At 37.4% G+C, this 144,179-nt stretch overlaps 6 protein-coding genes, 1 long non-coding RNA gene and 1 pseudogene across 12 annotated transcripts; 3 read left to right on the top strand and 5 right to left on the bottom strand.

Moving 5' to 3' along the window:
• Positions 1 to 58,209: 58,209 nt before the first annotated feature.
• LOC131438113 (putative aminopeptidase W07G4.4) lies at positions 58,210 to 82,319 on the bottom strand. 2 transcript variants are annotated; one of them, XM_058607928.1, is made up of 4 exons: positions 82,108 to 82,319; positions 80,712 to 80,803; positions 58,611 to 59,979; positions 58,210 to 58,550 (listed from the first exon to the last, which is right to left on the bottom strand). In XM_058607928.1, exons 2-4 carry the CDS (start codon positions 80,720 to 80,722, stop codon positions 58,380 to 58,382), a joined length of 1,551 nt encoding a protein of 516 aa, XP_058463911.1. In that variant the 5' UTR covers positions 80,723 to 80,803; positions 82,108 to 82,319; the 3' UTR covers positions 58,210 to 58,379. The 2 variants fall into 2 exon arrangements, with proteins under 2 accessions (XP_058463911.1, XP_058463921.1); XM_058607938.1 differs by lacking the exon at positions 82,108 to 82,319 and adding an exon at positions 80,861 to 80,990.
• A 4,071-nt stretch (positions 82,320 to 86,390) lies between these two features.
• On the bottom strand, positions 86,391 to 87,685 carry LOC131438127 (protein BCCIP homolog). The gene is made up of 3 exons (XM_058607949.1): positions 87,449 to 87,685; positions 87,267 to 87,393; positions 86,391 to 87,071 (listed from the first exon to the last, which is right to left on the bottom strand). Exons 1-3 carry the CDS (start codon positions 87,572 to 87,574, stop codon positions 86,419 to 86,421), a joined length of 906 nt encoding a protein of 301 aa, XP_058463932.1. The 5' UTR covers positions 87,575 to 87,685; the 3' UTR covers positions 86,391 to 86,418.
• A 2,298-nt stretch (positions 87,686 to 89,983) lies between these two features.
• On the bottom strand, positions 89,984 to 94,404 carry LOC131425749 (uncharacterized; annotated as a pseudogene).
• A 1,223-nt stretch (positions 94,405 to 95,627) lies between these two features.
• Positions 95,628 to 96,064, top strand: LOC131438105 (COX assembly mitochondrial protein 2 homolog). The gene is made up of 2 exons (XM_058607916.1): positions 95,628 to 95,835; positions 95,888 to 96,064. The coding sequence occupies exons 1-2, from the start codon at positions 95,755 to 95,757 to the stop codon at positions 96,062 to 96,064; spliced, it is 258 nt and encodes an 85-aa protein (XP_058463899.1). The 5' UTR covers positions 95,628 to 95,754.
• Positions 96,065 to 96,079: 15 nt separating this feature from the next.
• On the top strand, positions 96,080 to 96,671 carry LOC131438097 (protein Abitram). Its single transcript, XM_058607904.1, has one exon. It carries the CDS (start codon positions 96,080 to 96,082, stop codon positions 96,656 to 96,658), a length of 579 nt encoding a protein of 192 aa, XP_058463887.1. The 3' UTR covers positions 96,659 to 96,671.
• Positions 96,672 to 99,693: 3,022 nt separating this feature from the next.
• On the bottom strand, positions 99,694 to 117,906 carry LOC131438061 (sarcalumenin). Of its 5 annotated transcripts, none has more exons than XM_058607862.1 (11): positions 117,772 to 117,906; positions 116,728 to 116,812; positions 107,824 to 107,910; positions 107,288 to 107,769; positions 106,431 to 106,838; positions 103,321 to 103,782; positions 102,885 to 103,206; positions 102,645 to 102,817; positions 101,215 to 101,406; positions 100,892 to 101,155; positions 99,694 to 100,832 (listed from the first exon to the last, which is right to left on the bottom strand). In XM_058607862.1, exons 2-11 carry the CDS (start codon positions 116,786 to 116,788, stop codon positions 100,422 to 100,424), a joined length of 2,862 nt encoding a protein of 953 aa, XP_058463845.1. In that variant the 5' UTR covers positions 116,789 to 116,812; positions 117,772 to 117,906; the 3' UTR covers positions 99,694 to 100,421. The 5 variants fall into 5 exon arrangements, with proteins under 5 accessions (XP_058463845.1, XP_058463852.1, XP_058463837.1 ...); XM_058607869.1 differs by lacking the exon at positions 117,772 to 117,906 and adding an exon at positions 116,906 to 117,199; XM_058607854.1 differs by lacking the exon at positions 117,772 to 117,906 and having other exon boundaries at positions 116,728 to 117,199.
• Positions 117,223 to 118,766, top strand: LOC131438093 (uncharacterized). The gene is made up of 3 exons (XR_009230885.1): positions 117,223 to 117,326; positions 118,312 to 118,580; positions 118,635 to 118,766. It is a non-coding gene; the product is annotated as an uncharacterized LOC131438093 (long non-coding RNA).
• Positions 118,767 to 129,640: 10,874 nt separating this feature from the next.
• Positions 129,641 to 137,558, bottom strand: LOC131425745 (probable chitinase 10). The gene is made up of 7 exons (XM_058587861.1): positions 137,463 to 137,558; positions 136,940 to 137,005; positions 136,329 to 136,884; positions 135,650 to 136,271; positions 131,233 to 131,350; positions 130,499 to 131,120; positions 129,641 to 130,356 (listed from the first exon to the last, which is right to left on the bottom strand). The coding sequence occupies exons 1-7, from the start codon at positions 137,473 to 137,475 to the stop codon at positions 129,771 to 129,773; spliced, it is 2,583 nt and encodes an 860-aa protein (XP_058443844.1). The 5' UTR covers positions 137,476 to 137,558; the 3' UTR covers positions 129,641 to 129,770.
• Positions 137,559 to 144,179: the final 6,621 nt, after the last annotated feature.

The raw sequence follows: 144,179 nt of genomic DNA, 5'->3' as shown, positions 1-144,179 counted from the left end.
GCTACAAACGAAATCACATAAAAGGAAATCTTTTAACAAAAATTCAATCAGTTTGGATTCTATCGCCACTGCGAGCAGATGTGTTTTGTGTCGTCTGCATAGCTAGTTTCGCTTTCGACAAGAGCGATTACGTCACAGCTGCCAGTCATTAGCATTGGGAAAAAAACAACGGTGGAGAGCATTGCACAAAATCAGCCGTTCTAATGGCTCTAAAAGTTTTCTAAAGAACTATTAGGAATTGTTGTTCGCAAATCGAAAGGAAATATCCTCAGTTTAGTGCAAATCTAGAACAGTAAGATTTGTGCACTTTTCGCTGTGTGAAATTCACAGTAATCGAGATCAAGTGAAGCCTTTTTTCGCGAAAAATGTTCCAGAGTTTAATGTCGTAGAGAATTACGCAATTTGACTCTTCTGAATGCTGGAAACGAATCCCTACAGCATATTGATAGTTTCTTTCAATAAATTATGCAAATCCGAAATGATATAATCGACATTAAAATTCTGTATGCGGCTATTTTTATAGCCGTTAGGACCGCCCATTAGTGAAAAAGCTACAAACGAAATCAGGTAGAAACAAGCCTCTCAACAAAAAGTGAAGCCTTCTTTGTTTTTGCGAAAAATGTGCAAAGGGGAATGCTTGCATAATTCATACAATTGATCAACTAATTGATATTCAGAAGTGTTAAGGAACATGTCAGTTGTTTTCGTATTCACGACATCCAGTTATGTCTCTGACATTACCCACCCGCCTTTTTTTTCTCGCCGCGATTTTGGGGACTTCTGAACCTTAGACGTACGTAGTCCAGCTCTAATTGTGTACTGAGGCATTCGATTTCCGTTTAAAAGTCTCAATCACGCGATAGAGATTGTTAACGTTGATCTGACGGTTTTTTTTTCAGATCTTCGCTTACAATGATCAGTTACGCGATTTTCGAACGCAAATTTGAGATACCGAGTTTTTTTGCCGATGGCGCGGTGCGACAGATCATTATTCTCAAAGTACTTGGGTAAAGCTCAACTCACAGGGTTTAAGTAATACACGCTAAACTACTTCTAAGAAAAATTTTCATTAATGTTACCCAACGGATCAAAAGTTAGATTATTCAGAGTGTGCGTGGGTTTTAAACGGAAGGGGAGACCGGCGCTATGCCGGAGAGGTTTTGTAAATTGAAAACAACAACCATTACAACTAGGTTTTTACCCAAGTTTTTTATACCGTTGTAATGCTTCTAACATATCTTCAGCTGCAATATCCAATTTGTTATTTGGAAAAAATTTCATTATCAAGCCGCAAAGAAGTGATCAACCCGAAATCCGAAATCCAAAATATCCTATGAAGTTAAAAATTTGTACACATAAATGAATGAATACAGTAGTGCCCAATCTCAAGATACTTTCATAAGCGGGAAGAGAATGAAAAAAAAATATTTAAAAGCACTAATCATACTTCCATTACGATGCCCATAAATCAAATATACCCAAAACACAGACTAACAGACAGGACACTCAAATTACATTCTTCAATCATTTTAACGGTCATTTCGAATATTTCTTTATTTGGGACAGTACTCACATATGTCATGATGGCGCCACGTTACCCTATCAAAAACATCCTGTCTGTCATCTAGAATGTGTTTATTTTTTTCATTTACCAACAGAGTTGCCATTCATACAGAATTATCTGTAATGTATTGATTTGTATACTTCCATGCGAAATTCATGCAGGATGCAGATTTAATACATATTGCCAAAACTATATACATAATTTTGCCTACTTCTCATCCTCCAACGCAATACAAAATCGAACTTGTTTAGTTACAATATTTACTTGCTTCTGGTCTGCCGCCACTTAAATTCGGGTGAAAATTAACAACACAATAAAAAATAGTCTTGATGAACAACGTTGAGTCAAATAAATGGTTACCTTCCAACATCGCGAAAAAGTTAAATATATTATCAACGTAATCCAATAATTTATTGTGACGATTTATTTTCAAATATTTTGATGAAATCAGGCATCACTGCAAGCAGCTGATCGGTGTTGACAAACGAGGGGAAACCAACTAGTAAAAAAACTTTTACATAACACAAGGGGTGTACAAATAGTAAATAGTTCGCGCAGTACAATATAGGTGGAACTAGTGCATCACGAAAAATTATTTTTATAAGAATTTACTCATACTGTCATGTCTGTTAGTCTGTGCCCAAAACATCAGAAAATTTCAAAAAATTAAATTACAATAAAGACGTGTACGGTTTGACATGAACACGATTGAATCCAATCTGAATTGACTCAGCGTCTAACTAGACGACTGCCTGTCACATGGAAGTGCGTTCACAAAATTCATCCATCGAAATAGTTGTTGGTTTATAAGATATAAGCTTCAAGCCCCGGGCTCTCCTACACCCGTTATCTTATATCTTCTAGTCCCGAAAATACAGGGTGATTAAAGTTAAAAATGTCTAGCCGTCATTAACGACACAGACAGGCCCGTATACAGTGGGGTTTAGGGATTCAACCTCCCCCTTGAATCTCAAAAAAATAATTAGGGGAAACAGGGGCTAGACCGGACAGCTTAAATGTCTTATCAACTTGCTATTATATCGATTCATGGATTGACTTGTAAACGCGCTTAGAGATGACGCGATAGATATGACTTTGGTAAAAAGATAGTTTTATTAGATTTTTTTTCAATTTCTAAAAAGTGTCGGATTTATCCCCGATCTGCCTTATATTATGAAAAAAAACCTCCCTCCCTTTTTCTCTGGATCAGAGAAAATTCACAGATTTTTCTGTAAAACCACAGATTTTTTGTCTATTTTGCCATACACACATAACACAGATTTTATCAAAATTCACAGATTTCTACAGATTTTCATGAATATTTCTTAAAAATGGCAGATTTTCAAAATGTTTTTCACAGATTTTCACAGATTATGATCGAAAATATGCAACACAGATGCAGTGCTGTAAAACTTCATTCAATTCAATTGAAACTGAATGTGGAACACATTGACGATCTCTCTAATGCAGTAAACTTCACTCTCTGACACACACAATGTTTGCTGACGGCCCGAACGGGCAGCATTCAGTCATCACTCGTTTCTCTTCAATCGAGGCTTAGTTTAACCACCGTCAGTTGATCTCTTGAAGTAACAAAATATCTCTTTCAATAGTGTGAGAGCGGCCTTCAAATGAGGTTCATGTAAACATTCGAATTGGTTCAAGATAATAGATGAAAGACTAATCAGATAGCTGAAATATCAATCACAGAATACACATAACTTAATTGTTTCCTCCTTAAGTTTTCATTTTTAACACTTTACTCCATTTATAATTCTATTCGATCGAAATTGCTTACTACCAAGAGCGAAGACTATGAAGCAGCTAGACTACTTGGCACTTGAAAATGAGCAAGCAAAACTTCGAATGACTAGGTACGATTATTCAACTGACGATGAATGCTGGGAGCTTCACTTGGAATTGGCAGCATAAGTCAAATGAATTAGAAGGGATATGCTGACGGTCAGTGGCCATAAATTTCATTTTCATCTAATATTATTCGATCGAAAATGAAATTTTACCGCACTGCACAGATGGTACACAAATTTTTCAAGTTGAAACACAGATTGGTAACTCTGCTCTGGATAGGCACCTGGACACAGATAAATACGATGTTTTCAAAAAAGATTTGAAAACTATTCGAATTTGCAGGTCTTGCTAAATGATAACCGTAACAACATACTACAACTACAGCGGCCTCGTCTGTCCACCATCTTCATTGGAACTAACAAGATCTTTCTGCTGTCACTAAATTTTCTGCTTCCCCCTCCCACGTTTTTTCACCATCTCGATGTCAACTAATTAGATCTTTGTCGTTTTAAGTCATTTTGTTCCCATATCCCCTTTTTACTCTGTTCTCCGTAATATTTACTTCTCTGTATATTTTTTTTTCATTTTCCTCCGTAACATCATCATCATTGCCCACGGACGGCCGCTGTAGTCTATGAGATGAATATGGGCCACCCGCCTGGTATTCGTAGCCTGGGGGTGTTCCCCGCGAACCCACACGGACAGAAAAAAGCGGCTAATACCAAGATACTTACCAACGTGTTACATTCAGTACGCCGGCCGGTGCCGATTGCCAGCTGAAGGCGGGATCTGCCAAAGTCATTACATTATCTTAATATACTATCCTAGTTTTAAGTTATTTGTTAATTAAAATTAGAAAAAGCCCTTGGCATCTTAGAGCTTAAGCAGTGTGTCTTAATAAATTATATAATTGAAAAAAAAACTACAGCGGCTTAAGTGACAGTGTCAGAAACTCCAATATGAAACTTACAAGTTAATGAGAAAAGTACCATCACACCACTAGGTAGATTAAGAAGAAGTTTTTCCTTTCTCTATGAAAAAGTAATAGAATTTCTGGGAAAACCGGCTTCTGATCATTATATGAGCCTGCCTAGGCTAGCTTTTCCGTTCTAAATTTATAACAGATTCAATCCAGAATGCCTATCCGTCTTTTTCATTTCCTATCTTTCGTCTCTCTCAGGTAATGCTTGCCGAAATGAACCAATCAAAATCGATATAGTAGACATTATGCGGCAATTCAAACCAAATAACATAGAAATCGGAGAATGTCTGTGTGTATGTGACTTATCAAAGATTTTTTATCGCCCAATTTTGTCGGAGATGGTTGAGCCTATTTCAACAAGCTTTGGCACATTTGAAAGATACTATTAGACCATTGATCAAATTGACGAATACTTGCGGATGTCATCGCGATCGACACTATTTTGGGTGCAGCATTCACATCATGACACTTTTTTTGTGCTATATTCACTTCACTAGTTAATTTTTGTTTCATAACGATTGAATTCAAGTGTGTTTTAAATGACATGAAAATAAAGTAGCTTTCTATACTATGGGAAATCGTGTGAGAAGGGTTCAAATTGTTGAAATTGGAATATTTCAATAACAGGCACAAGAAATTTGTTATCATTCCGGAACGTAGTTTGAAAGCTCACGGCGAACAGTCAAGTAGGTGGCAGTAGTGTTTCCAACGTACAGCAGTTTAACCCTGTATATCTGTTATCTGTGCTACTATTAAATTGCGGATTCTTTGCTTCTGGTTCTGGTGATATAATGGTGTAAGTGACGTAACCGCCGAACGCGTTGTTTTTTCACCGCTCAATTTTCTCGGAGACGGCTTAGCCGATTTCAACTAGTCTAGACTCGTTTGAAAGCTACTACTAAATTGCGGATCTATTACGAAGATCACCTCCGGTTATATTTTCGTAGCAATTGCTGATAAAAGTTTGATTTCGTTAATAGTTAAAATACCGTTAGTCGTTAAAATATAAAATTGAAAAATCTTTTGCAAACTTTAATAAATTTTTCTTTTTATATTTTGTTATAAACTAAAGATGAGCTTAATTTAAAATCAGTCAAATCAGCGTTAATCAAATGCGCGTGAAGGACACATTTGACATACCCCACCAAAAATTATAAACCTTTATTTTAAACTCTGCGCAAAAACGGCCAGTATAATGCAATTACCATCATAACCATCAATATCCGGCACCACCTTTCTCACCAATGTCAACATCGTCGGCATTGTCACTGTTGGTAAGTATAGTGTAGGTAGTGTATAGTTGTAACTAATCAAAACTCCGATAGTGCCGCACATGCACTGCACACCCCATGCCGGCAAATTCTGCACATTTCATTAATATCATTTTATTTACGGCCTCCTTTGGCCCCGGGTGCATTTACTTTCCGCACTGGGAATAACAGCGTAAAGTGGCATATTAATAAAAAGTTCACGAACACGCACTTTATCTTATTTTTATTACGACCACGACCGCGAATCATTTCTTTCGCTGCCACCAAGGTGCACTTTCTCGTAACGTTGTATGCATGTGAGTTGAAAGCAAGAAAGGTGCCCGTCGAACCTTTCGCTGCACACCGACATGCAAGGAACCTCCCGGTACCGGGGTACCAGGGGGCCTAATCGGGCAAATGACTGTGGACTGCGGAAGTGGTCCAGTGAGAAAACAAAGCTGCAGGGTCCCGGGATGAGTGTTGGGTTGACAAGATCATCGGCACTAGGCCCTAGTCATGACCTCCGCCGTGCAGCGGACCAGGAACTGGACTGGTTGGTTGTTAAGGTTATCACCCGGCGCAGTTTATTTTCAGACATACGAACTTTTGATTGGCCAATTTTGTCTCTGCGTCGTTCCGCAGCTCCTCTCAGCGAGAAAGTAAGAAAGGAAAACAGAAAAAGAAAGATATGCCCCCCGGACAATTTTCGGAGATTGACAACGACGAGAGAATTGGAAAGATTCAACCGTGTGATTTGGGCCGCAATAAAAATGACATTGTTGTTGGTTTCAGCGACCACACGGCTACGTAAACAACTGGTCGGAAAGGCCGGAGAGGGTTATTGTAAAATTAAGCAGTTGATTTATAACGACCGTGTCCCCGAAAATGAGAGTCAAGTTGAATCGTTTCCCACAATTATGAAAATTACTGTGTTGAACTTCGTCCTTTTGGTGCGGTTTTCGGGGTTTATCATGTTTTAAAGTATTGGTACAAGCGAATTTTCGCAAAAGGTCAGCAAAAGCGGAGTTCACTAGAGTACATGTTTTCTTACAGTGCTGTCGGTTATCGAAAAGTGATTCGTTCTGATAACGCTGAGAATACGCTCATTTCGTGTCAATACTCTTACACAACTCTTACCAGCCAATCGAATCGATGGAATTGATATTATTAACCATCCTAAAGTCCTTATTGTGCTTACTCAATGCAATGGAACTCTCCATTATTTCCATTTTGGGAAACCGTCTGTCACACGGTAGGATTAATCATCCTGTACCCCGTAATCAAACTTCCGCGATCGCAATTTAGCCGACTTGTTTTGCTTACTGTCACGATGTGGACATTTTGACAGTTCGGCTAGTTATTTAGCTCAATGCTCGGCTATCAGCTTGCTTGTGACATCTAGAATGGAGAGCGTGGCCACTATCATTAACGTGTTTGGTGGCGTCCGACTTTCCAATTTTTCCCCGATTCAGTTTTCCTGTCTGTCGACATTTGCATAAAATGTTTCTGCATCCAATAAAGCTACCGCTTGTTTGGCAGCCTTGCTGAGCCGATATTATTTTTCTCTCATGTTTCGTAACGTTACCAGGAAACTGGAGCAGAAACAATGGCGCGTGCTTAGAAATCAACTTACCTTCACAAAAATAACATTCATTTCATCTTTATCGCGACAACATATATGTTTTTAAGCACTAATCGCATCTAAATTTAATTATCTAGACATCTATGCTTTTGAAGGCGAGATTTTCAATGAACAAGTTGAAAGACGGCGTTTTCAACTATGCCATTCTTCCTTCCCAAACAAGACTTTCCCGACCGCTAAAGTCAATGAATCGTTCTGAAATTTTCACACAATAATCTAAACTAATTTTCTAAGAGATTGTCAGTAGAGTCTTTCTATATTCGTCACCGTTTCTGAGAGAATCAGATTTGAAGCGTGAAAATAGGCCTCTAAAACACCCGAAAACACATTCGCCTCAGCCCTTAAGGTGAAATGTAGCGGAATGCGAAAATCGCGTTTTTGATCAATTATTCAAAAATTAGACCGATTTTCGAAAAACCAAAAACACTTAAGTTTTCGAAATCAAATTTATCATAACTAAGTATTCTTAGAATTTTGAAATTTTGCTTTGGCGAGCCGTAATTGGTTTTTGAAATGTATAAACGGTTACTGTTCCGTTCCACGGGGATGATTTTAGAACTGAAAAGTAGTGTTTGTAGCAGAATTTCACAAAGAATCTGAAAATGCAACTCAAAATTATAAAATATTTGCTAAAACAACCGAAATTTGAAAAAGTTTAGATAAACTTTTCCGCATTTTTTTTATTGCTTGCGCGCTGCTGTTTCGTATTGAGGTGGTGTGAGAAATGCACGGTGGGCACGGTGGCATTATATCGTGAGCAAAAATTACATATAAAATAATGACGCGAATTTATGCACCATTGGGATTTGTGTTGAAATAAAAACTAGTTGATTACAATAAAATGGGTATTGTAAGAAATCGTTTATTTTCTAAGTAACTGTCATTTATAATGCTAATAATGTCCAATTCTGTTGAGTTCAATGCATTGCAAGGTCTTGGTATTACATTTATTGTTGACTATGACCATTTGTTTCAACAAACTTCGCAGACAAGGAGTGGCGGTACCGTATTGGGAGAATACTGAATCCACACCAGGAAAATGTCTGGGTGTGGAAGTCTTGGAATTACATTCCTTTTGAGAAATTTGGCCTTTCTGTTTTAACAGACTTCGCAGCCGACTCATAGCATAGTTTCGATTACATGGCTAGTGCTACGATCCTATTGACACAACAGAAATAATACTTTCAAGATGATGATGAAAGTCAATTAGAATGGAATATATTGGCTTTGAATGTATTCGATAAGTAAATTCGACCGCGCTCTATCATGCGAGTTAAGTAAATACTTTTACGTAAATTCTATCTCATCGGCGGGAAGGGCCTGGTGAACGACTGGCAAAGATATCGAAAATACTTGAATGTTATCTCGTCTTCAATCGTTCTTTTGAAGGAGAATCCATGCTTGCTACTAAACTCAGACATATACATGGTTATCAAGTTGGTCAATACATATACATATAGCCTCATGTTAGTCATTCATAATTACTCATGATTTATAGCTCTAGTGTAAGAGTAATCACTAACAATAACGATTGAATTAGCATATATTTAAAGTGTGAAGGATTCAAAAATCCATTACGTCCAGTCTTTTTTACAAGCCAATATAACGAGAGGTAAGCCCACTGCGCTCAATCATTTGAAAAAAGTTCTTGTTTCTATGTGTCCGTTTTTCTTGGTATGCTTTGTGCGACGGTTCGTTCAACTGAAGCGGATAAAATTTTGCGCGAATTTTATGACGCTACATTTATCCGCTTCAATTAAACGAACCGTCGCACAAAGCATACCAAGAAAAACGGACACATAGAAACAAGAACTTTTTTCAAATGATTGAGCGCAGTGGGCTTACCTCTCGTTATATTGGCTTGTAAAAAAGACTGGACGTAATGAATAATAAGAAGCCAGTTGTCAGGTCTTGTCTTAGGTTTCTGCTACTACGAGTTTGTGCAACCGGTATAATGAAATATTCACATACACAGCCGAAGAAATTTCAAACCAAGCCAAAGAGGTCGACTCATGTGTGTGCAATAATAAGTTCACTACGCTTTCTCGAAGATCACTAGCTAGGGTTTTGAAAACTTAGATTGAAATGAACAAACTTCATAGTACCATAAACTACCACAAACTTTTTTTCGAAAGCGACTTTCGGAATTATAGCATGATGAGTCTAGAAATGTCTATTTCAACGATAACAAACCGAAGATCAATTGTCCTCTGGCCTCCGGTGCCAGAAATCATCAATAGTTTAATAATTTGTTAGATTACCTTATTGGAATACATAATAATTATAATTTTGAGTTGCATTTTCAGATTCTTTGTGAAATTCTGCTACAAACACTACTTTTCAGTTCTAAAATCATCCCCGTGGAACGGAACAGTAACCGTTTATACATTTCAAAAACCAATTACGGCTCGGCAAAGCAAAATTTCAAAATTCTTAAAATACTTAGTTATGATAAATTTGATTTCGAAAACCTAAATGTTTTTGGTTTTTCGAAAATCGGTCCAGTTTTGGAATAATTGATCAAAAACGATTTCCGCTACATTTCACCGCTACATTTCACCTTAAGATCACGAAAAGTGAATTGAGATTAATGAAATGAGAAAGTCGAAAAACAACAGAAAAAGATTATAAGACGGGTTTTCTTCAAACGGAAAGCTTTTTCGAAGAAGTGTTGCTAGATCACATAACCAATAAGCTGAAATATATAAACAACTAGAAAAGCTAGAAATGCATGGAAAAAAGCAAGATTGTGAATGAAATTTAAGTAGGATTTAGCCTATGGCCAACAAAATACAGTAAGGGGCGAAAAAGAAAACCTTATCTTCTGATTAAACTAGAAGATGCGAAACTGATTTCATTTCATTTTTTGTAATCAAAAAACATCGAATAGTTTTTTCATCGTAATAAATATCTCTAAAAGCAATGAATTGAATTAATCGGATTTTTACACGAACAAACAACTGGAGGCCAAATCGACGCAAGGCTAAATTTTAAAAAGTTCGAAGGTATTATACGTATGTACTTTTTGGCGTGTATATGTCATACTTCACTATAGAGCACCTTTTCAAATTTTCCCTTTTGGGAGAGTGATAAAATTTTGATCGTGAATATCTCTTGTTGTATCTTCTACTCTTTCATATGTATGTTCTATCAAAATAATTTTTGCTACCTGCCATCTAAAATATAATTTTATGAAAAAAATTAAATTTTTATATCAACATTCAGCTGTTGGTCATATGCATTGGAACAATATACACCGAAAAGTGAGCAACGACGGAGGAAACTCTACAAATCCGCTCTCCTAAGGACTGTAAATCTTTACAAAAGTACTATAAGAATTATTCAACTCGCATATCGGAAGTGATAATAATCAGTGCCGTTTGCAGTGCAAACTTACTACCAAATGAGTGCAAATAAATTAAAAATTCTGCTGCATTGCGATAGAGGAAAATTCATTTTATGTATTGGTTTGAATGCGCTTTGTTGACTTCACAAAAAGGCAAGTGGTGTTTGACACTTTATCGTTCATTACATTGCATTGAATTAGAGAAAATTATTCGTTTTCACGTCAATTCGGTTATGTCTCTGATATTGGACACCCGCCTTTTTCAAATCGTTGTTACTCGGATGATTGCACAAAATTAGTGTTCAAAAAGTTGCGGAGAATCAAATAACCAATTTTAAAAAAAAGTTTAATGCTTTTCTTATAAATGAAAAGTTCTCCAAAAAAAATTAAATTTCAAACAAGCATTTCTTTTCAACCAAAACCAACTTCAAAAACAAGAATTTGACGCTAATTTGGTTGAGGTCTGTAGAAACAAAATGCTTACTACTGAAACAAACTAACAGGTATTTGCAAAATATCAAATCAAGTTTTGATAAAAAAAAATCTATATGATTGACAGGATACGATTTTTTAGATAGAGAGCAAAAACATTTACTTTTAGTGACGATTAACGTAAACGCTACTGAGAGGCAATTTATTGATCGTTCTACTACACACTTCGAAAAAATCCTGTGATTTTACATCTTATTAGATGCATATAAATGGAGCGTCGCAGTTCACGCAAATTTACGTGGAAGAACATTTAATATTGTGTCTAAAATTCCATGACATGAAATTCATTGAAATAAAGAAATGAATACTGATAGCACCGCGACTTGAACCGAGAATCTTTAGATCGCCAAGTACGTCTATTAATCGACTGAGCCACAAAAGCACTCATTTGCTTGATTGGTAAACGGTGCATTTAAATTCATACAGTCGCACCTGCTAGCAGAATGCAATTTACAGTCGAAATCAGTATAATTCAAGAAAATCTAACATTAAGTCATTAAAAATTAAGTTTTCGGATATTTGACAAATTAGGTCTTTATGATTTACATCATATGAAGGATCAAGTCATCTGAAAAATTCATTTTTTTTTTGTGTACACGCTTTGAAAAAACGTGTAAATTTAGGTCTTTATAGGTGCACATAAAAGAAGCGTCCTATTTAAATTAAATTTACAATTCAAACCATGTAAAGATAAATCATATCATTAACTTCACAGTTAATTTAGCTGAAGTTTACATCGATACAGACACAAATTTTTTTTTACATGTTGATACATGTAATATCGCGTGACGTAATGTCACCGAAGACATTACGTCACGCGTAAATTAATTTTTTTTCATACATTTCAGATGACTAAGTAAATACAAAAATAATACGTCCGCTTTTTTTTAAATCAATTTTGAATCGAATTGGCAAAAAAATCTATCAGAGCAAAACAAGAGTTTTGCTATACTGAAGATGCAGGCAAGGTTGCATTCAAATAGGAGTATAGGAAGTCAGATGTTTTGTTTCCCATTTCAGCAATATCTCAATAATGTGACAATAAAATATATTGTTGTTTTTCGCAATTTCGCCATAATACGCCGTCTACTATATTATTTACTATTTCTGTTATTTCTCTACTAGCACTTTTTTACTATTAATGATATGTTTTCAATTTTTGCTATTGTTACTATTCTTGATATTGTTGCTATTGTTGCTATTGTTGCTATTGTTGCTATTGTTGCTATTGTTGCTATTGTTATTATTGTTGCTATTGTTGCTATTGTTGCTATTGTTGCTATTGTTGCTATTGTTGCTATTGTTGCTATTGTTGCTATTGTTGCTATTGTTGCTATTGTTGCTATTGTTGCTATTGTTGCTATTGTTGCTATTGTTGCTATTGTTGCTATTGTTGCTATTGTTGCTATTGTTGCTATTGTTGCTATTGTTGCTATTGTTGCTATTGTTGCTATTGTTGCTATTGTTGCTATTGTTGCTATTGTTGCTATTGTTGTTATTTTTGCTATGTTTCTCATTGTTGCTGTTATTGCGATTGTTGAACTATTTTCTATTGTTACTATATATTCTATTAATTTAATTGTTGTTGTATTTCCTATTGTTTCGTTAGTGGCCACTATTGCTCTATTTTTAATGTTAGTAGTAGAAGAGTGTAAGAAATTTCAAACCATGACAATGATCTATAGAAAACTTCTGTCATCGTGTTATTTCGTCCTGTTTAGCCTTCTAGCCGATCAGAGATATTTTGTGCTCACGGTTATGTCTAAGTGATTTTTAGGTTCCAAAAGTGTGTGTTTGATGTGTGAATACTATGCTGAAAAAAACTTTCTATTAAATTCGATTCTCCAACTCATGGGTATCGACAAAAAAGACGGGTATAGCGTGATGGGTTAGTCGATGCCGTTCACTCAGCCCATCTGGGTTCGATCTTCAATCCCACACATAGGGTCAGAAAGCTTTTCTGGCTCAAAGAGGCGGCCATTACGGTTAAAACCTTTATAATTGAAACAAAAAAGTGTTTGATTTGTAAGTCATCGATAATATACTATGATTAATCGGAAACTGAAGAACTCGAAAAATCGACTTCAATTTTTTATCCATATGTTTCATTAGAATCTTTTTTTCATTACGAGTTCATGAATGAACATTTATTTGAATATTTTTCCGAATTGTGCAATTAGCAAAGTTGTTCGAAATTCCTTACGATTTTGTAGACTAACAATATATTTCTATAATCTGTATACTGCCGTTTTACGCATAATTGTTACATGTTCTGTGAGATTCCCTATACATATGGGACAATTATGCGTAGAACGATAGTTTACCTTTGCAATAAATTAGAATCTTCATGTTCCTCAAATTCTAAAATGTGACATTTTGCATTCTAGTTTGACCTTTATCTCTTCCAGCTCGGATTTCCCCACTTTTCTCAGCAGTATCTGAAAAATTTCAGCATACTATTGCAGTGGGTGATCAAACCACATCTGTTAGACTGTTGTAATTTTTAAAAATTGTTGGTTTCATGCGCGATGGTACTTAATCTATCTTCACATTATCGGGAAATTTGAAGGCTGTACAAAATTTCGTAGTCTCTCAAGGTATTCGCAGAATTTCTTCGTCATCACGTCCGAAGTTTATTATTGCTAATCTTGGCAGCGGCGGGAAAAAAATCGCGATGTTCCAAGTAGTCAACAGCTTCTATTTACCCATCACAAAGATAATAATAAGTAGAATCCGATGACTTCGCAATATAATTCCAAACCAATCGTCCCATCTACAAGATGATTGCCCGGGGCAATAAATAGAGGCTAGAACTGAAGAGGGCAGCAATAGAACATAATAAACATGGCGCAAAAAGATGGTTCGGAGAGGAGGATCCCGAATGGTTATTAGTTTGGCTGGGATAGCAATTTCAGCGCAAGAACGCGATTGCAACACTTTTCTTTCTTCCTTCCTCCGAAGATGTTTCAACCCGCAACACTCTATCCCCAATGCTCCCCTTTCGTTCCACACCAAGAACTGGCTGAAGTGTTGTCGATCAGCCAACCAACCAAGCCGACAACATTCTATTATAGGTATTATATGCTCGCTGGTGCCATAACATATGTGTCCCATGCGGTTGCGATCGGCCCCGGCCTCGGCCTCGGCCTCGGCCCGGCACAGATGGAGCCCCCAGGAGGTGGGGCAAACGGAATTACATACACAAGCTCACAAATCATCTGCTTCTGCTGTTGGGATCGCACTATTTGTGTTGTTACTTTGCTGAGGTTGAATTCTAGTCTGGGTTCTATGGACAGAACGAACGAAAGAAAAAAAAACTTCGAAGTGGATCTTGAGAATAGAACCCGACTGTCGATCGCAGGCTAGGCTTGGTTCTCGGTGTCTGCCTGTGCCTTTTCATGCGACGAAAGCGCGAGGAACAAGAGAATTCCCGAGAGGATGAGCGAAAACGCGGGGCGTTGCGGTTAGGCTAGCGTGCGGAGCGGGAACAGCAAGGCCCGACTGGGAGCGATATTCCAGGCCGTAATGTGGGTCAGATTTTGCCATTGAACTGGTGACGTCATAGTGCAATGACCGCCAGCGCGCACCGCGCACACGGTTTTCTAGACTTGGGTGTGGTGGGTATGTTTGTTGTATGTATCAACTTTATAATTCTGATTTTTTGTTTTTTTTTTTGCTCTTCGTTTTCTTTTGCAGCGCCCCCAGCACGTATTGTGTATTAAATGAGGAGAAAGAGGAAAGCATATAAATAAAGATACTTTTCATTCCGTGAGGTTCTTTACGAGGTTCTTGGACGTTTTGCTAAAAATGAGAGCACCAAAACTTATTTTTCGTTGGCCGATCGGCTCAGTTTCTTTTCGGAGAGTTGTGTTTCTGGAGAAGGATTGTTATTTTTAGCCCTAAATGGAACTTCGGTGGGACTATTTCTCGCTTCGCACAAACGCTTCGGTTCAAACTCCGACGGTTGACTATATAGCGTGCCGGGTACATTTTTTTTTTGCATGTATTTTTTTTTATCATCAGCTGCCACCAACTGAACCGGCCGGAACCTTCGGCGCTGGAGAAAGCAGGTAAACAGAACCAAAGGGTCAGAAAGTTTTTTTTTAAATGCTTATTACTCGTATATGTTTGTATTAAACTTTAACATAATTACACTTCGAGACTGGTAATTATAAACTGTTCCCGTGCGGTTTTTCGTGCGTTTTGGCCGCACTCACATGTGCGGCTGTAAGAGCGGAGAAGAACCAAACTCGAACGATTCCCGGCTGACCGGCATGTAGAGGGGCCAACCAGTTTCCATTTACGAGTACCTGGGAGTTGGAGCTAAGCTCGGACTTGGAGCCGGAGTAGCAACAGAAACTCACACAGAGACACCGGACGGCCGGAGAGTGCGATCATTTCGAAGCTCGGCCGGTCATTTACCTCTGGAGAGTGGACCTGCAACCGCCGTACTCAAACACTTGGATATCTAGCTCATTTGGCCAAGCCCCCTTCCTCCCATAGGCACTTGCATTCGATCCCCGCCATAGGGATGCGCGAGATTGTCGGAAGGGAGGCGGGAGAGAATGATTTGATAAAAAGGAAACAAATTTTCTTTCATAATTCTTTCATTTTCGGGTAGTTTTTCTTGTTGCATATATAGGAAGTAATATACATATGATTTCAACAGTGGACTGAACGGATAACTGGTTTGACTACATGGTGAATGTAACGCGGAACTGGATTCCGCCCAACGATCGAGCAATCGGTCTGCATCGGCGCAGGGAGGCACCTTGATTGATTCGGAGACCAGAACTTGGGTTAATTGGCACTACGCAAACGATGTATATTTCGAGGGGATTTCGGTTCAGTGCCTGTGGCGAAATAAATGAACTGCTGAACGTAGATTGACCCGATCGGATCGGTTGAATCATTTTCGGGGCTCCAAGATTGAAGGCTTGCTGAACTTTTTTTCATTAAAAACAAGAATTGATTTTTTGATTCGGATTATATATATAAGTTTAAGAAATTTGTCATTAATTTAACTATCAATTTATTATGCTTGAATTAGGTATGCTATAGTCTAACCATGCTGACGTGAATATGAATAGAACTAATATACAATATTTTTCTACCAACACATATGATTCGATGTTTTAAAGTTTATATTAATGAAGTAGTGATTTGGTAAATCGTGAAGAATTAAATATTATCTATAACTACTGAAGCACTTATTCAAGAGTTCGACTGATTGTAGAATCTAATGTTTATCATGAAACACAATCCCGATTGTAGAATAGTGTTTTTTCGATACTAAATGCATTCAATTTAAGAAAAATTCCTTGCCATAAGCACAATCTTGCGATTCATTGAATGTTACAGTTCCAGGGTTTGTCGATATCTCTACACGATTGAGACGGATGCACACTAGTGGTAATATAGGTAATGCCCAATAAAAAAAGATAAAAAATACACTGAAAGATCTGATAATCAAATCTGATCTTTTTTTGCAGTATAGGTCATATAATGACGGACTGTTTTAAAATCCTAAGCTGCTGAACAAGTCTTTCTTATTATGTTATCGTTAAGAACTGCAAACCACGGAGATCACTTTGTTAAAAAAAATTGCACACCTAGTAGTTTATCTTCACGATAGCCCTGAATCGGTAAATTGCATGGTAGAATAATTGGCTTACTTTTCCATATTCCTATAGCTCACAATCATTTTATACTCTCTCACTATATTCTTATTTAGCACTCCACTGGTTTTTCCCTTTTCAAGGTAGTCGATGAAAATTATACCATGCGAATCCCAAAATACAGACGCCATAACCTTACCGGCCGATTGTTGAGTCTTTCCACGCTTTGGGTTCGGTTCATCGCGTGCAGTCCACTCAGCTGACTGTCGATTGGACTCCGGAGTGAAGTGATGGAGCCATGTTTCGTCCATTGTTATATATCAACGAAAAAATCGGTTTTATTTCGATATAACAGCTCCAAACACTGCTCAGAAACATCAATTCGATGTTGTTTTTGATCGATTGTGAGCTCACGCGGCACCCATTTTGCACAAAGCTTTCTCATATCCAAATATTCGTGAATAATATGTCCAACACGTTCCTTTGATATCTTTAGGGTGTCAGCTATCTCGATCAACTTCACTTTACGGTCATTGAAAATCATTTTGTGGATTTTTTTCACGTTTTCATCGGTAACAGCCTCTTTTGGGCGTCCACTGCGTTCATCGTCTTCGGTGCTCATATGACCAGTACGAAATTTTGCAAACCACTTACGAATTGTTGCTTCGCCCGGTGCAGAGTCTGGATAACACTCATCAAGCCATTTTTTGGTATCGGCGGCACTTTTTTTCATCAAAAAGTAGTGTTTCATCAACACACGAAATTCCTTTTTTTCCATTTTTTTCACAATAACAAAAGTAGCTTCACTCAAAATGCAATATCTCACAAACTAATAATCAGACAGCTGTCAAATTTATACACGTATCTTTTGCAGGTTGGTACTAACTGAAAATGGTATGGATTTAATTCTAGTGGCGCCCTCTCATAGAAACGATACGAACTTTTCATCTGTTACGATCTGTTAATACCAAGGCTTTGCTTTTGTGCCTAGCCTACTTAATTCTAATGTCGTTTTCGTTTGATGCCAAACCTAACCCAGTATCAACCCCAACTGCTGTCAAACCGTTTTTTTGAAGCCAGTTTCGAACCTAGTTATTAAACTAATACCATTTCCGTTTATTGATCAGAGCAGCCCGAAAGCTGACCCAGAGTCGCCCAAACAACGTTTGATATGTCTAGTTTCGTAGTTTCGCTCTGAAAATTTTCTCGGGTCGCATCACGGATCCAGACGAGGTTGTTTATTTTTTCTATTTTTCATGAGTTGTTGTTTAGGGCGCGTACCACGTGTTCGTTTTACTCGTAGTCAGAATCGCCCGCGTCTAGGTTCAAAAACGAAAACGGTATAAAATTCGAGTCAGTTTCAAACCTGATTTTTATATTTATATCGGGCTCGCTCACACCCCCGTTGCTAAGCGTGAACCCAACACAGTATTGTAAAAAGTGTTTGTTTGAGGAAGCTACCCTGGGACAGTTTCAGTTTTTTTTTTCAAACGGAAACGACGTAACTATTGAACCTTCGGTTTATTTTTAAAAATGTGCTTCAAATTTTTTTTGTATCCCTAGCACACTCATATTCCCTAGTCATCTACAAGAATGTAACAAGTAGACATTCATGATTTGTGTGTTTCTTGAGCTTCGAATGATGGGTCTAGAAAAACCAGATGATAAAGTTGGAGCCAGTTGCGTACAACACTATAAAGCTCAACCCATACGTAGAACGTTTTTCGTATTTTGTGATTGAATTTCGTATTATGAAATCTGCTAAAACTCGAGTGTTAGCTAGACAGTTGAACTTCAAATACTCTCTAAGAAACAGTTATTTGAAGTTACTTGCGCTCTTTGGAGTGCGTTTTTTTCGATTTGAGAATCCGTTTCACACGATAAAAATCTATTGATTCAATTGACACCATTTTATTCTAATAGAAATAACTCAGAAATGTAATTGCTGGACATTAAAACAATTTTGAGGCAGAGTGAATGATGCCGTCGCGGTCCTAGGGCTTGTCTGTATCCATACTCAATGGAGTACGATGAACGCCAATGATGCCATGGGTGATGTCTGAACAAGCAACAATACACGAAAGGGGAACAATCTATTGATCAAATGTTATATCTTTTGCAGCAATATGTCATATTCTCTTTGCTACCTTTGGGAGCCGCAAATGGCGTTGAAAATATCGTCCACGAGCTGCACACCTAGTAGTTTGGTTGCATGTTGAATGTAGCTCTCTCTCATAAATTGCGTTGTAGAATGCTTGGTACTATCTGAGACATTCGTAACTTTAACTCAGTTTCATACTAATGCTCCACTTACTCATCAATCTTCAGTCTACTATGTGGATGCAAAAAAAAACAAATAAATACACTTATTTTCACTTTCAAAAGTAGTATGAGCAGTGGCGTACCCTGGCGAGGGGGACGAAAGGGGCATTCGCCCCGGGCGCAACATTTGAAGGGGGCGGCAAAGTCATCTTTGGGACCTTTTTTTGCTCGTCGAAGATCTTTGCGGATTTCCGGATTTTGGTTCACCTTTTTTTTTGCTCGTCGAAGATCTTTGCGGATTTCCGGATTTCTGTTTTTTACTCTCACTAATCCAACGATGAGGGCGGCAAAACTCTTTTTTTGCGTTTGATGAGTAGATGGAGTGGATGTCGGAAAACGTTGTTTGAGATGGTTCTGAATTCCAAGATGGCGACTTTCGGTTAATTGATATTCCTTAAAAACCCTTACAATATGAATATTTCCGGAATAGATTTGATGGGTGTATGTCGGAAAACGATGTTTCAGATCGTTCTGAAATCCAAAATGGCGGCTTCCGGTTAATTGCTATGCCTTGGAAACCCTTACAATATGCATATTTTCGAAGCGGTTTTCATGAGTAGGCTTACATTTTTAAAACAGTAGTGACAGATCTAAATTATAGACGGATTTGGTAAACAAATACTAAAATACTAATCGAATCAGTATTAAATTATCAAGACATTTTAAGTTAGACAAAGGGTGCAAAAAAAATTGTTAAAACTCGCAATATTTTCCAGATTTAAAACATTTAACAGTGCCCCGAAATGAAGCGAAATTCCGGATATAACGAACTGGAGGAGATGGTTATGTCATCTTGGGATTCAGAACCACCCCAAACAACGTTCTCCTACATCTACTTGTCTAATCCGATCAGAAAATCTTCATATTGTAAAGGTTTTTAAGGAATAACAATAAATCGGAGGTCGCCGTTTCAAATTTCCAAAAATCCTCAAACATCATTTCTCGCAATCGACTCTTTAGATTCGTAAAAAATGTTATTTGAGTTTTGGTTCGTGAAAAAAATTACGTTATTTGGGACTTGGTTCGGGAAACGAGTTACGTAAAAAGAGATAACGTAGAAAAAGTATTCGTAATCAGAAGTTTGAATGTATTGCCATTTTTTTTTTATTTAGGAGAGACCGGGGCTAGTCCGGACACGGGGTTAAACCGAATCTTTTAAACCAGCATTTATTTCGATCCATGGATTTACTTTCTAAACGTTCTTTTATGTGCCAGACAGTTGTCAGTTAGCTGGATGACGCTGACAAAATTCAGTTTGGCGTCAATCGAGTTCGCGACGAAAGGTGCTCGATTTTTATTGAATTATTTTTTATATTTGCTAATTTTTTGAGTATATTTGATTTCTGTGCATTGTAATGACGAGTGCTTTCAAATACTTATTTCGCGCTAAATCCAGTGATTATTGAGTGATTTCGATTACGTGGAAAATAATATTTTTATTGCATCTCGAAAATGAATGCTAAACCGGACAAAAAAAACTGGAGCTCAACCGGACACATAATTTTCTACTTCAAAATTTTAAAGGATTCTCGAAACATACCTAAATATTGATATCTATATTTCAATTCTACTTCTTATCACTTATAAAAACTAGATTTACTAGTTAGCGAAACAATCAAATAGTATTCATTTAAAACTCTAAAGTCAGTTTCAACATTAGTTTATTGGTACTGCAAGGCGTAAAGTTTCGAGAAAGTATCTGTATACCCAACGAGTGGGATTATGTCTCACGCAAGGTTGAAATCGACAGACAATCCCTTCGAACACGATATCATTTCTTTTGGGCTTATTAAGTTATCTTAAGATTTGGCGCCCTACTGTATTCGTTCTTCATTTTTGTGTGAGACTTTATAGTCCTGTTTAGCCCCATAAAGAATCCGGTTTAGTCCCACGGTTCCTAAATATTGGATTTTGGGTTGGTCACTTCATAGTGACTTGGTACAAAAACTAACGCATGATTTTCCATGCCACAAATTGGGAATTGTAGTTGAACGATGGGGTACGTTTGAATAGTTCTTGCAGAGTTCTGTCATTCACTTTTAACACTCCTCCGTAATAAGTTTCAAAAAATTTTACTGTGTACAGTGCACTGATAGTATTCCAAGACAAACCATAAAAAAAGGTTATGCAATAATTTTTCGTAGGGTAGAACGTTACCTTAAAACCCTGATTTAGCTACTAAAATCACTACGATTTTTTCATATTTCTGCTTAATTCACCTTGCTCTACATTGGGAATTGATTAACATTCCTTGGAAATTAAAATAATATTTCAAAAATCAGTTAAAAACACTTCTGATATGTTCACTACTGTGCTCCTAATTTCATTCGAAGGTTTTATATTCATCCTATAGTTAGTCCTTTATTCATCCCATAAATTAGCAATGGCGACAGCAATCAAAACCAAAATTTTGCACTATTACACTTTCATGTTAAAAATGTCAGAATTTGCCTTAAAAAGGGCCTAATGCCAACTATGATACAACACACGATATTTTTAGAAACAGTTTGGAATCATTTCGACGTTTAAAATTTTTTGGATAGTTTTCGTTACCTTTCGTTATAAATTCAAAATTTTACTGTGCAGTTATTTTGGAGAACTTAAAAAAACAAAAAAAATAGAATTGTTACTGTTTAGGTATTAGCCCTTCTGAAAACAAAACGCAGAACCAGAGATGCGATTTATACAGATTTACCTGTATTGTATAGATTTTTGCGTTCGCATACTGATTTAAATCAGATTACAGATTTTATACAGATTTGTACACGTTCATAAAAAGTGAGAAGTAAAAAGTTAGACTTTTTTCTCTGAGTATATGTTAGTATTTGATTGCAGTACTTCTTTAAAAGTTTAATAATCAACGGACAAATCACATGTTAAAATGGAAATCTTTTGTGCAAATATTTGATGATGAACACTGATAAACATTTATATTAAAATTTTAAACCAATTTTAATTGATTCATTTTATTAGTGAAAACAGATAGAGCAGATACATATTTTCTATGAAAATATCTGGCATCTCTGTTCACAGCCGATGAAACACACACAATTAACAGTGTTATGGTGACGTATAGCGGTAAAAAACCAGTGCTACAAGATTTGCCCCAATGGTTATTTCGTTAGAATTTAACACGCTCATTTTGGTAATATTCGAAGCCGAAACAGTTTCATTGAAATATAAATATCAGCAATATAATTAAACTAATGTTACGGATATCAAAAAAATCTTGTTGATGATAATTTCAAGAAGGAAAACAGTTTTTTTGTAACATTCTTAGAAAACTTGGCAACTTTGGGAAACCAAATGAGATGAAAACAAAGCGTAATCAAGTGAACTAAGTGAAAAACTTTCATCTCATATTCTTGAAGACGTCTATTGCTTGTCGGGTAATTTTTGAGGATTTTAATCGTTAATTAAACAGGTGGCAAATGAACATTAGTAGTTATGAAGTCTTCCAGCATTCAATAGTAGTACTGTAATTGTGCGAAATAGTGATCATGTTTTGAGACGAATGGATTTGTAAACATTCAAAAACATGACGAATTGTAAATCCTGAGACGAATATGTGTGAAAAGTGAGTTTGTTTTAAAAGAAAAAACGATCACCGAAGAATTTAAAAGCATTACTTCCAATGAGAAAGCTTGACAATAGCTTGAATAATCATTCTAAAACATTCTACAGTTTGGTTCAGGTACGTTGTAAGATATTATTCATGTTCAAAGTAATGATGCGTAGGGATAGGATGGAAATAGGAGCTCAGATGAAATAGGACCCTTTATCTTGGGAATTTTTCTGTTATTAAAATTATACTCAGAAGAAAAAATCATCATCTTTTAGTATAAATACGAATATTATCCACACAATTATTCTCATCCTCCATCCAAGAGCGTTATTTCTAATGAATCCTAAAATTGATACGAACCGTACACAGTAAAAATAAAAGTTCGCTGAACGAGAAAAATGGTTCATGTTACGCATTTCCAACGCGTTCCGCCCACATATTCTGGATCTGCATTTTTTCAATCAACTGCAAAACCCGGCAGCATCGTGTGGGATCCCTTCGAGCTTAGAAGGCACGTTTCAGACGGGCTGTACGACACAGACAGTTGACTCACTTTTCTACAGACATTGCTGGTGTTAGTCCGACTTGGGCTCCGAAGAAAGATACACTCAGAAACAAAAGAATAGATTTCTGTCAAAGTTCTCCCCTCATCGGAGCGATTCGCCTACACGGGCTGGACACTGGTGAGGAACCGAGTGACAGAAAAGTGGTAATAGAATCTTGATACCACCGATAGCAACGGTCGCAGCGATGCAGTGCCGTGAGGCTTGTTGTTCGGCGTTGCCGATGGGATGGAACTTTACTTGGAGCTCCTCCTGTACGGGCTGTGTGTCGACTTCAAATAGCCTGCGATGTTGCGTGCAAAGAAGCATAGTTTTAGAATGTACCGACGAAGACACAATAAGCCCGATGGTACTGGGGAGCCGCCATCAAGGGGACTCCTTTTTGCCTGCTCCGAGTAAATGAACAGGCATAGCGACTTTTATCATTAATTAATAGATCTTGATTAGAGGTCAATAACATTCCGCGGGTGCAGTAAGCTGGGAAAGGTGCAGCAGAGAGCAGATCGCATGAGTATTCATGGAAGAAGCTATGGGAGAAATGTGATGCGTTTGTAACTGGATTTGCACTCGTCATTTGAGAGTGCACGGTTATCGGTCTCAAAATGGATAAGTTATTATTTAAAATATGACACTATATTAACTTACATTTGATCCTGGGTATATTTCCATTAAAAATTGATTTCACAACTACGCACAAAATTTAAAACATTTTAAAATTCCTTCGCCACCAGCGCATGTCCTTCTTTCCACAGCGGTTTGTTTACACTGTATACGTGCTTCCTATACGACACTGATGAATGATGGGAAATTAGTTCTGGCAATTTGAGAATTTCTCATGAGAACACCAGCACCGTCAATCAGCACCTCGTAAATTAGCTTCGGCTCCTACGAGGATCGCCCCTTTTTCCAACATTTTGCGCACATATAAACCTAACAACGTTAAGCGAACTTCATAAGCACTTGAGCCGAGTAGTCGTTAATGGTGTGATGAAGTGGGGAAAATGACTCGTAAAAAGGGCCGCTAGTCCGAAGCCAATCGGCTTACGTATGTTTATTTGACCAATTAATTAGAGCAATTTTCTGCTGCTTTCTTCTTTTTTATTGTAAATTTCAAATTGGATTAATTACAACTCAGATGTAAATTGTAAGGTAGTGCACGATGCGTAGCATATTTCAATTTTCGTAACAAAAATCGCACATTATAATTACTTATATATAACTGAGATTGATCACAAAATAGTGGAAAATGTTTTTCTCTCTTAGACTTCACAAAAACAATGTGCCAAACATTTTTGCTGATTTCGGAACATAGGAATAAGATAATTTGTCAGTTCCAATGATTTTCGACTTGAGCAGGTTTTTGTTTTTCTACAATTCTATCTATTCTCACTTGATTTCTAAAGACTAACTATAAAATGTTTTTAATACAGCTTATTGAATTTTTCAAACGCACAAATTATCATTATTCCAAGGAGACGCTTGGAACATATGTCTCACTGTTTTACACAACAGCAGACGTACTTCAGGTATTACTTTTAAATATTATGAAACCCGGTTTTTGAAAAAAAAATCCCTGCAAATATCTGATAACAATTTAAAGTATGAAACATTCAAAAAGCTGTAGTTCATTTCATAATGCTTGGTGAGATTCCACGTTTAGACACATGCGATTTTTAGGTATGCACGCTCTTAAACCAGAACCCGGCGCGAACCCGACTAAAAATAAAAAATCTTTTTCCGTACTCGATCCGAATCCGACAAAATTTTGTTTTTCGACATACCCGATTCGAACCCGACAAAATTTTTTTTTCTAAACCCATTTCGGACTCAAGGTCCCAGGTTCCGACAGTACCGGAAATAGTGTACAAAAAACGAACTCGTGTCATTTTCTTAGAAATGACTCAACCGATTTTCGCAAACGTAGGCTCAAATTATAGGTTTTTGATTTTCTGATTTTGATTTTGATGCCAACGCATGGAATTTTGTTTCGTTCCGACTTCCGGTTCCGGAAGTACAGGGAGAAGAGTTTTCAAACCGCCATTCAGAACAACGATACAAAAAAACCTATTTAATCCACCTAGTGTCACGATTCCTTTCTCATATAATTCATGTTTTCATAAATATGACTATAGGATTCTTCAAAAAACTTCTCTTTGAATATTGAATGAGAACCAAAAAAATTGTTTTGTCATATACTAGCATATAGGATTTGATTTTCGAAATAAACACAAAAAATTTGAGAGAACTGATAAATCTTTATTAGAATCGATAGAACGATCAATATAATTTAATGTTTCAAGATGATTTCATGCAAATGTTGCCCCATTCGCAAGGTCCAATTTTGTCACACTGTCTCCAACATATCGGACGGTATTTCATGAATAATGTCACCGGCCCATAATCCACACCAAACAGTGACTTTTTTGGGATGCATTGATAGCTCTTGCAATGCTTCTGACTGGAATGCGGTAATTTTACTTGTTGACGTATCCATTCAATCAGAAATGGCTTGTTCGCTGAATACAATTTTTCGATAAAAAGTGGATCTTCCTCCAATTTTGCAGCGCCCATTCATGGTTAAGTTGTAGACCAAACGACGATTCATGATTAAATTATAGACCAAACTAAACAAGTTTGACAATGACACACGACACGATTTATGCGTGATCTGTCAAAAACAGTGTTGCCAAAAAATACCAGCAAAATAATCACCCTTTACCTAGTACTTCGTTTGCTGTAAATGACGGTTTAACATTTTAAACACATCTCACTCTGTTTCTGCGGAACCGGGAGTCAGATGTGAACAAAAGTCAAAAGCAGTCTACTTTTATGGACGTATAACCATTTAAATGAATTTGAGTTTTTTGTAAATCGACTTAGCTGCCTTTGAGAAAATCTGGAACCACACAGTTCGAAAAAATCTTGTGATTTTACATCGTATAAGATGCACATAAATGGAGCGTTGTAATTCATACAAATTTATATTCAAGAACATGTAAAATTGTGTGATTTAAAAATTACATGTCTTGAATTCGAATGAAATAAAAAATTAAAAATCGATAGCAGCAGAACCGAGAAACATTAGATCACAAGCACATCGATTACTCGACTGAACCGCCGAGCTCATATCTGTTCATTGAATAACTGATAAATATAAATCCATACAGCGGCACTTGGTAGCCGAGTGCAAATTACACTCGGAGCAAGTGAAATTCTTTGCTAGTGGAATATTGCGTCATTTGAAAAATTAAGTAGTTGTGAATTGTATCATTTGTAGAATTCCGTCACCTGCAAAAATCATAATTTTTCCAGTATGATCCAGTATACCCAAAATCCCCGTAAAGCTTGCTTCAGATAGAATTGGAACAAAGGCAATTGCCTCTATTTCAGTTATTGATTATTGAATTCAAGATTTTTTTATATACAAATGTAGCGTTTTCTTCATACTTTTAAGAAAAAATACGGATAGAATTATTCGTCACGGCTTCGAAGGAATTCTCGAATTTTTCCTGTAACACGGCTCATTAGGCGGTGCACACCTTCTTCGTCCATCGTTTTAGCTATCTTATTCCACCAGGTCGTCATCTGATTGATGTCTTTGACAACCTTTTACTTTGCCTTGAGTCTCCTCTTCATAATTGGCAGTATTTCTCAATAGGGCGAAACTGGGGGCAGTTGGGTGGGTTAGGTTTTACGGAACAAACTGGACCCTTTTCTCTGCATACCATTCTTGAACGGCTTTGCTGTAATGACAGCTTGCCAAATCTAGCCAAAACATTACGGGATGGTCGTGGGATCGAATGAACGGCAAAATTCGTTTTTGGAGACACTCTTTTTGGTATAGTTCCGATGTCATTGTCTTATTTGTAACGAAAACTTTCGTTTTTTTTTGCCACAGCTGCAAATGCCCTGCCAAATCATAAATTTCTTGCAAATTTGTCGGCAAAACAAATTTAAATTTGTCTGGAACATCCCCCCGAGCCTTTGCCAAGTAAAATTTTTGACCTGGGATCTTCCCGAAGTCAGTCTTGACATAGGTTTCATCGTCCATCAGAAGACACCCGTCGAACTTGGTCAGCACCTGGTCATACAGCACCGAATTTTCTGGCCAAATCACGGTCCGACAGATTAGGATTCCTCTTAATCGTCTTCAAAATCTTACCACGCAGTTTCCGGTCGACAGTTTCACTCCGACGATTGGCTTGAGGCGTCCGAATCGTCGTCAATGTTTCCTTATACCGTTTGATAACGCGCCATACGGTATTTCTGGGCAATTTGAGTTGTTTAGCTAGCTTAGATGCAGAACACAATGGATTTTCCAAATAACTGTGAACAATTTTTTCCCTTCTTTAGGCTTCCATGTTGATTGTTTACAAAGTGCAGTCGATTTGCGGAACGTCAAAAATCATACGTGAAGCTGACAAAATTCCCGACACTTCCAAATTCGTCCATCAAGAGCGCCACACTATGAGCAAATGTTTGTTACAATTCTAAATGAAGCAAGCTTTATTTGATCATAAGCTAGCCGTACCTGCCAATTTGAAGAATTATACGGCTATTTGATTGTATTTGGTTCTAAATTTTCGTGTCATGCATAATAACATGTCTTAAAAATGAAATTTTTATACTTATCAGCCTGTAATTCCGAAACCAGAAGTCCTATCTGAATGAAATTCGGTAGGGTTATATGGGATTGTAAGACCTTTCATTTGAACATAAGCTTGTCAATATTAGATGAGAGGTCCCTGAGAAAATCGACATGTACTTTTTCAGTTAATTTTGCACCTCATAACTCCGGAACCGGTAGTCAGAGGACAATGAAGCGGGCCAGACTCCAGGTCTTCAAGGTAAAGGACTATAAACAGAATACGGTGGTCGAATTCGGAGTCAAGAAGCTGTACCGAGAGTAAAAAGAAATAAAGTTGGTGCACCCGGAATGCATCGTGATAAACGACGTGGCGTCCATTACCAAGGTCACTAAGCGTATTCCTGCCTTAGAGTTTTTCGTTAGCAAGCTCCGCCTGGATGCTCCAAAGAAGCTCCGGAAGAATAAGATCAACCATTTTGACACGACGTACTTGATGTGCAAGTGATCAGTTGGTGCAGCATACTCAGCAAGCCGAATATAACGACCGTATCCCGATCTGGCACGCTAAATCGATGATGGAGTAGTATAGATATAGAATCATTTTAGGAAAATATGAAAGGCAAACTCCGGAAAACAGATAAGGTCTTCATAATCGAACAGGATTTAACGCAAGTGAGTAGGAAATATGGCGCAAATGCGTTACACAGGATTTGATGGGTAGAATTAAGTCCAAGGCACGGACACTTAACATAGGAGAATAATAAATAAACTTTGCAAAAACATAACTAACAAAAGATTATTTATTTCCTGAAAGTTTCAAAATCAAAATCCGACTTAAAATTAATGTTTGTTGATCATTTCTATTTGGTACATTTTGTTTGTGAAATCTTTACTCTCGTCAAAATATATTATAAGATATCACCCTAAGAATCTGAGTCGTAAGACAGTTGAAAAGCATGCTTATGATACGAAAGATAGTGGTTACAAAAATTTCACAAATTTCTCCTCCCATTCATCCAAGGCTATATTTTCAAGTAACGTCCATGTTTTAGGTCTACATCATCAAACGATCAACAACCATCGATCTCTTGGGTTAGCTGCTCTCTGTTATCTATGGCTGTGGCACGCGGTGACCATATTTGCATAATATGTTAGCTATGGGACTGATCGACTGGTAAAATGAGAGCGATTTTATGAACGCTTTTCTCTTCCTGCCTGCCTGATATGGACCGTATCGGGCAGCTAAAGTCGGTCTTTCTGTGGCACCGTCGCAGCCGCAGTTTCCACCGCAGTATCTCCCACACCCACCACCACAAAAAGATCGTTCACATGCTCCTGCAGCATTCCCGGTAGCAGAAATCGAATCGATGGTAGTGATGGTGGTCAATGGCCTTCGGTTGATTATCTAATCTGCCGGCGGCTGAACGATCTAGGAAATCTTGCTTTGTAACTGCAGAACGACTCGATCAGCTGCACGGACGGAGCTGAGGTGCGTAATCGACGTGGTCTTATGCAAGAGATGCATTCCGAGCAAAGCGTTATACCAATTGAATGTTTATCGGCGTACTGAAATGGCTAGCATATCTTGACGCCTAGATTGGGGAGGCATTATGATTAGGGCAAACACTAAACTAAACAAATTCTTCGAATTCAGTTGCAAATTAGTGCAGCCAAGGCATATCCCAAACATAAATGAACAACCATTTTCATTCGGTAGAACGTCAGCCGCTAGTAACATCGAAGTGACAAACCCCAAATAAGGTGGCTCATTTGGCATCGAGTATGCACTACACTCGAAATAAGCCTTCAAAAATGCGGGCGGACTTCACACGCCCGGTCACACCAACCTCATTTCCATTCCAACTCAATCAACAATGTAGAAACAAAAACAAACCCAAAAAGTCGGAGTAAACTGCGGGAATAAAACCTTCATTCCGATGCGTGAGGTCATTGACCGGTGCGATGCGCTGTTGGAAGGAGTTGCGACTGGTAGCTGGTGTGTGGAAGAGTGAGGCGCGTGTCAGTTTTCGATGTGCCGAAATTTGGTTTTGGGCCTCCCCGAACTTATCATCGGACCCTCAACGGGCCCCACACTGTCGCAACGTGAGCCCCGAACTACCGATGATGATGATGATGATGATGGGAAACAGTGGCCACAACACCGAAGTAAGGAGCAAAAACCTGCTCGGGCTTGGGTATGCGTGAGCCTCGAACACGTACATGCGTAGTGGTCATCGTCGCCGCCACAACGCAGGCCAATGCGTGATGAGAGGAAACAGCACCATACAAATACGTGCCACCACCCCGGGCGGAGTACTGAATGGACAGTGATTTTCCTCCGCTTATTGGTGGGTTTGTTTGGTCAATTTCATCGGTCCGACCGATGTGGGCCCAACTCACTTACTTCGCTTGGTTGCAACTTCATACACACGTTGACAATCTCCCGGGCAATGTAAGCGAACCAAGGAAGAGAGAAAGATCTTTCACCTTTAGGTAAAGGTGATAAAACGCATAAAATTTCGGACGATGGAAGAAAATTTCACTAATTATGGCCAGTGTCGACATTTCCGGTTTTGTTTGCTGATTTCACAGCACAAAAGCTCAATTCCTATGCTAATTGGAATTTTATTGAGACGTGAAAAATCATCTGGATGTTTTGATTAATGTATGGAGATGTTTGACTTATTTTTTCCACCGATTTTCTTTTATACGCTTATTCAATTTTAGGAGCATGTTTTGCTAAATAACACTAGAAAATAGAGCGATTTCCTTGGAACCAGCCAGTAAATTCATCTAGGTTGCCGAACTTACTAGTTGATGGCTAACCAAAATCATTTCGCCTTTACTGGTCCCCGGAGATTCATTTCAAATGAAGGATCTATACTTTCGTTTCAAACCGTCCCATAATAGGTTATATTTTTATGATTTCGTTTCAATGAATTATTATTCCGAATAGAACATGTTTGTTATCTTATGTTTGTAACAATCTTTTTATCTTCTCCAGTGGGGCCGAAAATTCGAAGATTTGAAGTTGTTGTTTATTCTTCATAATAACAAAATTATAAAAATTAACACATGGCATTTGAATTATTTTGTAATTTAATGTATTTAAAAATCATTTCACTGAATGATATTCCCATGCCCGAGTTTTATTTCAACGGCCCAGACAATGTGAACTCAATTTGAAGTTTTTGATCACAATTTTTGGTATTTCCGGAACCGGAGCCCGGGCCCAGCATCTCTTCTATTTCCGGTGATATAATGGTATAAGTGACGTAAACGACAATACTCATTATCGCCCAATTTGCTTGGATATGGATGAACCGATTTCAATAATTTTAGGCACATTCGAGACTTCAAGCATCGGAGATGTAATCGTATAAGTGACGTAACCGACCAAATATTTTTTCCATCCGCACAAATATTTCAGAAAGTTCAAACGTATTATTACTGATACGTTTGGTTTGAGGAATATTGTCGAATATATGACGTGAGTAAGCTTACTTTTGTGAGCTACCCGAATCAATCTATATGAATTTGTATAAAAAATTATCCTAAATCGTGTCAGAAATTATCGCAATAGAAAAGGTAAAATATGTTTCAATAAGACTTTGTCAATGACAAAAGAGATGCATTATCCCACCACTAGGTGGATTAAGGAGTTTTTTTCTATTTAATGAAGCTTTTTGCAGGTGCATTTTGCCCCATTGCTGTCGTTCGTTTAGTAACTTCGACCTGTAGTTGAAGATCATCCTTCCTCTATGTTCTTCGTGTACTTCGCGTAATTTAAAATGGTTATTTTTCATATTTTGTTTGCGATCGAGCACTGTGCCCGCATCTATTTCAGTGCAAAAAGTTTAAGGGTTGAGTTTAAGGATTGAGATATTTTATGTATTGTTCAATATAGCATATAGTTTAACATAACATTTACCAAAGTATATATTGAGCTATTGCGTACGAAACCGAAGGTCGATTTTTTCTTGTATTTTTTTATTTGGCTCAAATTTTGCATATATATACTTTGTGATCAAAAGAGTAATCATAAGTTTGCCATTTCTACTGGGAGCGGGTCTTTCGCCGAAAGCCATTTCGCCGAATAAGTTATTTCGCCGAATAAGTTATTTCGCCGAAAGTCGTTACACCGAAAGGGTCTTTTCGCCGAATGGGTCATTTCGCCGAAAGAGTCATTTCGCCGAAAGGGTCATGTATCCTGTATAACTGATGTGGCGCAGTCACATAACCGAAGCCAAGATGGCTCGACGGCACAAAGCCGCCGAGACGACGCCAGATGAGTCGGGCGCCGACCCGCCGTCGGAAGCGGCGGCCTCTTGCATACAATCCTGTAACCGCCTCGTTTGCTCGGTCTACTCAAAGCTAGGTTGCTTTGCTTTAGTTAGGTCCGAACGAGCGGTAGCGAGGCCGGACAACACATGAACCAAAACGATGTGGCGTAGCCGCATTAGATATTTTATCATTTTTCACTTAATAAACAGAAAATACCACATTGCCATTGCCATTGCCTGGTAGATACACCTATGCAATTGCTTTGATGTTTCGTAGCCAATAGTCAACAAGTTTTCTTGGGAACTCCGTTCTGAGGTTCATGAATCAATCTTTATTCAAGAAGTACAATTGTAGGTCAACAAAACGGGCGCTAACGCTATCATCTTTCATTTGTCTTTATTTTAAATCAATTCCAATTACGATTTTAGGACGATTTCAGGATTCGACGAAATGACTGATTCGACGAAACGGCTTCCGGCGAAATGACTTTCAGCGAAAAGACTTTCGGCGAAATGACCCTGATCCATTTTTACTCTAGTCTTAATTTTGAGAAGGGACTAAGCAAGAATCTCATGAAAATGTTCACTAATATATGTTTAAGAAACGGTGGGACCGATCGATTTGGTGTTTTCTGCAATGTTTTAGGACTATGTAAATAATAATAATAATAATAATAATAATAATAGTAATAATAATAATAATAATAATAATAATAATAATATGAAAATAGTACTAATAAAAATCGACGAATTTTAATGAAACAATAAAAACAATCATTCGAAATATCAATTATTCAGAGCGGACTTAAGCTACTCAATAAGAGAAAGATTATTGGACCATATTAAGAACTTTAAATCCGCTATCCGTAATATTATCACTAGCACTTCATAATTAGTATTGAAAAATCTGACACGAATTCAAAATATAGAAAAACCAACATTTTCTAAAGATTGTTATTATTACAGGGTCCGGCACTCGAAGTGTAACCAATTAAACAGGCCATAAATTCAGTTTGGAAAATTACTTTTACTTAATTCAAAGTACAAAATGTATAAAAATAATACAAAATTCAGAATCAATTCACTTTTGCTCGATATAACCACCTTTTGCCTTGACTATGGCCTTGAGACGGTCAAAAAACGAATCGCGAGCTGCCCGAATGTGACTTGCAGGTGTATTTTGGCCCACTCGCGGACAATAACAATAATAAGATTAATCCATTGGATTCGCATCTGGTGAATTCGAGAGCCATTGTGTGGACGTGATGAAGTTCGGAACGTTGTTTTTCAGCCATTCTCGGTTCACTCCAGCTTTATGAGACGGTGCCGAGTCCTGCTGAAACGTCCATGGTCTGCCACCGAAATGTTTGTCTGCCCACGGCTTCAAAGCAACCTCCAGAATACTTTCCCGATAATATGTCGCATTTACCTTGACGCCAGGCTCGAAGGTCTGAAGTTGGTTACACTTCGAGTGCCGGACCCTGTATTATTTCATTGTTATTACGACTTTATTGAAACACAAAAAAAAACAGAAGTATGTCCAAGATAAGTAAACAAACCGATATAACCAATAACTATATTTAAAAAATATGCCAGGCATGATAGAAAAATTTAGCATAAACATACCATGTCGACTTTTAATCAAAACCGGATTTTGAATCCCGCTCACTCCTAACACTTTTTAAACAAATGTGGATTTTTAGCGGTGTTAAGAAATTCTTGATTTCGCAACTTTTAAATCTGTATTTTTCAGGGAAAATGAAATACAGATTAATCTGTATATGTGACAACCCTGTTTTGCACGGCATATTTCGAAATGACACCAATACTAGTGTAAAATTGTATTCTACATCAATACTTTCATTTTCGCATTGCGAAAGAGCCTTGTCGTCGTAATTGAATATGTTAGTGACGGCGCAATTTTTTTCATTTTCTATTTTGATAAATCTGATGCTTTTGGTAGGAAACGGAAAAAAATCAATTAATTCTCAATGATGATCTGTGGAACTGAAAAGTGCTTGAATTGTCACGACCAAACTCGTCCGAAATTATACGCGGAATTTATTGTGATTTTCAATTGGATTTCAAAGAAGATGAAACAATTCATTTCGGGCGGAATCAGTAGGTGTATTTGGAACTTACAATTAATTCTGACTCGGTGCTTCCATGACGACTGGCGACATCCACTGGCAGGCTTTTGGTGGGTATCCGGCAGTGACTGCGACTTCTTCGGCACAGTTCTGCTGTTAGGTGCTCGCTTCATTCCAAAAACGTAAGGTGTTCGGTGTTGCTCTCCCCCGTATATCCCGCTTCAACAAGTGTTGCTCAGGAAATCATACAAAAAGGTGAAATATTCGACTTTTATATCGATGCAGCTGAATTGTAGCGGATATTTTGTTTTCGTACTCTCGCGTTCTGATTGGCTGGTTATAACATGGGTCATATCAGGTTTTTCAAAAGTGTACAATTGAAATACTTCAATTACGAATCTATTGGTATCTTTTGGATTACATAAATTCTCCTACAGGTCACTGAGCTATAAGCTTTCAAAATACGAGAAAGGCAAACATGCGTCATGAGTTTTCCTCTTTGATACTCATAAAATTATGATCATATTTCCGATGGCATGTAACAAAAATTATATTGATACGTTAGATACAACAAGAGATATTCACGATCAGTAACTTATCATTCTCTTGAAGGGTAATTTTTGAAAAGGCACCCCACAGGAAAGTAAGTCTTATTCACGACAGTAAAATGCTAGAGAATATCAAGGACGATACTGACTACAAATGGCTCCATCTGCAAATGACAGTTGTTCTATGTTTACTTCTTCTTGCAGCTATTATATAGCGTCATTTTTGCATTCTCGCATCTACTAAGATGGAAAGATTATGACCTTGATTAAAATGTAAGGTAGTGAAAATGAAAGATTGCCAATAACAGTATAATGAACAAAAATAAACTATCATTTTCAAATTGGATTTCTAATGTTTGACATCATCATTTCGAGACGCTCATACCCAAAAATCTCACCTAAAAGTATTTCCAATTGCAAAATTATAAGTTCTCCAGAAAAATTCATGGCCGCAAAGAGTGGATAACATCTAAAACACTCGGGAAAACTAAATGTTGTAACAGAAAAATAGGTTTAGGAAAAGACCATAAATCTAACATTTTCAAAGACAAAAAATATATACTTTTACTGGTCTGCACACCAATTATGAGGGCATGGTCACACATGAACATTACATTGAGTGTCCCTCGTAGAATTCAAATCCAGAAGTGCTGATCATCGGAAACCGCACATAATCAAAAACACCCACCGAATGGTAACAGTACTCAGTTGTTCCACTCTAAGTGGATCGACAGCCGTCGGTGGCGCCGGCAGCGGTCATAACGGCGCACCGCTGTGTTGGCAACTTTTTGTCTAGCAATACCAGGAAGCCGGAGCGATAACTACGGTACCTACCGGCGTCATACCAAGCGTAGCCGCTGTGTTTGCAGTTAATGTATCGGTTTCCGCGCGAATGCAATTGTTCCAGCCGGCAGCTGACAGAGGAGAAAACCAAACCGCGAGACACTACGCGAAGAGTGCTTAGTGCACTGTCAGCAGTACAGGGAAAAAATAAATAAACGGCCCCTCTTTGAGCTCTATTGGATTCTCAAGCACTGCAAAAGCGGAAGAAATGTGTATGAGTTGTAAAACAAAAATTATTAGCTGTGGTGCAGTCCACACAAAACAAAAAAAAATGTTTCTATATATCAACGGTACAATTGTTTAATAAACATTAAGTCAGATATAAAAACTGTGTACAATAATTGAAGGGATACAAATATCATACAGAAAAGCGATGTTTTTTTATAGAATACAAGCATCAAAACCGTAGAAATGTTCGCGGAAAACAAATACGAAATTGAATTGATCATTCATAAAAGTACTTCAACTATTTCTATTGTATCCTTCAATACAATGAACACAATGCAAGAATAAACGATAATTTTCAGATGAGTTCTTAATTATAATCAAAAAAATTTTTCTCAAGAAATATATTGAAAAACAAGAAAATGTTGCTGCTGTTCCAAGCTCAGTCATTTTGTTAGCCATTTCTATATCCATAAATAAATTGGAAACACTTGGAGGCATACAGACAGCATTATCATTTTATTATCATTCATTTATACCCGGCTTTAACCTTTTCGGTCGTTCACCGGGTTCACAGTTGAAGGTATTTAAAAGTAATGGCTTTGTTGAAATTGGTTTGCTCGTCGTTATTGTTTTTCGTCAATCGTTAGTTTTAGCTCATAGTCCATTTATCAGACACCATTTCTCGATAAAAAAAAATCGAATTTGAACAATTATGTTTGCCAAAGTTTGAACAATTATGTTTCCAAAAAGGAACATGGAGGAATCAAGCCAAAATACTATGCTGAAAAGTACTGTACTCAATCGTTCGATCAATTTTTTTTTTTATTCAATATTATAGTATAATTTTAAGGCACACTGCTTAAGCTCTAAGATGCCAAGGGTATTTACTAATCTTAATTACGACTAACTTAAAACTAGAAAAGTATCATTATGTAATGTAGCGGTAGCGGATTCTCGAGAAGCTATCGGTAGTGGCCGGTGAATTGAATATCGCATGAGGGTCTTCCATATGCCGTTGGCGAAGATCCATGTTGGCCGCATCCTTCGGTCCGCGTGGGTCCGCGGGAAACACCCCCAGGCTACGAAGGCCCGGCGGGTGGCCCGCATGCTGGTTTTCGACTGGGGCGGCCTTCCGTGGACGATGATGGTGATGTTACGGAAGAGAATGAAAAAAAAAGTAAATATTGTGGAAACGGGGTAAAAAGGGGATGTGGGAACAAAATGTTTGAAAACGATAAAGATCTAATTAGTTGCCATCGAGATGGTGAAGAGATAGGGAAGGGGTAACGAAAAAGTTAGTGACAAAAAAAGATCTTGTTAGTTCCAATGAAGATGGTGGACAGGGACGGGGATCGAGAGAATCGGGCGGATGTTAGTGTCGAACCTGTAGGTGGAGTTTATACTTTCTGAGCGAGGGATAACACATTACACTTGTATATCAATGTGTTTAAGGTACTGGTATATGAGAAGCATATATAAACTATCCCGACTCGCCAACACATCCCGAACCGGAACCTCAGGCGGTCTACCTCGGGCCCTAAGGGATTCCAGTAGCTTCGACCTGGCGTCACGATACTCTACGCACGACCACACGACATGCTCGATGTCCTGATAACCGTCGCCACAGGTGCAGAGACCGCTCTCCGCAAGCCCAACACGCCGGAGATGTGCGTTGAAGGTGTAGTGATTTGACATGAGCCGCGACATAACACGAATGAAATCGCGACTCACGTTCATCCCCCTGAACCAAGGTTTCGTCGATACCCTAGGGATAATGGAATGTAGCCATCGTCCCAGTTCGCCATTGCTCCATGAAGTTTGCCAACTTTCGAGAGTTTTCTGACGAGAGATACTGAAAAATTCATTGAAGCAGATTGGTCTTTCATAAATATCACCTTCTAATGCGCCCACCTTAGCCAATGAGTCTGCCTTTTCATTGCCTGGAATGGAACAATGCGAAGGGACCCAGACTAACGATATTAAATAAGACCGTTCAGATAAAGTTCGCAAGTGTTCCCGTATTTTCCCCAGGAAATATGGGGGATACATTCCTGGCTTCATTGCCCGGAGAGCTTCTATTGAGCTTAGACTGTCCGTCACAATGAAGTAATGGTCTTTGGGCAAGGTTTCAATGATCTCAAGGGTGTACTGAATAGCAGCTAATTCTGCGACGTAAACTGAAGCCGGATCATTGAGTTTGTGAGAAGCGGTGATGTTTTGATTGAAGATGCCGAAGCCTGTGGACCTGTTGATGTTTGAACCGTCAGTGTAAAACACCTTTTCAAAGTTGACTGTTCTAAATTTATTATAAAAAATATTTGGGGCCACTTGAGGGCGCACATGATCCGGGATTCCACGAATTTCTTCTCTCATGGATGTGTCGAAAAACACAGTAGAATCAGAAGTATCCAAGAAATGAGCACGATTGGAAACAAACGAAGAAGGATTAATATTCTGAGCCATGTAATCAAAATACAAGGACATAAAACGGGTTTGAGAATTGAGCTCGACAAGCCTTTCGAAATTTTCAATCACCATCGGATTCAGGATGTCGCATCGGATTAGCAATCGATATGAGAGATCCCAGAATCGATTTTTCAACGGTAAGACGCCCGCCAGTACTTCAAGACTCATCGTATGAGTCGACTGCATGCAACCTAAGGCAATACGCAAACAACGATACTGAATTCTTTCCAGCTTGATGAAATGAGTGTTCGCCGCGGATCGGAAGCAAAAGCATCCGTATTCCATCACGGACAATATCGTTGTTTGGTATAACCTGATCAGGTCTCCTGGGTGGGCACCCCACCATGATCCGGTTATTGTACGAAGAAAATTGATTCTCTGTTGGCATTTTTGTTTCAGATACCTAATGTGACATCCCCAGGTGCCTTTGGAGTCGAACCAGACCCCGAGATATTTAAATGTGAAGACCTGAGCTATGGTTTCACCCCCTAGTTGAAGCTGTAATTGTGCTGGTTCTCGCTTCCTTGAAAATACAACCAGCTCAGTTTTCTCCGTAGAGAACTCGATACCCATTTGAAGAGCCCATGTCGACAAGTTGTCGAGGGTACCGTTCGATCAATGATTGTATTGAAAATGGTGTCTAATTTTGATTCCAAATGTCATTTCATCGTACTTCCCAACTATTGGGATATGGCGAAAAAATCGATTTCTCCGTGGATAGTTAACGGTTTCTCACAATCTACGACTAATTTGAATGGTATTACGATAAGGTATATAAATTTGGAACAATTTTTACTTTCCAAGGTCAGTTGTGACAGATATTGTCAAAAAACTGTAAATTTTGAAATAAAAGTTTGTACAACTCGGAAAATAATCATCAGATCCAAAAGAAAAACAATAGCGTATATACTTCCTGGAAAACCTTTCATTTATAACTAATTTGGTAAAAATCGGTCCAGCCTTCTCTGAGATTTACGCTTCTTTATTTTGCATACACATACGCACACAGACATTTGCTAAGTTCGTTTTCCAAAAATTGAGCGAACTCTAAACCTATGTTTTTTATATTTACACAGTTCAAAAAAAACCTTGCGAATTTACATATGCACATAAATGGAGCGTCGTGTTTCACACAAATTCATATTCAAGAACATGTAAACTTGCATGATTTGAAAATAACATGGCTTGACATCGAATGGAATAACAAAAGATCGATAGCAACAGCGCGACTTCAACCGAGAAATATTAATTCATAAAACTTGCCATTAATTCGACTGAGCCACAGAAGCACATAATTGGGAAGTGAATAATTGATACATATAAATCCATAAAGCGGCACTTGATAGTCACTTGTAAAATTCATATTTTTTCTGAGTATCCGATTTACAATATCTCGACATCAATCCATTTTAAAAAGTTCATGTGTTCGCCATATTTTCTTGTAATAATCCGAAGAAATGAATTCTCTATCACGCAATATAGTCAATTATTCCATAACTAGACCGATTTTCGAAAAATTAAAAAAAAAACACTGAAGTTTTTGCAATTAAATTCATCACAACTAAGTACTCTTAGAATTTTGAAATTTTGCTTTGCCGAGCCGTAATTCGTTTTTGAAATGTATAAACGGGTACTGTTCCGTTCCACGGGGATGGTTTTAGAACTGAGAAGTAGTGTTTGTAGCAGAATTTCACAAAGAATCTGAAAATGCAACTCAAAATTATAAAACTTTACCCAAAACAACCGAAATTTGAAAAAGTTTACATAAACTTTTCCGCATTTTTCATTCCATTGAATACACGGATGGCACGGTGGCATTATATCGTGAGCAAAAATTACATATAAAATAATTACACCAATTTATGGGCTTTGTGTTGAAATAAAAACGAGTTGAATACAATAAAATGGGTATTGCGAGAAATCGTTTATTTTCAAAGAAAGAAAATTAATAATATAACCACTTTCTACTAATTCGAAGATGACAATGAAAGTCAATTAGAATAGAATATATTGGCAGTAATTTCAGTCCAGTAATTTAGTTTAACAAGGTTTTAATCAGTTCCGTTTTACATCTCATCCAAGTCAGTCGATAAAACAAAACCGCTTACGTTCGGGACAGAAGAAACCCAGTACAGTATTGTGTAGTGAACAATAGAACGACCTCATAATGAGTGAACCAAACGAACAAAAGCTACCGCCGACACGAAAAAATACAATTGTTGTTGACTTTAGGCAGTGCAAAATTCGACCTTCGATACGAGAACTTGAAGGTTTGCTTAAGGAGCAAATGCATCTTGACATTAAACGTGTGCATTTACTTCAATGCAATAAGACGAATTATGTTGTTTACATCCAGTTTTATAAAGAGTTAGATGCAATTCAATTCGCAGAAGACAATAACAATGTGCACTATGTGGAGCACGAGAACATTAGGTACAACATTCCTGTATATATGGAAGATAGTGCTATAGAAGTGCGTGTGCATGATCTTCACTCAAGCGTCACCGATTCTTATATTCGCAAAACTATGTCCCAATACGGAGAGATACTCTCTAACGAAAAAGAAAAGTGGAAGAATTTTTTCCCCGGTATTCAAAATGGCGTACGTTTATTACGCATACACTTGAAGAGGCCTATACCTTCATATGTTATGTGATTTTCGGTCAAGATACAAGAATTCCGTGCAAATCACTTGTTACCTATGACAATCAGATGGCCACATGTCAATATTGCCAAAAAGCTGTTCACTACGGTAAGCCATGTGATAAACTGGACAAGGAGACAACTACACCAAAGGACAAAGGTGCATCCTTCACACCAACCCCAAGCAACTCCAGTACACCTGAGACAGTCACCAACAACAGTGAAGCATCCCCTTCAACGAAACCATCAGTATCCTCTATAGAATAAAGTACACCAGTTGCAGTTAACAACTTACCCTCCAACCAACCAGCAATCCATCGATGCGGCAATGGATGACGAGACGAACCACGAAGTGCCCCTCAATCCTCGCATGAGGGAAATGGAAGCTCCTCTCCCCCTAGAAAAAGGGTGACAACGAGATCCAACTCAAAAAAAAATTATTTAAAAAATCGGCTCAATCGGCCACGAAAAGCTTATACGCTAATAGGCCTGAATAAAAAATATCTTTTAAATAAATAAAAAAGGTTTTATTCGATAAGGAAATTTGTGCGTGTCAAGTGAATACTTTTACATAAATGTCATCTCATTGACGTGAAGGATCTGGTGAACTACTGTCAAAGATACATAAAATACTTGAATGTTTTCTTGTCTTGAATCGTTCTTTTGTTTTCATTTGAAGTATCTATACATATAAGCTCATGTTAGTCAATCATAATTACTCCTAATTCATAGTTCTAGTGTAATAGTAATTACTAACAATAACGATTGAATTGGGATATATTAAAAGTGTGAAGGATTCAAAAATCCAATACGAATCAATTAGTCTTTTTAACAAGCCAACAAAAAGAGTGGTAAGCCCACTGCGCTCAATTACTGAAAAAAGTTCCGGTTTCTATGTGTCAACCTTTAACCTCACTTCTAGGTATCCACCTACTGACAATTTTATTTATACCAAGAGAACGAAACAATTCCAATCAAATATTCTTCTGAAGGCATTTAGTCTCCAAAATCAAGTGCAAACAAAAAACGCGTTTGGGTGAAATTGGGACCACTGTGCACTTGGAATAGGGGAAAAAATCGCTTACCCTAAAATATCGATATCTCCATTAAAAATGAACGGGTTTTAACAATCTATGGCTTGTTGGATAGCTATTATCGTGTAGAATTTCAATTTCGAAACATAAAAACAAAACCGGTAGCGAAAACACTTCCATTTGCAACTAGTATGATCGAAATCGGTCCAGCCATCTCAGAGAAACACACCTCTTAATTTTCCACACACAGACATTTGCTCAGTTCATCGAGCTGAATCGATTGGTATACGACACTAGGGCCTCGGAATTTTTTTTCAAAGTTTGAGCGAAAACTATGCCTATTTTATATATTAAGAAAAAAAAGGTAAACAGATTGATATTCTGTTGCCTTTCTCATAAAATCATATACCAGTCGACTCATTTCGCCCAGATTGCAAGAGATATATGTGACAAATAATGACACTAAATTTTATTTAAACTGCATTAGGAGCATGGATTTTCAGTAGAACGCAATCAAACAACAACAATGATTTCATGATTTTTGTAATCGGAATTGAGAAAAGGTTATCCAATTGTGGCCATTCAGATAGCGTATCCTATGGGACTTCGTGTCATGATAAAGTGTACTAAAATTTACATGCAGTTAAAATCAAGAACTTAAGTATTACATATCTTTTGTGGAACTTGACCTTCTGTTTCAACAGACTTCGCAGCCGATTCAGAGTGTACAGAACCATTGCATGGCTGGTGCTATGATTCTACTGACACTACGATTCCTTCCAGGTCGGGGCTCGAACATACAACTGGTTTGTAAGACCAGTGCCCTATGCATTGAATCGCCAATCCGGGTCAAAACCAACTGCTAATAAGAACACTAGACTAAGCTTCGATCAAACAGACATACCTATTTTTTTGGCTATCGGTGACTGAATACATAATTATACTTTTTATCACCACCAAATAGTTCTCCAACGTTGTTTAGTGAGAATAAAAACTCTACAAAAGCCTACGAAGGATGATGGAAGAGTAAAAGTAGAAAATTTTAGACTACCTAATTAATGAGCGCTCCCTTACTAAATAAAGTTTTTTGAAGATGACAAGAAAAATATACTACGGTTAACAAGTTAATTAATAAAATTCACGACAAATAACTGAAAATACATGTTTTGCCATTTCATTTTTAGGTGCAACGAACGATTTTAGATGATTAATTGCAGAAAAATTACATCTTTTAACACACAGCCAATTTCGTGTTCCTAGAATTACTAAATCAAAATTATTACGTACAGCTTTATGCTCGTTATGTTCTTTTAAATTTTGATTTTAATCATATTTTCACCGCCTTCATTGGAGAAATAACTGCGCTATAAGGTTGTTTATGCAAAAGCAAGAAGTGATGAATAGAAAATAATATTTCTGGAAGATGTTAAGAAATGTAACACAAATAGGATCTGAACCCTACATCCTTTATCTCATAAGGAATTCCGCCTTACATCTCTGCTGTACCTCCGATTGCACTTTCCTTCTCTGACATGCATTTTTTTTTAATTTTTATTGTTATATAATCTACTCATGCCGTACGGTATAGCGCATCCATGATTTGAAGCACTCCGGTTAGCGGAAAGCCGAAGCCAAACAAAAGCACACATTATTCGATCGAGTGCTTCGATCGAATCGGTTGATCTATCGGTTGCGGGGGGCTCGGGGGTGGTGGGAGCGTATTGACGGTAATGGTTGATGTGCGGCGACCAAGAAGGAGGCAACGAACGAAAGCAACGTCGGACAACATTTGCGCGAAGAAAATACGAAAACAGATTCGAAGAGGAGAGGACTAGGCAAACGAGCGCGGCTTCGGCCGCGAACCGTGTGATCGTGTGACGTAACGCGCCACAACCACCAGCGGGACGGCACGAGAGAACGAAAGAACTCGGCGGAGAGCATGGCTGAAAGAGAACAGGAGAGGTTAATGCACTGAGCTCATGTTAGTAGGTCACTTCTGGTACCGGTCATCCACCTTTTGGCCTCCACATTCGCGAGTATTTTATCTGCTTTCTGCTTTCCCCGCGTGTTCTTTGTTGTGCTCGAGTTCTTGGGCAGTGCGAGCTCGTAAACTAGAAACCGGCAGATTTCTGTCGAAAAGAAAAGGTTCTTCCGGCTGTAGTAGAAATCTGATAACTAGTAGTCGAGAAAAAAATGTTTTTTTTTTGCATCCATGAGTTACTTTTCTATCGTAACCAAAATTAAAAGAACCTAACCCAAAGATTATCATTTCTTCGGTTACGACCCCATCAGTTCTTTTTTCCTGGAAGCTGGAATAATCTTCGGTGCATTCTACCAGCAAATGCCAGTCCCCAAGAAATGCGAAAACATGATTCACGCTGCATCCGCATTAGAGACAAACCCAGATACTGCAAAGATCAAGGAACTCTGCCTGCATAAACAAAGAACCTGAATCCCAGTTCCAGTCTCACGTGTGCAACATCAGTGGCAGCAGCCGCACCACTAGTTTACCTTATTGGGAAGGCATCACCATTAGAATTATGTAATAGCATGGTACACACAAAGAAGAGGCAAATCAACTCTCCACAAATGGTCGCATGTCGATTCCCGGGATCTAACGGATAGTCGGGTCGATCGGTGGGCACCCCGTGTCGTGATCCATGGTGGCAACATTCTACCTTTTTTTCTCTCGATTCTCCTTCCGCCATACCCGCCGCTCGAATATGTGTAATTTTAATTAGAAAATATTCCTAACATACTAGTGAGCGTGAATCGCTTATATGAGCAAGAAGAAGTAAGAAAGATAAAATATTGTATGCGGAAGCTAATGGTCGCTTTTCTTGGGACAAACCGGGCATCGTTTTCTTCGACTTCTGTGGACTGGATCCGAACGAGCGAAGCGGGGAGATAACCATCGACGTCCACAGGTCCACGAAGGGCAAACCTGCTGGTCCATGTATCTCCAACGCTGCTGGTTAATATCAATAAATTTATGGCGAAACGAGAGATGATTATAGACATTGTTGCTGAGAGTCCGTGCTCCAACAAATCGTCGATCGTGTGCCCGTCTGTCCCGAGGCACATTCCGATAGACTATCAGCTTGAATTGTGGTGCTGCTTTTAGTGGTTAGATGACTTTTGGCAGTTGAGTTAGATTTATTCAAAAGAATTAGGAATAAAATGCAATTACCGGATGTGGGCAGAGCAACGTTTCATTTAAACCTATTGAAAATTTTTCTAAAATCGGTATCACTTTTTTTATAATCAAATTGTGATCTCGGCTTTCAAATTTACTCCATAGCCTTTCTTGTGGTTTTACATCTTAGATGGACGCAAATAATATGGCTTGCAATTCATTAAAAGCAAAAAAAATCTATAGCGACTGTGACTTGAAAGGAGAATCTTCATATTACAAAGTACGTCCGTTAATCGACTGAGCCACATAAACATCTACGTTGTAGGGTTTTCAAAACGATAGTCATCTGATTAGTAGAGTCACCACGTTATTTTGCGTATTACTCGACTTCCTATCAATTATGATATAATCGGATGCAATATTTCCGAAAAAAAGTGATATCACAGAAAAATCAGTTCGAAAAATGCTTGTTGTTATAAGGAAGCGAATACACAAATTTTTATCTTACTCTTGGAAAAAATCGAAAAGAGATTTTTAACTAGTTGAGTTTTAATGGACTGCTTCGTATGTGGAATTCGGTTACCTATAAGATTCAGAATTCAACTCGGGAAATTACCGACTTCTTGTTTTTATCTGATTTGTATTCTCATCCGTTATTTTTATGATTTATTTGAAATATTCCTGGAAATCTCGCGATATAGCTCGTACATTTATTCAATTTGTGTCTTGGGCCTAGCTATTAATGAACTTGTGTTTGCAAGAGCATAAACTACTCTTGCAGTTTGCTATTGAACTTCTATTGTTATTTGGCCGATCTATTCTACAAAAATGGGGATTTTTTATTGACTTCATTCTCCATATGACGTTATTAATTGAAAATGTAATTTGTCAAATAACTCTTCATGACATGAATGAATATAAAAAAAACATATCTAGTCTTTGCTTCATGGACGTAAAATAGAGTTCGTAATTTTAAATATACATGGTAATCCCCTCGACGAATGACAAAACGGTTAAAGCAGAGGTCAAATAAACGAATGTAAATAATGATATAGTAATATATGTAATTATTTTGGAACTAAACTTGCTACACGACCATACTTGGGGACTCGAATTCAAAGTCCGACCCCTTCAAATAGAAGACAAAAACAGAATAGAAGCTCTAGCTGTTTCGTTCTAAGTTTATGGGTGATTCAATCTAGAATACCTAGGAAATTTATAGCTTTCGCTGCCTTCAGTCAATGTTTTGACGAAAATAATCAACTAAATCGATACTGTAAAGCCAGACACGTACCCAGAGGAAGGGCTCGAGGGATCCACGAAATCAGAAACAGAAATAAAAAAAGTTTGATACGTAGCGAACAGTGTCAAAACTTAAATAAAATGGAGATTAAAACCGTGGTACGCAAGCGCACTTCCAGTACATGTTTGGCTGGATCCATTATTATACGCCAGAGAACGGCATGATTACCCGACAATTCGGTAGTAGCATGTGATTAGGGCATATCGCACGATAGGCCCTTGCGAATGTTACAAAATATAATGCTCATTGTTCGGCTCTACAACCTTCATTTACACAATAATCAATATAATCTCGTAGATAGAAGCCCAATCTACGAAACTGTGTGCAATATACATCAATTCCATGTTCAAAACTTGAGTAATGAGCATTATTTTTCGTAACTTTCAAAAGGGCATATCGCTCGATATGCCCTAATCACATGTTAGTACCGAATTGACTAAAGTCGTCCTTCGAAACGGCACGAGTGCCTGGAAGGGAGGCTGTATGCGTCGGAAAGATGCCGGTTTTCTAGGATTGTCATAGTATACTTTTGTAGGACTGCTTCAAAATAGAAATGCAGTTATTAGCGTACATTAATGGAGCGATTAAAGAACGAAATCGCTGTGAAATGACCTTCTCTGAAGCATATGAGTATCGATACCATGGTTAAAATCAACGGTTTAGAGTTACAATTCCCTTTTCATCTGATTTGGCTCCCTCGAACTATTATCTGTTCCTGAACCTAAAATCATCTTCGAGAAATCTATGAAAAATTTGAAATTTTAGACCAGTACCTCCGAAACCAGTATAGCCAAAGCTAGTTTGAATGTTGATGACCATGGTTGATGATAACCTAAAAATTTAGAAGATGTTTTCCGTTCTCCACAAATCGAAGTAAAGGAACGAACCACTTCTATCACATCATCACAAGTTTCGTGAAATGTTGTGCTCTAGTAAACAGTAAACGTTCAGAAGTGTAATATGATATCCTCCTCTCGCAAAGCAAATCAAAGCCTTGGTATTACATTCCTGTAGTGGAATTTGACCTTCTGTTTCAACAGACTTCGCAGCCGATTCAGAGTGTACAGAACTAATGCATGGCTGATGCTACGATTCTACTGACACTACGAATCCTTCCAGGACGGGGCTCGTACATACGACAACTGGTTTGTAAGACCAGCGCCCTATGCATTGAACCGCCAACCCGGGACATCCTCCTCTCGGTCACTGTCATAAATTTTATTTAAATACTCAATACTGATAGTTATAGTGCAAAAGTTAAAAGTTTCTGCTAAAAACGTAACTCTTAAACGTTTTTAGTAACATTATTTTTTTAATCTAAAGCCCCTCCCGAAACGAAATCCTGGGTACGGGCCTGAGTAAAGCCAGTATTCATTATTTACTTTTAAGAACAGTAGGCTACTTTGTCTAGTTCCGGTAACAGACGTTCTTAACCGAGTATTCAGTCAAATTGTTCAAAAAATCTCAGAAATTGTTAGGAACATTTCATGAAACTCTCATCGAATTCAATACATCTCTCACATGTTACCGAATCCATAACATGCTCCCATAAAAAAATTATAACTATTTTAGATATAATATACACGAATAATTCCTGGAATTAGCAGCAGAAAAGGTGACGAAATCAGGCTCGATTTGCTCCGAATCGGATGAAACTTTGTTCACATCTTTAGCATGGTAAACCATTAATTTTGCATGGATCGAGAGACCGATTCGACTCAAGATTGATTTTTCAAAATGGAGAATGGGACACTTTAGCCTGCACTTTCTTTAAGTCCTTGCAGCTCAGAAACTGTTACTTGTACAACAATGTAGTCCAAGAAGAAGTTGCAAAAAATCAAATAAATACTCTGTATACAAACATATACACTGAAAAAAGCAGAATTCTTTTCAAAAACGAAAAATGAGCCCAAACAAATATTGAAAAGCACCTTCCTAATCCACCCAAAGCTGTGATAATGCATTTCGCTTGTCATTTAACCAGTCAGGCCCGTACCCAGGATTTTATTTCGGGAGGGACCAGTTGACTTCACCAGTTCCAGAAGCGCAGGAAAAAGCGGTCAAAAACATCGAAATGGAACTGACATTGATTTCTTAGATATTACTTGGCATATTTCACGAACTCATATTCAAATGAAAGATGTTATTAGTCCATACGATATTTAATTTAATCGAGATCCAACTGCTAGGTCCAGACATATTGAATGATGTTTGTTGAAAATTTCAAATCGTCATTAGAAGTAACGAAGCAACACAAATAAGGAAATTTTCTCTACTTGGTTCAAATCTGTTTCAATTTCAAGGTTTAACTAGATGGTCAATATACAAACTTGACTATAACGGTTTTCGGTTCTGGAAGTAGCGGCTAAAAATTCCAAAACAGAACACACATAGATTTACCTGAGATGGCTAAGCCGATTTTCATGATGATAGGATGGATTCAAATAAAAGATTTCATATGAATCCGGCTTCTGGTTCCAGAAATACATAATTTTGGGTGCTCAAAATCTAAAACTGTTTTATACGTTCATGAACTCGCGATCGAGAATGATACTCAAGTTTTTAACAGACAAAACTTTTCCATTTGCAAGTGTCATTATTGAGCATTTAAATTATGAGTCACCAGTCCCCGGGATCAGGTTAGTATATCACATTTCTTTACCTTCATTTCATGTAGTTTCAAAACTGTCGGTGGTAGTGGAGTTTTGAACATCATGATACTCTCAAAACCACCATCTTATGGTGTAATCTGCAGGATCAACAGCCTTATAACATTCAATAAACTTTATTTTTATTTTCATTCTTGAGTTCGGGAGGGACCAGAACCCCTCGCCCCCCTCCTTCTATACACAAGCTCATTAAGACTTTTCTTACTGTTTTGTTAAGACAGTTTTACCGTTTCGATTGGATTTATATTGGAAAATTAATATGAAACTTTTCGACTTTAAAATCCTCTGTTTCCGATGAAGAAATTTACGATTTTCAGTATCAGGCAGAAATTCATTTTCATAATTATATACTATGCACATCAAAATGGTATGGACGTTGCTTATCATATTGTTGACTGCAACGCAACCACAACAAAAAGCGTCGTCTTCAGGAACCAGCAGAGGGAGTTGGCTGAAACAGAAGGTCAAATTCCACTCAAGGAATGTGATACCAAGGCTTTACTTTACTTTCTCCTTCACCTAGGTTTCCATCATTGCTTCATTATTAAACTACTCTGTTGATGGTATAAAATGGAAGAGAATAAATAATTACAATTACGGAAAAAATACACGTTTTTATTGCTTGCCCAACTTTTCGCTGCCCAGGTGATAAACCATTTAGTGAATAATTTTACCTTTTAGTTAAAATTTCATATTTCGACAGTTATTTATTGAGCAGTTGAATTTGACTAAAACTGCTAACCAATCAATAATTTGACATATGGAAAGTTATTAAGATTAAATTGCACTGGAAATAAAATCATAGCAGGTATTGTAATGATTGCAATACAGAGAGCGTAAGAAAAATCTCGAGAAAAGCAGATTTCATTTAACAAAATATTCATACTTTACGGAGCAGTGTTCTTTTTTATAGCGGATTGTATGCAAACAGTTTGCTCAGAAGTATCTTTTCGAGATATCTAAAACTTTAAGATAATTTGACAGAAGTTGCTCGATATTTTTCTATATTGTATACAACATTTTTAATCCGGTAGAAGATGCTACAAGAAAACGTGTCTCTCAATGCATGAACCGTGAGAGAATTGTTCTACATTTCTTCGCTTCACTTCATGCTCTGAGTTTTTCACGGCCCTTTAAAAAAAAATACAGTCTGAAGATGATCGGTGCTGTGTGAAATCGCAAGTTGGCAATTATCGCAGAAAATCGAGTAGATGATTCGACTTGATGATTCTTATACTAGAGTTCGAAACCCTTGTGTTGTGCATTCACATACATTTTCACAGACAGGTTATATGCACATAGTTAGAATAAGCGGCAATAGTGAAATGATTCTATCGCAATTATCAACTGCCCGTATAGAATCGGATCGCGAAACGAGAATAAGCGACCGTTTGTTGCTTCAAAGAGAATCACCACAGTAGCGTGCACTGGTATCCATTCAATTTTAAATGAACCATGCCGGTTTTTTGTTACTGCGATGATATCCGTCTCTCTTTGATGGCACTGATTGAATCGCGTGAAGAGTTGCTAGAGAGCGTACTTTGATACGATAAAAGTAATTGAGTAACACTTCGATTATTATATTTTAACCAAAAGTTAAATTTATTTGCGAAGTGATTCACAGTCTTAAAAGTAGAAAAATGGATTCTTTCTATTGCGTCATAGGAACATTCAACTTTAAGTAATTACTTTAAAAATGAGCTACTTAAGATGCTATTCGTGAACTTTTGTAAGCTGCTTACACGGTAAACTGGATGCACCTAGAAATAAATACTAATGTGGTATATGAGGGGACGGGTATAGCGTGATGGGATAGTCGATGCCTATCACGCAGCCCACATGGGTTCGATTCCCAACCCCGCACATAGGATCAGAAAGATTTTCTGGTCCGAAGAGGTGAATGACCTTAAGGTGTTAAAACCTCTATAATTGAAACAAAAAAAAAACTAATGTGGTACTGCGAAAGTTAGCACAAAAATTCTCGAGAATTTGATTATATTTACTGGAAATGACGAGCAAGTCACTATTTTGTTAATTGTATTTACCCATAAGTGATTAAAACTTTTCTCAATAATTTACCCAGATTCTGAGTTTGTGCACTTTTATCTCATCCTCGGTGCATTCTACTAAGAATCCAATAAAAGTGCACAAACTTAGAGTTTAGGCAAATTATTGAGATACTTTTTAGCCAGCTATGGGTAAAAGAGATTAACATGAAAGTTATTTGCTCTAATTTTCCTTTAACTTTGCCAAATTCTAGATATTTCTTCTGCTAACTTCCTAAGTACTACAGAATTATTTATTTCTAGGTGCATCTAAATTACCTTGTAAGCCAAATCATTCCCTTTTCCCCAAACTTTTGGTTGCTTAGAACTTGTGAAATCAGTGATAGAGATGAGTATAACGTGATGAGTAAGTCGATGCCTTTCACGCAGCCCGCCTGGGTTCGATTCCCAACCCCGCACATAGGACCAGGAAGATTTTCTGGCCTGCATAGGCGAATGACTTTAAAGTTGAAACCTCCATAATCGAAACAAAAAATCGGACTAATTATGCTAACATTTTGAACCGTCGCTTAAGGCCACAAAAAGAATCAAGATATGTAAAAAGACATATGATAAGATGATTCATTAGAACATGTTGGAAAATAAACACACAACGAAGAAAACAATATAAAAATATTCACAAGTGTACTCCGGATTGAAGTTATATCAACAGCTTCTATTTGTATACCAACTGAACAAATCAAGTTGCAGTCTTGTTCAGACGTCCAAACAGTTTCATAACAGAGATGGTAAAATCAACTATCACACTAGAGCAAACTTCACTTGATCTGATCCAGTGATCATCAAAACCACAATCGACCAACACTTATCATAATCTGCGCAATGATTTGTAATAAAATTCTGCTGAAATTTGACGAAAGGGAATTTCTTGATTCTTCTCGTGGAAAAGCTTACTCCGAATCTCTTTTGAAAATGAACCAAATTGACTACTTTTTCTGAATTAAAACCATCATTGCCACAGATCTATGCCCATTTCATACATCAATTGAATAACTTTTTCATATTGAAATGATTCTATCTATCTCTTTCGTTCTATTACAGCATCAGTATATGTACTTACAAGACACTTCCTACGTACAAACTGATGGCACATACCATTGGCCTACTTTGTTTGGCATCAGGATGAAAGGCAAGACAGCGCAGAATGAAATAGATACATTATTCTGGTTTCTGCGCATTTCATCGTGGGGTTGGGGTCGTTGGGTAAGCAAAAAGCCATACCTTCTCCTAACCAACAGGACTCGAACGGTGTGCATATCTAATGTTTGTCAGTCACAGCGGTTAAATGGATTCCTGTCCATGTGCATCTGCTCTAACAAGCCGGACGATAATCGGATTCTGGGGGCTCCTCGCTTCCCAAGCCATCGAAATCTCTTACGGCATGCGATTTTTTTTCGAGTCGGCGCTTACGGCATGCAATCCAAATTAAAGCAAAATTTATCGGAAAACTGTTTGCTATTTATTTGCACAATATTGACAGTCCACCCGTTACATCACGAATGCAACCATCAGTTTCTCTCTCACCGAGGCCATTGATCCCAATGCAAATCTTCCTGTTCTTTCGCTATTCAGCCGTTACGAGCCGTAATTGCATTAATCTACTTGTTAAATCACGTCTTTTTTCCCGCGAGAACATTGCTCTCGACCGCAAGCTTTCAGCTACGGACACCGCGCAAGATATATGCGGTCAGCTAGCTGGTAGACAAATCAAAGAGAGAAGGGGGGGAAAGAGAGAGAGAGAGAGAGAGAGAGAGAGAGAGAGAGAGAGAGAGCTAGCTCAACATTTTACTTCCGCATTGTATACAAGTTATTGCTTCGTGGCCTCACCTACCCGCCCTCTCCTAACACTTGCATACTACCACTAAAAGCAAAGCAGCTGATGCTACGGTTAGTTAGAACAATCGCAGACCGCGCTAACGGTTTCTTGCGACGAAAGCCACACAAAGAACCGCTTGGAGCGGGGCCGCGTTGAACGACAGCCCTCCAGACCAGACTAACGCGTGCGATGAAATGTGTGGATCTAGGAACGTGATCTTACTACTTGCCTTAAATGGGTTGTTTATAGGGGTTCCGTACGTCTAAATCAAAGTTTGCATCGATAATAAAAAAAAGGCGACTAATAAATACGCTTAATAGAAATTTTCACTATTTTTGATTACTGCCATAATAAAAAGTGGCGTAAATTCAAATAATAAATTTAATTCACAAAGCTATTTCAACACTATATTAACTATTTTATTACAGTCACTCTATGGACTCTCGATTCAGTAGTATGCTCCGTTATAATATATTTATTTTCTAAGATTCTCAACTATTTTTCAAACTTAATTAACGCGTTGAATGGATTGAAAAACTTTGTTCAATTAGTAAATTGCGCAGTTGCTGATGAAAATAATATTTCTTGTTATGCATTTTCTTTTTCTATTTTGACATTTCAAGGGGCATAATATATAATTGTGGAGCATAATTTCTTTTGTAGTGGGATATACCACTGATTTGTTGTGAGGCATTTTATACAACTGCAGGGGCATTTTGTCTAAAGCAAATGAAAAAAAGTGAGAATTCGGTCGATTTGAAAAATGTGTTTTTATCAATCACTTCTACCAGTGTGTTGAAAAAAAAATATCTGGCAACGCAACAAAATTGAGGCAAGCCAGTTTCTATGGAACAACTCAAGTTTGTTATCATATTTTCAAGTTTTCAGTATTTGGAAAGATACAATTCTATACCTGATCACATCACGAGTACTTATTTGAATAACAAATTACATATCCGGTTCGCTACTTTGTTAAAATTATCAACATAAATGGATTTGTTAACTTTCGAAATTAATATGATGAGTTAGGTAACCAAATACTTATAACGTGTATTTTCATAACTTCATCTAGTTGGCAGATCTTGTTAGTTAGTGAATATATAAAACTACTTTGGAACTTCCGAAAGCACCTATAATAGTGAAGAAAAGCTTCAAAAACGGAACTCACTTCGATTTCTCAGCAACGGTTAAACCGATTTCTTAAAAGATACTGCGCAATTTCATCCATAGGACGATGAGTGTCAAAATATTCAAATCGTCATTCAAAATGACGACGCAAAACTGGTCGGTACGGAAGAAGAAAACACGACCGGGTTTGCTTCGTTCGCAGCGTGCTTTGTTCAATTTCGTATAGCGTGCAGGGTTGCCAAATTTAAATCTATATTTTTCAGGTGCAAAAAATGTAAATTTGTATATCTTTTATTCAATTTGTACCTACTTGTTAGTGTTATTACAAAATCATGCTAACGTTGCTTTTTTATAAAAATACACTCACTACCTTTTTAATATAGAAAGTTTATCCAATCACTTGAAATATTGACCAGTGAAAATTGGTTCTGAGTGCACACCGTCATTTAGAACGACGACGTAAAATCCTATATATCCTATATTTGGCTCAAAACTGTTTCAATTTGTAGGCTATATTAATTACTTACTAAACGAACCGACATCGGCTACACTGGTTCCAAGTTCCCGGTTCCAGAAGTACCGGAAATAGTGGTCAAAAACTCTAAAACGAGATTCACTCAATTTTCTCAGAGTTGATTTGATCAATTTCCACAACAGGCTCCAATAAAAGTTACTATAGTCTCACAGGTTGCTGATTAATTTCGTCCGGGTCTGACTTCCGGTTCCAGAACCATACGGTAAAGTGTGTTTAATTAGTGCGACGATGTAAAATAAAGAAAGATTCTTATTAACTTGAAATAACTGTTTACAAATTGAAAAGGTTATGTTAGTTTATACCCAAAGAAAGTTTCTTATTTCATTCAAGATTGAAAAAAAATTCTTCACAGAATTTTCTAGTGATATTTTTGGAAATATAAGTAATATGAGAAAGGCATCCTTACACCAATAGGGGGATAAAAAGGTTTTTGAATAACAAATTACAGATCCGGTTCACTACTTCGTGATATAAAGTTTGGTAAGTAATTTGAAATTATCGACTTAAATGGATTTGTTAATGTTCATGTTAATTTTTATTTGGTTCCACCTTAACTTTTCGGTCGAACCACAACGAAATTTATATGACAAGTCAGATAACCAAAATACTTATGACATGTTTGTAATGGCTACTTTTTGTTACAAACTTGTCACCGCAATGAACTTAAAACAAACACAGAGCCGATGAAAAATATTCATACATTTTGCTGGACTATGGCATTAAATAATTAAATATAAATTACTCAATTCTTGAAAAATGGGTATAGTTGAGTCTTTCTGCACTACCTGGAACATGTAAGAACACCAAAAATTACAAATTAAAAAAAAAATGGGTAATTTTTCATTCGAGTAAATATTTTTCCTTTACTAGAAAGAATATTTCTACCCACTGTATCGGTAGTGTATGTTTATCAAAATATCCGGAACCTGAAATCTCACTCATCTGATCTTCGAATTTGATCAAAACGAAAAAGCTGAAATGGCCGAAAACACAAAAAGCTGAAAAACGAAAGGCCGAAACTCAGAAGACCGTTGCTGTAAAAATAGCAGATTTAAAAAATACAATATAGAAATCATAGTTGAAAAATTTGCACATGTGTATAAATATAATTTTTGGAAAAATAAGTGCGAATAGAAAAAGTCGATTACCTCATTTCTAATTTCTTCTATTCTGAATTTCGATCGAATCGGAATATTCCGATCAAATGCGAAATTTTACATTATGTATCTCGATCGAGTTCGAGTTTTCCATACAGAATGCGAATTTTAACACTGGATCGAAATACAGAGCAGGGGTGATAAAATGTAAATGTTTTTCGACAATTTTCGAAGCAATTGAATTTATATCGTCTTCTGAAATAGATTTTCTTTGCGGTCAGGTAGTAAAATCTTGCTAATATTATAAACTGTCATAATCAAATGTTTTAAAAATCCTGTTTGCTTGTTTTTAGTGATTATGAAAGCTTATAATGTTTCTAACATTTTACTCCCTGATCGCTTCAATAATCTCATAAGACAGACACTTCAAATTCCATTTGCTAAACATTGCACTTCAACTTCAGAAGTCATTACTGAGTGAACTTCAGAAGTTATTACTGAGTTACCCAAATCAATCTGGAAATTATTGGATCTGTTTGAAGCCTATAGTCAGGTAAGCATGTGAAATCTACCCCCAAAGAAAATTGATATTGTTATATTATATTTGAAAGAGCTTGGACTGGATACAATTTTTCCAAAATTTCAACCCTTTAACTACCATACTGACGGAACTAGGGTGATTATATCGATTTTCATTTTGTTTAATTTTTTAAGCAATCATGGTGCACCTTCTAATACAACTTTCATGGAGACGCTTGGTCCAACGTTATTTTTTTTAGAAAAACTCAAACATTTGTGTTTTACACATTTATAAATATAAGAAACCGAAGAACTAAAACTTGTCTAAAAATTATTTTTTATTACTAATTTGAGCTGAAGTAAATTGCCCGTAGTTGCACTTCGTGATTGACCGAATGAGTGGAATTGTACAATGAACCAAGAAAATTAAGCTTGGAAGAAGCAAATCATTTTCACTGTACATATCCACTCACTCCTAACTTTTTATTAAATGATCAATAACGACGCTGGCTACGACCAAAGGCTGTGCTACTGAGGGAAAGGAAGAAATGTTAGTCCGATACTCGTTGTTCCTAGAGACCGTGTGTACCTCCACGAGCATCACGGTATAGGAGATTTGTTAGTAGGGAGAGAAAAAGATCCGGATATGTTTTGGTAAACAATATGATCTCAACAAAACCTGATTTTCGATACTCAGGAGAAATATAATAAGTAAGAAAAATATAAAATATCTCCAAGGAACGATCTCACTAGTATCCTTTTTCTCCCACTCGCTCTGCTGTCAACAACGCGAGAAGAAACACGACCACTGAAGGAATAAAATAAAAACACTCGCGAATGGGTCCTTTGCAGAACAAAACCTAAACCTTCAGTCTGAATGACACGATCGACTTGTAAACTTTCACACATTCCATAGAAATCCGACAATAACATGCAGACGGCGCTTCGATCGGTTAACAGGTTAACGTCGTTGATTTTTGGGGCAGTAAGTTCTCAGTTCCCGCCGCTTAAGTATCTTTAGATTCGCGGATCAACATTATTCAATGAATAGCACTCTCACTACTAAACAAACACTTGCCACATCTGCACTATCACTAAAAAACTGTTTCAACCAAATTTTTAACTAACACAAAGGCATTTTGTGATCTCGACGGACTGATTCGAATGGCATATGACACTCGGTCGGGAAGTCGGGTTGCACAGAGATTGCTTAGTATTTGCGAAATGTGAAATCGGTTTGACTTTTGGAATCAGCTGGTAACATGTAGCATTTTTTTTATTGTTTAAAAGAGTATCTATAACTCATCTATAATAAAAACCGCTCATTTCAGTTCATCGAATTTAAACACATTTTTAATACCCAAAACGTCGTTTTTGTCGAGAATTCTATCGCAAATCCTTTATCGACATTTTAAAGGTTCTAATCGGTATAACCCTATTCAAGTGTTCCACGTAGAAAGATTTATTGTACGTTGTGTCGAAAAGGTTCAATAGATCGAAATGATACAATTAATCGAAATGGTCCAATAGAAGCGAAACCAACAAAACTTTTGTAGAGTTTTCTAACACGTCAGGTTAGAACCAAACTCTATTTCCCCTACACTACAGTTGATGCGGTCCCCAGTTATCCCAGCGATAAAAGTTCCGCTACTTGGAGAAACATTTTATTGCACGTGCACCGGCATCACATCCTGCAATATAAACTTACACAGCATAGCGGAGAAGGAAGGTGTGTTCCGAAATTCGCATCTGCAAACTGGACGATTTAATTTCGTTACCTTCCGCCTACTCTGGATGTTGTTAGCCCCGTCGTGGTAGCATGTTTCAAAGCTGTGGGCCGTTACGTCGCTGTGTTGCTCGTGTGAACTGCTCGAAAAAAAAATTAAAGATATAGCGGAAATAAAGTGAATGCTGATGCTGGTGAAAGTGGCTCTTTCTCTTTGCATTAGTACCAACCCACCGGTATAGCAACGGCAACAGCAACAGCAGCGGTCTGAAGTTCAATGCACTCTTTCCCGGCGGCGAACGGACTAGTATTGTTGCTACCGTTTCGGCAATGTTCAGGTGAGTTCATTCAACTCGCTGAATAGTTGGACGTTTCGGATGGCGAATGAAGTTCCTGGATGTCTTGACGTATTTATTTATTTGAAACAAGGTATGATTGTATTTAGGAGGCAATTTATCCGTTCGCCTAAGTACCGTTGTGAAGTTCAGTTTGTGATGCTTATAAAGCTAGGAAAGACAATAAACGTACATTTTTCGCTTTGCGTTCATGCATGTGATGATGCGTAGTGTTACGAGTGCAAGTGCGTTCTGGCCAATGCCAAAATAGGAGCACCGGTCGGATGATCGGGTAGATCTCCAGCACTTCCTGCGATATCAAGATGGGAATATTTGATCGGACGGCTAGATCTAAGTCCATGTTTATCTAAGCCGGTGGAAAGCATCATAAATGCTGCTGGCATCTAAATGAAAAAGAAAAGAAAAAATAGTAAATCTTCCTAACGCAGAATTGATTACTATACCTGGTGACCGCGAACAGTTTTACTGGATGGTAAACTGTTGGCCTGTAAGATATCCACCCCATAGCATTCACTAGCATGAAAATCAAAATCTTCTTTTCTCAGAATGGATATCTCGAAGGGATCGCCAATCTTTTCGGCTTGTTCCTGTAAGCGCAAACCATGTCCCGCCGCTCTGGCCGGTCCGTTGTCCATAACAATAGAATGGTTTCCTACTGCCAAAACGGCGTGTCCTGTTAGGGTAGCAATGGTGAACATATGAACATCTGGCATGTTTTCTGCAATGACGCGCTCTTTCATCTGACACAAGGCATCGGCCATAGCCATGCGACCTTCAGCATCGGTGTTTTTGACACGCACCCGGACACCGGCCCTTGAAGTAATGATCTCATCGGAAACGTAGCATTCTTCCCCAACCGAGTTACGAACCATACACAAAACGCCAATAACATGCACTCCTTGCGGTTGCATTTGCTCTACGACCTTCATAAATCCAGCCACAGCAGCCGCTCCACACTTGTCCCGGCTCATGCCAGCCATGGCACCTCCAGTTTTTATGTCAGCACCACCTGTATCATATGTGACACCCTTTCCCACAAGAATAAGAGTTTTCTTCGGTGGACTGTTGGATTTATACTCCAAAAAGATTAGGCGACCTTGATGGCGTGGAACGGATGCGGCAGCACGATTTACCGCAGCAAAGAGCGGATATTCTTTCAATAGAATAGCTTCATTTGAAATCACGGTTTTGAATATTAAATTTGAATCAAATACGCCGTCATCGAGATACTTCTCAACACGGGGAGGAGCCATACGTTCTGGATCCCCACCACCGATATCACGGGCCACTAGCCGCCCTGCCTCGAATGCTTTAGCTTCTTTCACAATGGCTGACAGTTTGTTCGAATCTGGATGATAGAATCCGATTTGATCGAATCTTTGCTTTTTCTCAGGAACATCCTCGCGAAATTCCAAAGGAACATACAGTGCAGCCAAAGCCCCCAACACTGTAACCAACTCGGTTTCCGCAAAATCCCTGTTAGTAGGCACGGCCAATACCGGCTGCTTAGCCCCAGCTTTTATTGCTCGTCCCAAAGCACGACCTGCAGCTTCCGCATAGCGTCGCACATCATCGAAGTCCGTCAACTTACCAACAGGAGCATAAACCACGCGACAATTCAGTGCATCCGATTTGAAACAGCAAATCTCGTTTTCAAATGCCGCATCAATATCTTTACGTGAAGCGAAACTAGCTTTTAACTCTTCCGGTACCTGCGAGCCGTCGATCACGCAAACCGTATCATAGTGGTTGTCCTTGAGATAGCCGCGATCTAGTGACGTCACTGCCAACACCACCCTGCACGGCAGGAATCTGCGAAAATCGAGAGAGAGAGAGAGAGAGAGAAAAAGAGAGAAATAAAAACACAGAACAACAGGTTCAGTCCACTTTGGAAAGTAGGTCAAAACAACAGAAATTAAAAATCATCGGCGTTTTGCTTCATTCCAACCGAAATTCCTTTCCGCGTCCGAATGACCGATCCACCACACTTGTTACGCCGCAGTAAACCAACAACCAATAAGCCAACGATTATGGTGGTCGTGGTGTTGTTCTGCGAGCTATGTGTGGTGATGATAATTTAATTCAACAACAACAACAACCAGCTTGCCGTACAGAAGGAAATAAATCTCTTCACACAATCCTCTTACCGCACCCAGCCAAAAGGAACCCAAACGGCACTGACCACATTGGCTTACAACAAAAAGAAACACTTTATGAAATAATAAAAAAAATAACCTGTGCAAAAGAAGTTACTGCCGGGATGGCGCATAAATTTAATACAACCATAGAAAGAGGAACGCCGGCGGTACCAGGGAAGGAAAGGCGAAGGGAGAGCCTAACATGCGCACACATGCACACAATAGCACCGTGAGTACACCACCATCGGGGAGTAGATCAGGTTGGAAATAGGTCAGGAATACCACGGGTAACGGTAAATTTGATGATTTTTGTTATTGCTGTTGGTTATAAAGGGGTACGAGTTGGTTAGGTTGAAACGCTACAATGCCTGCATAATAGAATGGAAGTCGCCATGGCAGAAATAGGTTGATAGGCAAATTGCACATCGTGTAAGCCCTGGGAACTGGACAGTGTATCATGTTTTATAACATTGCGATATACACAAAAAATATGCGTTACAAGCTAGTAGTGTCATATCAGGGAAAGAATTTTTTTTAATCTGTTCCAAACTATCCTTGATTTAATCAAAAGTACGGACGAGGTTATGTTACGATAATCAGTTCACAGCAAAATATGAATGTTAGTTGCTACAATGTAGTCTACTAAAAGTTGTCGCAACATAATTGGGCCTTTCTTGAACCTGTTACGAATACTGATTATTGTTACTAATTAAAACATTTGTAAGATTCTATTCTCGGCCATTAGTATCGTGAGCTCATTAAACAACCGAATAGTAACATCTAAGTCTTTCGAAATCGATTCTTTCATCTCTGAGAAATTTTGTTACATTGAAAACCACTGGGATTAGTCAGTTACGTCACATATTGCCATAACCCTTCCAAATTGGATTGACAGTGATAGCTTTCAAATAAGCCTAAGTTCATCGAAATTCATTGAGTCATCTTGGAGAATAATTCAGCCGGTTCATCCATCTCTGAGAAAAATGAGCGATAAAAGAATTCTTTAAAAGTGTGCACACATACATATACACAGTGACATTTTCCGATTTCGTCGAGCTCAGTCGAAAGGTATATAATACTATGGATCTCCGAGGCTCCGTTCGAAAGTCGGTTTTCCAGCCATTTTATTACCTTTCTAAATCTTTGAATTTAGCTAAATCTAACTTTTTTTTTCGCGGCATTAATTTTATTCAAACTTTTGGTCGTGAAAAGGTGAGAAACTAAGCCCTCACAAACACCTGTATCATGCCTTCTATGATGACTTTCGGTCAAAAAATCCACACTTTCTGTGTTCGTAACCGAATGAGAGGTTGCGAGTTGGTTTTTAGGTTATAACTCATTTGAAAATGCAGAATAAATTAAAACATGCTTCAAACTTTTGAACTTGTTCGGCTCACCGACTTGATTTAATTAAGTAAAAACCGTATGAACATTCCTTGTGATATTAAAAGATAGATCCAGAACATGCGAAAATGATTCTATTTCTATGAATCAAACAGCATCGAGCAGATTGTACTTACACTGAGATCTCTTTTTAAGTGGGGGATACGTACCGCGTAAAAAAACTTCGGAAATATGCGTAAAAAATCCACGAAGCTTCAGAAATCCGCGTAAAAAACCGCATAATTTCGATAATCTGATTTTTTTTTGATGCCGAATATTTTAGAAATGCTTGAAACGTACTGATGGTTTCGTTGAAGGGGATTGTTGTTGGCGGTTGTCACAGGTGTACTGGGGTTGCTTGGGCTTTGTGTGAAGGAAGCACTGTTGTCCTTTGGTGTAGTTGTCTCCTTGTCCAGTTTATCACATGGCTTACCGTAGTGAACAGCTTTTTGGCAATATTGACATGTGGCCATCTGATTGTCATAGGTAACAAGTGATTTGCACGGAATTCTTGTATCTTGACCGAAAATCACATAAGAAAGTATAGGCCTCTTCAAGTGTATGCGTAATAAACGTACGCCATTTAGAATACCGGGGAAAAATTCTTCCACTTTTCTTTTTCGATAGAGACAATCTCTCCGTATTGGGACATAGTTTTGCGAATATAAGAATCGGTGACGCTTGAGTGAAGATCATGCACACGCACTTCTATAGCACTATCATCCATATATGTTGTACTTAATGTTCTCGTGCTCCACATAGTGCACATTGTTATTGTCTTTTGCGAATTGAATTGCATCCAACTTTTTATAAAACTGGATGTAAACAACATAATTCGTCTCATTGCATTGAAGTAAATGCACACGTTTAATGTCAAGATGCATTTGCACCTTAAGCAAACCTTCAAGTTCTCGTATCGAAGGTCGAATTTTGCACTGCCTGAAGTCAACAACAATTGTATTCTTTCGTGTCGGCGGTAGCTTTTGTTCGTTTGGTTCACTCATTTTGAGGTCTATTGTTGACTACACAATACTGTACTTGGTTTCTTCTGTCCCGAACGTAAGCGGTTTTGTTTTATCGACTAACTTGGATGAGATGTAAAACCGAACTGTAGTGTCGAGATTTGGTGTAATCTAATTTTTTTTTCTTGAAAGAAATCAGTGTCAAAGTCAGAGAGTTGACTTAAAAAAGTTTCGGAATAACACAAGATTTCGACGTTTTATGCATTACTAAGATAAAACAAGAAAACCGCGTAAAAAAAACGCATAACTTCGGAAATCCGCATAAAAGTATGAAAAGACCTCAGTGTAGTTATGTTTTGTATTACGGAATCAATAACACATTTTTTCTTGGAATTCATTTGCGACGAGCCCGATATCACAAAATACAATTAATTAGTATTGTGAGCTTATCAAATAACCAAATAGTAACTTTCAAACGAGTCTAAGTCTTTCGAAATCGACTCATGCATCTTCGAAAAATTTTGGCGCATTAAAAAACCCAGGGATTAGTCGGTACATCTACAATGATGACGCGAACAACAACGCTACTTATCGTTGTTCGCTTTCGTGCGATAATTCCAACCTTTTATCGTCCAAAAAACGAGCTGAATCTGGTTGCAATGTGATTTCAACACGACGGTGCCACATCCACACAGCACGCGAAACGATGGACATATTGCGGAATGAATTTTGTGAGCAATTCATCTCTCCTATGCCGTTTTTCATTTAAAAACACTGGTGGCGTGGATTGCTCTGGTTTTGCACTTTCGAGCAGAAATGCAACATTCATTGCGATTTCTGCTCGAAAGTGCAAAACCAGAGCAATCCATGCCACCAGTGTTTTTCAATGGAAAACGCCACTAGATTACGCGATTCGACACTATTGGATTACTTTTTTTAGGGTACGATTCATGAACTACACTCCAAAAAAATTTGAATTTTACAGGTGACTTAATCCGTCATACGATGTAATTCATAAAGATCTAATATTTCAAATGACGGAAAATTTTATTTGTAATGACTTAATGCTAGATTAGCTTGAATTTTACTGGTTTCGACTGTAACTTGCGTTCTGCTAGCAGGTGCGACTGTATGAATTTAAATGCACCTTTCACCAGCCAAGCAGATGCATGCTTCTGTGGCTCAGTTGATTAACAGACGTACATGCGATCCAATGATTCTCGGTTCAAGTCGCGGTGGTTGCTTTCAGTACTCTTTTTTTATTTGAACGGATTTCATGTCATGGAGTTTTAGACACAATATTAAATGTTCTTCCACGTGAATTTGCGTGAACTGCGACGCTCCATTTATGTGCATCTAATAAGATGTAAAATCACAGGGATTTTTTTAAGTGTGTAGAAAAGGAAACATTACACGTTCTATTACTGAGATACCAGCCGACTTGCTCGAAAAGGTTACTAAGAATTGGATTTCTCGTGTGAAATAATTTTTTGAAAGTAAAGGGCAAGAATTGATTTTTAATCATCAAGTAAAAAATATGTATAGGGTGATTTTTTAAGAGCTTGAGAACTTTTTTAAACAATAAAACGCATAAAATTTGCAAAATCTCATCGGTTCTTTATTTTAAACGTTAGATTGGTACATGACATTTACTTTTTGAAGATAATTTCATTTAAATGTTGACCGCGGCTGCGTCTTAGGTGGTCCATTCGGAAAATCCGCTTTTTTATCGACAAATTTTGTTCAGCGATGAGGCTCATTTCTGGTTGAATGGCTACGTAAATAAGCAAAATTGCCGCATTTGGAGTGAAGAGCAACCAGAAGCCGTTCAAGAACTGCCCATGCATCCCGAAAAATGCACTGTTTGGTGTGGTTTGTACGCTGGTGGAATCATTGGACCGTATTTTTTCAAAGATGCTGTTGGACGCAACGTTACAGTGAATGGCGATCGCTATCGTTCGATGCTAACAAACTTTTTGTTGCCAAAAATGGAAGAACTGAACATGACATGTGATTTCAACAAGATGGCGCTACATGCCACACAGCTCGCGATTCTATGGCCATTTTGAGGGAAAACTTCGGAGAACAATTCATCTCAAGAAATGGACCGGTAAGTTGGCCACCAAGATCATACGATTTGATGCCTTTAGACTATTTTTTGTGGGGCTACGTCAAGTCTAAAGTCTACAGAAATAAGCCAGTAACTATTCCAGCTTTGGAAGACAACATTTCCGAAGAAATTCGGGCTATTCCGGCCGAAATGCTCGAAAAAGTTGCCCAAAATTGGACTTTCCGAATGGACCACCTAAGACGCAGCCGCGGTCAACATTTAAATGAAATTATCTTCAAAAAGTAAATGTCATGTACCAATCTAACGTTTAAAATAAAGAACCGATGAGATTTAGCAAATTTTATGCGTTTTATTGTTTAAAAAAGTTCTCAAGCTCTTAAAAAATCACCCTGTACTTTTGCAAACGCCTAAAAAATCATCCGATACTAAATCTTTGAGCAAAATCAAATACAGTAGACAACATTTTTAATTTTATTTGACAATGAATTTAAACAAACTGATTTGATAATTAAGAGAAATACGTGAGTGAGCTCCATGAACTGAGTTAAATGGTGTAATCTGTGTTGCGGAAAACCGATAAAAAACCCAGACATACAACTGATTACATAATCTATCTATACGAGTACGGTGAAAAGTGCTAATCAAAATTTTCAAGTATTCGCTAATTTGTTAAGAGCTGGTTAGCTTCCTGGATGCACTGCTGTTATTAACGAAATATAATTAGGGTTATTGTACCAATAGTCATCTCAGCAGTAGAGTCGTCCTGTTATTTTGCGAATTAATTGTCTTTCAATCAACGAATTGTGATAAAATCGAATACAATGTCGTTGCTTAGGCTCTAAGAAGCAACACCGAGAAAAAGTTGCTCACTTCAACTAATGGTTTTCGTGTATGGGATGACTACTGGAGCCGAGATGAATAGGGGTACAGTTACCCTACTTCATATCAGTTCAGAGTAAGAGAAACAGGTTTCGCAAGTCAGTTGTCGAATGTTCGATCTTTGATCTGGAAAGATTCTTAGTATCAGTAGGATTTATATTCTTGCCATGAAATTTTTCTGTGAACACATAAATCAGCTGCAAAATCTGTTGAAACAAAAGGTTAAGTTTCACATAGTACCTTGGTTTCGCTTTTCTTAGATCAATTAATATGAATCCAGATTGATATTGTTGTATTTCTGTTACATCCATGACATGACTCATATCTAAAACCAGCAGAAATTCGCTTTTCGTCCTTTCCGCAGAACAAATTTTTGCGATTTGCCAATTGAAGATGATTCTAACCACTTGGTACAAAACGATTCTCTCCTACCTGTTCAATAGCAGAAAGCAGTATCAACAACACCAGTTCGACGAAGCAATTTGATGCGCTAATTAACCTACATTTCGTGGTTGGTTCTTCCTGAAAGCGAGTGCGCAGCCTACCTTGGATACCACTACTGCTATACCTACCTACCTTTCGAGGAACTTTTGTGCGGGACGAGGCGAGGTGAACCCCACACCGGGAAGAAAGGAATCCCAAGAGTTTGTTGACTTTCAGTGCGCATTTCTTACACGGACTGAAGATAGTTTCTTTTTTTTTACGGCCGCACGGTTGCCGGTCGATTCTTGTTATTATTCGTTTGTTGTTTAGTGCAACTGGATGCCTGACCATTGCTCTTAACGGGGCATCTGGCTTGTGGCCGGTGCGGGATTCTTGTGCTCCGGTTCGCACTTTGCCGTACTCTCCACACACCCTTCACAAGCGAGCAGAAGGATGAATAAAAGACGTGATTTGCAAGAACCACCAAGCCAAAAGTAGGTCAGACGAACGCGAGAACAGTTATCTTTCGAGTAGTTGTTTCTTTTTTTATGAACACTGAACGAAGAAATCTTCTTCCTGAACCGTGGACTGGAGAACGATAATTGTCTGCTGGTTAGGCGAAGGCGAAACTGACCGGACCTGGAGGTGATTTGAAAGTGACCTGGATTGGCTTTTGGGTTACAGGTTAAACACGAAACGAAGGTGACACATTTGGTATGATGACATTCAAAACGTAATTTGAAGCGGATATTTATAAAAGTATTATTGTACGAATTAAGTGTGAAATTCTGATGGTTTAGGACTATGTTAGCAGATGTGTTTAAGAATAGTGTATACATTTATAAGTTGATACTTGAAATCAGAGCTGCTAAATGTCACTATCAACTAGCAACTTTGCACGACGAAGATTGGAAAGCTTATATCACTGGACTGCTGCCAACTAGGCTCTACCAATCATCATATATTGAGTGTCTGAGAGCCGATCTGTCATAACTTAAATTCTCTTGATATTGCACTCACCATGACGCTCATTGATAGCCGATGCGATTGAAATTATCTTCATTTCTCCTGTCACTGCTTGATTACGATGTGACTAAATAGTAATCAAACAGCATAAACATTGAATAATATTCATTTACACAAATAAACTCCGAAGTCCGATGACTTTTTGCAAAGAACAATTAACTTTATCAATTTATGTTTATGTTAGTACTCTTATGGATTTTTTTTTACTTCAACATGGAATAGGAGAATGAGATAGAAAACAAGAGAAAGTCGTCTGTCTTTGACTGAGTATACTTCTACTTGGTTATAGAACTATCGAGTATCTCATTTGACAGACATTTTGACCGTACCGATTACAGCTGACGATGATTTTAGTCAGTCTGTCAACTGACATGACTGACAATTTGCAGCTCTGCTTGAAATAAATGCTTAAAAGTTAATTTATAACTTTTGTAATGTTGAATAAAAATAAATGTCATGAAGATCGATAATTTAAAACAAATAAAACTATTGACAAGTTCTATTTTCCAAAGGTACGAGGGTTGTTATTTATGTATACTACCTTGTAGGGATGGTACTCGGAAGGCAAAGTATCGATACCTCGGGTATCGGGATACCAAAATTTGGGTATCGATACAAGGTATCAAAAGGCAATAAAGTATCGATACCTGTAAGTATCAATTGATACTTGCGCAGAAATCATTTAAAAATAAAATAAAATTGTCGACTGTAGCGTTATTTTATGATGTACAGAAAGCAAAAAAGAATTGTAACAATCTCAATTTGATCAATGTGAATAAAAATTAGACGTACTGAACATCAAATGCAATAATTTTCTGTTTTCAAGAAATATTGCAGATAAATCACACGATATTACATCAAAACAACGTAGTATGTAGTTTACATAAGTTAAACTAAAAACCAATTCTTATTGCTATTATTCAATCGTTATTAGACGCACTGAATCAGAGTGCAATAAGTGTGAAAAATTGAAATGATTGAATTCTCTGAGAGTATGACCTTTATGTGCGTGTTTATAGTATGGTGTTCTCTCATTGCACTCTCTTTAAGCGCACCTGTGGGACGAAGTGAGATTGTCGAGAACGAATTTTAACGTCGGCTAGTCCACGTCATACCAATATATTTCACGCAGCCCATCTGGGTTCGATTCCCAACCCCGTACATACGGTTAGAAAGTTTTTTGGGCTCGAAGAGGGGAATGACCTTAAGGTTAAAGCCTCTATAATTGAAACAAAAACAAATGTTCCGTCGTAATAAGAATTGATTTCAATCTGTTGCGATACTGTAAGTATCGAGACCAAAAGTATCGATACTAACAGTATCGCTCTGATGCGATATCGATACCAAAAATACCCGATACTTGAAAGAAAGTATCGATACCTTAAAGTATCGACTCGGTATCGGACATCCCTACTACCTTGAAATAATCCCGAAATTTATTCAGAAAATTAAAAATACAAGATTATTCATCAAAATCGATATTGCCTCCTTCAAAGTACTTCACATCGCCTGTAACAAATATTCAGTTCTCGGTATGGCTATCAGAGCCATCCACGATTTTCCCGTAACCTCATATAGAGTGCTGTAATACGTTCCGTCACACAATGCCATCGTTACCCGTGAGTATTTGGCTAAAAACGAAACGAATATCATTCAGCAACCCTCGAATTCGCCTGATTTGGCTCCCTGTGACTTTTTCCAATTCGGTCGATTCAAGAAACCGCTCCGTGAAACGCGTTTCAGCACCCGAGATGAGATTATGGAAAAATCGCAGATGGCTCTGATGTCCGTACCGAGAACTGGATTGGATCAAGCGCTGGCATAAGTGGGTTGCAATCGATGTGGAGTACTTTGAAGAAGACAATATCGTATTTGATGAAGATTCTTGTATTTTTAATTTTTTGAATGAATTCCAGGAACTTTATGAGTGGTTCAAATTGCTATTTCAGCAGAGCTGATACCAGGAATTACAAAAACTGACTGTTTATATTTTTATTGTATCTCAACGATCTAAATATTTTGATCAAATGTAAGAAACTATGGTTCGCTGATAACTTAAAAATATTTCATATAATCAAATCTGCAGCTGACTCAGAGTTCCCACAAGAACAATTGGATAATTCAACTATGTTAGAACTAATTATGGATATAATGAGCCCATTGATAGCATGTGACGCATATTAAAAAGTAAATCAAATCTTTCGGCTGTCATTTATCACGTAAAGTTATTAAGTTATCGAAGCACTAGATTCAAGAAAATGTATCATTTGGATGATTGTAATCTGTTGATACAAAAGATGAAGAGGTTTTATGCCTGCTGGAGAACAAGTTTGAGCTCTTCCCTGCTTCAAATAAAAGAATAAAAGATGAGGAGGAAAAGAAAGACATTCAGAGTAAAATCCGGAAACAGGAGAAGGCGCTGTTTTAGAAAACAAAATTTAATCAGGAAACGATAAATAATTGATACTGAAATTAAAAAGAGTTTATCAGGTCATCCTGATGTGGTCTACCTCAAAATTCTTACAAAATTGTTTTCGGTGAAATCTGTGTAACTTCTTCCAAAATCCCAATTTTTTTTGCATTCCCGCTCTAAATAACGGGTTGAATTTTTAATCCCACTTTACCCTGTTGTTCTGGAACCGAAAGTCGGATCCGGACGAAATTCTACACCAATTTATGGGAAAACAATACTTCTGATTGGGCTTTTAGAGAATCGGTCCAGAGAAATTGGAGTGATTATGGTGATTTAAAGATTGGTAAAGTTAATTGATGAATAAGACCAAATTCCAATCTTGTTATTCCTATCCACCCAATAATAATTTATCAAAACATCTAAGTTTGTGTTCTTTTTTTTCATGCATTTTTCTCTCAACCCAATGAAAGTGCACAATCCCAAAGTCTAGGTAAATTATTTAGATAGTTTTCAACTAAAAGATTAACAAGATGGTAATTTTCTTTTATTTTGCTGTGGATTTCCTAATATTTATAATAACTTTCAAAGTACTGTAGTACTTTTTTAGGTGCATTCAGTTTACAGTGTACTAAAAGCTAGGTTTCTTTGCCTTAATTTGGTCCAACCGAGCGGCAGCGAGGTCAAACAGCACACGAGCGAAAACAATGCGGTGAAGTCGCAATAGTCATTTATCCGCTTGCGCTCAGCTAACGGAAATGTATCTGAGTTAAACACGGGAAATGGCTTTATCCGGGAGTAAACATCTTTCATTTTTCTTTTTTATTTGAAATTTTTCTTCTCCATTGCAGAATTAGACGATGTGACCCTATCGGCGAAATGACTCATTCGGCGAAAAAACCTTCAGTAAAATGTTTGACGAAATGACCCGGAAAAATTCGTTCCCTCCAGAAAGATCGATGGATTTCTTTGGTTATAGTACAACATTGGGTGAGAAATTTGGACGATGCACACAAAATTTAGTCGCTAAGCCCATATCATTTTTTCTTTAACTATAGAGGTTTTAGTTCTGTGTCCATTCGTCTCTTGGATCAAACATTCTGTCTGATCCTATGTGCGGAGTTTCGAATGGCAAGTTGTAAGTTATAAGAGATCCATAGATAACACTTTTTAAAAAAGATGCATGCACTAGGCATTTCACGGGAATTAACCATCACCAGTCTTGTTGAAATTATCTCAGACGGTAATTACAATCCTTCCAACGTGCTATAAATTCCTAGTTGTATTTCATGCTGAAATGTGTTTTGTTCTGTACTTGCTAGTTATACTAACACACTTCACCTCCAGTAATTTTTATACTAAGTCTATAACAGTGGTTCCCATGCTCCTCGGACAACGATTGAAAGCCGAGCGAAACTTATCCAGTCTTACCTCTGTTCACACACAGTAGAAGTCTTAGCGTTCCAGTACCTGCAGCAAATAATTTTGGGGTATCATAAACATTCAAATCTTTCGCATTACGAAGAATTGAAGGCTTAAGACATTAATTTATTTTAAATTTTTGTTTTTATTTTGTTATAGCCGTCACGAACTTAGTTCAACTTTTTATTTGTGTTCAACAAAAAAAAAAACAAACTATAGAAGAATTTATAAAATAAATGAAACTATGCGAATTTTACTCCGAAGTGGAACTTCAACCCGTAAATTTCTCCTATTTGTGAAATTTTCTCTTGCAGTTGAACTACTCTGAATGTGACAGAAAGCAACCCAAACACGCAGAAATCCGAAGATGTTCAGACTTTGCTCGGATGGTGCATGGATCAATTTTCAGTCTTGTCCCTGTTTCATCATTTCGTAAGAGACCTCTCCACACGTGATCACTCATCAAATTTTCCTTCTTTTTCAGCTGGATACTGATATGCAAGATTTAAACTCTTTTTTCACCAATTTCATCAGTTACATATTGGGCTCAGTTGAATTGTAATAATGACAGAATAAATTGGCTCATAACGGCACGTTCCCCATATTTTCAGGGATTTGTGCCTCGATTATCGGCGTAAAAGAAGAATAAATTCACGAGCATAGAAAAGGTTCTAGTGCTCCATCATCGAAATGGAGTTCCAGTTGTGAAGTTATGATTTGATGAGTGCAATCAGCATTCGCATTTAGGATAGAAAAGAAAATCCGATCGTTCACACGATGATGTAATTTAATCAAACTTTTGCAAGCGTACAAACTTAACGCTTTATTAGTTACGCTGCACTCTCGCCTAATCAATGAAGAAAACGCCAAAGTGCTTTGATCTAGTTTTGTGCTAATTCTTGGAACATATTTGTGTTTGTGAATAAAAATGCTCATCATTTTTTTCCCGAGAACCAAAACATTATGACACAACAAAAAACTGAGAAAAAATTAGCATAGAATTATTAAATTTTTGTAAATTAGAATTCAGATGACACAACACGATTGATTAATGTGTTCTATACTTAGCGGCTGCATTATTCCCATTAATAACTGCTAGTATAGAACATGTAAGAATACGGATTTATCAAAATATGTAAAATTTGAACAGATATTAATACGATTCTATCAATACAAACTAGCATAACAAACATGACACAACGGGTTGGTGAAAATCCAGTTTCTTGAATGAAGCAAGTTCCACAGTCCAGAATAACCGTACCCTGGTGGTAATGGTTGTAGCTGTCGAGCATATTCAGGACCGCCCAGCCGTCGAAATGCTGTTGGGAAATATACTTTCCTATGTCCCGCTAGAGCTATTCCCACAGAACCGCGGACAGAAGTTTCAATTATCAATAAAGCTGGTCCCGTTTCTGGGAACCGGCTCCTTCTTCAGGCGGTCGTAAAACCGACTACACCCCGCCCCATCAAACCCAGAATCACTGCGATTGAGCGCGAAAGCGGAGAGTTTCCTATTAACCATCAGATTACGATGCCAGTGCGCGAAATGGATGGCCATTTCTCTTTCTCCAACGGCAGACTGGCTAGGCGGATAATGGTGAGTTCTTTGATTCCTCCATCTTACCTTCGCCCACTTCGCCCACTGTTGGCCGACTGGTGTTTGGAAAATGTTCTATCCACTGTAAGTTCTCCCACCGTGGGTCAGCTGATGTAATCATCACCGGCGGCGGTTTTTATTGCTGATTATAGAAATAAAATTGGACTGTAGAATTTTCCCCGTATAACAATCGGCCGCTAGGAGGTTTTCGTGCGTACCGTGAAGAAAGAGATAATAGACAACCGAAATTAACAGACGGCACTCGCCAAATGACTCTACGCAAAATCTGGCTCCCATCGGCAACAAATCAGAATGGAACAGAACCACTGCGCTTCACCCGACTGATACGGTGGTAATTAACGGGAGTTTCGCTTCCCGAAGATCTTGGCTGCTCGAAGTCTGTGCTGGCAGCCTCAGTGCCGCCGCCGGCCAATGACCGGTGGAACATGATCACTGCAGACTGTAGACACTCGGCACCCCGTGGTTCCAGCGATGCGAGTCTGGATGTTAGGAATGTAAGCCAGCTATGAAAAAAGTCCAATGTAAAATTTCGAGTTTTACTGATTTTGCAAAAAAAAAAATGTTTACTAACTAACACATACTGCCTTATCTTTAAACCGTTACTACAGAATAAGTAGATTTCTATCCCGGCGACCGGTAGTATCTAGCAGAAATTTCACCAACAGTCTGGCAACAATAAAGACTGTCCCAGAAAATATGGACGCAACCAAAAACCGCAGCCATTTCGCAATGGTTTAGAATCTGTCAATTTTTATGGCTGCGTACTGTTGTTTACACTCTTCTCTAACCACTTGTGCAGTTGTTTATTCGTTTTCATTAGTTTGTTTCGAAATGCATGGACTCTCAGCAGAACAACGTCGAAAAATTGTGTACAAATGGTGCACAGAACGCGGACTGTCACTGAGAAAGATAGCAAAAATGGAAAGAGTAAGTGGAAAAGCCGTGCGAAATGCAGTCAGGAAGTTCGGTGAGGATAAACCGAAAACAGGTCGAAAAAAAGTTGGATAAACGTATACTGAAGGCGTTCGAGCTAAAGAAGGAGGTTTCATTTCGGGATTTGACCAAAAAAGTGAGCACTTCGAAGTCAAATGTTCTTCGTGCTAAAGAACGTTTGAATCTTCGAACCTATAAGAAGCAGAGACATCCAAAACGTAGTCCGAAACAAGAAGCATCGATCAGGCCGAGGGTTCGAAAGCTGTACAATACAATTCTTGCTGGAAATTTGAACTGCATAATCATGGACGACGAAACCTAAGTGAAACTCGATTACAAATCCTTGCCGGGACCACAATATTATACGGTGCGAGAAGGGCAAGTGTTAAACCAGTCCGAAACATCGATTGAAGTCGAATTCGGTAAGAAAGCTATGGTCTGGAAAGCTCTCATATGGTCTCAACTCTCCATCACCACCTTCAATGAACAGCGAAATATACATCAAGGAATGTTTACAAAAACGACTGCTACCCATGATTCGAAGTCACAAGGATCCTGTTGTCTTCTGGTCAGATCTTGCTTCTTGTCACTACACGAAATCAACGGTAGAATGGTATACTACCAAAAATGTCACTTTCGTCCCAAAAGACATGAATCCACTAAATTGCCCACAACTTCGACCAATTGAGGAATTTTGGGCATTAACGAAGGCACATCTTAGGAAACATGTCTCGGCAGCCGAAACCATTGAACAGTTCGAAAAAGATTGGAAAAGGTGTCAAAACTTGTTGCCAAGAAGTCTGTACGGAATTTAACGAGGAACGTTCGCAAAAAGGTGCGCCAGCTAGTCTACAATGGCTAAGTAGCAAATGTTGAGAATAATATTCTTATGTTGTAGTCTAATATTATCAGTATATCGAATAAAATTTGAATATCTAACACTTGTGGATTATTTACAGCGAAATCAAAGTGCGTCCATATTTTCTGGGACAGTCTTTAGTCTAGGGTTGAAATTTTTATATGAAATAGAGGAATATTTGATTGTATTCAACATTCGTTACATTATACGTTGATACATAGTATAGGGTAAGGGCTCCCTATTTCATCTCATTTGTAAGGACGTCGCCTTCAAACCTCGATTTAACCACTAAAATCACTATAACTATTTCATATTACTGCTTCATTCGCCTTGCTCCACATTGAGATTTGATTCACATTCCTTGGAAATTAAAATAATGTTCATTAAACAGCAAAAAACACTTATGAAATGTTCACTACTCTGCTCCTAATTTCATCTCAATGGATTTTTATCCCTCCTATCGTTGATCCTTTATTCATCCTATAAATTAGCAATGGCGACAGCAATCAAAACGAAATATTCCACTATTACACTCTCAGGTTCAAAATGTCAGAATTCTTCTTAAAAACGGCCTAATGCCAACTATGAGACAATATACGATATTTTTAGAACCAGTTTGAAATCATTTCAACGTTTAAAAATTTTTCAGTCGTTTCCGTTACCTTTCGCTTTAAATTTAAAATTTTACTGAAAAGTTAATTTGGTGAACTTTAAATAAAATCAAAACTGTGATTGTTACTATTTATTCATTAGCCCTTCTTAAAACAAAGTGTAGAGCCAGAGATGCCATTTATACAGATTGATATGTATTGTATAGATTTTTGCGTTCGCATACTGGTTTAAATCAAAGTACCGATTTTGCAAAGATTTCCTAAATTTAATACAGATTTGTACAGGTTCATAGAAAGAAAGAAGTAAAAAATTAGACTTTTCTCTCTGAGTATCTATTAGTATTTGATTGCAGTGATTCTTTAAAAGTTTATTAATCAACGGACAAATCACATGTTAAAGTGGAAATCTTTTATGTAGATAATTGATTATGAACACTGACAAACATTTATATTAAAATTTGGAACCAATTTGAACTATTTGAAGCCAGATATTTTCATAGAATATGTATTACGTTGCATAGAAAGTCTATATCTGGTCTATCTGTTTTCACTAATAAAATGATGTTAACAGATTTTATTAGTGAAAACAGATTTAACATCATTTTATTAGTGAAAACAGATATAGAGTTTCTATGCAACGTAATACATATTTTCTATGAAAAAATCTGGCATCTCTGTGCACAGCCGATCAAACACACACTTCACAGCGTTATGTTGACGTATAGCGGAATGAAACCAGTGCTACTAGATTTGCCACAATGGTTATTTCATTAGTATTTAACACGCTCTTTCTGGTAATATTCGAAGCAAAAACAGTTTTATTGAAGTATTAATATCAATAATATAATTAAACTAATGTCACGGATACCAAAAACATACTTTTTGATAATAATTTGAAGAAGAAAAACAATTTATTTTTTGTAATATTATGAGACAACTTGGCAACTTTGCGAAACCAAATGAGATGAAAACAAAGCGCAATTAAGTGAACTAAGTGAAAAACTTTCATCTAATATTTTTAAAGACTTTTATTGTTTGTCGGGTAGTTTTTGAAGTATTAAATCGTTAATTAAACAAGTTGTAAGTGAGCATTACTAATTATGAAGTCATCCAGCATTCAATGGTAGTGTAATTGTGCGAAAAAGTGATCATGTTTTGAGACGAATCGATTAGTAGATAATCAGAAACATGACGAACTGTAAATCTTGAGACGAAAATGTGTCCTGAATTGAAAAGTGAGTTTATTTGAAATGAAAAAAACGATAACCAAAGAACTTAAAACCATTTCTTTCAATAGGAAAGTGTGACAATAGCTTTTATAATCATTTTAAAACATTTCACAGTTTGGTTTAGGTAGGTTTTAAAATATTATTCATGTTCAAAGTAATGAGGTGGAGGAATGAGATGGGAATAGGAGCTCAGATGAAATAGGGAGCCGTTACCCTAGTTGATATAATTTTCATAACAAATATCAAAAGAAGCCAAACAGAAGATTCCGTATGCAAAAGTACCATTTGATCAGCGTAAAAAATTATTCCGTGTATAATCCAAACCATATTTTTTACCGTTCGGCGATATCTAGTATAGTTAATTTATGGTATATGTTTATGCGAAAAGTGACACAATTCTACCAATACTATTGGGACAGCTGCTTGAATCACTGGTAACAGATATCCAGCCTTTAAATTCACTATGGGTCGAATGTTCAATGACCGGCCTGTCGAATTCCCGCAATGTCACCGCGAACACCACTAAAATTGGTGCAACAGTCCCACAACGCCAAATGCTTGTTTATTTTTCTTTATTCTGATCAAGTTCACTTGTGATTGAAACGACATGAAAAAATTCCTTTTTTTAATGCCACAAACCTAACTGGAGATCGTGAATAAGAATACAACTAACATGTTTCTTAATTTTTTCAAATATCGATAATCGTTCGTATTTAGGGTTACCATCTACTCGGGCCTCACCCGGCAGTGTCGGGCTTAGAAGAAGCCGGGCGACTCCTGGAGATTCATGTGATTATAATCGTTGTGCCGTAATCAAAAAGAAAATATTCTCTTCAGAAATAGGACACGAACTTGAAAACGTTATCCCGTCACTGAAGTTGTTTCTTTAGGATCGCTAAAGATGATGAGCAACCATCCAATATTTCAAAACATAATTTTAAAACAAAACTAAAGTTTTACTCTCCATTTAAAATTACTAAATTCTGAATGGCATAAAACTGACTTCGTTTGATGTTGCCCTTATAGCTAAGTTCGAAGTGCCAATATGACAACCCCATTGGGATTTCTCCGTTGAAATTTTATCTGGTGGAGAATGTTTTTAAATGGTGACAATATTTTGTAAGTTAAAACAAATTGGCAGTAGCTCGCTTCTAAAAAAAGACGATGATGTACAGTGCATATACAGCGAAGTTTTAGAATTCAATAGATAATATCAAATAATCGAAATATTACTGCCTCGCTTCCAGAATTGAAACGGTGCATCTATACTAAAATACGACTTATTGCCGAAAAATATATGAACGCGACACAGAGTTAGTTAGAGTGTCTGACATTTGCCAGATATATCTGGAATATTAGCAACGCTGGTTCAGATTCTTGGTTCCATGTTTAGTTCTAAGGAACCTGAATTAAGGAACCTAATGCAATTCCAAAATCTAGTTCCAAGATCCATGTTTCAGCAAATCTAAATCTGAATTCCGGAAATGAACTCTTAAACTGAATTCATGAAATAAAGTCTGAAACTAAGTTCATGAATTAAATACTGAAAATAAATTCAGGTATCATTCGGGGGTTTTAGTACCTCATGTGTACCGGTTTGTGCTAAAGCGCACATGACTAATTTCAATTTTCTTTACGTTTCGCATTCAGCTCATCAGTGCATCAACAGATTTTGTTGAACTGCTAATGCCACAGTGCGGATCAATATTATCCGCTAAACAGACGTATTCAGAAGAATTCCAAGATTTAGGTTAGAAGTTCAAATTTAAGATTTAGTTCCAGAATCCAGATCTAAAATTCAAATATTAAATTTTGTTCCAAAACACTGAAGGAACTAAATTCAGTTCCGAAAATCTAGCTCCAGATTCCAGAATAAGGATTCAGTTCCAGGCCTTAGTTTTTAGTCTAGAAAACTAAATTCTAAGCCTGAAATTAAGTTAAGAATTCGGATGGACCAGAATCCGGAATCAGTTGCAGAATTCGATCATCCAGATCCAGTATTCAGAAGCTGGATGCGATTACTGTTAGTATATTGTGGCAACTGAGCTCGATCTCTATACTAGCTCTATACCACGCAGATCTGTTGGAGGTTTGGAGATCCTTTCCACTAGCTGCCAGCACTCCAGCACTGAGTAGAGAAGGCATACATTTTTTTTGCTCAAATATCTGTTTATTAATCTTATTTTTGTGTATTACATCAACGTTTTACAGTACAAGTGTTTTGACCTTTTGGCCTTTCATCTTTGTTGTTCATACGATTCGTTATTAATAATAGGTGTTTTAGTTACTCTTGTTTTACAAACTAATGTTTAATCCACAGTAGAGAAGGCAGCAAGCGATTATACATATACTATCCCACCCAGTGCTTGAACGGAAGAAAAGGTCTAGAGCGCGAAGACTAGTGTTTGTTGTCTGATGAACAGAGAGTATGTTTGGATATACGATACCGATCGTGAGGCGGCTAGGATTTAGACCATGTTCGATGTACGCTTACTAGACCCAGTCGTGTGGTAGAACCGTGTCTATCACAGCTGTTTTTTCGGTGAGTTTCTCATTCATTTGGCTTCTCCAATATATGTTTCCACTTAGTCATTGCAAAAACTGAACTTATTTATGGCGACTTCACGTCAAACCAACTAAAAAATTATTAAATCGGTAGTTAGCAGTACTCTTGGGGCAGTCAATTAAAAATTAACACAGGTTTTTGATCAATTTTGTTCCAGCCTGCATATCTGTTATCTGTGCTGGAATTCAATGAGATTTCAACCGTCAGATCGCATGCCTCACATTTTTTCACAGAATTCCATATTGAGTTCACAATGAATTTCGAATAAATTCAACATTGAATTCACAATAAATTCCGAGTTTCCAGTTCAACAACCGATTCCGAAAGAAATCTCTCGCCACCCGAAAATTTTTCGAAATTGAGTATGAAATTTCAATTTCTTCTTCTTCGTTTTCCAGCCCATGTTCGTACAGATTTTATACAATTTTTTCATGATTCCCTAGAATTCGAATATAAAGAACAATTCATCGAACAAGATCTTACCAAAATTTTAGGAGGTCGCCTAGTGTGTCATACAAAAAAGTCATTCTTTTTCATGAATCACGTCCAAAACATTTATACAAGACGTGGTAAGAGATGCACCCTTTAATCCAAACATAGCGCATGTCCATCTGTTCGATGGATTGACTTTAAGGGCGTAGGATGAAAATAGGTGTATTCGCTTAGAGTTTCTTCGTCGCTATAACAGCAATATTGCACAATTGTCGAACTATTTTTTTTGCAGCGAAAAAAAAATTATATCCTATTCATCACAATTTGTTGATTGAAAGTCGAATAATCCGAAAAATAACATATCGACTCTACTAGTGAGATGACTATTGGTACAATAGCTCTACCATTATATCTTCGGAACCGGAAATGTTCGCCATTTGCCAATCGAACGTGATTAGCAGCTTTTGAACTAGCATAACATTGTTGAAAACCGTTCAACCACCAACGCAAGCATTTTCCGATCTCGTCGAGCTGAGTCGGATGGTGCATAACACTAGATCTCTGTTGTCGGATTTCCAAGCAATTCTATATACTTTCTATCGCAAAAGGTAAAACTTACACCAATACGCCTAAAAGTATACAATTATAATACGGTTATTCAAAACTTTTATCAGTTCTCAAAGTGAAAACAGACTGGAAGAAGTTGATTGTTGAAGGTATAACAGAAATGAAAAAAATTTCGATAAGAATCTCGTGATTTGTACCAACGATAAGAATTTTCCATAGATATAGATTCCATAGATTTTTTATTATTCATTAGACTTCTATTATTTATATTTATAAGTTCGAATGCATTCACAACTTCACTTCTACTTTGAATGACCAATCCGAGTGATGCTTTCTATCACAGTATCTTAGATTTATAGCGGTAGAAATAAGTGAATAATCGCGATTAATCAAAACTTAAAGTAACTGTTATTAAAAATCTTTGGATTTATCAATTCAAATAGATGCGTATTAATATTTTCAACTAGTAGGTTATCTATCCAAAAAGAATTTGACTTTTTTTCTATAGTTAAAGCATTTCGAATCGAACACTTCAAATTCGAAACACCTTTAAATAATCTCAAGTCACAGTTGTCCGAAAGGATTAGAGTTCTGAAAAATCTAACTCACAGCATTGTTTCAAAGTTTCTCAGATCTAAATGGCTAAATCGCAACAGAACATCGCCGGATAAAAATTCTACGTACATCTATAGCTACATTTTGAATCAAAGACATAGTTTCGTCGGTTACTACAGATGCCTTATCAGATAAAAAAATCTACAAATGCATGAAATAAAACAACCATGAGCTTACTGAGATAGTCTTCTAAAGATGCGATAAAGTTTCATCGAAAAAAGAAACTCAAATACTGGTAACTCTTCACTAAGTTTTGAATCTTTAAATATAAAGGAATAATCGACTATACCGAATAAGCTACACTCAGTAACATTCTGTCATTTGAAAGTATTAAAGTTCAATTTGCTGTAGATTTTTTTTAAACAATTAAACAAAATCTTAATTCTAAAAACGCACTCACCGTTCTGCCATTGTAGGACCCGAAAAAGCCGTTCCGTCTATTTAGTGCGTTCGATTGAGATACTGTAAGTCCTTTCCAACACTCCTCGGCAACTGAAAGAAATCACAATTGATTACTTTAGGTTCGACACTTGCTACATCACAACACACTGCGCGATATCAGTGGAAGTTGAAACAAACAAACAAGGTGAAATCTCACTCTGACACGATCGGCTGATTGTTTGTGGAACGAAAAACGAAGTAGCATTAACTGTGCTGAACAAATACCGAGGTATCAATCGAAGCCAGGAGATCTACTGGGAACAAATCGACATGTGATCGATTAGTATGATGGAATTACTGTCGTTGATGTATGTATAGCAATCATTGAATAAAAAGCAATTAGAAACAGTAATTCAAATGTCATTTTCATATCGTATTACAGCTCCATGGATTCAATATATGTATAATGAATTTGTCATCGTACAATAACGTACCGTTAGCTTTGCGAACTCGTTTTTATCAGTGACTAATCAACTGCTTTGTTTCAACGGGTATCGTGATATTATGGAAATAACGATTGTAAGCTACTGCTGATTACAGGATAGAAATTTAGACTATACAAAAGAGTGTGTCCACATATTAGGAAGGCTGAAGACCTAACAGTGTTTAATGTTCTAAAAAATATTTGTGTCTAAAATATTAACATTTAGAAAACATCAATGCAATTCAAAATGCTATTCAAAATATTAATTAATCGATTAAATTAACGCATTTTTTCAAAAATAATTTATCGCAAATCGAATAATGGTTATTTCTCTACAGATAAAAATACTGCGAGCTGCATTTATTCAGTGTAATTGCACTGCCAATTATAGCACCCGAGGTTACGAAGCTGTGTGGGAAAACAATTCCTATAAAAATTTCGAAAGAAGGTTTTTTTTTTCTTTTCGATTCTAATCGAATAGTAGGCTTGTCTGTTCGATAGTAATAAGCTTTCGACAAAATAAACGATTACAATTATGCAAAGAATCAGAAGTTTTTTTTACTCGGGTCTCGCTTTATCAAACCAAACAAGTAAAAACAAAACAAACCGGCATGTATCATTGCTCTCTCTCACACACACACATGCAACTGATTAATGTCAAGATAAAAATTTTATTCGAGGTTATGCTACATACTACATATCCTTAGCCAAATTATTCGGTGAACATTATTAATCCGTTTTAACCGTTCTCGGTCTGCAAAATGGACCGTGATCGTTCCGACCGGTCCCCTGGATAACACAAAAAAACCTTTCCCTTGTCGGAAACATTCCTCAACCAACAAGCCTTTCTTTTTTCCAATAAAAGTGCAACAGAAGCATTTTCGCTGGAAATTTAACAGCTGGGAGTAGTGTGTGACCAAACATAACTTACCTTGCAAGCCAGGGGACAAATTCGGCAAGTTCAGCACCGTATATATAATATTTGTTTTCAACTCAGGAAAATAACACGCGGATGAAAAAGGCTGATGACAACAGCGTAAAGTCGGTGGCTGACTGGGCAGTTTCTAGAGTCTACGGTCATACGATAATGGCAATGAAAAATCACTCGCAAAACAAAAGCACACACACAGTACCGCAACAGTTGAATCGGTTGAATCGATCGGCATATACAATACGATCAACTCAAGGTGGGCAAATTAGGTTTTGCACGATGACGACACAAATGAACTGCCGATGAATCAAGTTCATCTTTGACAGTTGCCGTGTACTTGTTTTGTTTTGCGACTGCAAGTTAAAAATTGAAAAAATGACGAAAAAGTGCCTGTTAAAAGCGTATTCCACAATGAAAATAACTAAAAAGATTACGCTGTATGTGTTTCCAGCATCAAGGAGCGATTTATGTATGAATCTGTTGAGTGTGAGGCGACTTGCAATTTTTACATTCGAACGATGAACTTCTGATGAACTTTTAAACTGTAAACAAGTACACGTCGACTGTCAAAAAAAGTTCATTCTGTTCATTTTTGTGAGGTTATGTCATGTTCGTGCAAAACCTAATTGCAAAGCAGTCTTCTGGCGCTTTTGTTTATTTCGCAGCGCATCGCTATAGAGCAGAGCTGCCATCTGAAAATTTTGATTTAGATTACCTGGAAAAATAGGTAAAAAATCTCAATTTTCGAAATATTCATGAAAATCAGTTAATTAGATATGAAAAAAAAATTTGTGATATGTGGTATTAAGTCTGTGTTGCAAAAAGAACTCAATAATCTAAAGTTTTACAGAAAAAATGAACAATCGATTATATTCGCTGGAGTTTAAGAATTCAAACAAGACTATGTCACAGAACATATATATACAGGCTCGCATATGTACTGTGTGTACAATTTGGAATGAGCAATGAGGCTAATACTTCCAGATGTCACTGCGATCGATTAAAACGACATGGAAAAAAAGTTGTATTTTTCACTTATGGAAATCGTGTGAGAAGTATTTAAATTGTTGTAGTTGGAATATTGCAGTAATCGGAAGGAGAACTTTGCTATCGTTCCGAAACGTAGTGAAACGTTCTGAAACATCGTGACGTACAGTCGTGTAATAGGCCGTAAAGAGTTTCTTGTGTATAGCAAATTTAAAATTTACAGGTTTTTGAAAATTGATAGATCATTTTTGGCACGAGTGGATACTTATAATTGAAAACGAACGCAAAGCGATATTTTACTGAAATTTCGGCTAAGATAGCTTTTTACAAAATTTCCGGTTATTATTTGCGACCGATTTCTCGGCAATTAAAAATTTTATACTGATATTCGGTTTTGTAATCACCCCAGTGCATTCTTACGGGATAAAGATCCTCGCAACGCTAATCTACTGCATGAAATTGATTAGTTTCCGGTATGACATATTTCTTTAAATATTGAATGTTTTCATTGTAGCCGGAATCTGATTTTTTGCGGAAAATCTCTACTATATAAATAACATGGAAGTGCATTCATTGTACGGTGTATAACACATGGATCAATAAGTCCCGGGACTAAAGCAGAGATGGCGCTCGTAGTAAACCAGTAACCACGTCTTTCTAGAGTACTACCCTTTGCTTGAAACGGGTCAAAATTTTAAGTCGATCCGACCAGAAACAGCTGAGTTAGCGAGGTTGGAGTAAAGCCGTTTTGTAGTTTGTTCAAAAAATGAAAAAAACCGAGCTTCGTGTTTTGATAAAACATTGTTTTTTAATGGGTAAAAACGCCGTGCAAGCGAAACAATGGATTCAAAAATGTTATCCGGACTCTTGTCCATCAAAAGCAACGATTTGTCGGTGGTGGTCGTACCGACACAAATGACGCGGAACGCTCGGGTAGACCTGTGGAAGCCGTTACACCGGAAAATGTGAGTGAAGTGACAAAAATTATAATGAAAGATCGTAAAGTGAAGCTCCGTGAGATTGCTGAGATGACACAGATATCATATGGAAGTGTATTTACTATCCTTCATGAAAAATTGAGCATGAAAAAGGTTTTTTCCAAGTGGGTGCCGCGATTGCTTTCGATGGAACAAAAACAGCAACGAGTCGATGATTCAGAAAGCAGTTTCAATTGAACGAATTGGGCTTTGATCTGCTTCCCTACCCCCCATACTCGCCAGATTTAGCCCCCAGTGACTACTTGGTCTTTGCTGATCTTAAAAAAATGCTCCAGGAAAAAAAGTCTGGGGGGGGGGGTTAATTCGAGAAAAAAATCTAAGTGTGTAGGCATTGTATTATTTTTTATTACATAAAAGCCTTTAACAATTGGCATGAAACGGCAAAACGCGCTAACAATTCTCGCGGTAAATTGGAAAACTTCTTGTTGATTCACAATTGCATATGTCAGAAGACAAGTTAAGAGAGCTTCACTGTACGTGAAGTATAAATCGATCAACGTTATTATTCGAGCAGTTTTATTCGTAGTTGAGAGAGTTTGCGATAACATTCGTCTGCGATATAGGCTTTCCGGCATATTGTACCTTAAATGCTTTCCGGTAGAGACAAACTTTGTTCATATAATAATGTACGCAGACTATATAAGGGAAGTGTAGATCACATTAGGAACGATGCTGTTCTATTACGGTATTACGGTACTGTGGTATTACGGTACTACAGTACTACGATACTTTGACAGTACATTAAGTTTACGTTAAATTCGTCGTGATTGTTGAGTCGTATTTCGATGCCGTCCAAGTACTGTCCTAGTTCGTTAAAATATATTGGTCAGTTAATCAAGAATAAACGCGTACCAGTTTATTACATCACATCCGAAGTGTTGCGCGGTGTCCCCATCCGTGCGAAAGCCGTACCATGGCTTAATGTATTCGAAGTGTACGCAGTGTCCCAATCTGCACGAAAGCCGTCCCAGGCTTAAGTTGGAAAGCTGTCGCGAGCTTAATATTTACGTACAATTTAAACACAACGTAGGGTTCAGAGGAGCCTCATCATAATTGTGTGAAGAGCGCCATCACTTCTTTAGGATTCCAATTAATTAGATAGGATTTCAGTTGTTTTAATGTTTGCAAGATGATTGCGGAGCACTCGGCTGTTCAAATCTCGGCCAAATTTTGCCGAGATTCGGGGAAAAAATCTAAGTGTGTAGGTATTGTATTATTTTTCATTGCATCCAAGCCTTTAACAATTGGCATGATACGGCAAAACGCGCTCACAATTCTCGCGGTAAATTGGAAAACTTCTTTAGGATTCCGAGAGGATATTTTGCCCATTCGTAAATTTCAGAGTGGGTACAACTACCCAGCTATCCATACTATCTGCCGGGCCTGTATATCTAGTCAACTCTTCTGCGATCGCTGCATTGCTCATATGGCTAGCTTTGAACTAAGCAATGGTAATCATTTTCAGATTTTGCTTAAAGATTTGATAAAATTGTAGGTTTTATATATTTGTTCTAACATACAAAAGTATGACAATTTAATTAAAAAAATCTGATATTTATAGAAAGATCGTAAGATGAAATATCAAATTAGAAGAAGTGAGGTTGGGTGCTGTTTTCATATCTGGGAAATTCAAAGTATTTATGGTTGGATTTAGAGATTAATTGATAAATTATGATCAAAAGTTATATCTGTTTCAACAGACTTCGCAGCCGATTCTTACTTAGCGTACAGAATCATTGCATGGCTAGTACTACGATCCTACTGACACTAATTATGGGAACTTTCAAAATCATCCTGTTTCAAAAACGGCAAACATAAGTATCGAATTGGACGATTCTTCTTCTTCACTTCTGGTGGCGTCACCTCACTTGAGATGACGCCGATTGATGGCACAGCGATTTAGCTATATTGCCAGTTAGTTTTCGTTTATAGTCCAATGGACTTTCTTTTCACTGGACTACAAGTGAAACCCTCGCTATGTGACAACGTAGAGTCACCGAAGTACGGATGAAAATCCTTTCTTTCTCGCGAAATACTCGAATTTGCACCGCACTAACACGATACGACGTGTTCACTCGTTGAGGGTTTCACCGGAAGTCGAATTGGACGATGACGAACCTTGTTTGTCTTACGGACTCGTATGTTGTTTACCCTGTAAGAAAAAAATGACGTATTTTTTTCTTACAGGGTAAACACATTCAGAACGATAAAAACCGACCAATTTCAATAGGAAGTTAGCCAAGACACAATCATGAATGCCACAGGATCCCAAATTTTACATTTAAACAAATCTTTTTTTGGAAAGATATAGTTTTTATTCTGTATCCTAATTACTAGTCGCACTAGCAATTAAACTCTTCACTGTATTAATAGTTTCCGGCAGTTTACTTGCTTCGATTAGCAACACCTTACGAAACGGTTGTAATTCTTCATCCTCTTCTAACCAATTACCTGCCAATGCCGTCGTGGTTTCCTTTTGTACCGAATAGTCGAAACTGGCTACGGAATCTTTAATAAAGTACTCTTCCTCATCGTTCGAATACAGCACTTCAGCCGACTTAGTACCTGTAGCCGCCTTCTGGTAGTACTTGACAAACATGAGAAAATAATCAAACTTGTATGGCATTCCTTTGGCTTTAGCTCGATCTATTTCAATTAGCAGATTCTCAAACATTGGTACACACACAGCTGCAGGGATGTTTACAAATCTCTCGTTCAGCAACAGCGCAGTGTTTTTTGTTCCACTCTGAAGTGCGTCGCGAAATTGCTGTAGAACAGCATCGGTGGCATATTTCTCTGCTTTTTCGAAAAGCATTTTCTGCAACTGCTGAATGCAAATCTGGTAATGTTTGTTTGACATATTGATTGCTGTTGTTATGCCAAAAACAATCTGACAAGGATCTTCCATATCCTCGTCTTCATCATTATCATCTTCATCGGTGTATGCCTGCTTAAGGACGCTGCCCACATAGTTTTGGCCTAGAAAGTAGGGTGACAATAAAATAAATCAGAAACATACAATCATTCACCCCTCTTTAAATTTATATTTACTGTCTACACGACATCGGGATTCGCGAAAAAAAAATCAATAAAGTGCAATTAAATTAGGGGGAGAATACACCCTATCGATTGATAAAGCTAAAATTACAGCATCCCTTTCATCACCCTTCTTACCGACGATAAGTCCAGACAATTCATTCAGATCAATGTGTGCCTTAACGAACACTTGACCAAGCATTTGTTTTATTCCATCCAAGTCTGAGTCGATCGGATTGCGACCTTCAAAATCCACGGTGATTCCCTGACACAATAAAAGTATTATCGTACAGATATCTTTTTAGTCATCAACATCTTACCTCATCTCCTTTATAAATATCCGGATTCTCATCATCACTAGAACCATCGCCACTATCACTTTTTGTTTCCATGTGCTGCTGCTCATCGTCCTCCTGACCGTCAACTTTCAGTTTTTTACTAGTCATTGTTAGTTGTTGCAAATTATTTTACAAAACTTTCGTAGAAAACGTGTTGAATATCGCACATTAACTAAAATGTTGAAATGCTATCTTACTAACTGTCAAATACAATATTGTTTTGTTTAGCGGCGTGGGTTTCTCTGTAACACACACTTCTATTTAAACCCACCATGCTAAACCGACAGCAGAATATATTTCAATGAACGCAGCCCTACACGCCGGCAGAAAATTACTCAATATATAGTACTTCTTATAGAACAGTATTGAAATGCCTTAAATGAAGTGTTGTTTTTTTTATATCGGCTAATAAGCAACCTGTCAACATAAAATTTTATTTTTTTTCCAATTGACGGAAAATGAAACTTCTTTTTCGTTTACTGTTATGACTGACTTTTAGCTAGTATCAAATTTTCGTTCAAAGTGAATGTTAACAGACAGCTATAAAAGCACAAGTATTCACCGGACACTGCCAGTTGAAATTGAAAGCCGGATCTGTCAGAGTCGATCACTGCGAGCCAATGCAATATTAGTTAATGAAATTATATTAGTTTAATTTAGTCGTTAATTAAAATTAGAAAATACCCTTGGTGTCTTAGAGCTTAAGCAATGTGCTTTAGAAATTAAATTATTATATAAAAAAGCGGCCTGTAAAAAAACATGACAAGCGTTGAAGAACATTGTTTCCATACAGTCCATAAAATACTGAATGCATATCATGGTTACTATTCAATTGTACATTACTATCGATTGTAGCTCGTTTTTTGCTCATTAGCTTGAAAAACAATGTAGTGACTACTCATTATTTGTATCAAAAACTTGGCATCACACTTTTGAAAACATCGTATTTACAGCATAAGTGATTGCAAAAAAATGAAACATCCTTTCTCATCTCTATATGGAGACGGTCGTTGGGACTGATATTATCTGTTTCTCGCATTTCAAGTAATTTTATGTTTAGATTAAAATCTAGTATTTAATGTTGTTTGCTTCTGTGTCTGAAAGAGCGCTGGGGCGTATTTGTTTTTGATAACTTGGTAGATTCACAAGTGTCGATGATTTAATAGTATTCAAAACATTTTATTAAAATACATTTATGTACGTTTTGGTTTTGTTCATACTGTCATTTTTTGTTGAATCGAATTTTAAACCCAAACTACCAACAATCACAGGTAACAGATATAAGGACTCGATTTTTTATCAAAAATCGTGAGAGATTACCAATTGTTGTAGTTATGAATTTCTATAATAGGAAGGTGAACTTAGTTATCATTTCATTAGTAGAACGTTTTGAAAGTTCTCACTAAATAGACGAGCAGGTGGCAGCAATGTGCTCTTTGTTTCTGTCGTATAGTTAATTGAAAATTTACTCAGGTTTATAAAAAATTTGAACTCCTGAATCTGTGTTTAAATGCTCATTATCATAAAAGACCATGTAGTAAATTTCAATCGGCATATGCACCAAATATTTCTAATATCATACGTTACCTTAGTCTGATTGTGAGGACAATTCTTTTGGATTTGGTGCTTTGGTACGTCAAAGCTTCGGTCGGTGAGTTCAGCCAAAGACATCATATTAACAAGATATCCAGCTCTCACATTTCCCGAACAAATCATTGGCAACATACTTTTTTGTGAACATGCACTGAGCTAAATTTTCTTTTTCACATTATATGATATTCTAATGATTTTGCACTATTAGCATTTCCAATAATAGTTACAAGATGTGTTCAACATCATGTCAAATATATGAGATAATCTTATGAAACATAAAACTGTTCTTAACGTTATTTTTACAGGATTTCCATATAACGAATGAAATTTCCAGTCTGAGTCAAATTTATTGGCGCGTCTTATAACCATTACTAGATATCCGCACAACATCCATTGGAACAATTTATGAAGCGCATATTATATTCACTTCGAATTTATTTAGATAGATTCATATATACCATGTGACTAGTTTTATCAAATTTATATACACTGAAACAAAGATAATAGTAGAATGTACTATTTTGAGGGTAAAATTAAAAACAATGCACCATATAAATCTTGCTGAACATACATTTTGATTAATTTGAAATCAATTTATCGTATATTTTACCATGCTCTGGTATATTCAAGTAGAATATCTGTTTATATAGTACGATATACTATGCTTATTTGAAGGTACATCTAGTATTTTTAACAATAAATTTCAATAGTATGTTTAACCATTTTACTGTTCTAGTAATACTATCGGTGATAATAGTAACATATACCATATCGACGTTAAAATAGATATAGTTATTTTTACTGCAAATAATTATTCATCCAAATAAAATTTACTGTATATGGTAATACATCATGGTTGAAAACACTATGTGTAGTAAAACGCTATGGCATGTATTTAGTCAATTGCAATATTTATTCGAAAAATTATAATACAGTTTTTTCGCGGTAAGCTGCATAGTCCGTAGAATTCGACATTCTACTGTCACAAACTGTTATAATTTTTATGCCTATGTTTAGTTCATGATATATTTATTAATTTGATTAAATTGATACATATTATTAAAACAGTACATTGATAATGTATTTGACGCGCTTTCAGAAATGCTAACAATTGCAACAATTGACTATTTTTCGATTTTCGGCTTGAGTTGATATTGTAAAAGAATTGGCATATAAAACACCAGAATAGTTCGCAGCTCTCAGGAAATTCGAAATCTAACACGAATTTCAATTTGACGACGACATCCAAACAGCGTAGGAAAGTTGGTAACTTATATTCTAGGAATTGAGTCACCACGTAAAATGAGTCCAGACTCTGTGTATGTCCAATAGCATAGATGCGAGGAGATAACTGTATGTTAGCAGATTCGTGTTATTTTCGAAGTGAAATCAATGCTTCTCGATATTCTTTGTACGTGTCAATGATACAACAGACGTCGTTTTGTGCTTGTACTATTGTTGGCAATTTCCTGGTTGATGTTCTTGAGGGCTTAACGATTGCGTGGAAAATGGTACATAATATGTAATCACGAGTATCTGAAAATAAAATTTTCATAATTGTTCTCGAATAAGAAAAAATGTTACCTTGTGAAATCAATATGTATGACTCGGATAGTGTATCTAACAGCTGGATTGAATAATGATCTTTAATGTTACTTATTCGTGCGTAATCGATGAAATCAACAGCGAATCTCTCCCAACAGTCAAAAACTGTCTCCAATCGCTCAGAGGTATTGTATAAATGATTGAAATCCGTGTCAATCTGAATTTTAAAAAACCTTTTCATCTCACATTTCATACTTTGTCTAGTACGAATACTTACCAACAAGTATCCATTTTCATCTGTTATTCTTGGCCAATCGTTCAATATAGTGCGCTTGTCACTGTTTTGTCGTGAATACGACTTACTTTACTATGGGGCGCCTTTTCAAAATTCACCCTCTGAGAGAGTGATAAGTTTTTGATCGTGAATATCTCCTGTTATATCTAACGAATCAACATAATTCTTGCTACATGCCATCGGAAATATGATCACAATTTTATGATAAAACTTTCAGTTGTGTGACATATTCTTAAATAGTTCACAATTAAACTTTTCTGAAATGTTTGGTATAAACGAGTATCAAAGAGGATAATTCATATGGCGCGTTTGCCTTTCTCGTATTTTGAAAGCTCATAGCTCAGTGATCTGTAGAAGGATTTATATAATCTAACTACCAATAGAATCGAAAATATTCAACTTGAACGTGTATTACAACAATATTTAAGTTTTTCAATAGTACACTATTGAAAAACCTGTTTGATTAAACCCATGACAGCACCAGCCAATCAGAACGCGAGATGTCTGTATCTATACAAGAGCATCCATATAAAAGTTGAATGGTTCACTTTTCCTATCATTTGCTGAGCAACTCTTCCCGAAACAAGACACACGACAGCAACATCGAGGACCTGTCGTCTCATTGTTTCCCGATATGAATGCACGAGACACCGTCAGCACAATGCCACCGAAAAAGGCAGCCAAAAAGTCCAGCAAGGCCCATTACCGAAACAAGACACACACGAGAACCATCTCAGATCTCAATATTTCCTACCAAAAGATTCATCAAGATGGGAGTTAAAATAATTTGCACCGTCACTAACACATTCAATTACGAACGGCAATGCGAAAGCGAAAGTGATGATTTTGAACACATCTTTATACTAGTTTACAAATATGCCGTGCGAAACAGAGTTGCCACAGATCAATATGTATTTTTGTCGCGAGTACTTTAGTATGCGGCCGAAAACAAAAATTGTTAGAACAAATGTTTCCACTTGATTTGCGCATTCTACTTTCCAGGCGTATCAGAACTGGCTAAACTTAAAGCAATTCTAAATATTTCTTTATCACAGTGATGTGGTCATCCTGAAAAGGACGGGGTTTTCAACGGATGGCCAGCTGCAGATGGCGAGGGATGATTTTCGTTTTCGTTGTCATGGGCAGCGTTACCGGTCAACTCCAACACTTCGGCAACCAAGTACTCCATCACTGCCGCCAGATAGACCGATGCACCAGCACTGACACGCTCGGCGTAGTTCCCCTTCCGAGGCAAACGATGGATTCTGCCGCCAACTGGGCACTTCAGACCAGCACGGTTTGAGCGGGACTTTGCCTTGCCCTTAATTGTTCCTCCACAGCTCGACGACCCATTCAGTATTACTGGCTGCCGCTCTGCTAACTCTCTCTTTTATATCGTTTCACTGTTTCCCGTTCTGCGTATAGGAAAGGAATTCTAACAAAGGGGACGTCCTACCGTGCTACCACTAGCACGTATAAAAGGAAATGTGATGTGAGAAATAGCGTCATTTAAGTTAAAGCAGCTACTCTGTACGTACGAGACACCGTCAGAACGATGGCTCCGAAGACAGGTAGAAAAGCAGATTTGTACCGTCACTAACACATTCAATTACGAACGGCAATGCGAAAGCGAAAATGATGATGTTGAACACATCTTTATACTAGTATGGGGTCGTGTGAAAATATGCCTTGCGAAACAGGGTTGCCATATATACAGATTAATCTGTATTATCATTATTATTATTATTATTATTATTATCATTATTATTATTATTATTATTATTATTATCATTATTATTATTATTATTAGAATCACTCTTGCATACCGAAGATCGTAGATACATTTCAGACCAGGCCATTGCAATTGTCTCGTACTGAAATTTCGAGAAGAATCAGATATCTTCCAACTTCATAGCTTCAATAAAAATAAACTACAAATTTGTCGTACCTAGCTTCCTATATTAGCAAATTAAAAAGGAATTGTTTCAAGTTTGGAATATATAGTTGTAGAATAGTAGCTGTTTAATGTAACTAAACTGTACTTTAATGTAGGTGTATCGCTTCAAATTCTATTAGTGAAAAAGAGGAAAGCTTGCACAATTCATACAATCAATCAACTAACTGATATTCGGAAAAGTGATGGGAGCGTGTCAGTTTTTTCGTATTCACGACATCCAGTTATGTCTCTGACATTACTCACCCGCCTTTTTTATCCTGCTGAATATTACGAAAACGCAGCAAAAACGATTCCACCCAATGTTGGCGAATACGCTCTTCTGGTGCAATGTTATTGCGTACCAATTTTCAACAGTTGACAATCTTTCAATCTCTGAGAGAAAGGAAAATATCTTGTTAAATGCTAAGAAAGTATTATATAATAAAATCAAATGTTACCTTTGTCAGGTAGTTCTAGAGCAGAAGACTTGACATTGCTGATATGATCAGCTACTTTGTCTCGAATGCGCTTGCGAGGTCTTTTTTACTACGATTATGAAACCGGTCATACAACAAGCCGGATGGGTGCTTTTTATTGGCCAAAATATCCCTCGGATTATAGTAGGTTTCCTGAAATGAAATATACACAATGTATTATCATAATAGCTATAGTAAAATCGGTGTAGCATTACTGCAATTTCCAGAGGAAAACGCAAAGAAATTAATTTAGCGAATTTCGCCATGTCCGGTAGTGTGAAATGCAGTTGATTGGCTATATAATAATCAACCACAGTGTGAGACAGTGCTCTTCTGTTCACGTTATCCAGATACTGGTGCGATTTGTAGTATTTACAAACAATCTTCCCTTTTTCGTTCCTTACAAGAATGTCTTCAAATAAACCAGTAGTTACGGAAACAGAGTTTGCCAGTTTTAAATATGCAGGTACCGCGGAGCTGCACGACTCAACCTCTTCATCGTTGCGAATTGTTGACTCGTGGAATAATACACTATCAGGCCAAATCATGAGTTTTCTGCGAAGAGCGTGTTTATGCCCTGTCCATTTCGACACCGAGAAAATGTCATTCAGTGCCTTTTCGTCTAGAATTTTCAAATATTCTAGTGTGATACCATGGCCTATAAAGTTATATCATTCTCAGCATCATTAAAATTACTCTGAAAAGAAATTATATAACAGTCGTGATTCACTCACCTACTAGAATAGCATATATAGCGGGGCTTAGCATCCAAGAATCAATCATATCACGGAGCTCCGGAATTTCGTCAGCATCTAGTGTAAAATCGTTTAACTTTCGGATAATGTTTTTTATTAATTTTTTTCGAAATACTAATACCTGAGATTAAACCTTCATCAGCAATGATATCGTCAATAATTATTTCAACTTTCTCACTATCCATTTCACGAGAAACACGATTGAATAAAACCAAATTCAAACCACACGCGAAGATGGCGACTAATGAAAAATTGTTTTATTTTTTTGCAAAGCAGAAACAGTTTTATGGTTATTGCCACTGCAACACGATGTTTAAAAATACTACACTTGTGGTAAACTTAAGAACCAAGAATTGTTATTTTAAAATTGTAATTATTATGATTACAATTTAACCATAATTATAGTAAAACTTAGAATAAGGCTAGTTTTATGTAGTAGAATTAACAGAAATATTCTTGTTGTTTTAATTAGACACTGGATTTAGATTAAATGTAGACTATACTAAAATCGACTATTCATATCGAAAGGTGTTCATAGTATTTACAAATATTGCTTTATTTAATCGAAGAAAAATTTTGTAAAATTTACTATTAATCAGAATAGTAACTTGGAAAAAAGCTTTATTAACGTATCTACCAGAAAATTATTTTCAGTATATATATATATATATATATATATATATATATATATATATATATATATATATATATATATATATATATATATATATATATATATATATATATATATATATATATATATATATATATAACTTTCAATGGAAGTCATACCTATATCAGATAATTGCCAACTACTTTTCTTTGAGGATTCAAGCTTTACTAGTATTCCATTCGGTAAGGGAGCACCTCATGATATTTGCGAAAGAGAAGTGAGATCCCGAGACTGAAAATAAAAAAATTAGTCTTACTAGACAGATAGAGTAATGAAATGTACCGGATATATATTTCATGGTCCGTTAACGCATATCCTTGAACGAAGTTGGATGAGCTGTCTTGTCAGCGATTTAAAATTACATTGAGATGCGGAACTTCCTGAAAAAATGGTCTGGAGCAGTTAATGAATGTCGAGGACACAACTATTCACGACTTTCATCGGATTTCCATATAAATTATATGGGATATTTTTATAACTTTCATTATGATAACGTCCATTTAGATTTGACGTACACATTAAATAAAGATTATAAGTTTCCATATAATTTCTATGAATTATATTCTGCATATGATTCATATGACAAATCTAATTAATATAAATAAGATTTTCATTTCAGTGTGGTCCTCTCAGGCGAATCCGCATCGAATCTCGTACATAGAAGCAGGGGAGAGAAATGTCAAATTCGTGCGCGCCAAAATAGCAGCACTGCGCACCCATACAATTGACATGATATGTTGAATGTGATGCCATGCGATGGCGTTGTTGAACTGACGATTGATTTCGCTCCAAGCTGACAGGGTCTGGTTCACCTTAGTGTATTGGTTATATGTATTTCATTTTAACTGTGTAGTATTTCAATGCACACTCTGAACGTGTTCCAAATAGTTTTTTTTTTAAATTGACAATCTTGGTGTTGATCCTGAATTTATATGCCGATGAAAATTACAGACTTGTTACACAATCTCACTGAATTTAGAGTGAAGTTTTGCTGATCTTAGAAATAAGTGAAGTGATGCATTCCGACTTATCTCCGCATCTACACACACCTGAGTGTAATAAACTAATTAACCTTTTGAAACAGTGTCACGCTGAAGTATGTATTTAATTTGGTAATTCGTCTATCAAATCTAAACTATTAATTTCAGAGAAAGTTTGCCAGGTTTGTGGGTGTATGCAATACATTTGATCAAAACGTTGTTGACTGCTTGCGAAACGAACGAATTGAACGTAGTCGCGAAAACCGAGACAAAGCTAGAAAAGAACAACAACGCGTTCGTGAGCGAATGCGTCAGCTGGAGAAGGATCAAGAAGCGAGACATTAATTTTCTGTTTTTAATATGGCCGATTTAGAACAATACCAATTTAAGGAAGATTCGCAAAAAATCTGTGGCGAAACCGTCCCTTCGATTGTCGAGGATTTTGTCGAAGACTATCCGTCGATAGTAGATCGCTTCTACACTCGTTACTACTCCGATCATCCTATCAAACAAACTGAACCCCACCAAGTACTTTTTCATTCAAATCGAATATGTTTGATTGGAATAGCACCAGAACACGAAGCTTTTCGACGAGGAATAAAGTCAATCTCGTTTGAGGTAGGAAAAGTTGATCGCAGCCAAAATCACGTCAGTGGAAAGAAAAAAAGTGGCGGTATGATCGTCCAAGCAGATTCTACGCTAGCGCTGATCACCTGCAACGATGGCAGTGTGTTCAAAGTTCGGTCATGTGTGCAAGGCAAACTAGTAGAAGTAAATCATAGAGTCGTTCAGGATGTGAATTTGCTTGCAAAAGAAGGCGAAGGATATATTGCGATTGTGATGCCCAAACCGGAACAATGTGATATAATCAAAGGAAAACTGATAACCAGAGAACAGTTTGAGAGCGCGAATGTAAAAAAAATAAGTGAATTGAAATAAAATGTTAATTGAATTCATTTTCGTTTGACTGTTTCGATACCAAGGTAACATAGAACCTAGGACAGGACCTGACAATTGTTAATCCACTTTTAGGACCAATTTCGGACCAGCTCGTGATTTATTGAAATTGACATAAGCAAGTACAAGTTGTTGAAATCAAGATTACTGCAGGGTGGTAGAAAAAGTGTTGTCAGTATCGTCGGTAACAATGTAGCTTGATATTGGAATTTTATTTTTCGGGTCATCTTTTCAAAATTATTGATTTCAATAGGATTTAAGTTCAATTTTTTTTAAATCCTGTCAATGCGGAAAGTATACGAGTACATTTAACAATCACTGGATGATACAAAGAGAAAGCCAGAAATCACGAAGTGTGATATGGACGAGAATATTGATTATGTTGGTTGAGAATAGCACCTTTGGATACTTCTGTATGTTATTATTTTTCTCAAATAGAATATGTTGAATACTTTAGTTAATAAAGCTGCAAAAATTGAGTGTTTTAGAAAAAAATTATTAAGCTACTTCAACTAAACGTTTTCTTCAAAACAAACATCTAATCAAAATGAATCCAGAGCTATATTTTTGACCGATATAACATTTGTCTATGTGTTTTCAAATGATATATAATTGCATGTTATAAGGGGAGAAAGTTTTCAGAATGAATAATTATCTCTACTGGCAACAGTGATCGCGAGGCATTTATTATTTACAGCAGGGAGCAACCGGAATAAGAAGAAAAATATTTTTCTGGAAAAAGAAGCCAGTTGTCTGGTCCTGTCCTAGCATAGAACTAGAAAATGGCGTGTGAGATTCTCCGATACACACTTTTTTTTCGCTGAATCTCGGAAAAATAACTGCCGAGATTTGCTCCGCCAAGTACTTGGCAATTGTAAACATCCAATTGGGAATCGAGATTTTATTTTATTTTTGTATTAATATACAAAACATATATGTTATAATACTTATGTTTCGAGGACGAACAATTGCAAAATATGCAATTCGGACTAAACGCCAATTGTCGAATAATTCTTAGACATACCTGTAATGATTTCCCGACAGTGAAAGCAGGAAAGGGTCTTTGATAAATAATCAAACATAATTTGCAGCTATTATACTTACTGGATAGATCCTAGATTCTCAAGTCTTCCTTTTGAACTAATTCAATTTTTTCGAATCAGTCGTGGCTATGGTAATAAATAAAAATGTCTAGAAAAAAAACAGTGTTCCGGCTGACCGGAATTATGAGCGCCTTCCAGAACACTGCACAACCCGTCGAGACCAACAAAAACTGCCCTCGAACGATATATGTGGCGACAATTCAGATTTACCGTATGAATTGTATATCTATTTACAGAATACTGTAATTTACATGTGTAAAACTGATCAACCAGAAAAATCGAATAATTTTCGTAATTTCTTTTGATTGCCGAAAGTTTTCGCAAAAGTTTTACCGAACAAAGGATTTAAATCCTACACACTTAGAAAATTTCGCAGAATTTGTTAATTTTTTATCGAATTTTCAACAACTGAATGTTCGGTAATTGAATTGATGGCCGACCGTTCGGTAATTGCTGAATTGTCAAACAACTTCAGTAAACAAACTCGAGCATTCAAAAAGTCATTCGCACACAAATTCAAATGAAAACGGTGCCTGAATTATTTTATATTATCTCGTCAGATCCACGATCTATTGAACAATCCAATCAGCGTGGTCACCGCGAGATAGCGTTATGGTGATTGTTTTGTTAGAAAAATTTTTGACGAATTTTTCAATTTACTTGAGTTTGAAAGAATGCAGATGGCAAAACCTTACATATATGGGTAAGAAAAACGATTATTCATGTGTTGTCATCAAACATATGATTTCAAATTGTCCTATACTCTTGACAATCTTGGATGAAATTTGAAATTTTCAGTTCATACCACGGAAAGTTACTGAATCATTAATGATCGATTTTTTACCAAATTTTCACACGTTTTTGTATGTTAGTATTCGATTCATAAGAAGAAAAAATAAAAACCCTGCATTTTGTTCGAATCTTCAAGCAAAATCTGAAAATTATCACCATCGCTTAGTTCAAAGCTCGCCACTCGGGCAGCGCAGCGATCGCAAAAGAGTTGGTTGGATTCTTCAATATATAATATCATTATTACCAAGGAATGTCATTTTTATTGAACGTAAATGGGCAGTAATGATGTAATCTTCGTGCACATTTGGAATGTCATTACTCGTTTTCGTTCAAGGACCCTTATAGAACAGCGTACAAGTCGACTGACTTTTACACTTTGCATAAAGAGAGGGAAAATCAAAAGGGATAACAATCATCGATTTTATTACAAAAAATACCTTTCTATTGAACAATCCAATCAGCGTGGTCACCACGAGATAGCGTTATGGTGATTGTTTTGGCATATCCCATGTATTTAGAAAAATTTTGGACGATTTTTTCAATTTACTTGAGTTTGAAAGAATGCAGATGGCAAAACCTTACAAATATGGGTAAGAAAAACGATTATCCACGTGTTGTCATCAAACATATGATTTCAAATTGTCCTATACTCTTGACAATCTCGGATGAAATTTGAAATTTTCCGTTCACATAAAGATTTGATTTAGATGATAAAACATGAGTAAATAGACTAGTCATAAAACTTTTGATCATAATTTATCAATTAATCTCAACATCCAACCCAAAAAACAAACAATATCCCAGATATGAAAACAGTACCCAACCTCACTTTCTCGAATTTGATATTTCATCTTACGGTTTCTTCATAAATATCAATCAAACATACCACGGAAAGTTTCTGAATTATTAATGATCGATTTTTTTTACCAAATTTTCACACGTTTTTGTATGTTAGTATTCGATTTATAAGAAAATAATAAAAACCCTGCATTTTGTTCGAATCTTCAAGTAAAATCTGAAAATTATCACCATCGCTTAGTTCAAAGCTCGCCACTCGGGCAGCGCACCGATCGCAAAAGAGTTGGTTGGATTCTTCAATAGAGAAAGGCAAAACAATGTTCGTTCGGTTTGAAATTTGTTTATTTCCTATTTAATTCCTGCGTGTGGAAACATGACTTTTGTTGAGTTGTTTAATTAAATCATTGCAATCGATCTACTGTCGAGGGCCCGTAAAAATTGAATGATGTTATAATTTGAATTTAATTAACAAATCGATGACCAATATTGTTACCATCTGTTTTAAATCATTTGTAGTTCTTCCGACTTCTAAGCATCTGTTGTTATTGATTGCTGATTGCCTTTTTCCATATCGTAATCTCTCATTGTTTGTGGGCTTTGAGGCTACATCGATTCCTCTACATAGTATTTGAAAAGCTTGAATTACTAGCATCAGCCGTTGTTAAAGCATAAATGTTGACAACAGTATTAGTTGCTTCATTTCATCGGTACAGTGCTGAACATTAAGAATGCGAACATTTCTGAGCTATCATTTATTACTAGAAAAACTTAGGAAATCTCGATTTTAGAAATCATAAATTATAGTGTAGCTTGTCTAATGCTTCGATATAAATGACAGGTTTCAATTGATGTAGTTCGATCGTATGGTCAGTTCAGTAAACAATTTGCAAATATTTGTATATCTGTGTGTAATGCAAACTACAGCTAAAGTTATAGTTTCATTTTAATAAAATGAATAATTGCGGGAAACAAAAAATCAACGATTATGCTACAGAAAATAAACATTGGGCGCTCGGATTGAGATCGCATCGCCCGCGTGTCTTGTGTTGCACTCAACTGCTTGATTTTCCTCGCCCGAATTCAGTAGTAGCTGATGGGACCTTCAGCTTGTCCAAGGCCGATTCAGCCAACTTCTTGTACTTCCCGACTAGTTCTGGTAGATCGTAAGCGATTGCTATATCCAGTTTGTTGATGGGACAACCACGGAAGTAAGTGCATGTCTCCGATAGTTTCTTGAACTCGTATAGTGGGTTCAGGTGGAAGAAGTCACGATACACCTCCGGATCAGGTAAATCATATCGGGAAATATTGGTCAATGTCGATAGACCCTCGTAGATGTGATATTGCTGTGGATTTCCGATGATCTGCTCAGAAATGTATTTCTTGTTTGCGAAAAGAGTTTTGTGGTTGTAGTAGGTCGTCAAGTAGCAGTCTACCATTTTAGCGTGATTGCGGACACGTACCTGTAACAAAAGCAAGTTAGGCTGGAATAACTCCAAAAGTGTCGAAAGTGTCAACTTACAGCGAAACGACGTGCACTAGCAATTTTGTTTTCAATTCTTTTTTCGATTGCCTGACCAAGATCAAGAAGCAGGAATCGCTCCTGAGCTTGCAGAAGTCGAACGGGCGCTCCTGTTTCGAAAGGATTAGACCAAAGAGACACAGTGTACATGACTGGAGGTTGGGCCGAAGACATCAGTGGTGAAATGTTCCAGATGAGGGCACCCTGAACTCTGAGCAGTTCTTCTGGTTTTACTTGATCAGCTTTGTTAAGAAGAATTCGAGTCTGAAAATAAAATTGACTTAGTGCGATGTTCAACATAGTAAAACAGGTATGTCTGTCACCTGGTATTCCCTTCCCTTTAACTGGTCTAGAATGGCTTCAGTTTCTGGGCCTACATCAAGCTTAGAAGGATCGTACACCAGAAATATGATATCGGCTCGATCAATAAACCACTGACAGGCATCGTTGAATGGGAAGTATTGAGAAACTTGTTTACGCACTTCAAGGATGCCGGGAATTTCAACAATGTTTACCTATGAAATACAGAGTATAGAGTGAAAGTAGTGTAAATGATAATTTTATTATGTGTATAATTTGGTATTGGAATTATTGGTGAATAATTCTAAAACCAGATAGAGATAGCTTTAGACAATATGCCAGAAGTCAGCGAGAACATTGTTGTTAAGGTCATTACGCGAGACACACCTAGTCCGCAAACCAGCCAACTAACGAAGCACACGCCCAGATGCAAAAATAGACCTGGCCGAGAACATCTATTTTTGTAGCATGCTTGCGTGATGATGCTCTTCTTTGCGTTCAACTCGGTGATATAAATGTCAAATCTTACCTTTCTAATACGCAACAAACAGCTGCTACTGTCGCGATATTATATTGATTAGTTTGTTGATTCGTTATTTAATTGTTTCGTATACACAATCTATGTTTATTGTATTTGAACTCGATTTTACTAGAGGTAAGTGGAGAAAAGTTGGAAATGTCACTTTCCAGGCAAGAATGACATCTAGTCCTACCGACCGTTAGTAAATCTTTTAGGAATACTTAAGCCCTCTTACTTCTAATCATTCTCTTTTACTCGATACCAACATTTTATCTCGAATGAATAATGAACAATTTCTGATTTGACACAAGACGCGAAAACACATATATAAAAATTCAAGCTATGAATAATTTTCGCAGAAATCTGAAATTTTTCGAATCCAGGAATCTAGCTTGAGGTGATCGCGTACCAAGTTTCAAGTAAAAGGTTAAATAACTGTTCCATCAAACATATGTGACCGGCACAAAACATCAACAAAATATACATGCTATTATTACGTAGACGTTCACCAACGAAACGTCAAAGCTAGTGAGAGCTGCCAAGCGCGCCACAAATACACTCACGAGGAAAGGATTAAACTAATTTTAATATAACTATGATTCTCCGTTAACGTTGACGGCAGCGGACGATGAGCATAAGTCGCACTTTAACCTTACTACCTATGATTCTGCTAACAATCTTAGGAAAACAACAATTGTTAAAAAACGAAAAAGTAGTTTTCTTCGATATGGCTAGATAAATCTTCGTGAGAAAAACATCTTTTTTTAATGGATTAAATAAACTGACATTTCTTTTTTGAATGTCAGTTCAACGACTGCTTTGAACAAGACTTTTGAGTTTTGCAACAATGGCTGTTTTTCTAAACCTGTGAATGATCAGAAGACGTTATGGAAGCGTTGAGTAATCGCACAAAGTACGTCAATTATCACGTACCCGCTCAAGAAGTTTGTTTGGTAGCTTCTGTCCACGGAGGCGATCCAGTAGGCCTTGACCGAACTTCTGCAGCCCCGAGAAGGTCCAATCAGCCGCCAATTGAGTACCGTCCAACACTTCCGGTTCTTCGCCGTGCATTAGGATATTGAAGTAAGCAGGAGATGGCTCTGCCCCTAAAATATAATAAAATAAAATATTTATTACTTTGAACAACAATATCGATCGAACAATGTTACTAACCCGTTCGCACAGAATTGGGAGTGTATTCGTTTTTGGTAAGGTAGTTGAGTATCGTAGATTTGCCACCACTCCATGGACCCATGAAGAGAATCAGCGGTTTGGAGAAGATTTCCGGATCGCCGAAGTGGCGGTTGCTAAGGTCACGATACTTATACAAAGTTTCCAGGGGTTTGATAGCGATATCGTAGATTTTCTTCAAGTCGCGTAGGATAACGTCGGCGACTTTGTTAAGTGCGTTCTCTTTTTCCGTTGCTTCTTCATTGATGTTAAGCAACTCATAAATGTGCGAAGTATCTCTAAGGTTTGATGGAATTTCGTACTCCTAGTGAGATACGAAGAATATAAGGAAATGTAACAAGGGAAGGAATTGAGACGATTATTCGACATTATTGAAAAGAGCGTGCTTATGGAAAAAATAGAGAATGATTTTCATTACCAGTAGTAAGTCTTCCTCCGGAAGCGGATCAGATTTTTCAGCACTATCCTCTGGAGCATCAGCTTCTTTCTCCACTTCTTCTGAAACTTGCACTGCTTCCTCAGATTGACCTTCAACTTTTTCAACAACTTCCACAATAGCTTCTTCATCACCGACAGCTTCAGCGACTTCTGCACTTTCATCAACTGCAGCAACTTCTTCAACACTCTCCTCAACAGCCTCCGTATCACTAGCCACGGTCTCATCAGAAGTTTCAGTGACTACTTCTTCTGATTTAACTTCTTTGGCAACCTCTGCGCTTATCTCTTCTTCAACTACCTCCTCACTGGCCGTAACTGAATCTACTTCTTCTTGTTGGCTGTCTTCGGATGTTTGCTCCACCTCCTGACTTGCCTCAATATCAGCAGTGTTTTCTGCTTCTGATTGATTTTCATCTTCTACAGATTCAGTTTTCTCGACTTTCTATAAATAAATAATAATCAATCTAATTAAGCAACAGCACTATAATCTGACAAATTGTATCAAATTCTAATGATTTTGTTTCCTCTCCCCGCCAAAACACGAAATGATAACAGTCATTGTTCGACAATTTTGTCTGGATTAGAGGTCGGTTCTGTAACTTCTCTTAAGTTTCATCTACACCGTTGTCACCTAGTCTTTGTCGTCGTATTCGTTATCGTCTTCATCATTATTCTCGTAATCTTCAGCTTCGTTGTTCGAATACAAATGCGCATCATTTCCAGAGAAAACCATTTAAAATAATCATTATTTCAGAATATACTTTCCTACTTTAACATGCATATAAACGTGATTGGATTTGAGCATGAAAACTCTACTTTTATGTTTTTGTTCGTGGATATCAAACATATCTCCTACACAGTTCGAAAAAATCTTATGGTTTTACATTTTATAAGATGCATATTATAAAGAGAGTGTCGTTTTTCACACAAATTTATATTCAATAACATGTAAAATTGTGTGATTTGAAAATTAAATGCCACCTAATGAATAATTGATACATATAAACCCATACAGCGGCACTTAGTAGCCGAGTGCAATTTACATTCAGAACCTGTAAAATTCGGCACGAATGAAATACTGTATGTAGACTTATGTCACCTGTAAAATTCATAATTTTTTTCTGTGTACACACTAATTTATTGATTACCAGTGAAATATTACTGTATACAAATTAACTGTCCAATTGTTATTTTCTTTGCTAACAGTTTCAATGAACTATTTTTTTTATTCTGTACTTCCGGAAAACTCTAAATTTTATTGTGGATTATCATTTTTTATAGAGGAGAGGCCTGGGTTATGAACCGTGCTGGGTAGTGAACCATTAGCACTTTTTTCCCCTAATTGACCAGTATTGCCAGCTGTCTGTGTCAGCTAGTTTTTTGTCCTGAGCCAATTTTTTTGCACAGAAGCAGACATGCCAGGTTCAACCATTAATCTGTGTTTCACAGATTTTCAATTTTCTGCAGAGATTAAAAAAAAAAGCTCAGATTTCTGGAATCGATCACAGACTGGCAATGAGTCTTCAATTTGCTAGGACCAACTGAGAAAAAATGAATATTCGACAGATCGGTTGGTAGTAGCGAGACCTTTTGGTTTTGCTCATAAAAATTTTTCCGGTCAGCTATAATGTAACGGGAAACGTGCACAGATTTTGTACAGACTTGATCATAGATTTTTGAAAAAATGACCTGGCATCCTTGCACAGAAGTTTACTAACAGATTACTTGTGACAACTGCAGACGTGGTATTGACATTCGATCGCGAATAGTTTTTTATTGTTCCTAAAGTTCTATCCAAGTGGCTGACTTTGTGTCAAAAAGCTAAGTATTATGCATATTTTTTCAGTGTTCTGATAATATTTTTCGATTCAGTATTGATTTTGTTTTTGACGTTACACGAAATTGAGTCATGGCTGGGTTGTGAACCATGTCGGTGGCTGTATCAGAGCTGTCAAATATCATTAGATATCTTGAATTCAAGAATTTTTTCAATTTTACTCTATTTGTGCAACAAAGTTGAAGTCAGCAGGAAAGACAGCGGAGGAAAAGACACAGCCATCATCAGCCAATCACAACAAGACAAAACAATAAACATTTTCAAAACCATCGGAAGAAAATTCCTAAAATTACTGAAAACGGAATCTCTAAAATAAATTCCCAAAATCGAACCTCCTGTAAATGAATGCTCTTTTCGATATCAAAACAATTATGATTTTTTCGCTTCAATTTTCCTGAATTTCATCTGGATTTTACCGGTGGTTCACAACTCAGCCACTTTTTAAAAACAGCCGAAAATCATGTCCTCCGAAAATCTGTCGCAGAAATTTTCCGAACAATCAAATGTCAAATCTGTCTAAATAAAAAAAGTTGCGCGTTATTTTCAGCTTTAAAATGGTATCTTGCATTTTCTGAAATGTTTTTTTTTTTTTCATAAAATGAATTTGAATTCCTACTGGAATCCACAAGGAATTTCAAAAAGAAGATTTTCGTCTGCAGATTTGAGTCGGAATACACTTCGAGCTGGATATGTATACAACAGAGAGCAACAGCGAAGCGAAATGTCTTAGGCCATACCCAGTGCTGTCAACTGTTTTTTCCAAAAATCTGTATTTGGCGAAAAAAACTATCTGTACAATATCTTTCTCGAAAAATCAAACATCAATTTAGTGCGAAAACTGATTTTGCGACCAAAAAAAAAAAAAAGGTCGCTCGACCTGGTTTACCCCTATGGAATCCAACACAAAAACTGAAAATCGGTATTTATCTGTATGAAAATTGAAATATCGGTATTTTGAGAGAGCATATCTGTATTCCTGTATCGAGTCCAAAAATCGGTATAAATACCGAGAAATCGGTATAGTTGGCAGCGCTGGCCATACCTCTGTGTTCCACGCGCTGAAAGTCGATATTGAACCACTTTGGAAATCACTGATCTTGGCTACAGTGTTTTCTTGTGACCCCACTGAGTTTACCGTTCCAAAAATACGTCAACTGGACTAGTTTGATTTTGGTTTGAATTGCTAACTTCCTGGTCATAAGTCTGTTAGTCGTCATTACCGTCCTAATTTTAGTTTGCAGTGCGGTGCTCACTTCATCTAAATCTTCTTCGCCTTTATAGCCGTTCTCCTCAATGTCATCATCAGCGGTGGCTTCCTCACTTTCTGCCTGTTCGTCGTCTTCTGGTTCACTTGTCTGCTCATCATCTTCATCATCTATTGCAGTTTCCTCGCTTTCTGTAGCTCTATCTCCATCATCGTCATCATCATCATCCGTTTCTATTTGTTCTTCATAACCTTCAATGTCATCGTCAGCAGTGTTCTCTTCTTGACTATCCGTTAATTGGTTTTCAGTATCCTCGATATCTTCACCGTCAACGTCTTCTTGGGTGTCAACCGCCTGATCTTCATCTTCGTCATCCTCGTTTTCTGCTAAAGCCTCTTGACTGTCGGTTGTCGATTCATCTGCTGTGTCAGTCTCTGCAGATACATCTTCCTCTTCCTGGGTGGGCATATTACGGAGAAAGTTCAATCAATTACACGCGGAAGTTACAACCCGCATAGCAGCTCAACCGTTTCACCGTCACACAATCACAATCAGTCGAGTAGGCCTTGAGCTCACGTGGACTTGGTTGGTTATTGAATGATGCAACTCAGTTTTGGCGGGGAGTTGGAAGGTGAAGAGATGATAAAAGTATGGACGGAAGCAAGCAAATAAGCTTTGTTTATGGCTTACACTGAGACAGGAAGCAACCTGGAAACATAATGACTGTAAACGTGATTAGCTTTTGGAGGCAGATAAAAGCACAAATGAGTGAAATTTTTTCAATAGCAATGGAAACAGTAGCGGTAGGCGCTGGGCAAACGATTACGGAAACGCAAGGTCTTCGATAGTTTGACGAGCAGCGGTAAAACGTTTTGCTTTCATTGCCGGTGACATTCGTTGATTACCTCAGCATTTCCATCATCAACTTCTTCATTGTCTTCCTCATCATACTCCTCTTGTTCTTCTTCTTCAGCGTTCTCCAGAGCTTCTTGATCTTCTTCTACGTCCTCTAGGTCTTCTTGTTCATCGTCTTCCTCATCTTGAGCGCTGTCAGCGACGGCTTCATCTTCCTGAATATCAGTCTCTTCCGAAGTAATCACTTCTTGGATTTCTTCTTCTTCTTCTTCTTCTTCTTCTTCCTGTTCTTCTTCTTCGTTTGCCTGACTAGTGTCCTCAGGCTGACTTTCGTCAAACAGCGCCTCTTGTACTTCCTCTGAAGGTGTTAATTCTTCTTGAGATTCTGGAACATCTTCTTCAATACTGGTCTCCTCAGCGGCAGTGTTTTCCTCTTCCTCCTGGCTAGTTACATCTATTGGTGATTCCGTACTGCTGGGTTCTTCTTCGATCGTTTTCTCTATTTCTTGTTCTTGACTGGCTGTTGTTTCTACTAAATAACACAATGTTTAGATCAGACTTACGTAACTAAAATGAAATAACTTACCACTTTCTCCTTTTAAATCTTGTAAGGCCTTTTCTATGTACGGCCGGCATTCGTACTCTGTGGGAGCGTCTGCCTTAACTCGAGGATCTGTCAATGAGTAGGTAAGATTAGTGTAGACAAGCTGCCTCAACTATTGGTAGACTAATTGAAACAATCAACGAGTGGGATTCGGTGGTGGAAAACGTGTGTCGGTTGGACTATTTTTAGCTGTCAACGGCTATAGGTGCAGTGCGTAACATGTGCCGCGTGGCATTGAGCCAAATCTCAGTCCACCTCCCACGAGGGTCAATAAAAGTGTCAGCTGATGCGTCACTACATCGTGACGTCACCATTCCGTTCGGATACGGACAACTGCATACACTGTACGCAATGCTCGGTTTATTTTTCACTTACAAGATTGAATTGATTTATGTTGAGAACATGGCTCTCCCAATCCGCGTTGGGTTTAAGGTTATTGAATTTATTTATTTATTGGTTGTTAATTGTGCAAACATGCCCTAAAACACAAAGTTCGAATATTTTGAGTATCAAACTGATGTTTTCTGAAAATGTATTTTATATCTGATTATCTAGTTTTTTGAGTACAAAGCACAACCTTATCATTATTACTATCATTTGTTTTTCCCCGAATTTAACCTATTGGTCGTTCACCGGGGTTCACGGGGCGCAAAACCTTTTTATCACGTTCCTTTTGTGGAAACATTCAATGACTGGCTTATAAGACCAGCACCCTATAAAATGAACCGTCAACTGTGAGTACACTTTCTGTAAAACTGAAAAACATTCCATGTGTGTGGCTAAGTTTTTTAAATAGACGATTTTTTTTGTTCGACACAATTTCAAAATCTAACATCTATTTGCATTTGCATTGAAAAGTAGCCTAAGTAATGGAGTCACTCTATCATTTTGACTGAAAGTTTGCAGTTCGTTTGAAAAGTTCTTCGGTTAGTAGATGGAATCTTAATAACACAAAAACTGATGTGCAAAATAAATAAATTGTTTGTATTTAAATACATTTCACTTGTCATCCCGGTATTCGCACTACTGAGCCAAAATATACGTTATAATAAAATGTCATCAAGATACCCTTCGAACACGTTTTAACTGTCTAGTGTGAACGTAAGACAAGATATGTTAATGCTATTTATATCGTTGGCGCTAGGAATGCAGCTATCAAATAGCAGCTAAAATTACCGTTTCAAGAACATTAGTCAACTTTAGTTGCAGGTAATTGTGACAGAATGAATTTATCAACTTGTTTGCATAAAAATAGTCACTGCAAAGCCATGCCAAACTAAAAATGTAAATATGTAAGCCAAAATATAATGTAAGGAAGCAAATAACCCTCCTTAATTTATTACACAAGGAATGCACATGACATGGGTTTGATTTCCTAACAATTTTTTTTATAATTTCAAGAGTGAATTATTTTCAAAATTTTCCCAAATGGAAACGTTGCTTCTAAAAACTAGGGAATTATTTTGAATTTTGACATCTTTACACGTTATGAGAAAAGCATTATTAGAAGAAATTCGACCCGAACGGAAACACAGTGCCATCACAGTATTGGACAGGTCGCCCGGTTTTCGGGAATTAAAATTCGCATGCAACAAAACATTGCTCTTGACATGGATCATAGAGTTACTAACAGTGGCGCTGCGTTTAATCTATTTCCATCAAGTCAATGTGGTTGTTCCGTCTGTCTTCTACTTTACAGCTCAGCCATATGGATTTTTGGTCGTTTTCGTCACGCAATTTTAGCTTTTGCTTCTTCGACCTCTGCATGACAGGGAACAGATCTAAATGTCGTTAAAGTGTAGATGTCTATTTGCCACCACGAAAACTGCTAACGTAATACGGATCGACACAGCCATTGCCAAAGATAGGAACGCGAGATGATGTTGCTTTGATTTCTTGGTGAGAAAAGCATCATACAAATATTTCGTTCGGTTCATAATATTCTACTAGATTCAAAAACAAAGCCTTGGTGAAGTCCTAATGCAAAATGCCACGGCTAAGGAAATATAATCTTGAAACATTTGTAGCTTCGTATTATCTATGCGCCATTGTAGTAGAGCGGTTCAAAGGGGTTTTTCTTCTAAAGAATTATAAGTGAACAGGAGTCTTTTAAAATTTTCCTGCAGAAATTAAATTGACACTTGAAAAAGTTTATACTTCCCACTATTTTTAAATTTCAGTTCATTACCGCTGAGAATAAATGTACCACAGATTCGAAAAATAATTCAACTGGTTTTCGCTGTAGTTATTTCAATCAAGCATTGTTAATTGTACTGGTTTCTTGTCCCATGTCGCAAAATACTACAAAAATAGGAGCTCCCAAGTCAAAGTGTATCAAAGTGCCGATGACTGCAGTCGTGAGCGTAATTTCTTGGGTTTTGCCTCTACCCAACTAACCAAAAGTTCGGATAAAAGGGACTGATTTGACATAAGCAGCTTACTAAGTTCATGAATAGAATTATAAGCAGCCCTGTTTTTTTTTAAATAATTATACACACTTAATAGATCGCACGATGCAACCGAGCGGATTTTTAAACTACTTCTAGAATACATTGTTCAGCTTGTATGCAGCGAGAAAGTTAACACGGAACGAATTCTGTACTTTCAAGTTGCCGGAAGCAACCCGGCGTATTCTTAAGCAACGAGAAAGATCACGCTGAACTTGTTCTGTATTTCGAACTGTCAAAAACTACCACGTTTTTTTCTTAAGCAGCGAGAAAGTTCACGCGGAACTAGTTTTGCAATTTCCATAATCCATATAACTAGGGGAACGTGCCTCTTGAGTCTATTAGTTCTGAATTGTCGAACTTCTGGTTGCGTGGATATGGTATGAATTTTATTATTTAAATAGAAGTGTGAACAAATCATAAGATGAATTGAGATTAATGTTGAAATTAACAGTAGTCGGTCTAGTAAGCAAAAGTCATATGAACATACACTACATTTTATCTATGAAAAACATAACTTTTACTGAATTATGCATTAAGTAGCTACTAAATGTAAGCCAATAAAAAACTACATGAGAAAAAGGCTGGAAAATATGCACATAGCTTTTAAAGTAACTATGATGTGATAGTTGTTTTGAGTGTAGAATGCATTGATCAGCTTCTATGCAGCGAGATAGTTTGCACGGAACGAGTTCTTTCAAGTTGCCAAAAGTTCTATGTGTACTTTTATGCAGCGAGAAAGTTCACGCCGAACTTGTTCTGTAGTTCCAGCTATCAAAAATTACCACATGTCTTCTTAAGCAGCGAGAAAGCTCACGCGAAACTTGTTCGGTACTTTTAAGATCTTGAAAGTTCAGCGTTTACTTTTTTTAAGCAGCAAAATAGTTGCTGTTTTAAGCAATTGTGGAGCTTTTGGTTAGTCGAAGCTCTGATGTTTCTTTGCAACTCATGACATCTAAATGTTTCAAGTATCAAAAAAGAATCCATGACTTTTAAGTCAATATATTTTGTGTCTTCTAGTTTTGTATGATAAATGCTGGGATATGAATTGTACATTATTCTGATCGATAATGGTTAGAGTAACACAAACCGATCTTCATCATAAACGTACAGCAACTATGTCCAGACTTCTTCTCCAGAAGGTGAAGCATCTTTAGCCAGGGCCGGATAAAGGCATAGGCGTAGTAGGCGGGCACCAAGATCAAGAGAGAGACACACGCCAGTGTGTTTTAGGGCGTTTAAAAGGGCTATTTTCACGCTTCAAATTTAATTTTCTCAGAAACGGTAACGAATATAAAAAACCCAACACACAATCTCTTAGAAAATTAGTTTACATTATTCTGTGAAAATTTCAGAATGATTGTTTGACTTTAGCGGTCGAGAAAGTCTTTTTTCTGAAGGAAGAATTGGATAGCTGAAAACGGGAACTTCTAACTTGTTCATTGAATATCTCGCCTTCAAAAGCATTGATCAAAAATCTATCCTGACAATGTCTAGATAATTAACATGAGAGTGAAATAAAATCGGCTCAAAAGGGCTGCGCCAGGCGAGCCACGTGGTTTTATGCGACCTACTGGCCTCAGCCCTTAAGGATTCAAACCATAAAGGATCCTTTTTATGATTTATAACCATTTAATTTGGTATAAATTTCGAATGATTCCAAAAATGAATCCTGAGCCGGCTCTGTCTGTACTCTTGGATCATGAATCATATTTCCGAAGAAAAATATGATCTACACAACTAAAACATGTCAAGTTCAACGCTGAGATCTAGTTCAATTTTTCGAGCACAAATTTGAAACAGATTTAAAACTGCTGGACGAAATCGTCAAATCGACGAGATGTCAAAGCGTCGAATAACATTTCAAAAATGATCAATATGTATAAGCTTTCAATAGTTTGCACTGAATAATACAGTTTCATTTAGAAGTACTCTAGCTCATTATGATTCAAAACTTCTAGAAGTTTCTGTAAAATATTCACATTGTTTACGAAATCATTAATTTAGTTTACTTGTTCATAGTGAATAGACACAACACCAATACATTTACAGAAATCTATAGAACAGATTTTAAATCTTCGGGTTGCGCTTAAGGGCATATTCAGGAGTGTTCTAGTTCTAAATGCATAATTTATGTCAGTTTTAAAATTTAAATCTAGAAATTATAGCAAAATAAACTGGCAGCCCCAGCAGCGTTTTATCTGTGTTTCAAATATAGAAAAAATAGAACGGCAATGTATACCAGTTTCAAATTTGACAGTAGAACTGGTCGAATAAATAAAACTAAAACGGATTGCTGGAGATACGTTTGTTTCAGTTTCATTTACATTATAGACCACCCATATGAATCTTGCAGCTGCTGAATTTGCTCTAATGCTCGAGTTTTATTTTTGACAGTTTGAAATTATACGACAGTCTGTCAGATCAGAACATCACCGCGTTGCGAACAGCCTAAGGAAACTAAGAGCTTGGAATCATTAGAGTGACTATAATCAGAGTGACGGCAACTGTTCGTTTGGAATGATGGCTTCCAGTTCCAAACGAGCAAACGAACTGTCAATTACAATGTAAAGCTAATGGAATGTTTGGAATTGTTGCCAACATTACGAATGAGAAGTCCTCACTCTGGTTATAGGCACTCTAGGAACCATAATCCCTTCAATCATCTGAGCGAAATGATACGAAACGCTTTTACACAGATGTCTCTAGTATCAACGAAGTTACTTTCGAAATCGAAGCATTTTCATGTTGGCTTCTTGAGAACTTCATATGAAGAGTATTAGCCTAATGAAGGTGATGTACTTAACTGTTTTTTTAACATTCCCTTCCAAGATGTCATCACTGCGAGCTGGTATTAAAACTTTCTCAAGTTGTTACGATTCTTGGATCCTTGTTCGAAAAATAGTAACTGAATCGGTCAAATGAGCTATTGAAAGTTTTTTTTGATGGAATTCTTCACCACTTTTATAGATTCTAGATTTTTCAATCAAAATTGAATTGGTCTACTCACATTGACTTTAGGATTAAAAGAGCTTGCATGGTATCGGCCAATGTAGCCAAGCTTTAGAAAAAATATGAGGACTCAAACCCAGATACATTAAATGGATCTATATAATCATTAATAGATTAACTTTAGCATATCGATGTCTTGGATTGTTGCAGCAAGAAGAAGTTGCGTCAGTTCAGTCCAAACTAAATTATTTCCAAATGACGGTCGTAATGGCGATGAAAAGAGCAATCACAACAACTCCTACTGCTGCTCTAGTGGCACTCCTATGCATTAAACCACTATAGGTGACTTAATGATCAGTCAAAGACGAAACGTATAATCAAATCGCTACAGGTGTTTTAAAAACAATATTCTTAATTATTAATCTGTTTAAGCATGATCGTATGTCTATCGTCATAAGGTTACCGACGTTTGGAACAGTAACCTTATAGACTGGCTTCTAGTCTCAAACGGTTACTTGGGATGAGTATTTACTGGCTCCTGGTGATCTAACACTCACACGCAGCTTTTCTTTCAAAGTAGTCAGTGAGAGATATTATCCTCCTGACCAGTGGTTGTCTGTTTATTTAGAACGAGACAAATTAATGAACACATAGTTTGTTATTCGGACGGTTCTCTGTTGGATGGTCGTGCTGGTGTCTACTATCGTGGAATGAGACTAAAGCAGTCTCATTCACTTGGTGGATACTGCACTGTGTTCCAAGAAGAAATCTACGCGATTCTGTGAGTGGTACAAGCGGCACTTCAGCAGAGAATCTGTGGTAAACGAATTTATGATTGTTCCGATAGTCTTGCTGTTTTAAAAACACTCAGATCGAATCTATTAATCGCAAATCTAACTTAAATCGAAGATTTCAGCTGATGCAACGAATGATTTCGTTGAGCCCGAACTAGATTTAACACTGGAAAGTAGTTGGATAAAGCAAAAGATTCGTCATTGGGCTGTATTTATCCAAACATACCAGTTATTGACGATTCTTGATGATGAAGTTTCGCTCAAATAAAATCATTTAAACCAATTTCTGTGAACGTCTGAAGTCTATTGAAGTATAAAAGTATCGTAGCTATATTCTTGTCAAAGCTCTAACTGAATATTGCAAAATCAACTATTACATGGTGATTCTGCGTGCCGAAGATGTAATTGTCTTGCTTTGACTCAACTACGTATCCGGGTTTCAAAGGTTCTCATACATAATTGTGTCTGTGCAAGGGGAGCTTAAATTGAAGGATATTCCATTGATTCTCACCCAATGTCAAGCTATAGTCAGAGGAATTCATTATTCTTCCAGGAGTGAATTAATCTTTGGTGTATTGAGCTTAAAAGGTTTTAGCAGATTACCTTGGCATCCGTCATGGTATACCGAATATTTTTTTGAATTCCTGGGAGAATATGCAGAAACGTTTCGCTTTTTTAAAATCTTTGAGTGTATCCAAATGTTTTTAAGATTTGTATTTTGGCAATATTGAATTTGTATCTTGGCACCTGAAAACTGTTGAGCTTCCTTTCGGGAATGCTGCCTTTTCTTGTGCTGTCATACTCCGTTACCCAATATACAATTAATTTCTATGCTCATTTTTTTTATTTCTTCCCATCAGGAAAATGATAAGGTACATAGCACATCTGCTAATAACTAGGGGATCGTGCGACCTAAACCAACTTGTTCTAATTACTTTCGAGTCCAATCCAAGTAAAGTTGTTCGCGTACGGCTTCTACTTATTACCACACGTCAAAAATAAATTGCGTGGTCAATGACTTTTGACGTCTGAAGAAGTGGTTAATGCGGTCAAAATGCATGTTTCAAAGATGGATTCTTCGGAGAAGGAAATTACGGACGGCTCTTAACTCGCAACCTTTTCCAATCCGTGGAAATCGCTCTGTCAATTGAACCACAGAAATACATCAGGCTCACATATTAACTGTGGGTAAAATTTGCTCAATCAGCGTGGCGAACACTTGCAGATGTCACCACGATTGACAGAAGGTGCCACCACGATTTGGGTGTCACTTTCACATGAGCTACAATTTTGTGGTGCGACATTCACTTCACGCTAGATTTTTATTTTGCTGATTGTTAAAATGACAAGTTTATTTTTGTTTTATTCCAATCGAGTTTTCGTGCAATTTAATAAAATTGTCTTAATCACTTAGGGAAATCGATAAGTGTTAAAATGGTTGTAGTTGAAATATTTCTATAACAGGCAGGAGGACTTTGTTATCGTTTCGGAACGTAGTGGAACGTTTTGAAAGATCGCGGCGAAAGCCGAGTAGGTGGCAGTAGTGTTTCCAACGTATAGCAAATTTGCAATTTACACAGGATTAAAAAAAACGTTCGTGCCTGTATATCTGTATTCTGTGATTGAACTATTCTTGAAATGACGAAACACAACTCCAAAGGTAACCCGATTAAACAAAACCAGAAACTGTTAGCTTAGAGAGAGTTATTCAAATTTCAGTCTCACAGTCTCTGTGATCTAATGCCGCACGCAAACACTAATCGAATCATTGATATGTGAGATTTTTTTTATTTCTCTATTGCCGATTATTGCCACAGCTACAGAAATAGACAATATCTAAGCCATTTGGAAACCACGTTAAGGGTAAATAGATAAATGAGGAAAACTTTTCACTTGATTTGCAATATAAATAATGATATATCCGAAATGAGCTATTCGACAAAACATTTTGATAAAGAGTAAATTTGTTATAAAATCAGTGCAAAACAGTATTGTTTAAAGAAGGTTCTAAGGTTCATAACCAATTCTTGTTTTCCGTTTCATTCAAAGTTATTCAAGAAAACAAGGAATCGGAAATGACATTGATGGATCACAAATTATTCGTATTTTCTAATTCCTAATTTTCATATTTGCCAGTAACACTAGTCTTGTAATACAATTGTAAAATACTCAATAAGATATCTGACAGTTTTGCTCTTAAAATAACTCAATCTATTTCCATTCCTTACTGAGAAACTAACGTCAAAAAAAATGCAAAACAAATCATCAACCCCACTCCATCTGTCTAACAGTGACTGCACTAACGGTTCGCACTGTAAGCGTTAAAAATAATTCACCAACCTTACCTCGCTGTTATTTAGCCAAACTCTCACATTATGTATGTTCCGTGCTTATTTTGTCTTTTGATGTCCCATTGAAAATTTCGTTTCAAGGATCCACCATTGCATAACAGTTATTATATAAGCGGTTTTATTTTCATATTTTCACTGTCGTCAACATCACGTCTAACCTGGTGCCTAACCGAAGCCGCTCGGATCGATGACGGAATGCTCGATCGAGCCAGTAGTAGGCGCAGTCGATCATCGGAATATGCAATTTGACGATGTATTGATTTGTTTTCCACCGAATCACACTCAATGATGGATAATTATTGATTGCAAAAAAAAAAATAACACTTTCCGCAGCAAACCTACCATTCACTGAAAGGGTGAACAGGGCAAGTCCCAGTAGGACCCACACTGATAACCGCGGCATGCTGGAACTGGGATCGGATTTTTCCTATTTCGTTTTGTCGTGGATAAATGGAACGAAAAATAGTATTTTCATTGAGTACCCGTGTCGCACTGAATATTCTTGGGTTGAAAATCTCACTCTCCACAGCACACACAGAAGGTCGCAAATGCCACAGTGCTCAAACTTTTGAATTTTTGTCGGATTCTTCTTTATATTTTCGTACTGTCGTTTCGTTGGTTTCTTTTTCTTTTTCTTGTGATTCAAAAAGAATCGAAATACTCTGTCCTATCCTTCACTATCACATTAGTGCTAGAAATTCCGTACATATAATCAGTCTGTTAGTAGGTTTCGCATTCAGAATCAAATAAGACTGAACCATTAATTTCACTCTTCCTTTTTATTTTTCGAGTTAGTCACTGTCGTCGAGTGATGAAAATGTGGAAACTCCTGCGCGACCTCTACCTGGTTGGCAAGTTCGGCAGGTTGTTTGCGCGAATGCGGCTCTAGTGGTCCATACTGAGGTAGATCAGTCTGTAACTCTCACAGCCGCGATAACTCGGTGAGTAGGAGAAATGAATACTGCTGCCGTACCAGTGGCAGATTTGAGATTTTGCCTAGAAAATGCGAATATTAGCTCCGTATATCCAAGATCGGTACACAGTTTTGTAGAAACGAGAGAATATGCGGTTATTTTTAAATTCACACATCACCGTTGCCTTCGTCAACATGCTTTATCCAACGACTGCACAGTTTGGTCAAAAACCGAAGGAAAATTTAAGGGGATGTTGATGAATGATGGTCCATAACGGGTGCGAAACGGTCTTGAATGTTTCACTCACGCACGCGCGTAGGAGTTGCTGGCGTAGATTCACCAAGGTTCGAGTATCTTCAGCAAGACAAGCTCAGAATACACATGCCACAAACGCCAATCACATGCAGATGAATATCAACAGCATTTCTGCTGAACGATCCCCAGTACAAATTGCACACACGCAGTAACTCACGCGACACTTTGACGAAAGAACCGCGTAACGATCTATCCCGGTCCAATCCTAAAACGAAACAGACCACCGCACGGAAGATTGGCAGTTCTAATGGCCGCGAAAGTAGTACCTACATCGACTGCCAACGGTGAGAGACAATCCCATCAAGTGGTTGTGACGGGTGCATTCTCGCGAGATGTCTGTCTCCTAAATCCGAGCCTATATTTTTCAATGTCGCTCTCAGGATCTGAGCTAAAACTTTCGTGCGTGGCTAACAACGATGATGTGAACAGTTTTAGGCGGTTTAAGGCGGGTGTGCAACAGGTGTTTATGATTTCCGAGATTAATTTGAGCAATACACAAGATTTCTACTGCTTTTTGATGAAGAGTTATGAAATCAGTGTCAAAATGTATTGATTGAAGGGGGTACTAACTTTGTACGAATGATTTTAACAAATTAAAAAGGCGGGTGGGTAATGTCAGCAGCATATGATATGGATGACGTGAATACGAATAAGACTGACGTACCTTTTTAACACTTCCGAATATCGATTATTTTAGGTACAGCAGACCCTGTCAGCTTGGAACGAAATCAATCTTCAGTTCAGCAACGCCATCGCACGGCATCACATTCAACATATCATGTCAATTGTATGGGTGCGCAGTGCTGCTATTTTCGCGCGCACGTGTTTGACATTTCTCTTCCCTACTTCTATGTACGAGATTCGATGCGGGCACGCCTGAGGGCGCCATACTCACAAAAAAGGATGTGGCCAATCATTTGTTCGGGAATTGTGAGAGCTGGATATCTTGTTAATGTGGTGTCTTTGGTACTAGTTAATTGATTATGTGAATTTTGCATACTTTCAATGCTTTACTTGCAGAATTCTAAAGATATAAGGCGAAACACACGAGAGTAATAAATAACAGGGTTGTGTAGAGGACAAGACCAATATTAAAATCCATTCATAAATTTATTCAAATTAGAAAAATCCATAACATATCTTCAATATGACGTTATTTAAAAAACTTTCTTTTCGAACCCGTCTAGAAAATACAAGTTATATAGCGATTTGAAAGAATCTCCACAAACCGAAAGTCGCCATATTGTATTTTAAGAGTTTGAATATAAATTGCTGAAACTTCGTGGACTAAAAGTATTTAAAATTATTTCAAACAATCACGAGAAACAGCGAAATAGTTTAGTTTTTCCAATGGCTGAGTGGACACATATATTGAAGAAACCAAATGATTGAAAACTTACAGAAAAGATGATTTTTTGGAAAAAGATACGCTCAGAGATAGGAATCGAATCTGCGTTCTTATGCATTCCGTGCATACGCGCTACCATTTCGCCACCCTAAGCCTTGTGATAGACACATCTCTAACACACGATTAGGCATGATAAAGCGTACATCGAACTAAACGAAACTAAGTAGAACAAGCAGAAAAACCAATAAATTCTTGATATTTCTAAGAACTTTTTGGTTGATATAGTGATAACAACGAATCTGGTTTGATTCAGTCAATGTATTCTTGAAACAATTAACAATTGTTCTAAACAATCAAGTTCTAGTTTACAGTAACAAGATTCAGACTTGAATCTACGAAAACAACTATTATTTTGATTTGTTAGACAATTGATCGTTGTTTTATTTTAAACTGTCTCAAACAACATACACAAATGTATTTCTCTCATATTAATTCAAAATTCTCATGGTTTATAACCACACAAAGTTTGCACCTGTTTTACTAGCGAACAAAACGTGTCCCTGAAAATATTCTGTATTTCTATGTGTCGGTTTTGCAATGCTCGTTCATATCAAACATTTTAGAAAACTCTAACTTGGAGTTATCTTTGGTTAGTTTTTTTTTTTTTTGTTTTGTTATAGAGGTTTTAACATCTTAAGGTCGTTCGCCTCTTTCTGGCCCTATGTGCGGGGTTGGGAATCGAACCCAGGTGGGCTGCGTGATAGGCATCGACTATCCCATCACGCTATACCCGTCCCCATCTTTGGTTAGTGTACTACTTTGGTTAACACTGTAGCATGAGTACTGAAATTTTTTTCATAAATTGCTGATCATATTCCCTATAGTATGGAGAAAAAATTATGTTTTTGCATTACATACAACTAGAGATATTCACGATTGAGTTCTACCCATTGTTGTACAGAGTGAATTTTGAAAAGGCGCTCCATAGTGCAGTAAGTCGTATTCACGGTAAAAATTTATACGTGTCGGATCTCACCTGAACTATCCACTCAAATACAATAACAGATTTGAATCTTATCTTAAGAATCGATCATGCCTGTATTACACAAAATCTTTAAAACTGATCCAATATATAGGTCCAATGAACTCATGTTCATACAATTTTACTTGGCTATCAGAAGCAAAAGTCAATAGGAAATTCAGCAATTGAACTTGGTTCAATTTTTTATTGTACCGGTAATGAAGAAGGCATCATTATACCACTCGGTAGATTAGAGAAAGATTTTCCATTTTGAATTCATCCTTAATAAAGACTGTCCCAGAAAGTATGGACGCAACCAAAAACCGCTGCTATTTCGCAATGGTTCAGAATCTGTCAATTTTTATGGCTGCGTCCTGTTGTTTACACTCTTCTCTAACCACTTGTGCAGTTTTTTATTCGTTTTCATAAGTTTGGTTCGAAATGCATGGACTTTCAGTAGAACAACGTCGAAAAATTGTGTACAAATGGTGAACAGAACGCGGACTGTCACTGAGAAAGATTGCAAAAATGGAAGGAGTAAGTGAAAAAGCCGTGCGAAATGCAATCAGGAAGTTCGGTGAGGATCACACATTTGAGGATAAACCGAAAACGGGTTGAAAAAAGGTCCTGCGTCCTCAGTTGGATTAACGTATACTGAAGGCGTTCGAACAAAAGAAGGAGGTTTCAGTTCGGGATGTGGCCAAAAAAGTGGGCACTTCGAAGTCAAATGTTCTTCGTGCTAAAGAACGTTTGAATCTTTGAACCTATAAGTAGCAGAAACAACCAAAACGTAGTCCGAAACTAGAAGCATCGATCAGGCCGATGGTTCGAAAGCTGTACAATACGATTCTTGCTGGAAATTTGAACTGCATAATCATGGGCGACGAAACCTACGTGAAACTCTATTACAAATCCTTGCCGGGATTACAATATAATACGGTGCGAGAAGGGCAAGTGTTAAACCAGTCCGAGACATCGATTGAAGTCGAAAAATTTGGTAAGAAAGCTATGGTATACTACTAAAAATGTCACTTTCGTCCCAAAAGACATGAATCTACCAAATTGCCCACAACTTCGACCAATTGAGGAATTTTGGGCATTAACGAAGGCACATCATAGGAAACATGTCTCGGCAGCCGAAACCGTTCAACAATTCGAAAAATACTGTACGGAATATAATGAGGAACGTTCGAAAGAAGGTGCCCCAGCTAGTCTACAATGGCTAAGTAGCAAATGTTGAGAATAATATTCTGTTGTTGTAGTCTAATATTATCAGTATATCGAATAAAATTTGAATATCTAACACTTGTGAATTATTTACAGCGAAATCAAAGTGCGTTCATACTTTCTGGGACAGTCTTTAGTTTGAAACTTGAACGTAAAAGGTGTATTACACAAAAATGGCACATTGCAAATCCTTTGTAGCTTTTGAACCGCATGAGTAAAAACCTGAAACTTAAGTAAATATCACTCATAGTGTACTGCTAATATCTGAGAAGAAACCAGAAGATCGCTAAAAAGCTTGGAATTGAAAATCAACTGTGTCTCGTGCCATAAGATTCTTATGTCAAAATTAGATCTGGGTAAAACTTTTTACCAATTGCACTCGAAACGTCGTTCGCATGCCGAAAACTCGATATAAAAATATACCAATAGATTACAAGTGTTGATTCTGATTGTCAGTAATTATTTTTCCGTCACCGTCCAAAACTTTCAACGAAATTGATCACACTTCACGAGCTGCAGTCAAGGATGGCTTTTATCGTATCAAAGAACGCTCACTGGCAACTCTTCACACGATTTAATCAGTGCCATCAAAGAGAGACGGATATCATCGCAACAAGAAAAACCCGGCATGGCTCATTTAACATAGAATCGACACCAGTGCGAGAGCGAATTTCTCTCGATGATATTTCTGAGAATCAAAGGTAAGCACGCTGCTGTGGGGATCCTCGCTGAAGCAACAAACGGTCGCTTATGCTCGTTTCGCGATCCGATTCTATACGTATAAGTTGTGTCTATGAAAATGTCTCCACACAAGGGTTTTAAAATATTGCAACCTAGTATGAGAATCATCAAGTTGAATCAACGATTCGATTTTCTGCGATAATTGTCAGCTTGCGATTCTCTCTTGGGCAATTCCACACAGCAACGATCATTATCAGACTGTAAATTTTTTTAAGGGCCGTGAAATACTCAGAGTATAAAGTGGAGCGAAGAAATGTAGAAAAATTCTCTCGCGGTTCATGCATTGAGAGACTCGAGTTCTTGTAGCATCTTCTACCGAATTGAAAATGTTGTATACAATATAGGTAGCAATATATCAGCTTCTGTCAAATTTTCGGCAATCACCAACACTGACTGCAGTATTATTCGACTACCGGTTTTTGGATGACTTTATCTTATTTTACCGAGAGTCAACGAACTACCAAAGACCCGCCATTTTCTTATTCGCATTAATCTAATAAATCCTATCATTTTATTCCAATTAATCTATCATTTTATTCTAAATTAATTCGAAGAGGACTTTCTTTGGCTGCGTCCGTATTTCAGAAGAAGCAATATTATAATGCCACGTTAATAATTCTTTATATTTTAATGTAATGTTAAGGATTCAATGAAAATAGTAATCAATAAAAATTAAGGAAATATTTGCTTATGTGAAATAGTACCTCTGCTTACAATAAATCAGTGCAACCATAGAGTAGAAGTGAAAAATCTGCTCAGCTCGGATCATTGTAGTAGACAGGTGCACTCAAATAAAAAAACGTGACGAAAACGAAAATCCCCTAAAATGCGAACATACCCTAAAATGAATAGAATCATCACATAAGATTTAAGTTATTTGACCGAACGTCAAACAAAAATTCAAATTTGAAAATACGAACAGTGAGTCCTTCAAGTGTAAGTAGTTTGAAAATTCACGAGAAATATTGTTGAGTTACAATTTTTTACTACAAAGTAAAAAAAATGTGATTTTGAATCAAATTAACATATCAACTATGCCGGCTTTGTCAGCCTTACAAACCCACACCTGAATAATATCGGCGGCTTGCATTAAAAAAGTCCAAATGACATTTTAATGTTGGATCTAATAAGTATTCAGAATAAACATAAATTTCACCGAATCGTGCGCTAGTGTTTACAGAACTGTTTGATAGTTTTTGACAGTTCGGCGAAAATTTGATTATTAAAAGCTTTGTTATTAATAAAATTGTCGAACTGATGAACGAACGGTAAGCTGTTGGAAAGTCGGTAAATAATGGCAAGTTAGTAAAACTTTTGCAACCATTCGTCGCTCTCAAATTCAGGAAGGATAATGCCTTTATCATTGAGAAATGTATTTATTTTATTCAAAAGTAAAGCAAAATGTTTTAACACCATACTTTATTGTAAAGGATGAGCTGTGAACATAGAGTCTATATTATGTTTAAATTGCTTAAAAAAGACGACCACTTTTTCGACCGGAAAAAGCGACATTGACGATGCGTGTTACGAGAAAACGGCCCGACGAAAAGCGAGAACAAATGGATGAGAGATGGTGTGTAGGGGAAAGTCTTATAAAGCGCCCCTGATAGCCAAAATGCCCCCTTTCCTTTCTTAAGCATTGAAGACTTTTCTGAACCAAAGTTTTATCACTAACACTATCTTTTCGAAGGATCTTTCTGCTATGCAAGTTTGGTGGTTGTCGTTTGCAGGAAAGTATGAAAAAACTAAAAATTTCATTTGGCAGCTTTTCGATGTAAGGTTTTGCTTCGACTAAATAGATGTTTTATCAGCCATTTCTTTGACATACATAGTAACATAGTAACTTTGTGGACATTTCAAGAAGCATAATGCATCATTGTTGTGAGATAAAATGTCTTTTGTTGTGTGTCATGCCACTGATTTGTTGTGAGACATATTTTACGGTTGCTGGGGCATTATGTCTGAGGCGAGTGAAAAAAACTAAGAATGTGGCCGCTTTGGAAAATGTGTTTATATCAATCAATTCTCATCTTTTCTATTGGAGTCATTGAAAATTATGTTCCTCATCCGTATTGCCATGAAATACTTACATTCTCGAGGAAAATATATCAATACACTTGGAAATATCTCAATATTTTCTTAAGGGGGGCATATTATAACACTTTACCCTAATCCTCGTTAGTCGATTTAGATCAATTCCTCTTATTACTATACTCACCTGGGTGCATTTTCAAAATTTAACAACACGAAAGTGTAATGAAATTACTCCAGATTTGATTATCTTACTGGTAGTCGTTTGCATTGGAGAAAACGAAAAGTGGACAACGATGGAGAACATTATACAAAATCAGCCGTTCTAATGGCTCTAAATGTTATCTAAAGAACTATTAAGATTGCTTCATTGCACATCGAAGGTAAAAATCATCAGTTTAGTGCAAATCTTGAAAAATTTGAATAGCCCAAAACACCAAACGAACGTTAACTATCATTCTGCTGCACCGCGTTCGAGAAAAAAAATTTTACCTGTGTTCATTATCATAGAGAATTCTACCATTTGGTCCTTCTGAATGCCAAATATGAATTCTGTACAACATTTTGATAGTTTCTATCACTGAAATATGCAAATCCGGAACGACATAATTGACATCAGAATTCTATTTGTTGCTATTTTTGTGACCGTTGGGACCGTCCATCTGTGAAAAAGCAACAAACGAAATCACGTAAAAAGAAAGTTCTTAATCAAAACGATTGAAATTTTTTCAGTTTGTTCCGAACAGTGTTTCAGGAATCAGAACAAATTGGCTCAAATGGCACGTTCCCCTTGATATTTGGAGATTTGTGCCTTGCCATCAATTTGTTTTTAGCATCATTTTCCCGATATATAAGAGGGAAGGATTGAAAGGAAATGGTAAGGGTTGGACTAGGAGGATGGGAAAAATTGACGACACAAAAACACATAAATGCAGAAGTAAATTCTGCACCCCTAAGGGATGCTGAACAATCTGCTGAGGATCACATTTAGTGGAAGCAGAAGGAAATTCTGAACCTCTACGAGGTCCCGAACAGTCTGCTGTTAATAAAACCTCCAACCCCCGAGAGGATTTAGAGATCTTACAAAAGCGACACCATTCTCGGAAGAATGCAGAACGACTCGCAGTATGTACGAGCAGAAGTAAATTCGGTACCCCCCAAAGGATGCCAAACAATCTGCTAAACCCTATTTAAGGTGAATACAGAAGGGATTCATTCACTCCAGGAAGAACGATGAACCCTTCTGACTATAGCTCCTTACCACATTGGGTGAGAAACGAGAGAATATCCTTCAATTTTAGCTTCGCATACACAGACTCAACCATGTATGGAGAACCAAAAACCCGGATACGTAGCTGCGTCAATGCGGGACAGTTACATATCAGATGATATGAAGTACCATAATCGCATTCACACAAATCACACGAATAATACTCAGCACGTTGAATAGTAGCCATGTGATAATTGAGTTTGCAATGTCCAGTCAGAGCTCTGACCAGAATACTGCAATGATACTTGGAGAAATGCAGTAGACACTTTGACATTTTCAGATTTAAATCTGGTAGAAATGCTTTAGTCTGAGCGCAAGTTTGCAAGCTGCGCCAGTAGCTGGCATGTTTGGATGCAGCCCAAGAACGAATCTTGTGCTTTATCCAACTAGTTGAAAGTGGTAAAGCTGGTTCAGGACCAACGAAATCATTCGTTGCACCAGCTCTAGCCAACTCATCAGCCCATTCATTTCCAGTAATACGAGAATGGCCGGGTACCCATAAGAAGTAAACAGCATTTGAAATGCTGAGGTCTTCAATTTGAGTTCGACATGCGATCACTAGATTCGACCGTGAGTCATTCGAACTGAGTGCTTTTAAGGCTGCCTGACTGTCGGAACAAAAATAAATACGTTTACCACAGATCCTCTGCTGAAGTGCCGATTGTACTCCACACAGAATTGCGTAGATTTCTGCTTGGAACACAGTACAGTATCTACCAAGTGAATGAGACTGCTCAGCCTCATTTCACGACAGTAGACACCAGCACCAGCACGACCATTCAACAGAGAACCGTCCGTATAACAAACTATGTGTTCATCAAGTTGTCGTTCCAGACAACCAGACAACCATTTCTGACGAAGAGGATAGCTCACATTGAATGTTTTGAAAGGAAAACTGCATGTGAGAGTTAGGTCACTAGGAGCGAGTAAATACTCATCCCACGGAACCATTTGAGACCACAAGCGAGTGTGGCTGGTAGCATAATCCAATGGGTTACTGTTCCAAAGCCCTGTAACCCTAAGACGGTATGCACAAGATAATGTTTCTTGTTTTAGGAACACATCTAGTGGTTTAATACACAGTAGCGCCTCTAGAGCAGCATTAGGAGTTGTCGTGAATGCTCCTGTCATCGCCATTAGGACCATCCTTTGGAGATGATTTAGCTTTGACTGAACTGTCGCGACTTCTCCTTTCTGCCACCATACAAGACATCCATATGCTAAAATTGGTCTAACAATAGTTGTGTAGATCCAATCAATGTATCTGGGTTTGAGTCCCCATGATTTTCCAAAAGCTTGTCTGCATTGGCCGAAAGCCATGCAAGCTCTTTCAATCCTGAAGTCAATGTGAGCAGACCAATTCAGTTTTGAGTCAAGAATAACCCCGACGTATTTAACTTGATCGACCACAGTGACCTCTGAACCAAAGAACTGCAACGGACGAGCTCCTGTAATTATCCTACGATGAGTGAAAAGCACCATTGATGTTTTGCCCGGATTTACAGATAATCCAACCTGACAACACCATTGTTCAACAGATCGCAGGGCTTGCTGCATTAAATCATAGAGAGTGTTAATGCTTATACCGGTCATCAATATATGATAATCGTCGGCAAAACCATAAGTCGGAAATCCAAGGTTATTAAGTTTCCTTAACAAACCATCAGCGACTAGGTTCCATAAAAGTGAGGATAGTACACCACCTTGAGGACACCCACAGACACTCAGCTTTCTAATCTCTGCTTGCCGAAGCGATGAACAAAGAAGTCGATTGCTAAGCATTGCGTGTATCCAGTAAGGGAAAAACCCAAGATATTCCGTTCACGACTGCAATGTTTAACCTCCTGCAGCCATTCAGCCATCGGCACGGAAATACACCTTGACTTAGGAGTTCCTATTTTTGTGGCCTTTTACGACATGGAACAGGAAACCAGTGGATCAATTCTTGGTAAAAAATAATTCCGCCGGATGCCACACGGCTTACCTGTTTGGTGGACTTATACCACCGGTACAGGTGGACCGTAGCGTTATTCTTAGCCAGTTGGGAAACCGCTACCGACACTACACGGCTATCTAGGCTGCTCAGAGAGGGAAGTTGACATTGATGGTCAACTTCCATGGATGGCCGAGCAGCCGGAAAACTTGAAAAATTTGAATAGCCCAAAACACCAAACGAACGTTAACTATCATTCTGCTGCACCGCGTTCGAGAAAAAAAATTTTACCTGTGTTCATTATCATAGAGAATTCTACCATTTGGTCCTTCTGAATGCCAAATATGAATTCTGTACAACATTTTGATAGTTTCTATCACTGAAATATGCAAATCCGGAACGACATAATTGACATCAGAATTCTATTTGTTGCTATTTTTGTGACCGTTGGGACCGTCCATCTGTGAAAAAGCAACAAACGAAATCACGTAAAAAGAAAGTTCTTAATCAAAACGTTTGAAATTTTTTCAGTTTGTTCCGAACAGTGTTTAATATAGTAGAGAATTCTACAACGTGCTTCTTCTGAAAGCCAGAAATGAATCCCGTACAGCATTTTGATAGTTTATCACTGAAATATTGAGATAAATGAAATATAGAAATATATGAGCGCTTGCGTCATCATCCAGCTGCTGGTCGCTCGTATTCGAGAAAAGTAAACCGAAATGTGAGCGGCGCAGAAAAATCAATTAATCGGCCATTCTGAGGGTTTCCCAAAGGACTATTTGAATTATTCTTCTTCGAAATATAATATTCGTTTAGAAAAAATCTAATAGCATAGTGAACTGTTCGCAGTGCGCACTGCGCATTAAACAAGCGCAAATAAAGTCAACAATCATTTGCTTTGAGCTCAAGAAAAATTCACCTAGCAGTGTTTAATGTGGGAGAGAATTCCACAATATGGACTAGAAATGAATCCCAAATAACATTAGGTTTATTACCGTCATTGCTAACCTCAATCGGATGAACACATTTTGACAGTTCAGCGGTACTAATTGTACCTAAACAGAGATTTTACGGTCCATATCATTCAAATAGAGTTTTAAAACATTTTTTCACGATTGGATACGGTTTGTTTTCGAGATTTAATAAATAAAAGTGACTAGTTGCAAAGTGTAAAGATGATTAAGGTTGTTTGTAAACAGTACCGTTAAACTGGATGAAGGATGAATGCTTGTTCATTTGTGACGTCACGATAAAACTCTTATTATGACAATTTCGTATCGGAAATCTTTCATGAAGCAACTTTCCAAAACCTTTAGTTTTGAAAACCTAATATGGGCGGAACTTAAAGCAGTTACTTTAAGGGTATAGAAGAAATGTTACCAATCGTTTAATTTTATTTTTGTAAAATATTAGTGACACTTGAACATGTCTTAATACATGCAGGTAAAATACGACGCGGCAAAGGTCAAGAGGAAGAGCGATAACGAATGTTCGCATAATTCGTCGAGGCCCACCATTGAGGATTCTATGCCCGGTGAAAAATAAACGGCGGCCCTACTGAAAATGGGTGGCAACACGTTTCCTGATGAAAACAAAACAGTATATAAAAGCGATTCACAAACAGCATCAAGCGACTATCACCTGCATGGAACGATTACGGAACAACAACATTAATTGTAAGCAATTCATATGAAAGGGCACTACGGCAAGTTCACGAAACATTTTAACGTCCGATACGTGAGCAATATTCAGTTAAAAAAATTAATAAGTTAATCTGGACGTCGACCGAAGTTGATTGATCGTCTGAATCGTGTGTAATGCTTGTGTTTCCTGATGAAAACAAACCAATCTAATTTGCATTTGTGGTTGTAATTCAGCTGTCAGAGAGCCTAATGTCAATTGCGGAGCGCGTTGAGCGTTAAAGAGAGACTAAAATACAACGAAATCTTTTAAAACCGAATGGTCCTTGTAGTAATCGAACTGGTAATATGATTTTTAATATTATTAAGAGGTGTACAATAACGTATGTTTCTATTAATTTAGCCGCGTGATTTTCTACACAAACCTTTCTCCATTCATTCTCTCTCTCTCTCTCTCTGACCGCTGCACTGCCGAGACAGGGCCGCACTCGGTACCAAAGTCCTTTTCAATACCACAAATCTCTCTGGGAAAACCTAAACCAAGTATGTATTTTTTTTAAAAATTTGATATTTCCGTATAGGATTAAAGAGTCGCAGCTTCAGATCCAATGAACCGCATGTTCCTGACCCCTGTACTAGAAGACAATATAACCCACAAGACACTAGAATATACAAATAAAGCACAATGTTGTACTAATTGTACGGTTACCCTTACAACCGGTAAACCTATATTCCTCTTGACTCTATTTACAGCTCAAACCATTTTCGTCTACAACAGATGTGGTTTGGTTGTAATGAAGATAAAGAAAGCATTATTTTCTCAAAAGACGCTTTTGGGTGCGGTTTATTTATAAAAATAATTAAATAGTTTTTGCCACACTTGTTGGTTGCTCATAACCACAATAAAAATAAAATCACATGTTTCAACAGTATGCCCTATCGTTAAGGCCATGTTACGAGCGATTCGTGCTTGGTTTGTTCGTAGTATATATGTAGCACTTTGGTCAGAGGATACGGTGTCCCACAATGGCCCCGATAGTCGTCTAGATCGAGCGAGAAGGCATATATTCCTGCGAGACGATTTTTGATTGCCCAATCGATTTTGGCTCTGAGCGATCGCTCGTCTTCATATCCGATCCATTCCTCGCTACTGAACGCATAAGGGCACTGGCCAATATCATCCCATCGGACTGTCATATTGGGAAGTGCTTGACAGATCTCACAATAACCGAGATATCCAGCTTCATTGGTATATTCTCCAGCGGATCCGGCTCCAATAGTCGGTGCACCCACAGCATTATCTTCGGGACTGGATAAAAGATATGTCCGGCCGAAAAGCGGTACACCCAGTACGATTTTGCTGGCTGGGCAGCCTTCATGTAACCACTGCTCCACTCCGTTGTTCACATTTAGCCCCACGAAGTTTCCCTCATCATGGGGACGATCTGCCATCGGACTGTGCACATCAGCAAAGTTGTTCCACCAGCCGCGTAAATCGTAACCAATGACGTGAATGAAATCAGCTGCTCTAGAAACAGAAGATCCCCAATGAGAATTAAACAGAAATTTATTATCAAACCCGTGCTGTGTGATTTGAGTGTCGATTTCCAGAATGTGAAAATCAGAAAAAAACGAATAAAAGCAGGTCACAGCAATTCTTTTATACTCACTCGCACAGCGCATCGATCTGGTAACCGACATCAATTCGTGACTTATCAGCTGGCACTTGCACACTAATTTCCCATTCTTTACCGGAATCTTTGAATGCTTTCGCCAGTTCCCGTATCAAATAGTAAAAATTGTCTTTATCATTCACGCTGCCACCCCGATCAAAATTTCCCGGGTATAGCCACACAACCTCCAGCCCATCGAATTTGTTTTTGTGAAGAAACTTTTGCACACTAGCCACAAAACGGGCCCGCCTTTCACGAAACTCTGTCATTTTACTGAACTTTTCACCGCCATGCCCCCAACCTCCGACGGCTGCCAACAGCTTCAGGTTCGGAAATTTTTCCTTCAATGCTGCAAATCGCTGAAAACCGTTTTCATTCAAATCGAATTCTGGTTGCATCGAAACCAGTTCGTACGTTTTCTCGTCAACTCCGACAAAGTTGTATACCACATGGGAACAAAGCTCCCCCGGAATGTCTTCAATACTGTAGGATGCTCCATCTTGCAGTCTTGTTCGGGACCAAGTTGTGTAGTGGCAGATAAATCTCCTCCCCTTGGATGTATTATGAACGAGCCCTCGAGCATAGTCTATGACCGTCGAAGTCAGCAGTATTAGCAGCGCTGTGAATTTAAAACGAAGCAATAATACAATAGATGACTAATTCAAATGATTAATGAGAAACCGTAATAGCACTGTTAAAACATGCACAACAATCTGAGAGCACAAACTTACCAGCGTGTTTCATGTTGTGTCGTCGATGACGCGTGAACTGCAACTGAGTAGTCGTAGTCCGCCGCGACGCAGCTTTATTAACCACACAAACGAGTATGATTAAAAACTGGAAAAGCCATCGTTGTGTATGACAATCCAATCAAATAAACAAAACCAGAGTTCGGAAGCGAACTGCTTAAAGTTGAAACCGTGAAACCAGGACTGGATCCTGTCTGGTTGGAATTAGGCGGCTTATCTGGATGCCGTTTGGAACGGATATCAATCTATGCTCATCTCTGTGCGCTAGTGTGTGCGTTGACCTGCCTCAATGCGATTTTAAGGCTCGTATGGAAATCACGCAAGAGTTGAGATATAGCGGTGAATCAATTATATTGCGTTTTAAACGGGTTTGTCCAGCTTTTTGGTAGCTTTGTTTGTGAGAGGATCTTACTGGGGTGAAGTGATTTAATTCCAGGATTTAAATTAAGCGAACTTATACCAGGTAATCCGATTGTTTTGTAATTTCCAAAACTAAGGAAAGTACAGATATTAACCAAAAGATAATCGCAAATTTGATTAAGTTCTAAAGATTTAAATACAATAATTTTTTTCTCGAAATTGGAGCACGACATTCAGTTTAGAATCGAAAGCAAGGAAAAAATTCATTGGATTGGAAGTAATCTTTTTTATATCGACTCAATTTTCTAGAATTCAAAGCTTACTTGAGATGCTAATTGTTTTGCGCATGCTGATTGGAACACGTCTTTGTTCTCCATAACACGGGACGTTTATCATTATTGAAAAATAAAAATGCATGGAATAGTGGTCAGATTTCGTACGGTTTAAGAAACAGAAGAAAATGTTACATTTCTGGACGTTGATAGTATATTTATTGTAGATATCAATGGATTTTTCTGTATGAAACTCACTTCAACAAACGAAAAACAATTAACTAGAAAAACAATTGCGGCTACAATACACAAAGCAAATCATTTACCCGGATTTATAATCAAAATATCTATAGAATTTCGCATAATCTCTGTTTAAAAGCGCTATATTGTTCTTTGGTAGAACCGCAGCTAGAATTTGCGAATGTTGCTTTGGTGTCCTTAGCACGTTACATGGATTCGAAGACTTGAAGCTGTTGAACGAAAATTCGTACGTTATGCATTACGTGAACTGCCTTCGAGTAACCCGGTGAGTTTTCCACCGTACGAGGATCGTTGTCAACTATTAGGACTGAAATCCTTGGCCGATCGACAACAGGCTTCACAAGCGATTTTCATATCCAACTTTGTTCATAATTTTAACATTCTTTGTTTATTCTTCCAAATATATTTCGTCCTCCTTGAGCCGATATTTTAACCAAAGGTGGTGCTATTGATGGTGAAATTTATGAGAGACCGATTGCTTTCAACGAGTTCAACTGCCAAGCTTCTTGGGATAAAGATGATCTGGGTCGGTGGATGCACTCAATTATTCCTAAAATATCGACTTAGGCATGGTTCAGGGGACTGGATGTGAGTAGAGACTTGATTCGTGTGATGTCCAGACTCATGTCCAATCATTACACGTTAGATGCACATCTCCTTCGAATTGGACTTTCCGAAACTAATCATTGTGCTTGTGGCGAAGGTTACCGCGATATTGATCATATCGTTTGGACATGCGTGGAGTATCGTGATGTCAGATCTCAACTAATAAATTCCTTGCGTACTCAAGGTAGACTATCCAATGTCCCAGTTCGCGACATTCTTGCTTGTCGTGATCTTACATACATGAAACCTCTTTATCATTTCATTAAATCCATTGGAGTTCCAATTTAAATTTTATTTTATGTTAGACTGTTTTCTCTTCCATGAGTTCAACCAATAGTCAACTATATGATATTGAATAAAAGTGATGAAATGATACAAACAAACCTGAAATAGCTATAAGAGCAGGTACAAAATAAATGTATTTTATTTAATGTAATTTAAAATAGTAACTCGCTTGATAAAAACAGTGTTTAGATTAACAAGTGAAGACCAACATACTAATATGATATTCGAAATGTATTAGGTTTAAAGTACTATGTATTGTGGATGCCAGGGCGAAGAAAAACTTATGTATATTGCCTATGAAATAAACGTTTTTATGAGAAAAAATTTCGTCCCCCTCAAAGAAAACCTCCCCCCCGGCTCAAATGCACTTGTTCCTATGTTTTTTTTCAATCCTCGAAACAGTTATTAAAGTCAATTTCCGGAATAGCCTTCAATGCGCGTAGCAATTCACGTTTGATGTCTTCAATTGACTCCAAACGGTTTCCCCGGAGCGGTCGTTTGAGTTTTCTGAGTAGCCAGAAGTCACACGGAGCTAACTCAGGCGAATACGGTGGTTGGTTGAACTTTTGGCGAAAAATTCACTAAGAATCAATGCAGTATGCGACGGTGTATTATCGTGGTGCAAAAACCAAGAGTTGTCGGCCCATAATTTCGGTCTCTTTTTATGAATAGCTTCGCGCAAATGATACATAACACCCAAATAATATTCTGTATTGATAGTTTGGCCGACGGAAGGAATTCGGAATGCACCATACCTCGATAATCAAAGAAAACTGATGTTAATGACCGTCCTGGACGTGGTTCGTCGTCAACGCGTTCTCGGCCCTCTGAACAACTTGTTTTAATCAAAAACTGAACGTTTCGGCACTAGAAATTGGATTCCGCACACAAAATTTAATGGAATTTCTTTGTTAAATTATTTCACTCATTGTAAAAATCGCCGATTGCACTTTCAATACTTCGGAAAGACAGACGTATATTAAACACCAATGAATATCAAGATAATACGTTTGTTAACAGACTTATTGTCAGGCGAGCATCATTGTTCAAATAAATAAATGAATAAATGCATTCGAAAGTATTCCACACTTACAAATTGCTTGCCAAATCATTGCCTTTCCACCGAGTTTTTCTGTAAAAATCAACATATAAGCAATACCGGAATACTTTGTAGAAAGCGTCTTATAATATAATTTCTCGTAGAATCTGTCAGCCATGGTTACGCATGCTGATTTTTCGCACAGTAGTGTATCGTGGAACATGCAGGCCCTTGGTTTCATAGATGCGGCTTATTTTTCACTTTTACGGAATCGCGTTACGAGTTGCTTCAATGAGATTTTCGCTAACTGCCAACAATGAATCGATGGAAAAGTGCACCGTTTTTTTGTTCACGATATCCATGCGCATTTCCTAGGACTTGAGACTCGCGGATTAACAGAATGGAATTTAAAAATAAATGATTCACACGCTTAAATTTTATTGCGAAATCTCGGCAAAAAAAAGCCAAACTTCAGTATAAACCAGTCAGCCAAAAGACAAACTTCAGTATAAAACAGCTGCGATGTTGTTTGAATCTACGATATCTTAGGTTAAAACAATCACATTGCGGGTTGAGACCAACACAGATAGAAATTATGAGTTTTACAAGTGACTTAATTCTACAAACGATACAATTCATAACTACTTAACTTCCCAAATGACGCAATATTCCATTCGTACATAAATTTACTGGTTCCGAGATTAATTTGCACTCGGTTAGCAAGTGACACTGCATACCAGCCAAGCAGATATGTGCTTCTGTGGCTCAGTCGACTAACTGGTGTGCTTTGTGATCTAGTGTTTTTCGGTTCAAGTCGCGTTGTTTGATTTTTATTCCATTCGTTTTAAAGCTATGTAATTTTTAATCACACAATTTTTCATGTTCTTGAATATAAATTTGTGCAAAATATGACGCTCCATTTATGTTCATCTGATAAGATGTAAAATCACAAGATTTTTTCGAACTGTGCACATTGGTTTAAATCAACTATTTCTTGGAGTGATAGCTCTCTAATAGTTATATTGATTCAAACAATCGAGATTTTTCTGTGTTTAGTATAATGTTTCCTTATTTTTCAAGTATAAACTTATGGGTTTAATTAACTTGTCATGTAATGAAAAAAAAGGCTATGAAATAGAAAAGAGGACAATGTCCAAGGAAACCATTATGACCGTACCTAAAAAGATAGAATAAATCATGAAAAAACTCCTAATAGCATTTGTACCTTTATCAAATGTTCGCATTGTTGATTCTCGAAAAAGACATTCGCCCCTATTCTGCACTTCGGTCGAATCGAAATTTTTCGATCGAATGTAGAAATTCCCATTCTTTAACTCAACTCTAACTCGATCGTAACAGATAATGCAAAATTTTACATTCGATCGAAACTTTTTGATTCGACCGAAATACGGAGTAGCGTTGCGTATCTTGTTCAGTTTTGGCCCACAATCAGATAATTGTTATTGTGATTATTTCAAGTGTTCTTTACATTATATATTTGACTAGTACAAATATTTGTTACCAAACAGTATAAAAACTTTGTTTACAACGATTGTTCAAAAGTTTATTCGTCTCACTTGTCCGACCATGGCCGATCAATACCAGATGTAATATCACTGTCCGATTTATTTTCCTCTATGTATTTGTACAACTCTCTGGTTAGTGGATAGGGTTCCCCACCACAATCGCCTCGATAATCATCCAGGTCCAATGAAAAAGCGAATATTCCAGCCAGCTGTTTCTCTTTGACGAACTTGACCTTTTCCTGCAGTGATTGCTCATTCTCATAACCAATCCATTCGCGTCCCTGGTAGGCATATGGACAAAGTCCAACATCATCCCACAGCTGGCGCCATTTTGAGCGCGCATCTTTGAACTTGAGACAAATTTCGAAATATCCTAGATACCCGGCCTCGTGAGTATAACGACCGGCTGGACCCGGCCCCGTAGTTTGGGAACCGATGCCGTTTTCTTGGGAACTCGCCAGAATATAGGTCCTACCGAGCATCGGAACTCCGAGAACCATTTTGCTCGGAGAACATCCTTTTGAAAGCCACTGTTCAACGCCTTCCTTAACATTGATTCCCCGGAAGTTACCTTGATCGTGTGGTCGATCCGTCATTGGACTGTGCACATCCGCAAAGTTATTCCACCAACCGCGCATGTCATATCCAATCAGGTGCACATAATCGGTAGCGCTGAAACCAATTTTCAATATTACTCAGCAATGTTTCATCTATAGATGAATCACTTACTCGCACAAGGCATCGATTTCATATCCTATCCCTAGTCTAGACTTATCAGCCGGTACCTGAATAGCTAGTTCCCAACCACGTCCGATCTTCTGGAAGGCACGTGAAAGCTCTTCGGCTAAGTAAATAAAATTATCCTTATCATTAACGTTGCCTCCTCGCTCTGGATTTCCAGGATACAACCAGGCAAGTTCCAATCCATCGAAACCATACTGTTCCAAAAATTTCACTACGCTCACAACGAATTTCTGTCGTCGACGTCTGAACGCTGCCATTCGGCTGAATTTTTCACCCCCGTGAGCCCACCCTCCGACGGCGATTGAGAGACGCAGTTGAGGATATTTTTTTTTCAAATCCACAAAACGACCAAACCCGTTCTGGACGATGTCGATTTCACGCTGCAGGGGCATCAACTCGTAAGTATCTTCATCGATGCCGATAAAATTGTATACGACATGCGTGCACAGTTGTCCGGGAACATCCTCAATGCGGTAGGAAGCATCTCCTGCGCGGCCCTGCGACCAAGTAGTATAATGACACACCAGTCGTCGTGGTTTTTCTGGAAAGATAACTGTTTAGCGCGAACAGCGAATCTTTTACGAAAACCTCATTACCTTCTCCTATAGCCTGCACCAGTGCGGTGAGGGACAATAATACCACTACAGAGAATAACGTACCCCCTGTTGATGGAAAGATCAAGTTTAAGGTCAATATTACTGAACGGTTGTTGTTACATATCTCACAAACATAAACGGAGTGTTTAATGTATCTACTCAGAGTGAGGGAATTCCCCAAATCACAGTTATTCCAAAACAAGCGTATTCCGACAGATCAACATTCTAATGCAATTTGAATGAACCTTTCGATTACTAGTTTGTAAACAGACAATATATATGATTATGATAAGGGGTAATTTGCATATTTCGATCACATTATGCATTCACACGTTTTGATTTATAAATCAACTTATTATTGATGACACATGTATCAACATCTATTAGCACATTATACTGTTAAACATATTTAAAAGAAGTGTATCTTCAAAAAAACCTTTGCGATTCTGATTTCATTTCTTGGGACTAATTCAATCACTATACCATTCAAATTCAACCATCTGATCTATGCGATGAAACCTACCTTTTACTTCCATACTGTCCGTCGATTCGACGCAAACTGAGCGACGCACGATCGTGTGAGATCTTTTTACACAATTAGGTTTTGCACGAACATGACATAACCTTACAAAAATGAACAGAATGAACTTTTTTTGACAGTCGACGTGTACTTGTTTACAGTTTAAAAGTTCATCAGAAGTTCATCGTTCGAATGTAAAAATTGCTCACACTCAACAGATGCATACATATATCGCTCCTTGATGCTGGAAACACATGCAGGGCAATCTTTTTAGTTATTTTCACTGTGAAATACGTTTTTAACAGGCACTTTTTCGTCATTTTTTTCAATTTTAACTTGCAGTTGCAAAACAAAACAAGTACACGGCAACTGTCAAAGATGAACTTCATTCATTCATCAGTTCATTTGTGTCGTCATCGTGCAAAACCTAATTCGATTAGTGCTGTTGTATGAGAGAATGCGGAGATTTTGTATTTTAGCCGACAGAAACAGTCAAAGCAGCAAGCCTCGACCAGGAGTCAAGAGCTAAAGAATACTGGAAAAACCATTGCGACTGTTCAATTTTTAGTCCAATCACAACGCAGAAAAAAGTAACATAGAAGTTTAGGTTTGTTTAATTTCTTTCGTTGTCGACGTTATCATAAGCTTAGTTTAAACTTTTAACAATATTATATCATTAAATTAAATGCGACATACTTTTCGGAAGTTTCATGTTTGATAATTCATTAACATATCATCGCATTCAGTTTGTTTCTTATTGAGTGATGATAAAATACGGCAAGTTCTTTATATTAACTTTTGTGCCAAAAATTAGATCACAAAACTGTCCAACTACTGCACCCCCCGAACCGTGAACCCCGTGAACACGATCCTGCAAAATCTACTAAACCGATACTTTTCAAACTTGGAACATACTTTCTTGATATGAAATGCCTCCCCCCAACGTTTTTCAAATTATGATAGTTTTTCACCTTAAAATTGGCCGAAAATTCAGCGTAAGATCGCGTTTTTTTGCTTAAATATGCCACGAACTGTTAAAAAATCAAAATAATAACTTGAGAACGACGGAGGAGGGGGGGGGGGGGGGGGGGGCGTAGAAAAAATCGTATTTTAAGTAAATTTAAAAACATTTTTGATTTCAGATAATTCAACGCCGAGTTACCGTGATTCTCAAAAGAGGTTTTGGGGAATGGTCTGTTATCGCCTTATTATTCGATATTAATATACGGAAATTTAACTAAATATTCTTTAAATGATTATTTATAATGTAAAAAAAGTTTGAACAAAATTTGCTTAAGCTGTTCGAAAGTCATAACCATAAGCACAAAAAACCTGTTTTAATCCACCTAGTGGTGGAATGATGCCTTTTTCATATCAATCATACTATCATATATAATACTGTGGTATTATTCACAATAATTTTCTTCGATTCTTAAAAGAATAACAAAAAGAATATTCAGGAATTTCGTATGGGACCACAAGACTTTTCATTTGAATCTAAGTTTGTGAAAATCGGTTCAGCCATCACCGAGAAAAGCTAGTGCAAAAAACGTTACATACACACATACGCACGTACACACACATATACACACACAGACATTTTGCGTACTCGACGAACTGAGTCGAATGGTATATGACACTCGGCCGTCCGGGTCTCGGTTCAAAAGTCGGTTTTCACAGTGATTGCATAACCTTTCTATATGAGAAAGGTAAAACACTCCTAAATGTGATAAATAAAATTGTTCTCATCGAAAAGTGTTTTCGAAGTTTCTTACCTAGTTCTTTTTTGTGTACTTCAAAACTTGTGTATGATTGTAAAAATTTCTGTCATGTTCATATTTTGATGTATCGAGTTTTCACTCACCAAGCTAGGCTTTTTATAAACAGGTTATAAAAACTAAACTAAATGCTCACAAACTCTTATCTCATGCCTGTCCATCTATGATCTATGACGTCTGTGATGACATTTGGTTAATGGAAATGCGTCAACCGGTACACTGAAAGAAATTTGTACGATCGATTCATATGTAAACAGCACTTCAATTTAATATGCTTTTTCATATCAATACATAACCAAAGCGATTTGTTTTAAGATTTCATGTGCAAATTCACTAAGATGCGAGATTAGATTTTTTTCACTTAGCTTTGATGTTTTCCTTTGGATGTGATGTGTTTTGCTATTGAATCAATCGAACTATACCTTATGATAAAAAAAGAACCGGAATTTTCATTTTAAAATACCCGCGCTTGTCCAATCGGTAAACTTTTATTCTCTCAATGTTGGCAACACTTTTATACACATTCTGTCAAATTTTGACGCATATCATACGATTAGTTTTTGTTTGGGGTCTATACAAAGAAGTTGAAAAATTTTCGTCTGGCGATTTTTATAATGGATGAAAATTTAGAACAACGTGCGTGCATCAAATTTTCTGTTGCAAATGGATTTAAGTGTTCCGAAACGTTGAAAATGTTAGAAAAGGCCATTGGTGAATCGTGTCTAGGAAAAACACAGGCATACGAGTGGTATAAACGATTCAAAGGTTGTCGTACAAGCTTGGATCATGATGAGATCCCTGGCCGCCAAACAGAGATGTCTATCTCCTCTGTGTGACGAAGAGCAAGCAAAATTTCTCCCCTCGCACTGACAACTTCAACGAGAGCTCTTCTCTTTCACATTTATACACCACTGTTGTATAGAGTGTGCACACATCATGAGTGCGTTTGTTTATTTCCTTTTACCTCTTCTACTGAATCGCACCAAAGTGCTAGAGCATTAGCTAATAAATTCTCCGAGGTGGATGCAGATACTTTCACAGAGGTGTACACGCCGGTGAGCACTCTGCTGTATGGTTTTCGTAGATGAAGCGTGGACACGCAAAATCAGCAAAATAAAACAATTTATCGTAAAATTTTCGGTTTTCCTTGCAAATTTTTCATAGCAAGGCCAGATCTACTCTCTATTAATTGAAGTTCACAGAAGTGTTCGCTCACCATCACACGCCAGTGGTCACTTGGGTGTATTTAGACGAGAGCGCGTGTGAGCGATTCATGCGAAGAGAATGTGTTTCACTCGCGCCAGCTGCTTTAACCACAAGCACACACTCAAATGCTGTCTATTCGACACTGAGAAGAAGTGCGCTTTCCTCTTTGTGCGGTGCTTCGTTTTTTTTATCCTCGGTTTGGCAAAAATCTGACTCTAGCGTGTATCACTCTGGTGAAATGCCATCTCTGCCGCCAAACAACACCTGTACTGAAGAAAACATTAAATCGGCGAAGCAAATCGTGTTGCAAAATCGTTCTGTACCGATTAGAGAGATTGCTGTGTTGTTGGGCATTTCTTATGGATCAGCCGAACACATTTTAACTGATGTTTTGGGTTTGAAACGCGTCGCTTCTCGGCTGATGCCAAAAAAGCTGAATTTCATTCAAAAACAGCGTCGTGTTGATGTGGCCAAAGAGATGATTTCCAACGCAGATAGTGACCCACATTCATCGAATGCATCATAACTGGTGATGAGGTGTGGATCTATGAATATGACGTCGAAACCGCACAACAATCGACCAAATGGCGCTTCAAAGGCGAGCCTAGTTCTAAATTTTCATCCATTATAAAAATCGCCACACGAAAATTGTTCAACTTCTTTGTATAGACGCCAAACAAAAACTAATAGTACGATATGCGTAAAAATTTGAGAGAATGTGTATAAAAGTGTTGCCAACGTTGAGAGAATAAAAGTTTACCGATTGGACAAGCGCGGGAATTTTAAAATGAAAATTCCGGTTCTTTTTTGATCATAAGGTATGTGTTAAACACTTCATCTTCTGTTAAACACTTCAATTCATACACAATCTAGAAATAACGATATATCTTATCGTTAAGTAACTGGGCAACCATTTGGAATGGGAAACATCGTAGTGTGAAGCAATCAGTAGATGAGCGTTGAGCGCACGTCAAATATTAGAACCCACTGAGAGACGATTTGTGAGTTGTGATTTGATGTGTTTGTACATCAATACATTGCATCAAATTCTTATGACACTGTTTTGCTTGTATTCCCATCCATCAGAGTTGCCATGGACATGTTCGTATGCTGCACATCGCGTTCGGTTCAGTAGCCAGTTGTGTTTAGCTCGAGACATGAAATTCAAGCGTGTACTACCGTTCACACTTACATTTTATTGCTGAATCTCGGTAAAAAAATGCCGAAATTTGCACAGCCGAGTGATCGGTAATCAACTCGCCAAATGTATAGATACTGAGAATCTCGGCAATCCTAGTTTTATTAACTGTCAATTATGACCGAACTTGTCAGCAGAAATTTTACTGTTAGTTCGCAAAAGCGATCAGGATTGAATCATGTATTGCCGAGTCATCAGTAACCGAACGTGGAATGGATTTTTCTTTATTATTGTATGTAAAATAAGTCACAAAAACAAAGGTTGGAAAAAGAGGGTGTTTTATTATGTAGGGTAACAGAGGTATTTTGGCCACATCATATATTTTGGCCCACCTAACAAACTATATGGATTCAATCGATCTTAGGTAACCCATGTTGCATCAGTTTGAAGCTAATCACATTAAATTACCTATTGCGGAAGGATTCTTCAAAGATATTAAAACATTTGGTGGATATTTTTACAAAGTGGGCCAAAATAAAATCGATCCTAAAGCGGGCCAAAATACCTCTGTTACCCTACATTTGAGTCTAGCATACAAAAATGATAACATCACGTCCAAAGTCTATTTTTTCTAGTGCTCCTCTACGCATCTACCTGGAAAGAAGTAGATATTAATAAATATATTTGGGAAGCAGATAGTTTTCTTATTTCTCTTATCTTGTCACGAAATATAAAAAAATCTATTTTCCAGCTCTACGAGCAATGGCGACGTGGTGCTTTGCAAAATCGAAAAGAGACATTAGATGACAAGTGTCTCACCGAGTTTCAGTAAATACTATCTCAGTGTTCAAAATCTCGGCAAACGTATTCGCTGATTTCGGTATATTTGTTGTTTACTGACAAGTTCAGCATAATATTATACCAAACTTCAGCAAAGTACGCGCTTTACTGCGATATCAGCATATGACTTTAACAAATTTTGGAAAAGAGCAAGTCAGAAAAATGTCATGTTACCGATCTACTTCGGCATTGCAAAATGCCGAGCTCGAGAATCGATTTTAAGTGTGTATACATCATCGTTTTGAGTACCAGCAAAAACAAAACCGAAAATTTTGGTTGTGTTGGCAGCTCTCTAGTGTAAACATACAATCACCAGCGTTGCTCAGTACAGTGATGCCAAACTCAGTACTCTCTTTTTAAAACTCAGAATGAGAGTTAGGTACACCCAAACCTTCATTTACGAACCTTATATATGTATGCATGTATCAGGCATGGCAAAAACACGGATCCGTTCTGCACGGTACTCACCTTCACTCGTGAGCACACCACCAGGAGTATTGAATGCTACGCTTCGTGCCCGTGTTGAAAAACACACACCGAACGCAGTAGAAAAAGCACTCGAAGCGGTGGTCGTGTAATTGTCAAACACCGGTGCTTGGATTTTCGGGCAGCACTGAAGTCGAGTGTTCCTGACTTCGGCAAACACCGAAGCCGAGTGTTTCCGATTTTGCCACATACGTTGCTTGTACTATAAGCACCTATAGCGCCACGGTATGACGAAAAATGCGTTTGAATGATTAATTCTTTTTTCATCAATACGCGTCTGATTGAATTCAATTGATTGACAGTATAACCAACGCATGGGTGCTCTTCGGTGCCTTCGCGAAATTGAAAACACTCGGCTCCGGTGTTTAACGAAACTGAAAATACGCGGTTTCGGTGTATGCCGAAGCTTGAAACACCGGTGCCGAAAATAAAACAGCGCCACGAGCACCGTGGCTTCGGATATTGCGTTTAGTGTTTCTTTTTGTGCACTGGCACGCAATGACATTCTCAATACACGCGGTGGCGGTGGTTATATGAAGCACGCAGTGCAGTGCAGTGTTTGGACATGCCTGGCATGTATGATTACACTCTCACTCGTTTGCGTATATGTGTATATATTTAAACATATAAATGATCGCTTTTACTTTCCCAATATTTATATGTATTAAGAAATACAAATATTTGCACACATGCGTACGTATATCAATACATATATACATATATAAGTTACGTAAATTGAGGTTTGGGTGTACTATGAAATCAAAACTGAGAACCATCAATACCATCACAATTTGGTGTCAGTGATACCCTGGATAGGTGAGTTTGTTTGTTTAACTCAACGATGAGTTTCATCTTTACCATCGTTTTGCGGATTGCATTTTAGATCATAAGGTGAGTTTGACTTCCGGTGAAACTCTCAACGTGCTCACGTTGAGAGTTTCACCGGAAGTCAAATTCGAGTATTTCGCAAGAATGAAAGGATTTTTATCCGTACTTTGACGACTCGACGCAGCCACACAGCGAGATTTTTGCTTGTAGTTCAGTGAAAAGAAAGCCCACTATAAACGAAAATTAACTGACAATATAGCCTAAGTTGCTATGAAATCAAATCAGCGTCATCTCAAGTGAGGTGACGCCAACGAGACAAAGAAGAAGAAGAGGTGAGCTGATGAATAGAAGGAAATGAGTCTCATGAGCGAGTTTTTGCCTCCCTGGGTGATGTGTATATGAAATTAGTTTAAATTCTATTTCGTGTTGCAGCACAAAATTCAA

Source organism: Malaya genurostris, chromosome 1, assembly GCF_030247185.1.
Source record: "Malaya genurostris strain Urasoe2022 chromosome 1, Malgen_1.1, whole genome shotgun sequence".
In the NCBI taxonomy this organism is placed as follows: domain Eukaryota; kingdom Metazoa; phylum Arthropoda; class Insecta; order Diptera; family Culicidae; genus Malaya; species Malaya genurostris.
The sequence above is the reverse complement of the archived record's forward strand: the minus strand, read 5'-3'. Positions and strand labels throughout refer to the sequence as shown.

What these genes read in the sequence shown, in the direction of transcription:
- LOC131438113 (XM_058607928.1), bottom strand. An exon ending in AAACTGTTCGCGGTCACCAG is followed by an intron (nt 58,551 to 58,610) that starts GTATAGTAATCA and finishes TTTTTCATTTAG; the next exon opens with ATGCCAGCAGCATTTATGAT.
- LOC131438127 (XM_058607949.1), bottom strand. Translation starts at nt 87,574, where the DNA reads ATGACTAGTAAAAAACTGAAAGTTGACGGTCAGGAGGACGATGAGCAG. An exon ending in ATATTTATAAAGGAGATGAG is followed by an intron (nt 87,394 to 87,448) that starts GTAAGATGTTGA and finishes TTATTGTGTCAG; the next exon opens with GGAATCACCGTGGATTTTGA. An exon ending in ATTGTCTGGACTTATCGTCG is followed by an intron (nt 87,072 to 87,266) that starts GTAAGAAGGGTG and finishes CCTACTTTCTAG; the next exon opens with GCCAAAACTATGTGGGCAGC.
- LOC131438105 (XM_058607916.1), top strand. Translation starts at nt 95,755, where the DNA reads ATGCATTCCGACTTATCTCCGCATCTACACACACCTGAGTGTAATAAA. An exon ending in TGAAACAGTGTCACGCTGAA is followed by an intron (nt 95,836 to 95,887) that starts GTATGTATTTAA and finishes TATTAATTTCAG; the next exon opens with AGAAAGTTTGCCAGGTTTGT.
- LOC131438097 (XM_058607904.1), top strand. Translation starts at nt 96,080, where the DNA reads ATGGCCGATTTAGAACAATACCAATTTAAGGAAGATTCGCAAAAAATC.
- LOC131438061 (XM_058607862.1), bottom strand. Translation starts at nt 116,788, where the DNA reads ATGCCGCGGTTATCAGTGTGGGTCCTACTGGGACTTGCCCTGTTCACC. An exon ending in GCGAAGAAGATTTAGATGAA is followed by an intron (nt 103,783 to 106,430) that starts GTGAGCACCGCA and finishes ATTTATTTATAG; the next exon opens with AAAGTCGAGAAAACTGAATC. An exon ending in CTAGTGCACGTCGTTTCGCT is followed by an intron (nt 100,833 to 100,891) that starts GTAAGTTGACAC and finishes CTTTTGTTACAG; the next exon opens with GTACGTGTCCGCAATCACGC.
- LOC131425745 (XM_058587861.1), bottom strand. An exon ending in ATCGGCCATGGTCGGACAAG is followed by an intron (nt 131,351 to 135,649) that starts TGAGACGAATAA and finishes CATACACAACGA; the next exon opens with TGGCTTTTCCAGTTTTTAAT. An exon ending in CAGATCGATGCGCTGTGCGA is followed by an intron (nt 130,357 to 130,498) that starts GTGAGTATAAAA and finishes TTCTGTTTCTAG; the next exon opens with AGCAGCTGATTTCATTCACG.